This window comes from Schistocerca americana, chromosome 1, assembly GCF_021461395.2.
Source record: "Schistocerca americana isolate TAMUIC-IGC-003095 chromosome 1, iqSchAmer2.1, whole genome shotgun sequence".
Lineage (NCBI taxonomy): Eukaryota > Metazoa > Arthropoda > Insecta > Orthoptera > Acrididae > Schistocerca > Schistocerca americana.
Genome location: NC_060119.1, coordinates 436,445,487 through 436,589,665, shown reverse-complemented (window position 1 = coordinate 436,589,665; position 144,179 = coordinate 436,445,487). Strand labels below are relative to the sequence as shown.

Sequence of the window (144,179 nt, the reverse complement as noted above, 5' to 3'; positions counted from 1 at the left end):
ACTGTCGAGATGACATGCATCTTATCGTGCAACCAGTCTCGATCCCTGAGTCAACAGATGGGGACGTTTGCAAGACAACAACCATCTGCACGAACAGTTCGACGACGTTTGCAGCAGCGTGGACTATCAGCTCGGAGACCATGGCTGCGGTTACACTTGACGCTGCATCACAGACAGGAGCGCCATCGATGGTGTACTTAATGACGAACCTGGGTGCACGAATGGCAAAATATCATTTTTTCGGATGAATCCAGGTTCTGTTTACAGCATCATGATGGTCGCATCCGTCTTTGGCGACATCGCGGTGAACGCACATTGGAAGCGTGTATTCATCATCGCCATACTGGCGTATCACCCGCCGTGATGTTATAGGGTGCCATTGGTTACACGTCTCGGTCACCTCTTGTGCGCATTGACGGCACTTTGAGCAGTGGACGTTACATTTCAGATGTGTTACGACCCGTGACTCTACCCTCCATTCGATCCCTGCGAAACCCTACATATCAGCAGGATAATGCACGACCGCATGTTGCAGGTCCTGTATGGGCCTTTCTGGATACAGAAAATGATCGACATCTGTCCTGGCCAACGCATTCTCCAGATCTCTCACCAATTGAATACGTCTGGTCAATGGTGGCCAAGCAACTGACTTGTCACAATACGACAGTCACTACTCTTGATGAACTGTGGTATCGTGTTGAATTTGCGTGGGCAGCTGTACCTGTACACGCCATCCAAGCTCTGTTAGATTCAATGCCCAGGCGTATCAAGGCCGTTATTACGGCCAGAGGTGGTTGTTCTGGGTACTGATTTCTCAGGATCTATGCACCCAAATTGCGTGAAAATGTAATCACATGTCAGTTCTAGTATAACACATTTGTCCACTGAATACCCGTTTATCATCTGCATTTCTTCTTCGTGTTGCAATTTTAATGGCCAGTAGCGTATTTTCCCAGTCAAAACTGACATTGGCCTTAAGTGTCCAGTCCCTCCCTAACAAAATGTGTTCGTTCAGATCAGCTATCACTTTAAAACCTTGCTCAAATATGAAAATACCAACTATGAATGAAATCAGAGCTTGTATAGTAATCAGTTTACTAAATTTTCCTGTGTGTCTTAATTCTAACACCGTTGATAGGACATTCTGTATAATATTCTGTTTCCTTCAACCTCTCTCCTAACTTACCAGAAATGCCAAAAATAAAACTACCAGTGTGTACTAAACAATTCCTTTGCAAGTACAATAGAAATCCTAGTGTGTGGGCCACCAGAAATTTCATACTTATCAATGTTTTCATTTCCTCCTAGTAAATCATCTTCTATCTCCATAAAATTTAAATCAGTGTTCAAATGTAAATCACTAGCTGCTGTAAGCTACAATGGACTCAATGGCAACTTGCAACTAGACTGTGTATCTTCTGAAACTGACAAATCACTCTCACTTGTATGTGTTTGTTTTTTGACTAACTGAGAGACTCTGATTATCTGTATGCAAAGTATCACAAGGTGTTGGTGTTTGTTTACCATCAGCATCAGAATTAAAATCTGTGTCACAAACTGTATTACCACTAGTGTCAACATCATTTGATCTGTTCAAATCTTCAAGTATCTTGCTACTAATCTGCCTAGTTTGTTCACCTTTATTGCGACAGCCAGTCAAGATCTTATGGACATCAATGGGGATCAGTTGACTCTCATGTACCTTCTCCAGTAACACCAAAGCACATAATCAAATCCTATAATCACCCTACATACTTCATCACCCAACACTTCTAAAATATCATGCAATTCATCAGAGAGCAATTTATCAGCATCAACATCAACAATACCATCACATCTACTAAAATCATCATTAAAATAATCAGTAGTATCACTAGCATCAATATGAATATCCTCTTCTACATCAAAATTCTACAACTAAATGATCATCAGTATCGTTTGTGTTTGTGCAAGCAGGCATACAAACAGAATCAGTTTTCAAATCATCATTCTCCTTAGGTACAAGTTACCAACTTCTGGCGCGTCTATGTCATATAAGACTGATACTAAATCATTGTACTTCATTGACTAAACCACATGATGAAAATCTTTGCATGTAGCATTATTACAAAACACACACAGATCATCAAGAAAGTAGTCAGCTCATCACCATATTGTTCAAACTAATTTTCTACGTTTCTGTCATATTTGCTCATCTCTTGCTGTGTGAAATCCCACAATTCACTCCCAAAATTAACTGTGTTTATCTGGTAATCACTTCTGTGTCTGGTTTGATACCTGTATTCTGAACCACATGTATCTCGTGTAGTCTTAGCCTGGTTTATAGCAATTCTTCTCACCTGAAACTGACAGGGTTCCAGTGAGTTGCTTATCTATTTTCCTTACTATTATTCCTGTTCTCATCTGATCTATTGCCGTTTCTCCTCTCGCTATTATTGCTTTGGTTATTTCTGTGACTATAATTAATATTGTCGTTGTTCCTGTTCTGTTTGTGATGTTTCTTAACACAACTGTTTTTTCCTCTATTATTATTATGCCTAATTCCAGTGTTGTTATGGTGTTGAGATGAGCCCCCACCTTGGAATTGATTCTCTCTATGACCATGGCTTTTATTTGACTTGTCATTATCTTCCCAAGAAAGATCCAGTTTGTCAACATATTTAAGAAATTCTTCTACAAACTAGTCCAGTCCATAGGCTAGGCTCCATTGAACACAGTTAGGCAAGCCCTGTTTCGATGCATCGGTTTGTATGGGCTTGTTTAAAGGCTCGTCTTGGTGCACTAATGTCTTAAGCTATCTCTCACAAAATTTGTGCATCCTCATATTGCCTTTGTGATATCGGCCACGATTTAGAAATTCTGCCTTAACTCTAATCTCTTTACTTTCTGACCAAAATTTGTTCAGAAATAATATTCCAAAATCGGCATAACTCATATCTGGGTTAGCATGGTGGTTGTGCCAGGATAAAGCGGTTCTGGCATACCAGATGCAAAGCTGTCCTTACACTGGTATATAAAATCCACAGAATGTAATTTAGGCTATTCTTAGATTTCAAACTTTAAATCTATTCTCTTAAATTTTTGGTCCTTACTTTTACCAAAATTTTTAAAATTATCGTCCATTTTCTTCTTTTCTTCTGATAATTTACTGTCTAGTAGCCGAGAAAGCTGTTTAATTAATTAACTTCCTGACCTATCTCCTGAAAACCTTGAAACAGTCATAATGAACTGCTGGGTGGATTGCCGCGATTCTGATCTGGAAAATTTAAGTTTGAAGTCGACGTTTGTAGCCGATGTCCGGATCTGAGCATCACACTTATTTGATATAAATTATTTTCACTCATACTGGCAAAACTCTTTGTTAAGCAAACCACACAAAATATTTTCTTGACGAATTCTTCCAGAACTGTCACATGCAGTATTCTCTAACTGACTATATGGAGTGGACAATGAAATCACTTTCTAATATCAAATTGTTTAAGCAGTGAAACTAGAGAAAGAAAAGGAAATCAGTAAATGTACTCTCTGACAAAAATCCATTGTGTCATCAATGGACCACACTAACTTACATACACTTTTTGCCAGATGGGTCCATTCGTGTCCAAAACAACCACAGCACTTTTTGCATTCAATTATTGTACCTGAAATTTAACAAGCATTAACACACTACACAGTCTTACACACATCCCATCTCCTCCACCACAGTAAAATGGAACTGCTATTAGCAAAGAAGTCAATGTGGTATGGAATGTGTGCAATATGGATTGCTGATAAAAAATATTCGCAGAATTAAAAGTTGAAAGTTTATACCAAAAGTTAAATTAAGTTTCATGGCAACAATGACAATGTGAACCGCAAGAATTTTTTTAAAAAAAGGGGCCTTCACCAACTGAGATGCAACAATGTCAACAAATTGAGTGAACTGAAAAAAGGCAGAACTGTTCATTAATTTAGAGATGAAAGGCTGTACCAAAAATGTTCTAGAAGTTTACATAACTTACAGAGCTTCACTCTTGAGGTGTAGCTTCGCTACAAATACTCCTGAGCTCTTGCTGCAAGTGTTGCGCAAGATGTTCGGTGCTGAAAAATGTGTAAACAACGTTCCACATGCTGTGCTGTTTATGATTGATAACAAACTGTCTGCCTGCTGTACGCAAATCACTGGTATTTATACGATTTACAAAAATGATTGACAATCAAAATTTACAAATTTTAAGAAATGACGGTTGAAGTGTGTAACAATATTAATTCACATACCTACAAAAAAACGAAAATAATGCTTCATGCTTTTGTGTGGACACAGACATAATTTCTTTAGTAATTCCAAAATATTTTAAAACTTTTCAGAAAATAATGATTCATGTTACATTTTATCAGTTACAATTGAAAGAAAGAATATAAAGTATTGCCACCTTGTGTATGAATAGCTAACCGATTTGTTGAAAATAAATTTGTAAGTTGCCAAAATACACTTCGTATATGTAGGTCATAACGATTTTTGATAAACAAAAAATTAACAGATTCATCAGCACAGAAAGCTTAGATCAGTTACTTCATAATTATTGAAAACAAAATATTCCTAGCATGTTCACAAACTTGTTGATGAGTGCATAATACAAAAGCAGACTCAGATTTTACGTAAGTTGCCTCAATCAGACTATTTACTGGTATAGATGCATTCTAGCATTGTACACTAAACGATTAATTAAACTTAAAATAAATGTAGTCTTTTCAGTGGGTGGCAAAGGATGTCCAAGCCGCTGTTTTATTATATCCATAATGTAACCTCCTTGATTCCTTGAAGATGGAGAGAGCTTTGGGTGGTACATGTTTGGCGTTCACCAATATTGATTTTTACAGATGAGATAATCAGCACTGAGACATAGCTGGGCACCTGCATGTCAGTGTTCCATTAAGATTAATGCATGGTTCCTGAGACATCTTATGTCATTCCACATAACAAGAAGCACTGCACTGCATTGAGCTGTTGGCCAAACTGCAGTATAGTTCCAAAGCAAGTTCCATGTATGTTGAATAGGATTATCTTCTGGGGAATATTTTGGCTTTACAACACGTCTTCAAACTACTGGTACCTAAAAGGAGAGGCACTTGAACCTCCTGATAGATAAAAATGTGTATTAAACCACTATTCGAACACGGACCCTTACCTTTCATAGGAATTGCTCTAAACTGTACTTTATTGTAATTCCAGGTCTTTTATATGCGAAATCCATATGGAGCACATATAACAGATTTCATAAATTCTTAAAACTGCTATACCAAGTACATTTTGCAAAAATAAGAACAATTCTGATGACTGTTTTTTCCATGAAGAAGAAAGGGTCGTACACTTTCAATTTGTTAAGGGCACAATACACATTAACTTTCGGACTATCACGAACGTATTCCAGGATTGCATGTGGATTTTCGCTGCCCCATATTCTACTGTTATGGGAGTTCACCATGCCATTGATACGAAATGTTGACTCATCACTGAAGATTATTGTGTTCAGTAAGTCTAGTCGTCTTCTATCCTATGCAGTATTTCCGCACCAACATTCCACATGAGCAACCTCATCTGCATCACCAAGGTGCTGTGCCACTGTGATCTATTTTGTTTCAAGTGTGAGCGCCTGCGCGGTCTCGCAAACAGTATTTTATGGAATGCCAGTCTCGCGAGTCGCTTGTTGCGTTGATTTTTGTGAACAGCGGGCAAAGCTCTCCCTAACCTGTTCGGCATAATCATCAACATGCAGGCGACCTGGTGATTTATCATGTCGCAGTGGACAACCCGTCTTGACAAAGTTCTTGAGTGAAGAGTAAATTGTGAGCTCACCTGGAGATTGTTTAGCGTATTCAGTACGAAATTTACGCTTAACAGTAGCTGCAGAGTTCGTTTCACGATACCAAAACACACAGCAGGCACGCTCCACACCACGAAATAGCAACTTTAACTGTGCACTACACTGGCGCTCACGGTTGTGCAATAGAGTACTGATGCGCTACGTGAATAAAACTTGTGGTTGTTTGCCATAAAATGACACACCTATTGATTCTGTAAGTTATCATAATAAATTTATATAACATTCCAAAGCTGTAAAGTCCTTTTGACTCACCCAGTATAGCGTTATATAAACACTAATAAACGTTAAAGTAGCCTTTCTCAGAAGAAACGATGCGAGAAACATAAATGGAATGAAACTACAGCTTCCAGAAGTGATTTATATCTCTGGACAAAATACTAAAGCTACTGTGTCACTCTATGGTAATTCTGTAAAGTATGTTGCCTAAGTGTGATTGTGGTGATCCAGCACATAAAGTGCTGGACTCTGCTCTGGTGGTCCTGGGTTCAATTCCATGTAGGAGTGGGGATTTTTCGTCGTTTCCATCTCTCCTAGGCTACCTCAGGCCCACTCAGCCTGTCGTCGAATGAGTACTGGGCGTCTTTCCTGTGGGTCAATGGCATTTGGGACGATGGGTGTCGCCATCCTCCCCATCCTAGTACCGCGAGTGAGAGTAGAGTAAGACTCTACTGGCAGTCAGGTGAAGAGCCCAGTCACGTGCTTGCACCACAGACTTTCTTTTACTTTCATGTTGTCTATAAAAAAGGACTGGCTGGCATCACTACAGAGTTTTTTGAAAGCTCTCTTGCATTACGTGCAGAGCTGTGTCTGAATAAGAAGCAACATGTTATCTCAGTTCTAAAGTTTCATATGAATACTCCTCTCATACATTAACTATTACAGATTTCTTTTAAAACGATTTCGTGATGCCTTCGCACACATAATCTTTATTTGATGTACGCTTAATTAATTTTCGGATTCAGGCCATTTGGGAGTATCTAAAACGGAAGCACATACACTGATGGATAAAAATCACAACATCAAAAAATAATTAATGTAGAACAATGAATTTTCGGGTAACTTTTTAAGCAATTAACATTGCAAGACTACAGGTTAATGTAAAGCGCGAGATAAGCCGGTGCAAATGTAAAATGCTTGTACATTAATAGCTGGTGTCACCATCAGAATGTTGAATTCAAGCATGCAAACGTGTTTGGATTGTGCCGTGCAAGTGCTGCATGTCAGTTTCTGGGATGAATTTCCATATCTGTTGTACTTGGTCGGTCAATACAGGGACGGTTAATGGTGGTTGTGGATGACGCTGGTGGTGCCTGATAATGTCCCAAACGTACTCGATTGGAGAAAGACCTGGTGATCATGCAGGCCAAGGCAACATGTCGACATTCTGTAGAGCATGTTGGGTTACAGCAGTGGTATGTGGGCGAGAGTTACCCAGTTGAATACATCCCCTGGACTGCTGTTTGTGAATGGTGGCACAAACGCTCGAATCGTCAGATTAACGTAAAAATTTGCAGTCAGGGTGCATGGAATAACCACGAGAATGCTGCTACTATCATACGTAATCGCACCCCAGAGTATAACGGCAGGTGTCGGTCCAGTGTGTCACGCATGCAGACAGTTTGTTTGGAAGCCCTGAACTGGCCTCCTCCTAACTAACGCACGGCTATCACTGGCACCGGGGCAGAATTAGCTTTCATCAGAAAATACAACAGACCGCCACCCTGCCCTCCAGTGAGCTCTCGCTTGACACCATTGAAAATGCTAATGGCGGTGGTTTAGGGTCACTGAAATGCAGAATACAGGGTGTGTAGCACGGAGCTGTCCTTGAAGTAACGATTTGTGACATTTAGTTGTGTCACTGTGGTGCCACCTCCTGCTCATATCACTGCTGTAGGTGCAGTACTATGCGCCAGCTATACGCCGAACACGATGGGTTTCCCTCCCAGTGTCCGCAGGTCGCGGTCTAGTGGCTAGTGTTGCTGCCTCTGGATCCCAAGGTCACAGGTTCGATTCCCGGCCGGGTTGGGGATTTTCTCTGCCCGGGGTCTGGGTGTTTGAGTCATCTTCATCATTTCATCATCATCCTCATCATCATTTGTGACAGTGACTAGATTGGATTGTAAAAAAATAATGGACTGTGTAAAAATTGGGACTTTGTACGGGCGCTGATGACCGTGCAGTTGAGCGTACAACAAACCAAACGTCATCATCCCTCTCGGTAGTACCACGGGGCCGTACGGAGCCTGGCTTCTTCCGACTGTACATTCTCGTGACCACCGCTGCCATGAGTCGTGTACAATGGCTAGATTCCTGCCAAGTCAGTATCGCACAAGGAAGATCCCGTTTCTCGTAGCCCTGTTACATGACCTCGCTCAAACTCACTGAAGTGCTGACAACGGTTTCTTTGTCGCCTTAAAGGCATTTTGACTAACTTTAACTCACCACGTACTGTCTCAAATGTTACGAACGCTCACAACCGTCACAGTGTGTACTCGTATTTAAAGGAAACCTGATTTGCGTCCCCATAGTGGCACTACTAGCGTCACTCTTATGCGGCACCAACCACAAAATGGCTAATATTGTACACTCGCACATCAAATAATGAGAATGTGAGCTGAATGAATCACGAAGTCACACCCTATCGTAATGAAGATAATTACAGGTGTATGTTAAGTTTCTTTAACATGTTAATTCTGACAAATCATCAAAATGATTCCCAATATTAAGGTCTTCATATATTTCGTAGCAGTCTGTATTGTATTTTAAATTTCAGTATGTTAATTTACTAGGCCTGGTTATTTTTATTCTTAATTTTCTTCATTATTTTGCTCTACTGACACTACATTATTACATAATTTAATTGGATTACGTTTCTATTTACTTATGCACGGAAGCAAATAACCACGCTGTCGTGTGATATGAGGGCGTTGCTGCAGCGTGTATGCTATGAAGCGCTACTCCGATGCGGGTGTATAAGCACCGACATGTAGGCAAGGGATTAGTGCTGCATACGTGTCTTTCCGACGTGTGTGCCGCAGATACGAAAACGTGACCTATGGCGACGTTGTTAACAAATGCGTGCAAACAGGACCAATGTGCTTTTTATTCTTTTCTTTGCTGCTGAAAGACAAACACACCGGTAGACAGCCGCGCTGGTCGCGATTCGTCACAAGACAGCAGTCGATCTGAGAGGCGAGCTTCATTCACGGCTGTCTGACTGAAGCACCCGAAGCGTTTCAGTGTTGAGGGCACCAAGTTCCTTGAGCGCGTTGTTGCAGGCGACGAAAGCTGGGGCGACAGCTTGTGCTACTGCTTCATGATAATGTACGTCCCCGTATCGCGAATGTAGTAGCGTGGAAGTTAACGCCGTCTCAAGTGGGAGGCACTCGAGCACCCTCTCCGTAGTCCTGCGATTATCACGCTCTCGGTCCTTTAAAAAAGACCTTTAAGGATCGACGATTCCTACTGGATGAGGATGTACAGCAGGCAGTTTCGAAATTCTTCACGCAGCACGACACAATAGGTATATTTATCCTAATGCGTCGGTAGGATGACTGCCTCAATCTTACGGTGAATTTGCCTGATTGGAATACTGATTCTGCGTTGTACGGCCTTCCAACGCAAACTTTTTGATCGCCCCTAAACACAACTGAAAAGTAACTACAATCGGAGGAGCCTCGTAACTGTATATTGAATGTTTGTCCTTTCACTACATACATGTGCTAAGCTGGTCCTCCAGTACTAAGCAAGATGATTTGTAATGGTTTAAATTACTGGCTTAGTTCTTCATTACCGCATTTCTTCTTTTCTTTCTTTCTTTCTAAGGTCTTCGACGGAAACTTAGGATCTGTCCTTGACAGGACTGTAGCAGAATAAGGAACTCGTGTTTAATATGGGTAAGTGTAAAGTTCTGTTCATCAACCAGTGTCAGTCACGATGTTTATCGTGTATCAGTTATCTGTCTCTTTAAATGTTTCAAGTTACTGTTTCTTTAATATGATAGTTCATTTATGTTGATCTTCCACATTTCAAAAAAAAAGAAATGAAATGTAACAGTCTAACACAGAGTAGCTGTCTACTGGGTCAATTAAGAGCAATAAGAAAAGAATCTTGTGTTCCTTCTAAATGGATATTACCCAACATAGTAACTGAAGTAGGCGTAATTACAGGTTTTCTTAGGGGGAAAGAAAAACATTTTAGGTGAAACTGTCACTCGCTGCGATTCTGAGCCCCCTAGCGGCAGTGGGTTGCAAGTTGCGTCATCGAAGAGGTAAAGTGTCGATTAATACGCATCACACGTAATGCCTCAACCGATATTGAGAACACATGGAAAAATTCTGGGGCACAACTTTTCAGCATGCCCTCGCACATATAAAAACTTTGAGTGTTTATTCCACACAACAAAATAAGAAAATAAAGTTCAGGTGTAATTACCACGACCGAAATGAAAAGAGTTACACTATGAAAAAGCAGTCCTTCTTTGTAGAGACGCTCGTCACATCACATCACATTAAATGATTAGACTTTTATTCCAGTCCGCAGCTCGTGGTCGTGCGGTAGCGTTCTCGCTTCCCACGCCCGAGTTCCCGGGTTCGATTCCCGGCGGGGTCGGGGATTTTCTCTGCCTCGTGATGACTGGGTGTTGTGTGATGTCCTTAGGTTAGTTAGGTTTAAATAGTTCTAAGTTCTAGGGGACTGATGACCATAGATGTTAAGTCCCATAGTGCTCAGAGCCAGCCATTTTTATTCCATTCGGAACTGGTCCTCGTCATCAACTTCAATATGACGTGTAGCTCCCATGAGCACGAATGCACTCTTGCATTCGTTGTGGCCTCCGAATGTCATTTTGAGGCATTTACTGGTATGCCTGAAACACATGCGGAGTCAGTTCACGAAGACTGCTGGGTGCAGATTGGTATGAAAGCATACGTCATCCCAGACATACTCTGCGTGCGTCATATCAACGCACGAGGAAGGCCAGTGAAAGATCAGCACATTACTCAACGCGATTGTGGGGTGAACTGGAATATCACCATATACAGTAGTTCCCGACACCAACAGCTAGAGAGGTACGGGTTTCGAGAATCGCTGCTTGTTGTGGGAGCTTTCACCAGCTCGTCTACGAATACCTTCACGTCGATCTGACTGTTACAAACAGAAACGAGACTCATCTTTGAACACCAGTGATTGCCACTCAATGTTCTAGTCGACTCTCGCTCTGCACCAAGCACGTCTACTGTCTGTGGTAAGATACTAGCGGTAAACGACATATAGCAACTCGAGGTCTCCACCTAGGTTCAAGATACCTGTTCGCGACGGCGCATGGTGGCACTCTGGCAGTAGCCTGTGCGCAGGTATCATCCGTGTAGCCAGCGGAACAATCTTACAATATTCTCGTGTTGTAGTCCTTCTGGAAGCATCCGCAGCTGCTATTCTTGTCACACTGTTGTCTTGTGTCCATCTCCCCGCCAATCATTCTTCAGCGACTGGACTACAAGCAAATATCTATGCGATCTATGATGCTTCCGTGTTCCTCACATCAGCGATGCGACCTTTCTCAACGTTCGAAATAGGGCGATAAGGTGCACGTGCAAGTCATCTGTGATGCCATCTAAGCCATAAAATTTCCAGTAATGCTGGACACACCAAATAGCGAACATGTACTTACGCTATTCTTCATCTGTAGGGATGGCTTTTCTCTGTACTTGAACTCGCTTTAGGGTGACATTTTAATCAAAATATCCCATAGGCACGGAAATACTTAAGTATCAGTTTTGTTGCGCTCGGTAACCTTTCCCATTTTCGTCAGTATATCTCACACAAATTCAGTTAAATTGTGCGCAGTAACTACAAAAACCAGTTTCTTAGACTGGATTACAAATATTACGTTCACTGAAAATATAATAAAAGAACCAGCTTATATTGAAGATCATTTGGAATTTGTTGTTGTTATAGTCATTATCCCGGAGACTGGTTGGATGCAGCTCTCCACATCACACTATTTTGTCTGTCTTACCAAATCTCCGTAAGAACTGCACTCTTTACCTGTTTAAGTCGGCGTATAGCATTCAAAACCTTGGTCTCCCTGGCTTATTTTACACCCGCCCTCTCCCCCACACTTCTCTTGTCCCTTTTACACACTTCCGTCCATTACCGAATTCATGACTGTTTAATTCCTTGTGACGTGTCCTGCCAACCTACCCTGCCCTTTAGTCAGATTAGCTCTTCATTAGCTACTGAATCTATCCACCTAATCTGTAGCAATCTCCTGTTGCACCAGACGTGAGAAGATACTCTTCTGATGGTCTGTGCTGATTATCGTACACGTTTCGTTTCTATATGGGGTCAAGAAATATTTTCAGAAAATATTGTCTATTGTTGTTTTTGTTGTTGTTGTTGTTGTGGTCTTCAGTCCTGAGGCTGGTCTGATGTAGCTCTCCATGCTACTCTATCCTGTGCAAGCTTCTTCATCTCCCATACTTACTGCAACCTACATCCTTCTGAATCTGCTTAGTGTATTCATCTCTTGGTGTCCCTCTACGATGCTAAATTTGTGATCTCTTGATGCCTTAGAACATGTCTTACCAACTGGTCCCTTCTTCTTGTCAAGTTGTGCCACGAACTCCTCTTCTCCCCTATTCTATTCAATACCTCTTCATTAGTTATGTGATCTACCCATCTAATCTTCAGCATTCTTCTGTAGCACCACATTTCGAAAGCTTCTATTCTCTTCTTGTCCAAACTATTTATCGTCCATGTTTCACTTCCGTACATAGCTACACTCCATACAAATACTTTCAGAAACGACTTCCTGCACTTAAATCTATACTCGATGTTAACAAATTTCTCTTCTTCAGAAACTCTTTCCTTAGCATTGCCAGTCCACATTTTTTATCCTCTCTACTTCCACCATCATCGATTATTTTGCTCCCCAAATAGCAAAACTCCTTTACTACTTTAAGTGTCTCATTTCCTAATCTAATTCCCTCTGCACCACCCGACTTAATTTGATTACATTCCAATATCCTCGTTTTGCTTTTGTTGATGATTGTCTATTACTTAAACTTTAATTGCGGCGCCGAGTGACCGGGCGGGTAGAGGCGCTATGTCACGGATTGTGCGGCCCATCCCGCCGGAAGTTCAAGTCCTTCCTGGGGCATGGTTGTGTGTGTTGTTCTTAGCATTAGTTGGTTTAAGTAGTTTGTAAATCTAGGGACCGATGACCTCAGTAGTTTGGTTCTAAGGAATTCGCACACACTTAAATTTATATTCACTCTTAAAGGATTTCTCTTTTTCAAGGAAGCTTTTCTTCCTATTGCCAGACTACATTTTATATCCTCTTCTGACGTCTTGAGGTATGGACTTTACAGGAAGTGGGAACCTACATCCTCAGCGCCGGTGTAAGACGTTCCTTCCTGGACACCCTGAAGACTGCATGCCTTAGGTGACGTTTAAGTAAACGCTAATAAAACGTCAACTGTTTTCTATAATGTTAAATGCCTAAAACAGCTTATCTCAGTGCAAGTGAGTTCCGTAAAGCGACACAGTTGACCGTTCATGAAATACGTTTACTGTCTTATTATTGAGTGTAGGGGAAGAAGTTTGGGCTTCGAGTAATTTTCTGATCTTCTCTATTGGATTCAGCGCGAAGGGCGTATTAATCAGACAGAGCAATAGGTTGCTTTTGGCAAGAATCGATAAGCCACAAGTTTCAGCCTTACCAAATAAGTACGCTTTTAAGATGGGTCTCCATATAATGGTTCACTTCGTTGTGTCAGCTTTACATCTGGCAAATGGACTTCCTTTTGAGAAAAGTTTTCTCAGTGAATCATTAATATGAACAGAATATTATTTTGTTATGTCGCTGCAAGTTGCACAATACTCGGTACCATAAGTGAATTGTCAGCTTAGTAAGAGGAATAGTTTTGTTAATACGGGTATGTGATGTAATCGTTATAAGTGTCTGTCACCCTGATGGAAAACTGGAACAACGCGTTATCATGAAATTTGCTTTTTTGAACAGGTTATCACTAATAGAAATTCATCTGAAGTTGGTAAATAGCTACAGCGAGTAAGTTGCTTTACTTTCAAGAATCAAGAAATCTGTAGCTGGACTCATCGATTCTCTAGAGCTAATGTAGGCTATTTAACTCACTTGTCTGATTCGCTGTTTGCCATCCATGGGTATGTCAAACAAGTGCGCAGACGTGCCAGCCAAGTTTGTCAACTTTGAAGCAGCTGTACCGCTCTGCGTATCGTGCGGCGAAGTATTTTGACACTAGTGGCCAACATACTACGTGAAATGTAGGATACATACTTCGATATCTACTCCAGTTGCTTAACATCTCAAAGTTGTAGGCAATAGTCCGGGAAGCAACTAGCTATTGTTTGACAAAATAATTCGTAAACGGTCACGCTTTCAGTGTCAAATCGAAAACTTTTACCTTGCACTGCAGTATAACTACGTTCTATAGAAATTAAAACATTTTTCCTTCTTTCTCTGTCGATGGGACGTCTATTGCAATTGTTTAAATGACTACTGGCCATGACGTTTTTAAGCAGTCATCTAAAACATAGCCAGTTTATAGTCTACAAATGTCTTAAATGTATTTAAATGGCTATTGTCATAGAATGTAGGCTCACTACATGGTATGAGAGCAGTTATCTGCAATCGGATTTAAAGTAGAGTGGAACCTCCTTTATTCGAATTAGGTCATCCGAACTGACGAAAAGTTCCGATAACAGACGCATGAGTTAAATGCTACGAACAAACGCCATGTATTTATTTACAGATAAACATACGACTTATACATTATTTTTAAGTAAATTTTGAGCAGGTATTGAAAAAAAAAACAGTGAGTTTTAGACACTCAAACAATCAGTACGTTTCTTCTGAATCAAATTATTACGTTGCTTATGTGCAGCAGATCATTCAGGCTTTCACCAGCATTACTTCGGCCGAAGTTTGTATGCCAGGCGGTCCTATAAACCATTATTTTATCCAACTCTATAAGCATCCAACTGTCGAGATTGAGCCAAACTTCGTCAGCTAATCTGGCGTCATTATCGTCATTGTGTGTAGACCATCAGACCGCGATAATTTAGTCATTAGAAATCATACTGCAGCCAGAGTCATTGTCATTCCACAACCAGTCATTTATGTCAATCACACCTATGTCAGACCATTCTGGGATTTCTGCAACGAACTACGATGTTTCGACATTTGCCACCAATTTCCTTATTCGGTGTGCAAACTGCGTCATAGATCATTCCGGACCAACAAATTCGGCAGCATTTTCCAACAGTTCTCCTTTATTCATCCTATGAGGTGTACCTTTTCGTTCTGGTGTCCATCTTCTTATTTGATGACGTTTTACACCACCCACAACAAATGGGTGCAATACAGGAGAACAGTACCGAAGACATCCTACGCCCCTGGAACAGCTGCCGAAGCTATCCACCCCCCCAAAATTAGTTTTTTTGAAAATTTAACAAATTTTGTAATCATTATAAAATTTGAAAGGTGGATACACTGAGTCACAGCGCCAGAGATTGCTCCAAAGAGTTTTATTCCGCCGCCTCCACTGGCAGTGCTTGTTCGGAAGTTGCTGTGGGAAGACGTAGTTGAGAAGTTGCCATGGTTAGTGCTTGTTGAGAGGATGTCAATAGCAGTACTAGTTGTGAGCATGTCGTGTGCAGTTGTTCTGATGGGCTAGACAGCCGATGCTGTTCGATTGGGGATGTTGTAATGATCAGAGTGTATATTTCGTCAATATACACTCCTGGAAATTGAAATAAGAACACCGTGAATTCATTGTCCCAGGAAGGGGAAACTTTATTGACACATTCCTGGGGTCAGATACATCACATGATCACACTGACAGAACCACAGGCACATAGACACAGGCAACAGAGCATGCACAATGTCGGCACTAGTACAGTGTATATCCACCTTTCGCAGCAATGCAGGCTGCTATTCTCCCATGGAGACGATCGTAGAGATGCTGGATGTAGTCCTGTGGAACGGCTTGCCATGCCATTTCCACCTGGCGCCTCAGTTGGACCAGCGTTCGTGCTGGACGTGCAGACCGCGTGAGACGACGCTTCATCCAGTCCCAAACATGCTCAATGGGGGACAGATCCGGAGATCTTGCTGGCCAGGGCAGTTGACTTACACCTTCTAGAGCACGTTGGGTGGCACGGGATACATGCGGACGTGCATTGTCCTGTTGGAACAGCAAGTTCCCTTGCCGGTCTAGGAATGGTAGAACGATGGGTTCGATGACGGTTTGGATGTGCCGTGCACTATTCAGTGTCCCCTCGACGATCACCAGTGGTGTACGACCAGTGTAGGAGATCGCTCCCCACACCATGATGCTGGGTGTTGGCCCTGTGTGCCTCGGTCGTATGCAGTCCTGATTGTGGCGCTCACCTGCACGGCGCCAAACACGCATACGACCATCATTGGCACCAAGGCAGAAGCGACTCTCATCGCTGAAGACGACACGTCTCCATTCGTCCCTCCATTCACGCCTGTCGCGACACCACTGGAGGCGGGCTGCACGATGTTGGGGCGTGAGCGGAAGACGGCCTAACGGTGTGCGGGACTGTAGCCCAGCTTCATGGAGACGGTTGCGAATGGTCCTCGCCGATACCCCAGGAGCAACAGTGTCCCTAATTTGCTGGGAAGTGGCGGTGCGGTCCCCTACGGCACTGCGTAGGATCCTACGGTCTTGGCGTGCATCCGTGCGTCGCTGCGGTCCGGTCCCAGGTCGACGGGCACGTGCACCTTCCGCCGACCACTGGCGACAACATCGATGTACTGTGGAGACCTCACGCCCCACGTGTTGAGCAATTCGGCGGTACGTCCACCCGGCCTCTCGCATGCCCACTATGCGCCCTCGCTCAAAGTCCGTCAACTGCACATACGGTTCACGTCCACGCTGTCGCGGCACTCTACCAGTGTTAAAGACTGCGATGGAGCTCCGTATGCCACGGCAAACTGGCTAACACTGACGGCGGCGGTGCACAAATGCTGAGCAGCTAGCGCCATTCGACGGCCAACACCGCGGTTCCTGGTGTGTCCGCTGTCCCGTGCGTGTGATCATTGCTTGTACGTCCCTCTCGCAGTGTCCGGAGCAAGTATGGTGGGTCTGACACACCGGTGTGAATGTGTTCTTTTTTCCATTTCCAGGAGTGTATATGAAGGTAAAAAAACCTTTTTTTATTTTAAATTTTCTAACTAACAATGTCTCTTGGTCACAGGTTCAGTCAACAAAGCATCTGGCTTGTGTACATGCATTAAAGTATAATTCTGGTTTCTATGTGCAATCACAGTATTTCTGGGTTTATTTAATTACTTCATTGTAAATGACGTTTAAAGCATCTTGTCATATTGAGGAAGAACCGTGCCAGATGTGTACGTTGAATCACACTTTCACACACAGAACAGTTACACTTGTGCTTTGTTGTTTCGTAGTTTTTGTTTCGTAGCTTTTATAGTTGCTGTGGACTTAATTAATTGCGTTAACAGAAATTTTCTTTCATTCTTTGTTGTTATTCTATGCAGTCAGATTGCGGAGTAATACTAGTCAGGGCCAACCGGTTACGAGACTGCGTAACCGGACAGACAGCGACTAAAATTAAAATTATTTGCATTATATTTAATTAAGCCCTCATGCACGTGGCGACAGCTGCTTCGGATCGTCCCTTGGAATTCTTTTGATAGTAAAAGTAGCAGACAGTAGTATTGTTGTAGTAATTTGTAGTTTAGTAATTGTAGTCTATATTGCATGTGTAGATTTGGTAATTGAACATTTGTAGTGGTCTTGTCATTCTTCTAATGGTATTTTTTAAGAATTTAATTTTTGATGTCTTGTATAGGGGTTTGACAATTTTGTGCAATTATGAAGATTTCAATTGTTCGTTAATCGTGTTTGTCGGGAAGCATTTCGTGTGAGTGGTATTGTTGGTGATAAAGTGTCATATTGTGTGTAATTTTCGTATAGTGACGAGTTTTGTATGTATTGTAAATGATTACGCGATCGATGAAAAAGGCAAAAATGATGGATAGTGAGAATGACGAAATTGTTAACATGGCGAACTCGCCAACACAGGAGAACAGTATGATGAATAATGAAGTAGAAAACAATTTAATAAGTCGGGAAAGTAGTCCGGAACCAGTTCAAAACTATTCACAATCAAAAAATTTTCAGAATACGAGATTAACGACAGAAGATTCTGGAATAGTATCTAACACAGATAGCTTTACGGCTATGATGAAGGAAGTTAGTTTTACAGGAAATGTTAGGGGCGAAAAGAATTTTGAACCAGTTAATATGGAGCAGTTGATGGGTGCTATATTAAATTTGGGATCACAGATGGGAACTTTGGCAACACGGTTAGAAACTGATATGGGAACAATGGAAACACGGTTAGACTCACTGGGATCACAGTTAGGATCTGAATTTAAAACAGTGGCAACACGGCTAGACTCACAAATAGGAACAATTAAAACAGAGATGGAAACAATGGAAACACGGTTAGACTCACTGGGATCACAGTTGGGATCTGAATTAAAAACAGTGGCAACATGGCTAGAAACTGATATGGGAACAATGGAAACACGGTTAGACTCACGAATAGGGACATGTTTCAAAAAGATGAAAGATGAATTAAAGAAAGAAATTAGAGAAGAAGCACAACCGATTTTGAATGCTCACAATAATAGATTAATTTCAATAGAAATAAGACAAAAGGAACAGGATAGAGAACAGGAAGAAAGAGATCGCGTGATAGTACAAAAATTTTCAGAGTTAAATTTACAACGTGCACACGATAAGGAAGAAATATTTGAAAGAATCGAGGAATCCGTACCAATTGACAGAATAAATAACCTAACACAACAGTATGAACAATTAACTACTAAATGTGTCAATACTGAAACTCGAGTCGCGACACTTACGGAAGGCGTAAATAAACAGAAAGAACAAATAGGTGACTTATCGGAAAGAGTTGAGGCGATTTCAGATAAATTGACAAGTTTTAGTATAAATGGGGACAGAGATTCAGATGATACAGCTCCATTGCAATTTGCAGAAACCGAAGAGTACCAGAACATAAATAAGCATTATTTAGTTCGCAATGATATTCTTTTTAAACGAAAATCGTTCGACAACTCTGTTTGGTTAGTTTGTATTCCTGATGAGTGGATTAATGAGTTGATTTGGTATACACATTTCAGTTATGCACACTTTGGTCCCAGAAAATGCTTTCATAAATTACGAGAAAATTGCTACTTCAGTAATATGGAAAAACGTATTCGATCTGTTCTTGCCAAATGCAAATTATGTCAAAAGGCTAAGCCGCCAACTATTTCTCACAGAGCACCATTGGCTGCAGTCGATTTGTTCGGTCCAGTGGTTCGTTCTACTAATGGTTTTGCGTACATTTTGGTAGCAGTGGAATTGACACCAAAATATGTGTGTTTTACACCTTTACGCAAAGCAGCAGCTCGTTCAGTATCTAATGCTTTCGTCAAACATTTTCTTAAAGAAGTGGGTCATGTTGATAAGGTTATATCAGATAATGGATCACAGTTTCGCTCTCAAATTTGGCTTCATACTCTACAGCGTCGTAAGATTAAACCAATTTTCATTTCACTTTTTCACCCTCAATCTAACGCTTCAGAGAGATGGATGAGGGAAATCAATAAATTGTGTCGACTTTATTGTCATCAGATTCACAGAACGTGGGATCAGTATCATCATATTTTTCAAAGCATTCTGAATGAACTCCCTAATGATTCAACTTCTTTACCGCCTATATTGATATTAAAAAATAAAGCACCGACAAATCGTATTTCTGAAATCGTTCCTTTTCCGCCTTCACGGAAACTGTGGCATTCTGAAGTTGTCAACCTGGCTCTACAAAATATTGCATCTGCGGCTGCTAGAAGAGAGAAATCAGCTAAACGTCCTGGTCGTTTAAAAACCTTGTCAGTTGGTCAAAAGGTGTTGATTAAGTCTCATCGTTTGTCTCACAAAGGAAAAGGCTTGTGTCGCAAATTTTTTCTGCTTTATAACGGTCCATATAGAGTTCGCAAAATTATTCATGATAACACTGTCGAAGTAGAAACTCTTAAATCTCGACACTCTAAGGGAATACATCATATATCGAACGCTAAAATTTTTGTGGAATGACATACTTTTGAGCAACTAACAGTTATACGTAAACACGCAGAGAATACAAGGATATCGCGCCGTGTTCTGGCGGCGGCACATACTCAAAGCAACAGTCAAGTCTGCGCGCCGCACAAGGCAGTCGTTGACCGCAAACAAATACTTCCTACGTCACGCGTACCTACAGCTGATCGAGCGCTCAGTGCAAATGCACTGACAGCCGTAAACAAATACACAGTCTAATTTCTCTGATTAAATTCAGTATAAAGCTATTGTGACTTGATAAATTATGTTATTAACGTTCAGTATTTTTCAGTATACAGTTGTATAAAATATTTAAGAACTTCAGGTAAATTCTGTGTGTGTCCGACGTTTAGAGGACTTGCTATCGAGAAAATTTCAGGAAGAATGTAATTTCAAAGAAGAAACTAATAAACTAAAAAGGTAACTATTAATTGAGATTATTTTTCGGGTAACATATTTCCACTTAGGTACGTACTTTAGACGTAATTTGCTGCTTGCGATTACATGATTCATACTTTGTGCTAAATTTCATGTTCTATGAATTTACTTGTGAAGCGACGTGTTTGCGTACATTAACTGATTTTGACAATGATTGATTAATGAACAGGGTTGTTACTTGTGTATATTATGCGTCGCTTGGCTGCACTGCTGTTTCACTGATGTCACTTTTTTTTTTATTATGTGCCTGCCTTGCTTATTTATTTAAATTATAATTGTCACCTGATTAATTGTGCTGACTGTGGTTATGTATGTAAGTTATACTTTGTGATTTATCTGCTTGCGCCTTCATGTTTACTTATTAAGATTACATATGAACATTTATTTGCTTATGCTGATATGATGCTAATGACCTGTTTATTATGTAAGATATATATTTGCTGCTTTGTGTATAGATTGCATATTTACACATTTCTGATTAGTTGTCATAACTACTTGTTCCATAAAAACACGGGAGAACTGCCGTAAGTCAGTAACATTTTGCCACGATATTTCGGCACAAAGTCTTTTGGCCATCTTCAGGTGAGTACAGCTGGAGAAGTACTGGCGAATACGCGCTGAGCTGTACTCACCTGAAGATGGCCAAAAGACTTTGTGCCGAAACATCGTGGCAAGATGTTACTGACTTACGGCAGTTCTCCCGTGTTTTTATGGAACAAACAGTACGCCGTGAAAATTTCAAACATCACATCATAACTACTCTTTAATTTGGTATATAGAAATGCTGATATACTGTGTACGAACATAGAGTTTAGGTTACACTACGGTATTAATTATAGATTGTTTGCTTGACAGAGCCTCGTTAAAGGGATTGTACTACATCCACTTGTTAACATTCTGTTCTGTACTGGTACATTTACTCGCTATTGCATGTTTTGCTTACGCTCAGTGCCTTATATTTTTAAGATAAGAAAATGAACTGCTATAATTCTACGAACGACGTTGGTACAAGAAACTTAATTGAAGTCACATGAGCTGGAGGTTTTATGGAAGTTGTATAAATTTATGCTAATAGGAAGGAAGCTAACGACATGACATACCAACACTAGGTGTTGACCATTGACAGTTGTTACACTGCGTTTTTCGTGAGCAATTGAAGTAGCAAGTGACACTTGACACGAGAAATACTCCACATGTTTGCTTCTGTTTTGCCATAATTCTTGAAGTGGTGTACACACTATGAAATATTATGATCATTCACTCTCCATACTCGTGCTTACTTACTGAAAGTTATTCAAACTAAATGCTGTTAGAGGTCATGTATGCATTTCTTTTATTTAATGATGGACAAGGTAACCAAAATGTATTTTATAATTCATAATGAGTAGAAGATTTGGGTCAGATGGATTACACAGAGGTTGTGTGTCGACATTGGGTCTTCAGATTGTATGGGATGATGAATTGAAGTTTGCACTAGGATTTTATCTGTACTTGTTCGAGGACACTGACTAGAGGAAAGAGTTGTTATGGAAGTGAAATGATATTGATGATAAGGTTTATATGTATCGACGTAAGAGGTATTACTGAAGTATTAAGATTATGTGATGCTGATGATTATTGGAGTTTTGGTGGATAAGAGGTGAAGTAAGTGAGGAGTGTTTATTATAATTTGTATGTTTAGTGTAAGAGCATTGATAATAATTTTGTAAAAGCAATTGTGTGTGCATTCAAACTGTTGTTCATGCTTACACGTATTAACATTGGTGGGTGCCACTTGGAAATGTTTAATTTCTGCTAATGAACTCTGATGAACTGTCTGATTAGTGATAGTGAATATTATTGACTGATACCTGCACTTGTTCAACATGACGGGTGCCACTAGGAGATGTTTAATTTCTGCTGATAAACTCTGATGAACTGTCTGATTAGTAATAGTGAATATTATGAACTGTTACCTGCACTTGTTCAACATGATGGGTGGCACTTGGAAATGTTTAATTTCTGCTGATAAACTCTGATGAACTGTCTGATTAGTGATAGTGAATATTATGGACTGATACCTGCACTTGTTCAACATGATGGGTGCCACTTCGAAATGTTTAATTTCTGCTGATAAACTCTGATGAACTGTCTGATTAGTGATAGTGAATAGTATGGACTGTTACCTGCACTTGCTTAACATTGCTGGGTGCCACTGATGGAACTGCTACAACTGATGATGTCACTTGTTGCTGCCTGCACCTGCTCAACATTGCTGGGTGCCACTGATGGAACTGATTCTACTGAAATGAAGTCACTTGTTGATGTCTGCACTTGTTCAACATTGCTGGGTGCCACTGATGGAACTGCTTCTACTGAAATAATGTCACTTGTTGCTGTCTGTACCTGTTTAACATTGCTGGGTGCCACTGATGGAACTGTTTCTACTGAAATGATGTCACTTGTTGGTGTGCGCGCCTGCTCGCCATTGCTGGGTGCCACTGTTGGAGCTGTTTAATTACTGCTGATGAAATGTTATGAGACTGCTATTTGCACCTGTTGACCATTGCTGGATGCTACTGGTGGAACTGTCAACTACTCTGAGGAGTGTTACTTGTTTATTGGACTATTGAAAAGATTTTATGTGAATATTTCTATAAACAGATTTTTTGTGTATTTACTGTTTATGAAATGTTATGAGACTCTTACCTGCACCTATTCGTCATTGCTGACGCTGTTGATTGAATTATTTAACCACATTGTTTAACAAAGGATATTTGTGTAAACTGTTATGTAAAATCACATGTATGCAAGCATTTGTATTTCTTACTGTATTTTATATATTAGGTTATTGAAGGGTCAGTGCAAAGCCAAAATTTATTTAGTTGTGTGATATTTACTTATTAATATTATCTTTTATTTTTTCTGTATTTTTTTTGACGAATTTGGTGGTATTTTAACCACCAATGCTGGCAAAAATACCATCAAATTCTAGCCTCTGGAGGAGGGGCATGTGAAAGGTGGCTACACTGAGTCACAGCGCCAGAGATTGCGCCAAAGAGTTTTATTCCGCCGCCTCCACTGGCAGTGCTTGTTCAGAAGTTGCTGTGGGAAGTCGTAGTTGAGAAGTTGCCATGGTTAGTGCTTGTTGAGAGGATGTCAATAGCAGTACTAGTTGTGAGCATGTCGTTTGCAGCTGTTCTGATGGGCTAGACAGCCGATGCTGTTAGATTGGGGATGTTGTAATGATCAAAGTGTATATTTCGTCAATATATATGAAGGTAAAAAAACCTTTTTTTTATTTTAAATTTTCTAACTAACAATGTCTCTTGGTCACAGGTTCAGTCAACAAAGCATCTGGCTTGTGTTCATGTATTAGAGTATAATTCTGGTTTCTATGTGCAATCACAGTATTTCTGTTTTTTTTTAATTACTTCATTGTAAATGACGTTTGAAGAATCTTGTCGTATTGAGGAAGAACCGTGCCAGATGTGTACGTTGAATCACACTTCCACACACAGAACAGTTACACTTGTGCTTTGTTGTTTCGTAGTTTTTGTTTCATAGCTTTTATAGATGCTGGGGACTTAATTAATTGTGTTAACGGAAATTTCCTTTCATTCTTTGTTGTTTTTCTATGCAGTCAGATTGCGGAGTAATACTGGTCAGGGCCAACCGGTTACGAGACTGCGTAACCGGACAGACAGTGATTAAAATTAAAATTATTTGCATTATATTTAATTATGCCCCCATGCAACTTTTATAGTCTTAATAATTATTTCTTAATTTTATAATCTTCATAAAAATTAAGCGAAACTGATAATAACATGCCTTTTTATTTTTTTATTGTGGGACCACACGTTATCAAGGTGGTTTCGACGACGCTGCAGAAGTTTCGCTGGGAAGTCCTTACACAACCCCCATACAGTCCCGATCTCTCCTATGCTGTTTCCATACTTTTGGAAATGCATTCGTGGCCATCGATTTGCTTCGAAGGGATGAACGGTTGGGTACAATCATGGTTCCGCAGCTAACTGGAAACGTTTTCCCATGATCTCATTGACCTTCTTGTCTCACAGTAGTATAAATTTGATAGCAGTTACGGCGATTACTTTTGATACAATGAACATTTTACTTACGTTTTTTCTTCCCACCTGCCTCATTTTCATTTGACTGCTTTCCGTATAGTTATTCCTCGCAAGTTCTCCTCCTCCCACTTTTCAGCCAGAAAATTCCTCTCTGAAATAGCTCTTCCGACTGTTTCTCCCCTTTATGTTTACGGTTGTCCTCTTCAATCATCTTCTTAGGCTATTTGTTCTCATCCAAACGACGTACACGTCCATACCGTCACATACGTTTTGCTTCGATTGTATCCATTACAGCGGTGCGGAAGTTCATTCTCTTACATATGTTTTTAATTTCAATTCTATCCCGTAGAGTCAACCCACAGCAATTTCCAAAATTCAACGCCTCTGCCGCTAAGTTCCTCTTAATTCTTTCCATTATTTTCCATGTTTCTGGTCCAAGCGTTGCTATATTTTCTACTGTAGTACTGAATATCCTAATCTTCATTTCTGATTTAATATGTGTGCTCCGTAACACTACATTTAATTGTTTCGCTGCTTGGTTGCCTTGAACATTGCCATTCTTATTTTCGCTTTTCCTGGGTTATCTTTGTTAATAACAACCACCAGGTATTTATAAGAGTACACAGACTTTACTATCTCATGCCTTGATCCACTCCTCCACACCATTTTCTCTAAATTAATGGTTAAGTCCCGTTTCTGATATTCTCTGTGGAACGTTCTAACTATGTAGTTCATGTCATCCTCATCCCTTGCGAAATTGACTTGGTCATCAGAAAATACAAAGTCAATAGCGTGTCATCATTTACAGACACACTCATACTACGACAGGAACGTTTCCATATGTCATAATTAAAATGTATTTTAAAATTGTAGCTGCTACCGCGTATTGTAGTCGCTGTCTTTGTCGTAACCTTTTGATCACTGGAATATCTCCAAATATTTTCGGACTTATTTGAATTCTGTAAGTTGTATCACTATATAAAGTTCTGACAGCTTGAAAATATAAACGACTCACACTGTTCTCATTGTAGTCCACAATTTACAGAGAGGAATGCTATCATAGGCATTTTTAGTATCAAGCAAAACCATATGGGTCTCTAAATTCCTGGCCAGTCCTTTTTCCACGAGCTGTTTCAGGCATAATATATTATCTGTGCATGATATTCCGGCACAGAACCCATTCTGTTCTTCTTCGCCCATAATATGTGCTTCGATTCATGGCTCTATGATTTGCCCATATAATCCAAAGACTGAATTTGTTACACTTACTCCTCTACAGTTTGACTATTTTTCCTGTCATCCGTTTTATGTGTGTTGGTTGTGTGTGAAGTTTTCCAATCATTTGGTAATCGTACCCACCTTAAGAAGTAAATGAAAACATAGGCAATTGATCCCTTGAGTTATAATGTCAAAAAAAAAATATTGCACAAAATAAGTGACATGTCCCATTATAGTAAATATACACTCCTGGAAATTGAAATAAGAACACCGTGAATTCGTTGTCCCAGGAAGGGGAAACTTTATTGACACATTCCTGGGGTCAGATACATCACATGATCACACTGACAGAACCACAGGCACATAGACACAGGCAACAGAGCATGCACAATGTCGGCACTAGTACAGTGTATATCCACCTTTCGCAGCAATGCAGGCTGCTATTCTCCCATGGAGACGATCGTAGAGATGCTGGATGTAGTCCTGTGGAACGGCTTGCCATGCCATTTCCACCTGGCGCCTCAGTTGGACCAGCGTTCGTGCTGGACGTGCAGACCACGTGAGACGACGCTTCATCCAGTCCCAAACATGCTCAATGGGGGACAGATCCGGAGATCTTGCTGGCCAGGGCAGTTGACTTACACCTTCTAGAGCACGTTGGGTGGCACGGGATACATGCGGACGTGCATTGTCCTGTTGGAACAGCAAGTTCCCTTGCCGGTCTAGGAATGGTAGAACGATGGGTTCGATGACGGTTTGGATGTACCGTGCACTATTCAGTGTCCCCTCGACGATCACCAGTGGTGTACGGCCAGTGTAGGAGATCGCTCCCCACATCATGATGCCGGGTGTTGGCCCTGTGTGCCTCGGTCGTATGCAGTCTTGATTGTGGCGCTCACCTGCACGGCGCCAAACACGCATACGACCATCATTGGCACCAAGGCAGAAGCGACTCTCATCGCTGAAGACGACACGTCTCCATTCGTCCCTCCATTCACGCCTGTCGCGACACCACTGGAGGCGGGCTGCACGATGTTGGGGCGTGAGCGGAAGACGGCCTAATGGTGTGCGGGACCGTAGCCCAGCTTCATGGAGACGGTTGCGAATGGTCCTTGCCGATACCCCAGGACCAACAGTGTCCCTAATTTGCTGGGAAGTGGCGGTGCGGTCCCCTACGGCACTGCGTAGGATCCTACGGTCTTGGCGTGCATCCGTGCGTCGCTGCGGTCCGGTCCCAGGTCGACGGGCACGTGCACCTTCCGCCGACCACTGGCGACAACATCGATGTACTGTGGAGACCTCACGCCCCACGTGTTGAGCAATTCGGCGGTACGTCCACCCGGCCTCCCGCATGCCCACTATACGCCCTCGCTCAAAGTCCGTCAACTGCACATACGGTTCACGTCCACGCTGTCGCGGCATGCTACCAGTGTTAAAGACTGCGATGGAGTTCCGTATGCCACGGCAAACTGGCTGACACTGACGGCGGCGGTGCACAAATGCTGCGCAGCTAGCGCCATTCGACGGCCAACACCGCGGTTCCTGGTGTGTCCGCTGTGCCGTGCGTGTGATCATTGCTTGTACAGCCCTCTCGCAGTGTCCGGAGCAAGTATGGTGGGTCTGACACACCGGTGTCAATGTGTTCTTTTTTCCATTTCCAGGAGTGTATTACTATTTGTATACACTTTCTTAGAGTGAAAGTAAAACGAAATCTGTATCTTAAAAAGTGTTTCTGTCAGCTACTGTACATTGGGTTTAGTTGATTTTGAATACCTATCATGTTTGACTTACTCCTCATAAATTACTAATTAGAAATAAAAGAGAAAGGGCTTTAATTGCTTTTTGCTGCAGCACCTTTTCATCTAACTTTGAGAAATTTCTGCAAGAGAGGCCAAGATTCAAAACTTCACAATTTTTTGATGTAACTGATGAGGTGAGTTTGAAATGTATCACCTACAAACAACTAAAACTGACAATAACTTATCGAAGCTCAAAACATTGATAGTTATCTACTACGTATTTTTAAGGTTCATTACTTCGATACTTAATGGTAAACATATTTCAGAATTATAGTCAAGGTACACGATTTTATTTTATTAATTTGCATTTGGCTGTCACCTTCTTGATTAAGCGATCTGTAATTACAGATATCAGTAAATCTAGGACATACAAAGAATCTATATCCATATATAACAGGCCTGTGTGTTTACGTACTGATTGACTTTTCTCCATAATCACCCACTGCCACCCACATGTGAAAAAGTGTATATTGTTTCATTCGTTCGAGATAATATGATACTTGCGTGGTTTCGTCATTCGCACTTTAATAACGACGTGTAATATCAAACAGATCAGTTTTTAATCTCTCAGCGCGTTTTCTTCAATCACACGATATTGACGATCAACAGAGACATAAAGAAAAAAATGCAGATAGACTCAAAGATATAAATGCTTGCAACTAACAAATGTATAATGGAACGATAATCTACAACGATTTCAGATAAATATTTCGATCATTCTTCGTGAGTATAATTCTTTTCATAATTTAGTGCGTTTTCGTCAATCACTTAGCTTATTCTTCTTTTGCATCGTTCTTCGTGAGTATAATCCTCATCATACTACTATCAGTTACTGTGGATGATTTAATATTACTCATTACATGATTTCGTTTCCAGACAAAGTGCCGAACGGTAAAACTGAGTTGACACTCTCTTATGTGAATTCACAACAAATGAAAATAGCGCGAAGGAATGAAACAGACGAGGGAAGAGAAGCGATACTTACGAAAATGCGTGCATCAGTGCCAACCACAATTACTCGCTTCCACCCACCGCAGTATGGATGAAACACGTTCAGGACTCTATCACCACTACATTACACCGTGAATGAAACAATAAAAACATTTTCACATATACGGTAAAGTTCGTAAGTCATATGTTACTTAGCTGTACCTTAGAGTATTTCTTGCTCCATATTTCGCAGATTTTTGCCCCCACACTCAACCACTGCCACGCATCGTTAAAAAAACTACCTTACTAACAGGATAATAGCATAAATAATATCGTTAATGAGAACTACGGCTGTATGCGTCTCATATCTAGAATGGAGCTTACGCCTTCCCCACGCCATATATTCTTACCCGAGTACCGCTGCGTTTCTCAATTAATGAAACAAAGTAAGGGGATATTCACAAAAAAGTTTATACTCCCTTAAGATTAGGTTGAAACAAAAAATTGAAAATCTGAAAAAGCAAAAGAAGTCTGAATGACTGAGAAAAACCTGCTGGATGCCAACAAACAGGTCACATTAATGCCCCTCGAAATGGAGGAACAGGGAGTAAACTTTCAAGAGGCCCATACAACACTGATGTCATCTATAACACTTACAACCTCCCCATTACATTGGTTTCTACACAACATTAGCTCAAATTTACCCCCCACTCCATAAAAATCTTCGTATTACCAAACTATGTCCCCACAAACTATTATCCAACTTAAAACTCGTATGCTAACCTTTGACTAAACAGAATCTAATTTGAACTGAACTATAACTGATCTGAATGCAACTTGTCTTTATATTAAATGCGCAACTGAAGTAAAACAATTATCTGGCCCAAATCAAAATTTCCACTTACCTCACGTCTTGACGAAATTGTTGCAAACTTCTCGTAAGCACAACAGCAAACAGCAAGCCGGCGGTGGCTAAGCTAGATTTCTGTTTCTAAATACATATTCCAACTGTTACATGTACGAGTGGTAAGCGTAATGACAGATAGTGGGATGAAGAGAGTAACTACTCCTGTGAATTTGCTTCGTCACGTCTCTGTAACGGTTCGTATTCATCTTGACCACAGGTAAGTCCCTAAACTGCACCCACACCAAGGAATCGGCATGATTTCCCATCCGTGAACAAAATGACAAGTAAGAAAATCCAGAATATGTAGTAAAGTTCCAATATTTCTCGTCGTGGTAGGCAATGTTAAATCTGCAGTTTGAGGGAGTCACAGACAATTATTATTAGAAATTGGAGAGAATTCTGTACAGAATTAAAATAATTAAAATGTTGTGCCAAGATCCCAGGAGGGGCAATTGCTCCCTCTTGCCGCCCCTCCTCTTCCTCCCTTACCGCCTTGCGGAAACGTAGCAAACCCAAAGCGACACACAGCTTTGTAAAGATTCGACGCCGAGACAGGTATCTTGGTAGTCAACGAAAATGATTTCAGTAGTCTTCAAGATTTGACGTGATAAGTTTGAAGTTGTTGCTCGGATGGATAAAATTGCATCTCTTTAAAAAAAATTGACATCATGCTGGCCATAATTAAAATTAAGAATACATTTTTAATATATTTAGAGACTCCATGGAGATCGATACCGTAAGTGGCTTCCAAATGTTTACGTGCTTTTTGTAAGAGATAGTGACTTCTTAAGGTGTTCTGCCCAGAGTGGAGGGCTGGAGCGGCTGACTGCATTCATTATTTTTCGTAAAAACGCCTCAGCTTTGGACCTTAAACTAATTTAAATCAGACTATATACAGGTGAAAGTTATGTCTGGGTTTTAAATATTGACTCGTCTAACAAAGTAGTGCATGTAGCAAGATGTACTTCATCTTGGCCAGCTCCGTGCCCCATACTGCGTAAAAAACATGCAAATGAAAGTTGACATGACTGAAAGGCTACGATGATACTCATAGTAGTAAACGCACCCTAGTAAATAAGGGTCTGAAAACGAGCCAATTCATGTAGCACCGGATGCGGAAAAATTCTATTCTGGCAGTCGGTGCTGTTTAGCGTCTAAGTTTCATATCGATAAAAGGGCACAAATAATTTCATAAAATATTATCTGACACTTCAATTTATACTGAGGTGACATATTTTGGGGGGAGCAATATGCGCATATAAAGATGATGATAGTATCGAGTACACATGGTGTAAATGGGCAGTGCAGTGGAGTAGCTATCATTTGCACTTAGGTGATTCATGTGGAAAGGTTTCCGACATGACTAAGGCCGTGGAGCGAGATGATAGGTGGATCTAGACGCATGGGACAATCTATTCCAGAATAGTTAGGGAAATCAATACTGCGTGATGAACTATGTCAAGAGCGTGCCGAGAATGCCACATTTCATGCATCACCTCTCACCATGGACAAAATAGTGGCCCACGGCCTTCACTTAACGACCGAGAGCAGCTGCGTTTGCGTAGAGTTGTCATTACTGGCACACATTACCACTGCCTGAGATAACCACAGAAATTAATGCGAGACGTACGAAGAACGTATCTGTTAGGACAGTGCGACGAAATCTGGCGTTAACGAGCTATGGCAGCAAATTACCGACGTGAATGCCTTTGCTTAACAGCATGATATCGCCTAGAGCGCACCTCCTGGGCTTCTGACCATATTTCTTGGACCCTGGACGATTGGAAAACCGTGACCTGGACAGCTCAATCCCGATTTGAGTTGCTAAAACTTGATGGCAGCGTTCGGGTAGGGCGCAGATCCCACGAAATCCTGTACCCATGGTGTCAACAAGGCACTGTCGAAACCCGTGGTGGTTCCATAATTGTGTGGACAGTGTTGACTTGGAACGTGCTGTGTCCTCTAGTCAAGTGGTCAAGCTGAACTGTTCATTGACTTGGTGACCATTTTCAGCCATTCATGGACTTCAAGTTCCCAAACAATGATGGAATTTTTATAGATAGGAATGCGCCATGTCATCGAGTCACAATTGTTCTCCATTGGTTTGAAGAGCATTCCGAACAATTCGAGCGAATTGTTTGGCTACTTAGATCGCTCGACCTGAATCCTATCAAACATTTATGGGAGAGAAACGAGGAGGTCAGTTCGTGCACAGAATCCTGTGCCTGTATCACTTTCGTAGTTATTGCCGTCTACAGAGGCAACACGGGTCAATATTTATGCAGTGAACTTCCAATGGCTTGTTTAGTCCATGGCATGTGGAGCCACTGCACTACGCCGGCCAAAAGGTAGTCCGACACGGGGGTTAGGAGGTATCCCATGATTTTTGATACTTCAAGGTGTATTGAATGATAGAAAAATCCTCTTTTCCAAGAACACTTTTCTTGCTGTTACCGGCATACATTTTATATCCTCTTCTGACGTCCTGAGTTACAGTGTTTAATCTGAATAAAGGAAAGGAAGTGGAAACCCATATCCACAGAGGACAGTGTAGATGGTTGCTGGACACCTTGAAGGCTGCACGCCTTACGTGGCATTTAAGAATACGCCACAAAATATACGTTTTTCTTTGAGGTTGCATGCCATACACTGCATACATCAGTGCAAGTGAGTTCCTTGAAGCGACACGGTTCACTGTAATTGAAATACATCTACTGTGTGATTACGAGGACGTACTGAAAAGTAATGGCTCCAAAATTTTTTATCGTATTCTCAATATCGGTTGAAATATTGTGTGTGATGAGTGTCTGTCGGTCGACTTTTCCGCTTTGCTTACGCAGGCTGCAACTCTCTACCTCTAGAGGGTTCCGAATTGTAGCGTCTAACATGGCTGTATGTTAAGTAACTGTGTCGGTGCAGGAGAAACAGCGTACTGTTATCGAGTTTCTAAATGCAGAAAACGTGCCTCCACCTGGAATTCATAGTAAGATGAAGCTGCGTACTGTGATCATTATATAGACATCAGTAATGCTGCGACATTGGGTTGTTCGTGCTCTTAATGAAGGAAACGGTATTGCTAACCTCAACGCATCTAACAGAGGATCACCGACGCCAACGAAGTTCAAGAGGATGCCAGTAGCAGGCAGTGTTCTGGATGTTGGTGGTGGATTTAGAATTCACACATAAAAGCAGTGCCATAAATTCTGCAAGGTACTATTAGTCACTAAGATAACAGAATGCACGAATTCGAGAATTAGTCTACACATGGAGCACCCTCTTTTTCAGCATGACAGTGCCACACCATACACAAAAGCTGAACTTCTGCAACAATCCGTTTAGCGAGCAGCTCAGTCGTGCTGTTAACAAATTCAGCTGCCTCTTCAGTTAGCCTTCTCTGCTCGCGATAAAGCTTAAACAGTGAACTATAAATTTCATAACTGTCCCCAAAATACGATTTTATAATCAAGAGCTTTTCTATGTGTTGGTCGTATGCAATCACAATCTGCTTTTCGCGACCGAGTCCAAAATACTGATGGTCTAGGTATTATGCCATGCTTACACATAAAACTATTTTTCAATATACAAAACGATAATCAGTTTTCAGAAATTTAATGCTAGCGTCAACTACATACGACTAAAAGATTTTTTCCGATAAATGCTTTGCAGCATCACGCAAATCCGAGTACGAGTTGAACGTACAACATTCGCGACGTGGAGAGGAGAAAAAAAATGGTTCAAATGGTTCTGAGCACTATGGGACTTAACAGCTATGGTCATCAGTCCCCTAGAACTTAGAACTACTTACACCTAACTAACCTAAGGACAGCACACAACACCCAGTCATCACGAGGCAGAGAAAATCCCTGACCCCGCCGGGAATCGAACCCGGGAACCCGGGCGTGGGAAGCGAGAACGCTACCGCACCACGGAGAGGAGGTTTCCGTCAGATCCGTCTGCACAGTGTCAGGTTTACGGATTTACAGGGCATAGCGTCAGATAAAGATTTGTTGAAGAGTACCTACGACGGTAAACTAAAAAACTCAAAATCGTATTTTAATGGGACAACTGTAAAGCTAAGCGTAATAACTAAAATTAGAGCAAGGAAAAGAAGTAGCTAAACATTATCCACTACTTTATACGAGTGGAAATAACAATGTACCGTTATTACCACTCGAGTGGAAATAACACTGTGGCGCTGTTCCCGATTACCAGTATCCATGTGACTCTATTGCCATTCGAGAATCACTACCCTGTGCCCGAGCTGTGCCGCAACCGCTAGACATTCCATGGCCCACCGTTCGAAAAGTGCTGCAAACAGCTGTGAAGTGGTATCTGTAGTGCGGTTCCAGGCCGTAGTAGATGTAGATGGTTGTCACATTGAGCAATTTTTGTAACCTGGAACGTAAACATGGTATGCAGTCAACAAATCTAATCCTCTCATGTGGAAATTAAAATGTGTTTATGTCAATGGTTTATTCGTTATTTCTCTTCCTGATTTCCTTACAAATGTTATCAAAAAGTTTCATTGTTCTATGATCACTCGTTTTCAAGAGGCCCCTCTCAAATATCAAAACTTTAATTACAACCATTTTATTTGCTTCTGATAAATTATTAATTAAAGACAAAAAAGATCTAATTAGAAGCTTGCAAAAAAATTGCTTTTCGCTGCACCACTTGCTCGCCTAACTTTGAGATCCTTTAGTGACGTAGCAACAAGAACTCCATAATTGAACATGAGCGAGCTACACACAGCGCACTTTTGCCACGTAAACCATGTCAGCGATGGACATCTGTTCAGTAGTACTAACTTATTTGTTATGTTTCTTTTACGAACTGACATTGTGACAACAGCGTGCCTATATAGTCGCGGGCCCAGGGAAAGGAACACGGCGGTAGGTGAACTCACGCACCTCTCCCGATTAATACTTAAACCGTCTTCCTCTTTTTTTTCCGGTCTGTTTTTGTGCGCCTCTGTCTGCTCCCTTGGGGCTTATGTCGGCATGCCCGCCGTGTGACTCTGTGTGAACTTCGCAATTTTTAAGGGACTTTTGTAAGAGATGCAGGTTTAATCTTTATACTTTATACAAGTTAAATATTGACGAAATTGTTTAAAAAAATCGCATTTTTCTTCGTTGCCCGCAGAAATTTTTCCAAGAATGGGGAAGATTCAAGCCGGCCGCGGTGGCCGAGGATTCTAAGCGCTTCAGTCCGGAACCACGCGGCTGCTACGGTCGCAGGTTCGAATCCTGCCTCGGGCATGGATAAGTGTCATGTCCTTAGGTTAGTTAGGTTTAAGTAGTTCTAAGTTTAGGGGACTGATGACTTCAGCTGTTAAGTCCCATTGTGCTTAGAGCCATATGAACTATTTTGAAAGATTCAAAACTTACCACTTTTAATATAACTGCCTCGGTGAATCAGAAATGTGTTTAATTTATTTAATTTCAAAACACTGACAGTTATCTACTTAGTATTTTTAAAGCGATTACTTCGTTACTTAAATGGTAAGGGTATTTCAGTAGTACTCTTAAAGTATATGCTTTTACATTATGAATATGATTGTATCAACGTTTTGAAACAGCGATCTGAAATTACATCGTCTTATCATTAAAGTTAAAGCACCCAACGAATATGAGATGTAGCTGGAGAATATTCAGAAAAAATTATTCATACTTCTAGAAGATTAGGTTTAAACAGAAAATTAAAAATTGTTACAGTGTACTAAAGCAATCAGTTTCGAATTCTTACAGAATAAGAAACGTCCTACCAGCGAAATTATTTAATATCGATGACAGAATTCACCGTTTTGTGGCCCCACAGGTTGTGTAAAAGTAGCTGGATAAAGCCAAATAAAACAGAAAGTGGACGCAACAGTGACTGAATATGTAATCCATCAGTCATAAATACATATAAAATGCAAGGCGAACCTTGTAACCAAGACTTTTTTATTCTGAAAGGTAAATTAAAAATCTGAAATAGGAAAAAAAGTCTGAATGACTGAGAAAACCCTCTTGGACATCAACAAACAGGACACATTAATGCCCCTCGAAATGGAGAAACAGGGAGTAAACTTCAAAAAGCCTAATACAACACTTATGTCATCTATAACACTTTGCTTATAAAATGTCATAGCTTTTCATCTTAATGGATTTATTGCATTACTTCCATGATTTTTTTTAATTTATTTATCGTTATTTAGCCTGACCAGATTAATGCCTTAAGGCTCTCTCTTACATCTGACCAGGAACAATACATACCAAAGATTTCACAAAAATGTTCACAATAATAATAGTCATAATAATGTTAACAATGATGATAGTAATAATAGTGCTGTAATAATAGTAATAGTTGACACTTTTCTTTCTTTCTTTCCTGTAGGCCTTTATCCTACAGGAACGACGGGTCGGCCTTGTTAGTACGGATGTGGCAATGTTGGTTGCAGAGGGTGGCCGGATGCCCTTCCTGCCACCACCCTGAACCCCCCAGAAGAGAATAAGTAAGTGTACCACAGCTGTCTGTGCCTAGTGTGAGTCGTGAAATAGTGCGAACGTTTTCAAATGTCTGTGAGTCGTGTAACTGAGGCGGAACGTGGGGACCAGCCTGGTATTCACCTAGCAGGGTGTGGAAAACCGCCTGAAAACCACATCCAGGCTGGCCGTCATACCAGCTCTCGGTCGTTAATCTGCTGGGCGGATTCGATCTGGGGCCGGCGCGCCTACCCGAGTCCAGGAAGCAGCCCATTAGCGCTCTCGGCTACCCTGGCGGGTCTGTAGTAATAGTTGACACTAATAATGATAATAACCGTGACAATGATAATAATAATAACAATGAATGGCATAAGGAATTGTATAAATTATTTTAGTACACTTGAGTGTAAGATTAAAGTTATCAGGAGTGAAAAGAATGTAGATGCAGGAGAAGATTGAAATGACAGTGACTGTAGAAGACAGAAAGCAATAAAATACAAACAGAAAACTCTGAAGACAAGAGAGAATTTGCGCGACTAAGCTGCGGACCTGAGTGTGGGATATAATGCTATTACGATATAATGTAGGCCATTGGCCGTCTTTTGAAGCTTCGAAGGGATTTGGTTTCCCTGATATTTTGTAGCAGATTATTCCAGAGTCGGCTTCCTGATACGGAGAATGGTTTAGAGAATGTGGCTGCTACTGAGAGGATTTTACTATGTTGAGAGCAGGTGTTTCTGCTGTACTGTTCAGATAGGAGTGTGAAAGGTGACGATAAATAAGAGGGAGTGCATTGACTGAGAAGATTATAGGGCAAGCACAGGGTATGATCGTCTCTACGCTTATTGGCACATAATCGTCTCTACGCCTATTGGCAAATAGCCATGATAACTGTGTGTAGATATATGGCCTAAAAAACGAATGTCACAAATGTATCGTGCACAAGCATTCATCGCCATTTCCAACATGCATGAGCTTTTGTATGAAAGTCTTTGGAGAATAGCATCACCATAGTCGAGTACAGGGAGTATCAGTGGCTCTGCGAGCTTCTTTTTAAGCTCGAAAGGTGACACTTCTTTATATTTTTATAGTGAGTGAAGTGAAGCTGACACTTCTTAAAGACTGCAGTTGTGTGTCCAGTACAGTCTAGGTGATGGTACAGAATTATTTCCAAGTTCTTAGCAGAAGAAGAAGAGGTTATTTCTGTGCCGTTTAGTATTCTCTATATTGAGGGTTAACGGGTATTTTTTGAGCGTCTAAGATTGCTTGCGTTTTAGATGGGTTAAGTTTCAAACCTAATTCTTGCGTCCAGTCTGACAACGCAAGCAAATCAGTATTTACATGCTGGATGTCTGTGCACAAATTTGTTGGGTTTGCACTTAGATATAGCTGGCGATCATCATATTGGTATTTATAGTGGGAGAGAACAGTTAAGATGTCATTAACATATAATGAGAGTAGTAGCTGGCCCAATACTATTCCTTGAGGGACTCCTGATACTATATTCCTCCATTGTCACCCCTTTATTCCAATTATTGCACGTTGCTTACATAAGTGCTTACGTAAGTGAGCGACCGTTTGTAGCTGCAGTTTATGGCGGGTCATGGTCCATCGAACATAGGCCGGTGTGAGGTGGAGCGTACACCATTAAGTTAAGTAGTGGTTTTGACTTTGTACATATGTACTGTTTGTGTTTTCCTTTCCTTTTTCGATTATAAACGTATAGCTATGGTGTTCTTTTAATCATTGACAAAGGTCTTCTTAGGCACTTGTGGGTTTTATTGTTGTTCTGGAGAAGGTGTAGTTATCTACGCCGAAACCTGGGTTAATACTTAACACGAGGTGCTTTTTTCACAATCGAGGCAGATTTTTAGTTTTTTAATAAACTTGAAGGAAAGTTTAAGCTTTTGAGTTTAGCAAGTAAAATGTCAAAGTCCACAGTGTCAAATGCTTTACCGAAATCTAAAAAGCACATAATAGTCACCTGCTGTTTGTCCATGGCTTGTTTTAAATCGCCAACGGCCTTGTCGTAGTGGTAACACCGGTTCCCGTCAGATCACCGAAGTTAAGCACTGTCAGGCTGTGCTAGCACTTGGATGGGTGACCATCCGGTCTGCCGAGCGCTGTTGGCAAGTGGGGTGCACTCAGCACTTGTGAGGCAAACTGAGGAGCTACGTAATTGAAAAGTAGCAGCACCAGTCTCGTAAACTGACATACGATCGACAGAGCGGTGTGCTGACCCCACGCCCCTCCATATCCGCATCTAATGCCGCCTGTGGGCTGAGGATGACACGGCGGCCGGTCGATACTGTTGGGCCCTCAGGGCCTGTTGGGACGGAGTTCAGTTTTAGTTTAGTTTTGTTTTAAATCATCAGTCACTTTTACAATAGCAGTAATCGTGCTGCAAACTTGCCAGTAACCAGACTGGTATTCATGTAAAAGGTTAAATCTTGGATAGTGCTTGTAGATTGCAAATGGGTCTGTAGTCGGAAGGTTCTTTGTCAGATTCCTTCTTTGGTAATGGTTTTATGAATCCCTGCTTCCAGTCTGATAGGAAGGCGCAAGAGGTAAAAGAATTGTTAAAAATGTCCATTATTATGGGCAGCAGTGGATCGATGAGAAAATCAATCATTTCCGCGGTAATATTATCGTGTCCTGCAGCTGCAAAACGAATTCGCGCAGTTGACTTCCTGACCGTGTTATGGCGTACAGTCTGCAGAGGAAATTTCTCGCGTCCACCAACCACCGATGCATTAAGGGAATCAATAGTTGGTGCCCTTTTGTATTGGTCAAGTATAGATGCCTGCTTTGCGAAATACTCATTTAGGACAGTACAGGATGTAGAAGTTCAGCAGCAGTTTTAGGTTTGACTGTTCCTAGGCTTCGCAGATTTTACTACATTACGCCAGGTCTTGAAAGTCGTCAGTTAGCGAGTGGGTATACCTGAGTTTTGCATTTACTTTGGATTGACCTACTCGGTTGCATAGCTGTTTGTATGTGGTGTAATTATCAGATGTCGGATGCCGCTTATATTTCCTGTATGCTGCGTCTCCGACACTCATGAGGTGTTTGAGATTATCTGTGAGCCATGGCGAAGGTTTTCTCCTTACTTCTACTGTTTTAAGGAGCGCTCGTTCATCGTATAGGTTACACAGTCTCTCAACGAAATTAGAGACTTTGTTATTTATGTCGACGCTATTTCCTGCTGTTGTCGACTGGCATAACCGAAATTGAACAAAATTTGTTTTGAAAGCTTCTTGTTTGGGTTGGTTGGGTCAAGTGAAGCCCAGAGACAATGTACGACTAGACAACTGTGGGACTCCTCTCAAAACCATCCTCGAACTGGACGGTAGAATTAACCTTTAGCAGTCTAGGACTGCAACAAAATAAGTCTCATCTCTCCAGTTTGCCATATTGTTCTGTAGTATACCAACTGGATATCAGAATTCATAGCTTTTTGATTGCCTGTGGCATTGTGTTGATCCCGTAGACTTTGAGAAGGTTCCAGTCCTAGAAAGTGAATTTTTTCCACCTTGAAATTTCAAAATTTGTCCTGTGTTCAAGCACAGATAATGGTAGCCTTCTAAACTTATGTTTCTACGATTAAACATAGGCGTGCACACGTACAATATAGCACGGCCGTGTTCTTCCAAGTGCAGTAGAATTGCTCCATCGTGCAACGCTGAATGCAGAATCAGCAAGTCATCGTGGTTTTCTCATTTCCTATAGATTTGTGAGTGAGCTTTGCATCAGAGAGAGGGGGTGTCTTATGGGAATTGAAGACGGATGACTGGCACATACACTACAGTCATGTTTATGTTTTGAGAATTGACTACGAAATATGTGAGTCATGGTCGTAGACAGGCTTCTTTCTGTAGCTCGGTATGGTCTGATCAAGGAAGCAACAGAAAAGAGATTGTAAGCATTATTTTGCCACGGTTCTTATCTATCTTGACGGCCGATCAGTGACTAAACTGCACCCACACAAAGAAATCGGCTAAATTTTCCATCCATGAGCAGAATGATAACTAAGAAAATCCATTATACACTGACAGGAAAAAAAATCTCATCATCAAAAAATAATTAATGTAGAATAATGAAATTACAAGAATACATCTGGCTGGTTAACATCTTTGAGTGATTAGCACTGCAAGATCGCAGGTTAATGTAAGCGCAAGATAAGACACTGCAAATGCCAAATGATGGTACATTAGTAATCGGTTTAAACGCCGTAATCTTGAATGCAAACATGTAAACGTGCATGCATTGTGTTGTACGGTGATGGATGTCAGTTTGCGGGATGGACTTCCATGCCTGTTCCACTTGGTCGGTCAATACATGGACTGTTGATGCTAGTTGTGTATGACGCTGAGTTGTCGTCCTATGATGTCACATACGTGTTTGGGTGGAGACAGATGTGGTAATCGAATAGGCGAAGGCAACATATCGACACTCTAAGAACATGTTGTGTCATAACAGAGGTAAGTGAGCGAGGATTATCCTGTTGGAAAACACCCCCTTACCTCATGGAAATTTATATTGTTGATGCGTTATTAATTCACATTTATTGATAATGACGAGGTGTTTCTGATGAATTTTCAGCGCTCCATTTCTTTAGGACAGCATACTGTGGCATTTAATTATAACGTTGGTTATAATAAATCATTCCTAGAATGACGTGTTTTTATAAAAGTCTCCAATACACGTGCATGAAGTCTTGTGAGAGTCCCATATCGAACACTAACCGAAGTCGATAGCAGTTCATGCTGTCGTCAGTATTTCACGTGACATCAAATTACATTACTTTTGTGGGAAGTGTTGTGAAATGAGTGCTGCCAATGCGGAACAGCTGCCCCAGCGTGCAGAAATTGCCCAGGATTTTCTTACACAGAATCTACTGCAGGAGTACGTATAAGGTTTCATTTCTACTACAAAAGTGGCAAAATGAGTGCTTGGGCATTTGTCAGGTGTTATAATGATATGTGTTAAGCGATCTAGGCAACTTTATTCACAGAATGAAAAATGATATGTTAAGCAATGATGGTTCTTCTGCCACAATCACTTACTTGCATGAATTGTCATTTTCAGTGATGGTGCCGAATAAATCAAAATATTGCTAAGTCTTCAGAACATCATGAGAGGCATGCTTCGAGCTTTTGCACCAGAACAAGCAGTCACAGAAATCCGAATAAAGGTTAACTATATTTTTCCAACTTCAAGTAAATTATGTCGTATTAAATTTAAAACATTAGCTTATAGAGTATATTACCACTAAGGTTATACACACACATATATTTTCTCTCTCTTTTTCGTTTTCTGTTTGCTATTCTGGTAATGAATACATGAGAGCTGACTAAGCTCTCTAGAGTTGACAAGTCTATTGCCTGTGGTGGCCATTCGCATAACCAAGACTCTGCAGCACCTGAGTAGTGGGACAAAACAGGCATGAGCACAGTTTGGTAGTGCAGGTTGCCTCCATTCAGAGGAAGTATGCATTCAGGGGAGAACCTGTGGTTCTCTTTTGATTGGCATGTCCTTAACCTATTGTTTTACTAAGAGGATTATGAACCCTGGTAATATTGCTTCATTTTCATTGACAGGTCCTTAACCTATTGTTCCCCCAACCCTCCACCTGCTCCTCCCGATCCCTGAGGAAACCACCAATCTTCCCCCTACCTTTGCTGATATGGGTACACCTTCAGGACTGAGTTATTTGAATAGCCCCCTCTCACTCTATTAATTTAATTGACTATGTAATTAAATTGATAAAATAATTAACCCCTCCATCTCTGATAAACCCCAAATCCTCCCCTCCCCTATCTGGAAATTGGCAGGAAAATACTCAGTCCGTGCTGTAGAGGAAGGATCTCATGACAGGAAATTCAGTTATGTAGCAGAACGTATATTGTTTATTTATTTAAAAAATCAGTTTGCATGGGTTGGCTCTCTCTTGCCCATCATTCTCTGTTGTTTGGGAAGATGCAGGCCTCGTAAATTATATCGAAAAGAAGTAATTGAATCGATCGTTTTTTATTACACTGACCGTGCAAGGAATACCGTCATGAAGCAATCATCACATAAAATTACACCTTTCGATCGCAAAGCATGGATCATCCATTATCCCACACCCAGTGCCAGCTCACACCACCCATGAAGACTGCCCGTAGTCGGGGTGGACTGGGGGCCCCACAAAGTGACGTGTCCGCCAGTGGCCGCACCACGCGCAGGTGTCCAAGAGGTGTCCACTTGTGCCCCACAACTGATAGACCAGATGTCACACTAATCCCTGAACAAAAGCAATTCAGAAATTGCTGACGAAACAATGCTCTCTCTCTCTCTTTCTCATCCTGTTGCGTTCCACTGCTGGGCCTACACGTGCCATCAGTCACAGTCAGATTGGCCCACAAACAAAGCAGCACTTATCCAGTAAAATCCTGTGGGATGCCGCCACACACAAGAACTTCCTCCAGGCCAAATGCCTGTCTGAGATTGGTTCCAGAAATACAGCTGAAGTCAATAAATATTTAATTTCTGGTCACATCATGGTGATGCAGGGGATACAAGGCGAATAAGATAGCTCACCACTCCCAGTTGCAGTCAGTCTGTGGAAGAAGAAGAACCATGAGGCATCACCAGAAGACAAGATCCTCATCTGCCTCTCCATCACAGAAGAAACATAAAATTAAGTAGTCATTACATGTTGTTGCCACTATTACTGCATGTAGTGGTTCCTCCTCCTCTTATGTGTCAAGTTCCCTTTCTTTGTTCAACTCTATGTCATTGTTTGTGGATTCTTATTGTTTCTCCTTCTTCTTTGTTCAGTGACCTCTGGGGTGTCTGGACCAGCAGGAGTCACAATCGTCTCACTGGAACTTGCAGCGAACTTTGGCCTGTCAGGATCAGCAGCGGTAATAGCACCTTGGTATCCTGTAGCGCACCTGATCAGCATGCTGGAGCAGGTCAACAAGCTGCTATTAAGCATCTTGCTCATTGATCTGGACACTCAGCAAGTCCCTGACTCTCAGAACAACTATGCTGGGGACCCACCACACAGTGTGGGTCAGTATTGGTGTCCAACATATGCACCGCCGGCCGCTGTGGCCGAGCAGTTCTAGGCGCTTCAGTCTATAACCGCACGACCGCTACAGTCGCAGGTTCGAATCCTACCTCAGTCATGGATGTGTGTGATGTCCTTAGGATAGTTAGGTTTAAGTAGTTCTAAGTTCTAGGCAACTGATGACCTCAGATGTTAAGTCCCATAGTGCTCGCAGCCATTTGAACCATCTGAACATATGCACTACCCCAGAACATCTTATGTTACTGCAAGGACAGAGTGTTGATGTGGTGGATGTGAAGCTGCTGGTTTCTCCCAATGCTCTAATGTTTTTCACTTCAACTTACAATTTGACAGCTGGTGGTTCAAAGCGCTTAAGTATTGGCATAGGAGCATCAGTAGACAGTGACTGTTGTGTTGTGTTAGAGATTGAAAATGCATCGAGAAGTACTAATGTTCAGTTTACGGATCTGGAATGGGATGAACTGTATCATGCAGAACATTACATCAACCAACAGATGACCTCTGAGTATTCGATCTCTGGACATTTACTGTGCAGGTCCGACGCTTTCAGTAACATCATTGTATGATGGCATGACACTCATGGTGAGATCTGGAGACTGACCTATTTATCTACAATGCTCCACCATTACAAACTTCTTCGATCTACGGATGGTGCTATCCATTGTGCCAGAAAAACTGGACTGTGGGCTGCTGTGTGTTCAAACTGTGTACAAAGACATCGTCAGCTGTCACTGTACAAAGTGTATGCATGCAGATGATATAGAACACTGCATAACTGCAGCATCAAAAGAAGAAGCTAAATAACCACCCAGCAGTTTGAGAGAAATACATGCTGAATTCACTGCATACAAAAAACAGTTATTTGGGAAATACAGTAAAAAATCAATAAGTAGTTTTTGTTGTTGATGATGTAAGGTCAGCCTATGTATCATTGCTGAAATGTAAATAAAATAGGTGTAATCGCATATCTTTGTTGTTTTTCTTATTTAACTACCCCATCATTATATTATGCAAGATGTAGCCATTGTAGCTCATTCAGTAAGATGATTGCGCTATAGTGGCTACATATATTATTATTGATTATTATTATTATTACAAGCTTCATTTTTCTATAAAATCCCATTGCACACCAAAACCTGACATATCGATATCATGGCCAGGTGGGTGATGCATCAAGACTTTGTTGTTGGTGACTGGTCCTCTGAAGATGCAAAAGAAGACCTGAAGAAGAAGCAGAATGGAATACTCCTTCCTGATAATATACCAATAATAATTGTAAGTCAGTCCAATTGTGGCAAGACTAATGTCCTCATGACGCTGCTAACAAACGTAGACGGAGTCCGAACTGTTTATGTATTCTCAAAAACACTGTTTCATTCCATGTATCAGTTATTACAGGGGATACTGCATGTTGTAAAAGGCGTTACATACATGATATTCAGTGAAAGCAGTGATATCCCTCCACGTGAAAATATAAAGCCGACACTGTGCTCACATTTGACGATGTTGTTTTGGAAAACCATGACCAAATTCGAAAATATATCTCTGTCGGTCGTCATATGGGTGCTGATGTATTTTATCTAAGTCAAACATATTCCAGAATCACGAAAGAGTTGGTTAGGGATAATGCGTAGGAACTGACATGTCGTTCAATGATTTTGTAAAGACATGTGCCGATAGCTGAAAACATTCACAGTATGGGTTTCTCATTGTTCAAAATTCAAATGGCTCTGAGCACTATGGGATTTAACATCTGAGGCCATCAGTCCCCTAGACTTAGAACTACTTAAACCTAACTAACCTAAGGACATCACACACATCTACGCCTGAGGCATGATTCCAAACTGCGACCGTAGCATTGTTCCGGACTGAAGCGCCTAGAACCGGACAGCCACAGCAGCCGGCCTTTCTCACTGTCGATAAAACTAGAAAACTGAAAGATGGTAGGTACAGACGGAACTTCCAAGAGTTTCTGTGTATATAGCCTGGTAAGAGAGGTGGGTATATCAGTATACGCTGCATCATGGACCAATTCGCGCGCATGTCTAGCTTGCAACCCGAGAGAATGGGTGTACGTTGATAGAACATTCGTTTATACATGGATGCGAAAATTCAGCTATCGTGCATGGAGTTGAAAGTATGCTCATGGAGCTAGAGACGTATTACCAGACTCTTCTGAGAATGATCATCGCATTGAATGAGTTAGTTAATAAAATCGATGAGGAAGTAACCGACTTACCTGAAAACGTCGAAAGTATTGAGGGGAAAATAGATGTAGAGGCCCTTGTTGTTGAGAGGGTGGAGCAGGCACATAACAAGAGAAAGAAGAGCTGATATATAAAGCCTCGCGCTGCAGAGGTGTCTGATGCTACACCGAGATGTCAACGAAGCAGATAGTCATTGAGGCGCGGAAAGCCGTTCGAGAGAAATTACGGTTGCTAAGGTTAGAGCATATGGATCGACAGCAAACACTGAGATAGACCTTTAAGCTGGTTATTGAATCTCTCAGGCAGCACTCAGCAAAACAAAAGCACACGATAACGATGGTGTGCCATTAACGAATTCATCATCCGTCATGCCCCTGGCCAGATAGATAGGACATTCGGCGTCAGTAGAGGAAGACCGTACACGCTAGGTATGCAGCCTATAAATTTAACTAATGACACAATACAGATCGTTGATAGGCGGTTTGAGAGAATACCTGGCTTACTGAATCTTATTTTCCTAAGACCCACGAAAAAACCCATAAATTATTCAGTTAATGATGGGGAAATGTACCGCGAAATGCTACATTTGACTGACGTACATAGGATCGTAAAAAGTCAGAGTAACAAGAAATATAAAACCATTACAAAACCAATACTTGATGGTGGAAACAACACCAACAAGGTGCAGCAGCGGCGATGGTACTGACATGAGCAAAGAGCAGTGAACAATCGGATCCCGCAGTATGCATATTATGACGACCCGACGAGCTAATAGATCGACTACATCTGCTCATGGCATTAGCTGCTGCAGATAATACACCTCGTTCGAATGAGGTTGTTTCAGTAAGCTCTGAGGTTATAGAGAGCGGTATCATCAAAAATGTGTGGAGACCGTAGTTCGAGAGCTGCACAAACCAGCATGCAAAACATACCCTCATAGACATGTTATGATTAAAGGTTTGGATGACTTATGGCAGGCTGATCTTCTAGATATGAGGGAATATTCACATGAGAATAATAGATTCAAATATATTTTATTGGGTATTGATACATACTCTAAATTTGCCTGGATATTATCTGTCTAAACAGAACAATAAAAAGTCATATGTGGATGCGTTTTAATCTTCGTAACTCATACAAATGGACAGATATTGTCCCAGACATAATTGCTCAGTATAATTGAGCCAAACATAGCACAATAAAAGTGAGACCAATCGACGCTCGTGATAACGGGTTCATGGATACGGTGTACTGTCGAATTAAAATGCTGGATCTACATAAACAGAAATTCAGTGTAGGTGATTTGGTACATATCTCAGAAAACAAGATAGCAATTGACGAATCATGTCTACCAAACTGGTCAAAAGAGATAGTTACAGTTTCCAACGTGCAGAGAACAGACTCCAGAACATAGTAAAGGTGAAGAAACTGCTCGTTGGTTCTACACGCTCTCACAGAGCGTGTCATAAGCCCTGCAGCACAAACCAGCGGGATTGACGCTGATGATTTGTTGTATAATGGGGTGCATAGAGCACATCCTCCACAGTCGTGTAACATGCATGATAGGAGACGCATTAGGGGAGGTGGTGGTATTATAGACAAACTGCCAGTGGAATTACACATTCCATGACGTAACTACTGTGGACCTGGAACAAAGCTTCAAAAACACTTGGCCCAAGGTGATAAGGGGATTAAACAGTTCGACGAAGCGTATATGGAACACGACATTGCATACGCTGCAAATAAAGATCTCCCATGTTGTCAAATTGCAGGTAGGGTTTTAGCTGATGAGACTAAGGTGATACGCAGAAGAAAGGGTATTGGTATAGGCCAACGCGTAGCAACATTTGTAGTTGATAAAACCATGTGTGATAAAATTAAGTTGAGCTCAGGGGTGATGAATTTCAAGCGAGCTATGAATGCTATACGTCGTGGGCTGAAGAAGAAGAAGAAGACGAAGATGAAAAAGAACGGGTGTTTGATGAAGTATATCCTGACAGCCATGTATGCAGCTAAAAGTGCCCTGAAGCAGATGTGTGTGGGAATAAGAAGAGGATCCGTTAAAGCACCTCGGATTGGATTGGATTGTTTAGGGGGAAGAGACCAAACAGCGAGGTCATCGGTCTCATCAGATTAGGGAAGGACGGGGAAGGAAGTCGGCCGTGCTCTTTCAAAGGAACCATCCCAGCATTTGCCTGGAGCGATTTAGGGAAATCACGGAAAACCTAAATCTGGATGGCCGGACGCGGGATTGAACCGTCGTCCTCCCGAATGCGAGTTCAGTGTGCTAACCACTGTGTTACCTCGCTCTAAAGCACCTCGAGTTCTACTAGTACCCAAGACATCAGGTGGTTTTCTTCCATTCCTCATCCCAGCCAGCTCAGCTCTCTGAGTGCCTGGTGGTACTGCGACTATTACTGGAACAGTCAAGAACGCGCAAAACTCCCAGGAACAACTAGAAGAAGCAAGAAGACATATTCGCATGATGGAAACAGCAGCCATAGGAAAGAGACGATACCTGGAAACATAAAGGAAAAGACTTGGTCTATTCATAAATAAATAAAAAGCCCATTAGCAGTCCTACCAGACCGATCGCTCACAAATACTGATCTTCTTAAGTTTATTAGAAAAAAAATTCAACATTCCAAGATTCCGTGGTGTGTTTATGTGGAATACATTACCGAAGACTATGCGGAAAACTGGTGAATGTTGTATTGTGAATTTAGATGTTGCTGGAGGTCCCAGCACCCACTGGGTGTTATATGTTATGAAAAATGCAAATATCATCTACTATTTGGACTCATTTGATGACATACCATGGCCAGAAGAATTACAACGATACTTCATTCGCAGAAGACGCGAGTTTTACGATTTTCGGAGCTATCAGGACTTAAATACACACCTCTGCGGACAGCTATGCATGTTCAAATGGTTCAAATGGCTCTGAGCACTATGGGACTTAACTTCTGAGGTCATCAGTCCCTAGAACTTAGAACTACTTAAACCTAACTAACCTAAGGACATCACACACATCCATGCCCGAGGCAGGATTCGAACCTGCGACCGTAGCGGTCTCGCGGTTCCAGACTGTAGGGCCTAGAACCGCCCGGCCACCCCGGCCAGCATGCATCATGTTCCTCTTGACATTTACAAAGAAGAAGAATATATAAGGTAGAGCTTTACGCATTCCTTCATCAGTTGAGGTTCAGATGCAGTGTCGTTTAAAAGAACCATCATCTGTATTACGTGCAAATTACTTCCCAGCAATTGATTTGAGCATTGAGGAATATAGTATTGTATTGATTGGACTGGAGACGCACGACAGCATCCTAAATATCACCGAGGCTAACAACAAACGCATCTGGATATTAATGGTGAAAAAGACATCATCTGGATATTAATGGTGAAAAAGACATTGTGGAAATAGAACCTGGTGCATACGACATTGATGATTTGAACGAAGTCTTAAAACAGTCTACAGAAGGTATTGAGCTACGTTCAAACATCAATACATTTAAATCTGAAATAAGGACTGTGAATGCAACGATTGACTTTAACAAGAAAGGTTCAGTAGGACGCCTTCTGGTTTGCACAAAAGGACAGGTTTTGAAGAAGGATCCTAGTAAATTTTATAAGTCAGATCAGACTGTGGACATACTGCTGTCAGCACAACCCGAGTCGAATGTAACATTGCGACGAACTCCTATCTCAACGACAGTCTGATTAAAACTATTTACGGGTTCTTCTCCTCAGTTGCTACAGGATATAAGATTGTTGAGACTTCCACCAATGCAATATACCTTCCAGTGGCAGTTCAGACTTCGGACTATTTGGATTTGCGTATTGTGGACCAAAATAATCAACTTTTTGACTTTCGTGGTGAGGAAATCATTGTACGATTACATCTAAGGTGGGATGGGCGCACGGTATAAAACCAGTGTACATAGTCCACAGCAGGTCACTTCGCTACCGAACCGCAAAGTGATAACATGTGCGAACTACAAGTTTCTTAACTCAGTTAGCTTGAAATCCTGCAATGATGTCCTCACTCAATATAACCATCCAAAATACTATAATGAGCGAATTACATGTCAAGAATACTTATCGTATAAACCTTGCGCTTAAACCACATTTAACAAAAGTGATGAAATTAGGATAGCCATCCAGCACAAAGACGCTTCCATGCAAGAGTTTCATATATTTGGAGGAATCGTTGAAGAAAACCGATGACAGCGCTACAGTGGGATCCAGGCTTACGCGTAACGATTTAGCATTCCTGTTTCAAGACATACGCTATAAACTCAGTGGGTGTGAGATCGATCGTACACGAAATCTCGGCATAACATCAACCCTTAAAACATACTCCTCTGCATCGCCCACGTATTTGAATGTTTAGAAAATGCGGGATGGTTCATAGACGGTTCAGCGGATAGAACAGTTGCATACCTCTAAAAATGCTTATGGGCCACTTTCAGGATGTGAAGCAGATTTTTCCCGATTTATAAATCTACGCTAAAAACTAATGTGGAGACAGTTTTTTGCTACAACTAAATTCCACAGTCCAGGCAGCTTTTATAGTAATTCTGATGTACTGTGCACACTTAGAATCTAATTTCCACAGCCCAAATAGCAGCTGCTTTTACAATAATAAAAATTCTGGTGGATTGTGAGCTATATAGATAGCTTAAAAACCATTCTATTTACAAGGAAAACAACCAATTATTAAAACAATTATTTAATTGGATAGATAAGAAATCTATTCACCAAGTGGCGGCAGTACACACGCATAAAAGACTGTTGTGATTGGTAAGCTTTCAGAGCCAGTGGCTCCTTCTTCAGGCAGAAGAGTTGAAGGGAAGGAAGAAGCGTGAAGGAAAAGGACTGGAGAGGCCTAGGAAAAGGGATAGACTTTGGGAAAGTCTCCCAGAACTGCGGGTCGGGGAAGACTTACCGTACAGGATGAGAAGCATTCTATTTACAAGACCCACACGATGCATATACAGTATATATATTTACAGGTTACACATACATTATGTATGAATAAATAAATATGCAAGTATGTTTTTTTTCTGTTTATGGTTTTTTTAATGAACAAAAATATATTTTTTCATGCTTTTTAACTTTTTTCACTCATGTGGTGTACATTTATATACGTTTTCCCTCGTTTTTCGTTTTTTTTCTTCTTATCTTCTTTTTATAAACATTGTATATGTGAGTATGTGTGTGTGTGTGTGTGTATGTGTGTGTGTGTGTGTGTGTGTACAGGTACACATAAATATTTAAACCACACACACACACACACACACACACACAAAATTCACCTTCTCTCACTACAAGTGAGTAGTATGAGTATGGGAGGGTTTCAATACTATCTTTAAAAATGACCTCTTCAGTGCACAAACTATATGACAGACACTTTAGTTCAATATTAAGATGGACTCCTGCACTTTTCCTTCTGGAAGATTCTTTCAGTTTGCAGATATCATACATTTTGATTTTTTTCTATTGAAGTCTCTTCATTCTGATTTTAAAGATACCAACTAGGGGATACTGGTCTGCTTTAATGTCGGCACCTGGATAGGTTTTCATTGAGAGACAGCTGTTTCTATATCTTTGATTTATCAAGACATAATCAATCTGATTCCAGGTAATATTTCCGTCTGAATCTCTTTGGGACTTCCAGGTGTAGCGACATCTGGATGGTAGTGTGAAGAATGTGTTAGTTATTATGAATCTCCACTCTCCTGCAAATGCACTGAGTAGTTCACCTCTCTTATTCCTTTCATCAAGTCAATAGTGACCTATAATGTCGCCTTTGGATCCCCTTCCTATTTTGGCATTAAAATCTCCAAAAATTATTGTAAGATCTTTCTTTGGTAGTTGTTGTAAAACACCTGAGATTTTGGAATAAAATTCTGCAACTTCTTCATCACTGTGGTCTGTTGTTGGAGCGTAGACATGAATAATGTTTAGTTGTGCAGGTAGAGCACTTATTTGGAGTAACATCACTCTCTCTGAAACAGGTACACAATTAGTGACATATTCTGTGATCCCTTTTGATACTATAAATCCTACTGCAGACTTATACTGTCGATTAGATGTTCCTGAGTAGTAATTTCAGTGTTCATTGATGTTACAGAAACCTGAACCTGGCCATCACATTTCGCTAATGCCCATGATTTTAATGCTCATTCTTTCCATTTCTTGGTTTGCATTGTTGATTTTTCCAGCCAGAGACATCGTCTTCACATTCCATGAGCTTACACATTTAAAATATAACACATACATGAACAATGTCAGTACCATGTTTGAAACCTGTTTTCCTCTAAAAGTGACTCAAATTAAACAGAAGTCTATAAAAAAACCATGGATTACACAAGGAATAAAGATTTCCTGTAAGACAAAAAGGAAAATATATCTGTTGACCAAGAATAGCTCCAGTGCTGATGATTTAGCTAAATACGAGTACAAGGAACATTGTAAAATATTAAAAAAAGTAATTCAGATATCTAAACAAATGCACTACAAGAAGAAGATAGCAATGCCATGAAACAAAATAAAAACAATATCAGATATAGTGAAAGAGAAGACTGATAGAACCAGAAAGGAACAGGAGCAAGTAGCATTAAGGGTAGATGACACATTAGTAACCGATGAGCATAGTGTGGCAAATCTATTTGGCAAGTACTTTATATCCGTTACTGATAGAATGGGATCGTAGGGATAAGTAAATATTGCTCTTAAATATCTGAAACTAGCCTTTACAAATACCTTAAGGTACATGAATATGTCACCTACTTCACCAAAAGAAATAACTTCCATAATAAAATCTTTAAAAACAAAGTGATTACGATGAAATATCAACAAAGTTAATTAAGGCATGTTCTTATGAGTTTATTACAATTGTAAGATACTTGTGTCACAGTCAATTATAACTGGGACATTTCCTGACTAGCTAAAATATGCAGATGTTAAACCTCTATTCAAGAAAGGGGATAAAGAGATACCATCAAACTACAGACCAATTTCACTTTTGCCAGCATTCTCAAAAATTTTAGAAAAGTAATGTACAGGCATCTTATCAACCATCTGACCACAAATAACATGTTATCAAGAACACAGTTTGGATTTCTGAAGGGTTCTGATGTCGAGAAGGCTATTTACACCTACAGTGAAAATGTACTTAATTCATTAAATAACAAATTACAAGCAGCAGGTATTTTCTGTGATTTGTCAAAGGCATTTGATTGTGTGAACCACTACATCCTTTTAAATAAATTAGAATTCTGTGGTGTCACGGGCAGTGCTGCAAAATTGTTCAAGTCATACCTCGCTAACAGGAAACAAAGGGTGTTAGTGCAAGGGACTAGTGAATTAAGTCATCAGTCATCATCAGAATGGGAAGAAATTACATTGGTGTCCCACAAGGATCCATCTTAGGGCCATTGCTTTTTCTTGTGTACATTAATGATCTCTCATCAGTTATACTGCCAGAAGCAGAGTTCGTTTTGATTGAAGATGACACAAGTATTGCAATAAATAGTATGTCGAATGTAGTTCTAGAAATATCTGCTAATGATATTTTCATGGATATTAATAAATGGTTTAAAGCCAACTCACTGACATTAAACTTCGAAAAGACTCACTATATGCAATTCAGAACCTGTAAGAGGTTTCCACACAGCATATGTATAAAGTGTGAAGAAGAGCAGATAGAAGAGGTTGACCAGTCTTAAATTCCTGGGATTACAACTCGATAATGCATTCAGTTGGGAGGAGCACACCACAGAACTGCAGAAACACCTTAACAAATCTGTATTTGCAATTCAAGTGGTAGCAGACACAGACGACATAAAAATGAAAAAGCTTTCATACTTTGCCTACTTTTATTCCATAATGTCATATGGTATAATATTTTGGGGTGACTCTTCAAATCAAACAAACGTTTTCAGAGTCCAAAAGCGTGTAATACGTATTATTTGTGGAGTAAATTCACAGACGTCCTGTAGAAACCTCTTCAAAGAACTGGGTATACTAACTACTGCCTCTCAGTATATTTACTCCTTAATGAAATTTGTCCTAAATAATATATCTCTTTTTCCAGCAAACAGCTCAGTTCATACATACAATACTAGGAACAAAAATGATCTGCACAAGGACTTAAAAGCACTTACTTTAGTTCAAAAAGGGGTCCACTACTCAGGAACATTCATCTTCAATAATTTGCCAGCAAACATAAAAAATTTTGTTACAAATAAAGATCAGTTTAAAAGGAACCTGGAAGACGTCCTAGTGGCCAACTCCTTCTACTCCACTGACGAATTTTTAATAGAAACAAATGATGTATTGTATATGCTCATAGTATTAGTATTGTTATTTCAGCAAAGGACCTTGAAGAGTAGTTGAACAGAATGGACAGTGTCTTGAAAGGAGAATATAAGATGAACATCAACAAAAGCAAAACGAGGTTAATGGAATGTAGTCGAATTAAGTCAGGTGATGCTGAGGAAATTAGATTAGGAAAGAAGACACTTAAAGTAGTAAAGGAGTTTTGCTATTTGGGGAGCAAAATAACTGATGATGGTCGAAGTAGAGAGGATATAAAAGGTAGACTGGCAATGGCAAGGAAAGCGTTTCTGAAGAAGAGAAATTTGTTAACATCGAGTATAGATTTAACAAGGGGAGGCCGCCAATTGTGAAATTCAGATTCGATTCATACTGCGCATAACAAAAGCTTATGGCCAGAGGTGCAATGTGGCAAAGCACCAAGATGCACTTCTCAGCCGTTGTCGAGAAAATCGACAGTTAAAAGAAACCGTTGCGGTGAAATACTCTCGACGATTAATGATTTTCTACAGTGTCGTCGCGCAGCGGTAAGCGCTCGGGTTCGTAATCCCAAGGTCGCCGGATCGAATCTAGCGCCATGCAATTTTTTTATCATTAGTTTTTTTGTAATTCAAATATATATATATATATATATATAAAGTATTAATGAAATGCTTATGCATGTTGGTGAAGGCGGATCGGTCTCCAATTGTACCGCCTCCATTTTTCCGTTTTTTTTTTAACAGGGTGTACCAAAGCTCTCCCGTCCGCACTGATTCAATGTTATAAGTTGCGCTAGGGACTGCATCTACCTTCTTTCGAAGTTAGCAGGCAACTACGCTGTTATGCGGCGGCGGCTCGTTTCGGCCCATTCAACATCTGTCATTCAAGTGTAACGAGCGAGTAACGGAGTTTATATTTCATACCTGCCACAGCAAATTTGTGTTCGTGGGGTCTCTATTCTAATTCGAACGTTTGACTTACGCTATACGTATTCGTTTCGGAATATCGTTTCGACGTCTTCCGTTAAATATACGTGGTTAACATTATGAAGACAATTAATAACATTTGTGAAATACAACTTTGTTTGCGGAAAACATAATGATGTTCGAAGTCGCCAGTTTTTCCACGACAAACGACTTTCAACAACTTATTATTTGCATAATTGTTGCAACTGATTGTCGGGAATTATATATATATAATTCCCGACAATCAGGAAAAACAAATACTAAAAAAAAGGTTGCATAGGGCGAGATTCGATCCGGCGACCTTTGGATTACGAATCCGAGCGCTTACCGCTGAGCCACGACGCTGTAAAAATTCATTAATCGTAGAGAGTATTTCACCGCAACGGTTTCTTTGAACTGTCGATTTTCTCGACAACGGCTGAGAAGTGCATCTTGGTGCTTTGCCACATTACACCTCTGGCCATGAACTTTTATTATGCGCAGTATGAATCGAATCTGAATTTCACAATTGGCGGCCTCCCCTTGTAAGTGTCAGGAAGTCGTTTCTGAAAGTATTTGTATGGAGTGTAGCTATGTATGGAAGTGAAACATGGACGATAAATAGTTTGGACAAGAAGAGAATAGAAGCTTTCGAAATGTGTGCTACAGAAGAATGCTGAAGAATAGATGGGTAGATCACATAACTAATGAGGAGGTATTGAATAGAATTGGGGAGAAGAGGAGTTTGTGGCACAACTTGACAAGAAGAAGGGACGGGTTCTTAGGACATGTTCTGAGGCATCAAGGGATCACCAATTTAGTATTGGAGGGCAGCGAGGAGGGTAAAAATCGTAGAGGGAGACCAAGAGATGAATACACTCAGCAAATTCATAAGGAGGTAGGTTGCAGTAGGTACTGGGAGATGAAGCAGCTTGCACAGCATAGAGTAGCATGGAGAGCTGCATCAAACCAGTCTCAGGACTGAAGACTCCAACAACAACATTTCAGCTTAAAAAAATTGTGTATTGTATATACTCATACTATTAATATTGTTATTTCCACTTAAAAAAAAAGGGAAAGGGCATGTTCCTGGATCTCCTCAACACAGATCTATGGAACAGGAAATTAATCTAATCTAATCTAAACATCATGGCTGTGTTCAAAACCAACTTAACCGGAGCTTTCTGTAAAAGTACAGTGTCTCCGACTCATCTCACAGCTTTCCTGTTAAGAAGCTGAACTTCAAGATAAAATATCTTCTTGAGTTCAGAATCTTTCATCCATCTCGTTATAAAGTCATTTTGCAGATTTTCTCTTTGCCTTGATTTCATTTGATCATTTAGAGCATGGTGTCCAGGACTGATAGGTAATGCTGTCAGCCTTTCACTAGTTAAGGAATAGCCTGGCGTCAATATTTTTGCGTCGTAAGTGTGCAATTGTTGTAAGTTGATGATGGCTTCTGTTTCCACCAGTGAAGTTCTAAGTGGTCCCTAGTCTATTAGAGATATTCCTAAAATCTTTCTCAAGCAGTGTTTGGTGGTTCCTATAGCATGCTCCCACCAGGCCTTCCATTAAGCCGCCTATGGTACACTGAACTTCCGTGATATTCTTGTTAATCTTCATGTCTTCAACGAAATGAGAGAACTCTTTTAGTTCCATATTGTTGTTGTTGTTGTTGTTGTTGTAGTCTTCAGTCCTGAGACTGGTTTATGCAGCTCTCCATGCTACTCTATCCTGTGCAAGCTTCTTCATCTCCCAGTACTTATTGCAACTTACATCCTTCTGAATCTGCTTAGTGCATTCATCTCTAGGTCTCCCTCTACGATTTTTACCCTCCACACTGCCCTCCAATACTAAACTGGTGATCCCTTGATGCCTCAGAACATGTCCTACCAACCGATCCCTTCTTCTAGTCAAGTTGTGCCACAAACTCCTCTTCTCCCCAATTCTATTCAATATCTCCTCATTAGTTATGTGATCTACCCATCTGATCTTCAGCATTCTTCTATAGCACCACAATTCGAAAGCTTCTATTCTCTTCTTGTCCAAACTATTTATTGCCCATGTTTCACTTCCATACATAGCTACACTACATACAAATACTTTCAGAAACGACTTCCTGACACTTAAATCTATACTCGATGTTAACAAATTTCTCTTCTTCAAAAACACTTTCCTTTCCATATCCTCTCTACTTCGACCATCATCAGTTATTTTGTTCCCCACATCGTGAAACTCCTTTACTACTTTAAGTGTCTCATTTCCTAACCTAATTCCCTCAGCATCAGCCGACTTAATTGGACTACATTCCATTATCCTACTTTTGCTTCTGTTGATGTTCATCTTATATCCTCCTTTCAAGACACTGCCCATTCCGTTCAACTGCTCTTCCAAGTCCTTTGCTGTCTCTGACAGAATTACAATGTCATCAGCAAACCTCAAAGTTTTTATTTCTTCTCCATGGATTTTAATACCTACACCAAATTTTTCTTTTGTTTCCTTTACTGCTTGCTCACTATACAGATTGAATAACATCAGGGGTAGGCTACAACCCTGTCTCACTCCCTTCCCTACCACTGGTTCCCTTTCATGACCCTTGACTCTTATAACTGCCATCTGGTTTCTGTACAAATTGTAAATAGCTTTTCGCTCCCTGTATTTTAACTCTGCCACCTTCAGAATTTGAAAGAGAGTATTCCAGTCATGATTTTCAAAAGCTTTCTCCAAGTCTACAAATGCTAGAAACATAGGTTTGCCTTTCCTTAATCTATTTTCTAAGATAAGTTGTAGGGTCAGTATTGCCTCACTTGTTCCAACATATCTACGGAATCCAAACTGATCTTCCCCAAGGTTGGCTTCTACCAGTTTTTCCATTCGCCTGTAAGGAATTCGTATAAGTATTTTGCAGACGTGGCCTATGAAACTGATCGTTTGGTAATTTTCACATCTATCAACACCTCCTTTCTTTGGAACTGGAATTATTGTATTCTTCTTGAAGTCTGAGGGTATTTCACCTGTCTCACACATCTAGCTCACCAGATGGTAGAGTTTTGTCAGGACTGGCTCTCCCAAGGCTGTCAATAGTTCTAATGGAATGTTGTCTACACCTGGGAGCTTGTTTCAACTCAGGTCCTTCAGTACTCTGTCAAACTCTTCACGAAGTATCATATCTCCCATTTCATCTTCATCTACATCCTCTTCCATTTCCATAATATTGTCCTCAAGTACATCGCCCTTGTATACAAGTGGTTCTCTTTTCACCAAAGGTCTCTTTAATTTTCCTGTAGGCAGTATCTATCTTACCCCTCGTGAGATAAGCCTCTACATCCTTACATTTGTCCTCTAGCCATCCCTGCTTAGCCATTTTACACTTCCTGTCAATCTCATGTTTGAGAAGTTTGTATTCCTTTTGCCTGCTTCATTTACTGCATTTTTATATTTTCTCCTTTCATCAATTAAATTCAATATTTCTTCTGTTACCCAAGGATTTCTACTAGCCCTCATCTTTTTACCTACTTGATCCTCTGCTGCCTTTACTACTTCATCCCTCAAAGCTAGTCCATATCATCAGCATGAAATGTTTTTTTCATTATCAGAACAAATACAATTTCATTTATTCTGTTAGAAACAAAGATATCCCAGCTATTTGGATTGCTTCATATCCAGCCCAGTGCAACCATGGAATCACTTCACGTTAGTACATTTTTGACATAAAATCCAGTTAATTTGTTGAAATATCTCAGAAGTCATGAACCCAGTAAGGCACTTAAAAACTGAAATGGCGGAAGTGTCAACTTTGTGATAGGGAATACTCTGTTTATGAGTGCTGACCAGACAAACTAATATGTTTATAGTCTCAGAGCTTCTGCTGTACAGTACAGCTCCATAAGCTCTTTCTGATGCATCACAAAATACCTGAACATATGAAGCTTCTGGTGTTTAACTGTACAGTTTTAACCATCTGTCAGCAAATGAGTGAATCACAAAATAAAAATTTTCCATCTGGAGACAGAATCTCAACCCATTGTATGCCTTTACACCATGTATCCTGAGGAAGACTCATTCCTGTGATAGATACTGATGAAAAGATCCCATGAGAGTTGTATAAACTTGCTGTCATGTGCATTAAATGGCATTTTGTAGTAAGTTCATCACATAGTTTATCAGTGATGAGATGGGGATTGAAGAAGATTGAATATGATTCCATGTCCCAATTGATGCCCTCAGATGATAGTATGTTCTGTGACTGACTGCCCTTCCCTTTTTCCATGTGCTTTTACTATATTAGAATTCATAGTTTGCCAAACTTCATTTCTTTCTTCTCAATGCGAAACCAGAAGAACATCATTAAGTTTCTATCCCTTATGTTGAAAGACAGTTGTAAGAAAGCTCGAGTGCCATCTCTGACATTGTTTCAGGAACATCCTGAAGTGAAATAAAGTTGACAATATTTCAGGCAATAGTTTAGGACCTGTGTCCAGGGTCATTATGTGGCAGTGAATCATTTTAATATGATGAAACATCAAATAAAGTTACCCATTTCATAACTCCCATTCTTTGCTTGCTGCTGCTTGTGAGGAAGGTAGAAAGTAGCAATTGTAGCTTCCTACATACTGATTCTTTTTAAATTGTTCATTCTGAATGTAAAGCAAAATTTGAGATTGATACATCTCATGAAATTGGAAGATAATAAATTTTCTTTGTCATTATATGAACTATTTTCCTGCAGTGCAATGATTTGAGGAAATCATCACATCTCTCTTTCCTTGTACTGAAACTACTCTTGCTCCACCTTCCATTTGGAATGCATCATGGAATTCTTGCTAATAGTGGCATGTTTTGACAAGGGCAGTTGCTCTGGTTGATGTTTTATTACCATTATTTCTAAGTCCCAGAAGTGATGCATGTCCTTGTATTGCCACAGGTGTACATAGTTCACAGTAATGTGTCAATTCAACATCCATTCAAATCTGGAATTGCAGCATCCGCAAGATGTATTAGTGGTCATTTTTTTATTAACCTCCAGTATTGCTCTCCATCTATAAGAATCTCTATAAGGAATCTCTACAAGGCATCACTCTTGGAAGCAGAATGCTGTAGCTTTTGGTTGTCAATTCTTCTTAATTTTAAAAGTAAAGCTAGAAGAAGAGTAAAAGCTGAGTTAGGAAACTATGTTACTGCACAAGTTCCATACAGAAAATTCCTAGGTATGTGGGTGGATGAGTACTCGAAATGGGAAAAGCGTCTAGAAGTTTTGAGTAAAAAACTAAGTAAACGTTGCTATGTGCTAAGAATGTTTCGGGAATGTTGCAACACTGAATCGTTGCTGTGTGCCTATTATCCTTATATGAACAGTTTGCTTAGATATGGTGTGACGTTATGGGGAAATACAGGTATGCCAAAACAAGCTTTCAAACTTAAAAAAAGGGCTATTAGAATAATGAAAGGGGTTCCCTGTAGACTGTCATGCAGCGAAATATTTATAGAATTTAAAATAATGAATCTTCCTAGCTTATACATCTACAAATGTGTCTGCTTTCTGAAAACTTAGCAGGAATTTTCAACGTTAAATAATCAGGTTCATAACCATGAAACAAGGAACAGAGAGTATTTTCGCAGAGACACCCACAAATGAGCGCTCTACCAAAAAAGTGTAAACTACCACCCCAAAATACTTTTTAGTGCATTGCCTTCTACAATATAGAAAATTAAAGAATTTCATAAATTCGAGATATATCTTAAACAATTTTTACTAATACATAGTTTTTATAACATTGAACAATATCTGAATATGGAAAAGTAATATTATTTATATATACTGATATGAAATATTTATTTTTATTACCCTAGTTTTTGTAACAAATTAAATATAAAAAATTATATTGTAATTGACTACATCCATACTATGTATGCTGGTAATGTATGAATAAAGAGATTGAATTGAATTGAACTGAGCACCACCAAATGTGAAAGATAAATGAGCAGTTTGGCAGTATGCCACATTTTCATACAAGAAAGAATCATATTCTGTAACTGGGATTGAACTGAGTGATGAGGTGGCTAAAGTGAACTGTATGTGATAAGTATTATTAGCCCAACACAACTAATAAAATGTTGCTACTTTGAGGTACCAAGGCTTCAGTAATTTGTGTAATAGTGCTCATATCCTTACTGTACAGTAGCTTTAACATATGATATGGTCTCTCTGCAAATAATTACCATGATGAAACTTGAAAATTAATTTGTCATTGATGAAATATACTACACTTGCATATTTACTATATCATTCTCAGAATAAAGTTCAGCATTCCCTGTCCATACCTTCAAAATTCAGTGTTTTTTTGTTCCTCATGTTACTTAATGTCTACTCTAGAGATAATCATGGACTTTACTTCATTCTGACATCATATTAACATTTTCTCATGAAGAAATGGCTCACTGAAAGTACCCCCAGGTGCAGGTAAAACATTGGCCCACTTTTTTTTGTGGTACAACTGATGAGATGTTTTTTGTTTAATAACTTACTGAATTGATGGTACAAATCTCTAACAATATTGTTAAAATGTATTTGAAATTTGCTCTCTGCCACTATCCTTTGTTTCCTTCTACATGTAAAAAGACAGGCTGAAACTGGCCAAAAGAACTCCAGTCTACAGTACACTATTATTTATTTTCTGTATTATTTCATACATTTTCAGATTTACACAGGTACAACAGTTAGTAAACATTACAACATGCATTTCAAATGCACCAAATCTGTATATTTTTCATTAGCGTAGATTTGTGAGACTTAAGACAGCACACGTACAAACACAGTTAACCAATGCTTTTCGGCACTATTTCTCTCAGAACAGCCCATCAGCAACTCCATCTTCATCAGGCTAGTTTAATGGCAGAAATTCCAAGCAAAGTGACTGGAAAGAGCATGGTATGTTGTCTTTGTACGAAATATCAGAGAGGTTATTTGAGTGAGACCCATAAGTGTGCACCACTACCCCAAAAAGCAAATGTACATCAGATACGTTCTGCTTCAGAAATCATTTGTAACAGGAGATATGTCCATATGAATGTTCTTGCTTCAAATGGGTGTTCACATTATATCCCTGAACATTGATCAAAACTGCTGGGTCACCTTGTGTGTTGACTCTGTTTCAGCTTGTTATCCATACGCAGAATGTTTTAGTGTATCAACATTAATGTCTGCTTCTGTCACTAAAAGGTAATTTTTTCTAGTTTTTAATTGTTTAACATGAGGTTTTGTGAGATTAAGACTTAAACTGTTAGTGGTGAACCACTTGAAGGCAAGTTCAGTTTTCACCTGAACTATGTCTGGCAAGACAGAGTCTGGATGCACCATTATTGCTCTTGTATAATCAGCAAACCTGACAGTTTGTAACTGCCCTCTAAATTCACTGGAAGATCATTTATGTAGGTTAAGGACAAGAGTGGTCCCAATACTAATGTTTTATGAAGCACAAACATTATTTTCAACTTTTCTTAGGTTAGTTTCACAATAGTGACAAGGTCTGTTTTCTCTCATAAAGATAGATCCCTACAAGAGAGATGTCAATAATGTCATAACACTTAAGCATTCTAAGAGAAATTTTGTAGTCATACAATTAAAGGCTTTGGCAATCCTTTAGATTGGGAACATCCACAATGACAGTGAAACCTGAGAGCAAATTAACAAGGTCCATTTAGTGAAATGAATCATGTTCATGTCATCGGCTACATTCTCAAACACTTGAAAAGACAGGAAGTACTGAAGCAATCTATAATTATAGGTGGTTTGCCAATCTCCCGTTTTGTAGGGAGATGTTAGTACAGCTTATTTAACTCTGTTAGGATATATGCCTTGACTCACTGATTGATTAGATGGATAACTTAAGAATGCAATGTTACCTAATGGTTTTTTCTGGTGAGTAGCTGCTCTTTAAACAGCATCCCACAGGAGCAAATCAGTTGTGTCATAACCTGACAATGTTTGCACTTTAGGTAACTGGGCTACACATGGCTCTTTTTTTAAAAAAAAGCTTGATGTAATCATGAGGTTGAGCCATGCACCTCTGCTTTCATTGCGCAGCAGCTATCTCATTGCAAATAATAACCTGAATCTATATCTACATCTACATGCTTACTCTGCAATTCACATGGAAGTGCCTGGCAGAGGGTTCATCCAACCATTTTCATACTACTTCTCTACCATTCCATTCTTGAATGGCACGTGGGAAAAAGGAACACCTAAATATTTCCGTTCAAGCTCTGATTTCTCTTATTTTATTATGATGATCATTACTCCCTTCATAGGTGGATGTCAACAAAATATTTTTGCATTTGGTGATTGAAATTTCATAAATAGATCTCACCGCAAAGAAAACCGCCTTTGTTTCAGTGATTGCCATCCCAACTCGCTTATCATATCAGTGACACTCTCACCCCTATTGCGGGATAATACAAAATGAGCTGCCCTTCTTTGCACTTTTTTGATGTCCTCCATCAATCCTACCTGGTAAGGATACCACACCACACAGCAATATTCCAGCAGGGGACAGACAAGTGTAATGTAGGCTGACTCTTTAGTGGGTTTGTCGCATCTTCTAAGTGTTCTGCCAACAAAGCGCAGTCTTTGTTTCACCTTTCCCACAATATTATCTGTGTAATCTTTCCTATTTAAGTTGCTCATAGTTGTAATTCCTAGGTATTTAGTCAAATTGACAGCCCTTAGGTTTGTGCGATTTATCGTATACCCAAAGTTTATCAGATTTCTTTTAGTACCCATGTGGATAACCTCACACTTTTCTTTGTTTAGTGCCAATTGCCACTTTTCACACCACATGGAAATTCTCTTTAGATCATTTTGTAATTGGAATTGATCATCTAATGATTTTCCTAGATGGTAAATTACAGCATCATCTGCAAACAATCTCGGATTATCACCTAGATCATTTATGTAAATCAGGAACAGCAGATGGCCTATGACACTACCTTGCGAAATGCCCGATATCACTTCTGTTCTACTCAATGATTTAACATACATCACTATGAACCATGACCTCTCTGAGAAGAAATCACGAATCCAGACACACAACTGAGACGATACTCCATATGCACGCAATTTGATTAAGAGTCACTTGTGAGGAACAGTATCAAAAGCCTTCTGGAAATATAGGAATATGGAATCGATCTGAGATCCCTTGTTGCCTCGTTACTTTATGGGAATAAAGAGCTAGCCGTGTTGCAAAAGAAAGATATTTTCCGCATCTGTGTTAGTTATGTATCAATAAGTCATTTTGTTCAAGGTGATTCATAATGTTCGAGTACAGTATATGCTCCAAAATCCTACTGCAAATTGAGGTCAGTGATATGGATCTGTAATTCAATGGGTTACTCCTATTTCCCTTCTTGAATATTGGTGTAACCTGTGCTACTTTCCAGTCTTTAGGAACAGACCTTTCATCAAGTGAGTGGTTGTATATGATTGCTAAGAAAGGCGCTATTTTGTCTGCATACTCTGAAAGGAACCTGACTGGTATACCATCTGGACCAGAAGACTTGTCTTTCTTAAGTGATTTTAGTTGTTTCACAACCCCTACGATATCTACTTTTATGTCACTCAAGCTAACAGCTGTTCTGGTTTCAAATTCTGTAATATTTACTTCATCTTCTTTCGTGAAGGAATTAAAGAAAACTGTATTTAGTAACTCCACTCGGTAACATTTCCATTGTTATTGTGCAGTGATGGTATTGACTGTTTTTTGCCACTGGTGTACTTTACATATGACCAGAATCTCTTTTGGTTTTCTACCATATTTTGAGTCAATGTTTCATTGTAGAAACTATTAAAAGCATCTCACATTGATGTACACACTACATTTCGAGCTTCCGTGGAACTTAGCCAGTCTTGGGGATTTTGCATTCTTCTGAATTTGGCATGCTTGTTTCATTGCTTCTGCAACAGTGTTGTGACGTGTTTTGTGTACCATGGTGAATCAGTCCCATCATTTATTAACTTAGGCGGTATGAATCTATCTCTTGCTGTTTTTTTATTTATTTATTTGTCCATATAAATGTCTTTTTAGTACATATATTGTACACAGGATATTGGACAGAAAACCTTTTTAGCTATTGGTTTTTCAAATGTCAAACATACATTTTATAAATTTTTATGACAAATTGGATCTATACAGTTAATAATTACAAATTTTGAAATACTGTATATTTATAACTTATTTCTACAATTTAAGATACAAATTAGATTTTTTCTTGCGTAAGGTACTGTGAGATTGAATAGTAGCAGTTTTTCGGAAGGTAAGATGTCACAGACTTTTTAAAGCTTTGTAGTTCAGTAAGAGATTTTATATGGCTTGGTAATCTATTGTAAAGTTTTGTTCCTGCATGATATACACTTTTTTGGCATAATGTGGTGTTACAATGATTAACATGTATGTCACTGTCTGACCTGGTACTGTAATCATTGACACTTTTGTTTTGAGGAAAAAGGTTTTCTTTTCTCAGTATGCTTTTTTTGACATGTATGACTACTTCCAGTATATAAATGCAGGGAAGGGGTAGGATCTTTAGATCTTTAAAGAAAGGTTTGCATGATTTTCTGCTGCTCACTTGTTTCATTATTCTTATAATTGCCTTTTGTTTCCTGAAAACTGTTATGGCCTGACGTACATTTCCCCAGAAAATGATACCATACTTCAGTATTGAATGTACAAAAGCAAAGTATACAGCCCTAACTGTTTCTGCACTAGTACTGTTGCAGAGAATTCTTACCACATATCTCATTTTTGCTAGTTTTGAATTTAGGGCTGTGTATGAGTGTTCCATTTAAGATTTTCCTGAATATGAATCCCAAGAAATTTAGTGTCATTGACAGCACTAATGTTTTGGTTATCTATACATATTATAGGTTGTGCTGGATTTTTATTTTGATCAGTGTGGAAATTCATGAGTAATGTTTTTTGGGGATTAACTACTAGCCTGTTTCTGGTAAACCATTCAGACACTCCTTTTGTAATATCCTTTGCAGATGCAGTAAGGTTTTCTTCATTATTCCCTTCAATCAATAGACTGGTGTCATCTGCAAACAGTACTGGTTCAGAATCCCTAACATGTGATGGGAAATCATTAATGTAGACCAAAAAAAGAAAGAGACCTAAAATGGAGCCCTGTGGAACACCATGACTTAGTCCACATGGTTTTGAAAGGTGTACCTGGAGTTCATTTCCTTCCATGTACTTAATTTCAGTTACCTGAGAGCAATATTCCAAATATGATTTAATCCACTGATTTGGCACACCTCTTACACTATACCATTCGAGCTTCCTCAGGATTATAGAATAATCACATCAAAATCTTTTGTTAGGTCCAAGAATAAACCTGAGATATTTCTGTGGTTGCCCATTGCATTTAAGTCTTGGTTTATCAGATTGAAAGTGGCAGTTTCAATTGATCTCTGTGGTCTGAAGCCATGTTGACATCCAGAAATAATATTATTCTTGTCAAAGAATGTAGTTAGTTTTGAAAGGAACACTTTTTCAATAATTTTCGAAAACTCTGACAATAGAGACACAGGCGTAAAGTTACCCATACATTGATGATTACCATTTTTATACAGGGGTATTACTTTTGCCATTTTCAGTTGCCGAGGGAAGACGCCTCATCATAAGGATGAATTGCATATGTCTAATAAAGGTGAAAGTGTTTGTCTTGCTGTTATTTTTATAATATAATCTGGAATATCATCAATACCAGCTGACTACTTACTCCTCAGTGAATTAATGGTATTTGGGACCTCTTTGGAACATGGATATATTATTTATTTCAATAGATGAAAGTTCTTTCCGTGTTGTATTAGGTGGATTTCCAAATTTTTCCTTCACTAATTTTCCAGCAACAGTTGCATGGTAAGAATTGAAACTGTTTGCAACTGCCCTAGGATCAGTGACATTCTTGCCATCATGTGATATCACAATATTTTTGTGAGTTGTCTTCTTCCCCGTAAGATCCTGCACAGCTTTCCACATGGACTTAGTTTTATTGGATGACTTCATAATATATTTGTCATTTTCCTTAATTTTTGCCTCCTTTATGACACGTTTCAAAACTAGCTTGTATTTTTTGAAATAATTAATAAATTCTGCACTGCTGTGAGTTTTTGACTGCAGAAAAACTTCCCACTTCCTTTTACAAGATACTCTGATGCCTGGTGTAATCCAGTTTTTGAATCTATCTGTGCTTTTGGAAAGCACTTTCCTTTGGGGAAAAGCTATGTGAAAACTATGCTTGAAAAGGTTCAAAAAATGTTGCATCTTTTCGTTAGTATTAGAGGTATCATATACTTCTCTTCAAGATTGTTCGCTCATTAGGTACTGGAAGTATTCAATATTTTTCCCACTATAAATCCTTTTATGGATAACATTTTCTATACTGGTCGAAATGTGATTTACAGGTATGGTCAGTAATTGCGAAAGGTGGTCCCTATAGCTGGTATCAAAGTTTTCTGATGTACTCTTGTCCATGTTTACACATACCTGATCAAGGAGAGTGACTAGTTTTAGTTTCTTGTGTTGGAGAGCTAACAGTATGACAAAGATTGTAGGCTTTTATAATATTTAAAGACATTTCCCTGTGAGGGCTATGGCTCAGAAAGTCAATATTAAAATCACCACATAGTACCGCTGTTTTCCCAGTTGTCTTAAGTTTGCCTAAAGCAAGATCCAATTTTTTGAAAAAAAAACGCTTATGTTGCTAACAGGAGAGCTATACACACATAAAATAATAGTGTTTTCAGACATTAACTCAACAGCTGAGATTTCAAAGTCTCTTTCACAACCAAGTTTGCAAACAGATGCTATACTCTTATAATCTACATTTTCTTTTACGTATATACAAGTTCCCCCCATGTTTTGATTCCATTCTACAAAAGCTGTTTGCAAGGTTAAAATGTAATATTTTTTAAGTACTGAAAATACTCATTTTGTAACCAATGCTCACAAAAACATAACACTGAAACATCTTTCCATTCACTATTGAGGAGTATATTCATTTCATCAACTTTGTTTGTTAATGACTGTACATTTTGGTGTACAATCTTCAGTCTATATTTGCTATTTAATTCTGCATCACATTTTTTTGTGATACAGTCTACTTCCCTAAAAAATGTCTTTCACCCCTTTTATAAAACATCGCATCTTTCTTTATGACCCATTTGTCCAAAGTACTTTGGACTGCTTCTATATCAGGCCTAATGTGACTCCAATTTGCTAGCTGACAGATTTCTGTAACCAAAAATTGTTTCCCACTGCGATTTAAATGATGGCCATGGCTGGTGTGCATGGACCTGTCTAACGTGCTTACATTTATTAAGTTCACATACAGAAACTTTTTGCATACAGCATCTATCTCTTTGTTTACTCTTTCTATTAATTTATTTACACATGACCAAGGAGGAAGGTCATATCTGTGTGGTTGATTTACAACAGCTATATTTGTGTTGCCTTATTAGGGTAGCACACTTTCAAAAGCAGTGATGAGTTCACTACCTTTATCTCTGGCAACATCATTCGCACCTGCACAAATTACGACACAGTCTTTTGGGTTAAGGTTTTCACATGATTTTACCACTGTTTTTGTCACTTTTGCAATGCCTGCTCCTGGTTTGACAAAGGCTTGGACACTTACATTAGTTTGTGTATCTGCTACCTTTTCTGCTATCTGACATCCATGATTATTGGCAAAAATCAACACTTTTTGTTTTTTTGCACACCTGAGGCCAGTTGACTGATTTTTTAATCACATTTCTTTGTTTAGGATGCGACATGATCGAAAAATTTACAGTGCACAGCTGTTGCGGTTTGTAATTATTATCTGGACTCATATGTTCCTGATTGACATTGTTTGTGGAATCACGTTTGTCATTATAACTATTTGATGCACTTACCTTACTATTTCCAAGTTTTGTACTGGTTTCTACAGAAGTTCTTCCTTTGATTACATCACTCGTAGCCAATATTTCTTCCAGGTTCAGACGATGCTCTGCATCTTTGAATTTGAGCCTTATCTGGTCTACACTTACATAATTAGCTTGGAAGGAATGGAGACTCTCTCTTAGGAAGGCATCAAGCAAATTTTTATAGATATATTTTGCATTTATTTGGTTGATATGGTTTTGAGCCTTGCTACAATGACCTTGTGTTCACTAATCCCTGTATCCATCATGGCGCTTCTCTATTAGATCAGGATTATTTGTTACTAAGAGGTCAAGTGTGTTTTCACAACCATTTACAATTTGTGTGGGTTGATGAACTAATTGCTCAAAGTAATTCTCAGAGAAAGCATTTAATACAATTTTGGAAGATGTTTCCTGTCTACCAAAGGCTTTGAACATGTATTTTAGCCAACACATTGAGGGTAGATTGAAGTCTCCACCAATTATAACTGTATGAGTGGGGTACTTATTTGTAATGACATTCAAGTTTTCTTTGAACAGTTGAGGGCTATTATATAATCTGAGTCAGGCAGTCAGAAGAAGGAGCCAATTATTATTTTGGTATGGCTGTTGAATATAACCTTTAATCATAGTAATTCACAGGAACTATCTGGTTCAATTTCACTACAAGATAAACTACTACCAACAGACACAAACATACCACCACCTGCTTTATTTATTCTATCCTTTCTGAACATGGTTTGCACCTCTGTAAAAATTTTGGCAGAATTTATCTACAGCTTTAGCCAGTTTTCTGTTCCTATATCGATTTCAACTTCAGTGCTTTCTATCAGCACTTGAAGCTCTGGTACTTTTCCAACACAGCTACGACAATTTACAACTACAATGCCGACTGTTGCTGGGTTGATTCTCATCGTTTCTTTGCCCTGTACCCTTTGAGACTGGAGCCCTTTTTGATCTTTCCTGAGACTGTCTAACCTAAAAAATCGCCCAGTCCAAGCCATACAGCCCCTGCTACCCATGTAGCCACCTCCTGTGTGTAGTGGACACCTGACCTATTTAGCAGAACCCGAAACCCCACCACCCTATGGCGCAAGTCAAGAAATCTGCAGCCTGCACGGTCGCAGAACCATCTGAGCCTCTGATTCAAACCCTCCATTTGGCTCTGTACGGAAGATCTGCAATCGGTCTTGTCAACGATGCTGCAGATGGTGAGCTCTGCCCTCATCTCTCTAGCAACACTGGCAGTCTTCACCAACTCAGATAGCCACTGGAAACCAGAGAGAATCTCTTCTGACCCATAGCAACACATATCATTAGTGCCGACATTGGAGCTCCCTATGACAAGCAATCCCACTCTCAGGAAGACCGGCCACTGCTGCAACAGGCGAGGCCGCCTTTGCTGGCTCAGTACTTTCAGCAGCAGGCAGTACCTCAAACCTGTTACGGAAGCATAAGGGTACAGCCTTGCATCCAGCACCAACTTTCACCTTCCGCCCAGGGATTCGCGACCCTGCCACAGTTTGCCAATCACCGTCAGGGAAGTGTCGACCGGCAGGGACATCCAAATCCGAGGGCGCAGTGGCATAAGAGATCCCAGGCAACTTTACACATTTCAGAGGTACCAAAGTGCTGACCTCAGGTGTCCCAATGTCAGGGGCAACAGCCTGAAGCCTGTCGACCCCTGAATCCATACACAACAGACTTAAGAAATTACAGGGAGGTAGGACATTAAGAAGATGCAAGCTGGATAAATTTAAAGACCTAGAAGTTTGTGGGAGTTTCTGGGAGATATGGCAACAATGAAATGAAACAGGAGAAACGAATAGGATAGAAGATGAAAGAGTAGCTCTGAAAGGTAACATAGTGAAGGCAACAGGTAAAAGGCAAGGTATAGCAGAAATACTTGGATAACACAGGATGTATTGCTTTTAATTGGTGAAAGGAGAAAATATAAAAATACACCAAGTAAAGCAGGCAAAAGGGAATACTGATATCTAAAAAGTGAGATTGATAAAAGTGTAAAAACGCTAAGTAAATAGGGCCAGAGGGCAAATATAAGGCTGTGGAAGCATGCATAACTATAGGAAAGATAGATTCCACCTATAGGATACTTAAACCGATATTTGGAGAAAAAAGAAGTGCATGTATTAATATTGAAAGCTCAGATAGCAAGCTGGTACTAAGCAAAGAAACTAAGGCTGAAAAATTGAAACTGTACATACAAGGGCTATGCAAGGGAAATTAACTTTCAGGCAACACTGTCATTAGAGAAAAGGAAGTAATGAAGATGAAATGGGAGATATGATATTGTGAGTGGAATTTGACAGAGCACTGAAAATGTGCAGAGCCAGCCCCGACAAAACTATTCCTTCTCATGTACAAGGTATGTGACATGAGTCACATAAAATACTCTCAGACTTTAAGAAGAATGTAATAATTCCAATTCCATAAACGTCAGGCGATGACAGTTGTGAATGATAAGTCATAGCAAAGGACTGGCTCCAATTATTTTCAGAAGAATGGAAAAACTGGTAGAAACTGATCTCAAGCAAGATCAGTTTGGGACCCAGAAAAATGTGGGAACACACGCAAGGCAAAAGTGTCACTATAACTTATCTTAGAAGATAGTTTTAATAAAGGCAAATCTGTATTTATAACAGTTGTAGATTTAGAGAAAGCTTTTGACAATATTGATTGGAATACACGCTCCAAAATTCTGAGAGTATCAGGGATAAAACACAGGGGGCAAAGGTTAATTACAACCCACATGTAAACCAGACTGCAGTTACAAGAATCATAGGTCATGAAAGGAACTAATAGTTGAGAAGGGTTGTAGTGTATCTTTCATTTTATTCAATTTATACACTGAGAAAGCAGTAAAGAAAACGAAAGAGAAATTTGGTTAGGGAATTAAAGTACAATGAGAAGAAATAATAACATTGAGTGTTTGCTGATGACATTCTGATTCTGTCAGAGATAACAAAAGACTTGGAAGGGGGATGAGTTTTGCTGTTTGAGCAACAAAATAACTGATGATAGCTGAAGTAGAGGGGATATAAAATGAAGGCCACATATAATGACAAAATAATTTTTAAGAGAGAGGCATTTGCTGTCACATAATACAAATTTAAGTGCTAGGAAGTCTTCTCTGAAGGTATTTGAAATGTGGACAATAAGCAGTTCATGCAGAAAGAAAATAGAAGCCTTTGAAATGTGATTCTACAGGAGAACGCTGACGACCATATAGGGAGTTTGAAAAACTAATGATGGGACTGGGGAAAAAAATGGCCAAATGTGAGTGATAGATAAGATCTTGAGGGCTAAGGAATTGTTAATATGGTAATGGAAGGAAGAGGGAGGGAGTGGGAGAGAGTGAGTGTGTGTGAGTGTGTGTGTGACTGTGTGTTGTGTGTTTGTGTGTGTGTGTGTGTGTGTGTGTGTGTTTGTCAGGGAGAGGGAGTGGGATGAATTTTAGAGGGAGGCCAAGGCTTCATTATAGTAAGAAGGCTTCTAACTGATGTAGTTTGCAATAATTATGCAGAGATGAAGAGGCTTGCACAGGATAAAGTAACACAGAGAGCTGCATCACACCAGACTTCTGACTGAAGACCACAATGACAACAACAGTTAGTTACCAGTTATGTAAAAACAATTAAATGGAAAGACATGGTAGGTGACTGATCCTATTCCATGTGTGGGGATGGAACACATGTAAAGCAGTTGTCCTTTAAACTGCAGTTTTGTCATTTCTCCCCTGCATTTACATTATAGTTTTCCATGTTTTAGCAGTCACCTTTCCCATTTACTACTTTTAAACATCCTAAATTAAATCACAAATGTTGATGGCAATATCCCTGCGGCCTACATTTCCACTGACATTGCTACTAGCAGATATTCTTTAATCTTCACCAGTAGAATTTATGATCTGTCCGCTTTCCCTCACTAATCTCATCTTGTTATGACCAACACATCTCACCTCCTTCAGACTTTCCATTTTCTTCAATACACACAGACTTTTAGCATTCCATCAACATCAGCCATGCTTCTCTTTATATCACACACAAACACACACACAAAAGTCCCTAATGCAGTAGTTTTCAATGCTCTTAAAATCCCCATCATACAGATCATTAGCCATATTTGTGTGAAAATTTCAGGTAAATGTATGTCATGAAGTACATATCACATCCTGTAATCTATTTCTTATCCAGGTATTATTATATAACACTATTGACATACTTCAAAATTCCCTCGTGAAATAGAGTTAGATACAGATACATATTTCTTAAAATACAAATAAAATCAGAAACATTTTTACTACACCACCATATGAAATTAATTTTCCTTAGAAGCAAAAAATTAGCTATGTTATACAACAAACCACCTGGAGCAATTGATTAAGTAATTCTTTCATATTTTTGTAGGACTGACCATTTCTCACTTTCATTTTTTCCTAATTCATGCAAAGATTGTGAATACATCTTTCTGAATTCTACACATGGGAAAACTAATAGTACCGCAGATATCACATATGAACCAGATGGCTATGGCAATCAACTGTCATCAGGAAACTGCCGCCATACATCAACAGTGCTATACACTTACTTATGCAACTATGACTAGGTAGTGCTGCGTATGGTGAAATCTGTGGCAACCCTGCCCAAGCACAACGTGGAAAGAAATAAGAGCTTGCCACTTTTATGAACATTGTCCTCTGTTGCTCTATGTATGCTTGGATTGATTACAATACTACTGTCATTTGCAAAAAGAACTTATTCTGCTTTTTCTTTACTAGACAGAAAATCATATAAATATATGAGGAACAATGATGGACCTAATACTAAAGCTTGGGGAACCTAATATGTGATTTTTCCCCCAGTCAGAAAAATCTCCCCTGATTACATTGGTTGAATTACTAAATACAACTTTATGCCTCTTTTTTTTTTTTTTTTTTTTTTTTTTTTTTTTGGCTATATCATCAATTCCATAAAACCTCAGTTTAACTAGGAGAATTCTCATTGGTAATATCATCAATTCCATAAAATCTCAGTGTATCTAGGAGAATGTCATGATTCACACAGCCAAATGTCTTAGACAGATTGCAAAAAATATCAATCTGTGCTATTTTGTTATTCAATACTTGTAAAATTTGGTGAATGAATGTGTAAATGGGATTCTCAGTTGAGTAATCCTTCCAGAATCCTTTGATCTACTGAGGATATTATTGCTGCTCAGGAGGGAACTATTCTAGAATATATCAAACTCTCCAAAATTTTGGAAAATGATGTGAGCAGTGAAACAGTTTGGTAGTTATTGACATCTCTTCTATCACATTTTTTGTAGAGCTCTTTAACTGTGGTCTTTAACTGTGGCAAATTTCAATCTCTCTGGAAAAATGCCTTGCGTTAGTGATGCATTCCATTCTTAAGATTCTTTTGGAAACATCGTCAAATCCAGATGAGTTTTTATTTTTGAGAAAGTAGGTAATTTTCTTAATTTCAGAAGGAGAAGTTCGTGCAATATTCATATGACTGAATTTTATGAGAGTTGCTTTTTCAACACACTGCTACAGTTAGTATCTACATTTTCTATTATATTTAAGAAATGATTATTACACATATTTTCTATCTATGACTCATCATTTATAGCCCTTCCATTTGACTCAATAGTCACATTACCCTGTTCTCTTGCAGGTTGTCCTCTGTCTTGTTTCACTATGTTCTCTGTAGGCATATTCTACAAAGTTTATGTGATGGTACTATTCAATCATGATGTACACTGGATTCAAAACTTCTGTTGCTGTTCTCAGCATGGATTGTGCATGTTGTGCGAGTAACATCCTGGTGTGCCACAAAGGCTGGAGGGAGCTATGGGGCTGGCTGTCAGCCATCAATGCGGCAGGTGGGAGTCTCTTCTTGGATCAGCAAGCAAGCAGTAAAAATCAACTGAAGTAATAGTGGTGCCACATGATAGGTCCATCAAGTGCTAAGCCACTACCAAGTTAGGCCAACCAACTGGCTTGTCATCAATGGACTGTTTTGGGCTGGTACCAGTCTGATTCAGTTTGTGCAGAGGAAGACATTGTATGTATAACAGGAAAGTACCTGTGTGTCTTAGGGCCCCATGTTCTCTTATTTGGTGGTTGATCTGTCTGTGAAGACAGTTATTTTGTTGCCAATCAATGACCTGGAATTTCTATAGATTTAGTTTAATTTACCATAAGCTGGGACCCATACAATTTAAGTAACTGTGTCTAATTTGCTTCTTGTCAGTTGGCATAAGATTTATTCAAATGCGTGATATTCAGTGTTGGGCAGCAGACAGCAGATTTTCATAAATTGTTTATGGCACTGTTGGACACCAGGAATAAGGCTAATGTTAGTTATCATGTATTCCAGCAAACTTCCCTTTGGTGATTAATAATTGTGGCATGAAACTGTTTTTTAGTTTTTATGGTATTTTGTGCTGGAGGTACTAGAGGGTATACGTGAGTGCATGATACCTGATTGTTTTTAGTAAATGATTTGAGTTTGTTTTTATGGTAGTTTCAAGACTGATAATTCCTTTTAAAGTAAATTCATTGTATTGTGAATGGGAACTGGGTACATCCCTTGGGGATGGTCTTGTCAATTGGATTTTTGTGTGTAAATAAGTGCTTTTTTTTTTTTTTTTTTTTTTTTTTTTTGTGCATGCATCTCAACCCAGCATCACCACTCCAAATCCTAGTTCCACTACAGTTTATTTCTGCTGTGGGGGTATTTCATAGAATTACATGCAGATTAAATAAATGAAACTGATAAAAAGTAAGGCTTATAAACATTTCTCACAAGTTAATGTTTGAATGCTGACTGTGTTTCAATAAAAAGCTTGTGATAAACTGCTTGATTCATGCAGTTGCATAGTTTACACACTTTTACCCTCCTTACCATGTGTCTAACTTTGTTCTGCAGCTCATTTGATATTGATTTTGGGGGTAAAAAAATCTTCATTAACCTATCTTCATGTTCAGGATTGGTTTCATTGCAGTTATAACACCAGAAACTTTTTGAACTCTTCTCAGATTCTTGGAATTTAATCATTATTGACACTTTATAAACAAAAATTTGACAAATTATAAGCAAACAGTGGTTAACTGTCACAAGTGGCTTGCTCGGCCCATGCGAGCTGACTTCTGCTAATTGGCAACAAATCTGGGTAACTGTTTCACTGAAGAAAACAAAAGCTTAGTCAATTTTGCAGCACATGTAGGTCAATGAGTATTGTAGCACTGTCTGTGAGATCTGATGTCTGCTGCCAAAGCTATTTATGATCTTGCCAATTTTGATTTAAGAACAGGCAATCTGAGTATTACATAATATTGGATAGTGCCAGAGCATAATTTTCTTTATTGTGAATTGTTAATATAGAAAATAAATTACACATATAATTATTACTCTTACAACAATGTAATTTAACTGGAAGATGAATTATGTAAGTAGTAATATTAACACTTGGAATTAACTGTTTCACAAATCTTCAAAGATTCAGCATCTCTGCCCCTTACTTTCCAAACCTGTGAACAATAACAATAAAGTTCATATGGTTAATACTTAAATACATTATCAAAAAAGTAGCTACCTCTGCATTTGTGCAGAATTTCTTACCAGCAAGTGATCTCTTCAAGCATGACAATCAAAAGTAATCACAGGAAGCATTGGTTGTATGTTATAACATTGTGGATATGGCATCAGTAGATTCAATAAAACTTTCTAGTTCATCTTTACAAACTGTTCGCACAATATATCGACAGATAACATCTGTAGACACCCTATAAATTTCATAGACAAGAAATCTAATACACATATTACAGCTTATGGAAAATTATCTTCAACATAGGCTTACAACCAAATTTGCAACCATACTAGTATCAAGATAACATAAATTTTTGAAACAGACAAAATGCGTATTACATGTAAAAAAGCCTCTGAGTGCCACCATCATAGAAATAGCCATGTTTATTTTAATTACAAACCAAACAACAAAAATTATGAATGTGCAATTTTGTTATATTATTAATTAAATTATCTTTTTTTGGAACGTTTTGTCTCATCCAGAAACTTAGGAAACAGAGAAACTGAAATGCTTCCTAATTTTTGTCAGTTCTATCCCAAAGAGAAAATAGCCACATTTGAAATATAAAAATTGCTTCATAATTTTGAATACAAAAACATAGTTCATTCTCAAAACTGCTCACACGAAAATTACTTTTGTGATTTGTAAATCCTGCAAGGGAACATAAAACAGATGTAACCTATTTGTAGAAAACACAAAACTGCAAAACACCTATTTGGCCAAAAGAGTGGAAAACATGCCCAATTCGAATTAAGTATACCAATTTCAGTTCAATATAAACATCATTTTCTCATAAATAATCTTCAATGGTTACTGTAAGAGTTATTCTCAACCTATGTGTTTCACATTTTTCTAGTTTTTAAAATAACATTAACCTGCCTCAAAAGTGTTTAAACTAAAACCAGAACAACAACTCCAACCTGAACCTGGAGGTTTTAGTAGTTTTTGACATATCAATGCAGATGACGCATTGGTTGTCAGGGATGAACAAAAGTAGATGTGTGTTAACATTCACTCTCTAAATGGTTGTCATCACCAATATGTGTGAATACCATAATCAGTTGTGAAACTGTATCAGAATCTACAATTAAACTGTCTGGTGGAAAGTGACATCATGTCCAAGACTATTTATTTAAAGGCAAATGTCAACTTTAACCTACTACCAGAACCTATAATTACAAGCTTACACAAGAAGAAGAAGCAGCCTGGGAGACTACCATCAAAACTTCATCATCAGAAAGCTAAGTACAGTTAATTCAGCTATGCCTTCTTCACTTTGTCTAAATTTAGGTACATTAGTATAGAAGGCAAGTACTAGAATTGTATCATTGTTGTTGTTGTGATCTTCAGTCCTGAGACTGGTTTGATGCAGCTCTCCATGCTACTCTATCCTGTGCAAGCTTCTTCATCTCTCAGTACCTACTGCAACCTACATCCTTTTGAATCTGCTTAGTGTATTCATCTCTTGGTCTCCCTCTATGATTTTTACCCTCCACACTGCCCTCCAATACTAAATTGGTGATCCCTTGATGCCTCAGAACATGTCCTACCAAACGATCCCTTCTTCTAGTCAAGTTGTGCCACAAACTTCTCTTCTCCCCAATCCTATTCAATACCTCCTCATTAGTTATATGATCTACCCATCTAATCTTCAGCATTCTTCTGTCGCACCACATTTCGAAAGCTTCTATTCTCTTCTTGTCCAAACTATTTATCATCCATGTTTCACTTCCATACATGGCCACACTCCATACAAATAATTTCAGAAATGATTCCCTGACACTTAAATCTATATTCGATGTTAACAAATTTCTCTTCTTCAGAAACGCTTTCCTTGCCATTGACAGTCTACATTTTATATCCTCTCTACTTCGACCATCATCAGTTATTTTGCTCCCCAAATAGCAAAACTCATTTACTACTTTCAGTGTCTCATTTCCTAATCTAATTCCCTCAGCATCACCCGACTTAATTCGACTACATTCCATTATCCTCATTTTGCTTCTGTTGATGTTCATCTTATATCCTCCATTCAAGACACTATCCATTCCATTCAACTGCTCTTCCAAGTCCTTTGCTGTCTCTGACAGAATTACAATGTCACCGGCAAACCTCAAAGATATTAGGACAGGTGGCTGAAATGATGTTAGAATGTGACAGTAATTCATAATACAATTCTATATAAATCCATTTGCCCATTGTCTAACTCTGACTTTTCTTCTTTGTCAAAAACAAATCAAGTTTAGTTCAGTTTCTTGTCATAATGGTGTAGTATTGTCAAGTGATCACTTTTTCTTTTTCTATGTCAATAAATATGACGTCTTTCTCATTCCAGAAAAATGGTCACTATAACTTTTCCTACCAACAGAATGATCTCAGCTTTCTTTGAAGCAGAGACACCATAACCACCCCATTGTCAAATTGTTTCCTGGTTTCCAGAGTACAGTGATGAATCCAGCTCTCATCAGTGGTGATACATTAAGGCAAAAAGTCCTTCAGATCTCTCTTTAACCATTCAAAACACAGCTTTGCAGATGAAAATGACACTAGTCTGTGTTTCACCATCATCTGTCAGAGCAGCCATTGAGCTGACCATTTTTTTCATCGTCACCTTTTGATGTATGTTATTACACACAACCCCCACTGTGTTTACTACCTTTTGCACTTTCACTTGATGATCAGCAAGGATCATGTTGTGGACTGTTTCCATGATCTGTTCCTCTAATGACAACTGCTGACCATCCTGCACAGTCCTCACCAGAAACACATATTCAACAATACTTAAATTTTTTTGAACATCCTCCATGGATAAATAGCAAACCATAAAACTATAATAAAATTCTTTCAGTAAATGTAGTACTAATCACATGTAAGTTATCTATTTCATTAAGAAACCCATTTCAATCTCTTATAAGATCATTATCAGACCATTTTGCTCTGTTAAACAGAGTAATCCACTTTCTAAGAGGTCAAAGGACTTAAATACAGATGACATTATACGAAAGTATGGTTGATATATCCTGAGTGATAGATGGAGATGGTGGCATGGAACAGGCTGCTCTGGAGAGACGTGAAGAACACTGCTGAATAAGACTCACTTGCTAGTAGTACAATAGTGAAAGCTCCACCCACCACTTCTGGCATAATGTCACTAACAGCCATTGGTTGTGAGACATGACTATATTCTGCAGAACCCATTAACAAAAATATAATTGCTGCAATTTGTATGAAAATGTTTTGAGGCAAAGTGGCCATTTGGATACACTTTACTAGTGTTCAATTTCTTGACAACACATTTCATTATTTTCAAAAATGCCTTACATGTTTTGGATTCTGTCATTTTCAAAGGATATAAAGTACAACACAAAACAACATTAGCCTTTGAAAATGATGGAATGTTGAATGACATAAGACTATTTTGGAAATAATAAAAAATGTGGTCAAGACATCTGAAAGTTATTAAAAACATAATTATTAGGAGTTTTGTCATATGATCAACAGCTATGGATGTTTGAAATATTATGTAAAAGAAGTAGATCACAAAAATTCAAAAGAAATTATTACCCAATGGCACTGGCTCATATAAATATAAGCTGCCCTCTACAGGGACTTATGGTAGACAAAAGCATAGCAAAGATTGTTTGTTGAATGCCAACTGGTAACCAAGGAAATGACATATGACTCACTATGTTCTAACATCAGTCAAAGATCTTGTAGAACTCAATTGGAAGGAAGGACGTCAACTGGTAATCAAAGAAACAATATAGGAATCAATTAGTTCTGTCATCAGTCATAGATGTTATGGAGTTACCTGTAGCTACATTTTGATGTGTACCTATTATACATATGTACACATACAACTAACTGACTATTATATCTTTAAGGTTGAGTAGATGTAATGTTATTGTTTAAAAGCCAAGCCACTGTATCATGTAAGGTAGAAGCATACCTGTAAAATGTTACAATCCTGCATACAAATTACAAAAGTACAGCAAACTTTGTATGCAAGACTGTAACATTTTATGCTTCTATTTTATTGCACACAATGGCTTGGCTTTTCAATGATAACATTACATCTACTCAACCCTAATGATATAACAATCAGCTAATTGTGTGTGTACATACACATAATAGGTACATGTCAAAATGTAGCTACAGATAACTCCAAAGCATCTGTGAGTGATGACAGTACTCATTGATTTCAATATTGTTTCCTTTGTTACTGGTTGAAGTCCTTCTTTCCAACTGCGTTCTGTAATGTCTTTGATAGACAGAAGAACATATTGAATCATATTTCATTTCCTTGGTTACCAGTTGTCATTCTACCAACCATCTTTGCTATGTTCACATCTACCATAAGTCCCTGTAGAGGGCAGCTTACATTTAAATGAGTCAGTGTCACTGGATAAAGTTTTCTTTTGCACCTTTTTTAAATTGTACAACTTGTACATAATATTTAAAACACCCATAGCTGTTTATTCTATGAGCAAACCTCTAATCAATATAAATTTTTATAAATGGATTCTGCAGAATGTAGCCATGTCTCACAACTATTGGCTATTAGTGATGTTATGTCAGAGGTGGTACATGGGGCTTTCACTGTTTAACTACAAGCAACTGATCCTTATTCAGCAGTGTTCTTCGTGCCTCTCCTGAGCAGCTACTCCATGCTACTGTCTGCCTGTCACCAAGGGTAGATCAGCTATATTTTTATATTACATCATTCTTATGATTGTATTCAAGTCTTTTGCCCCTAAGAAAGTGGATTACTCATTTTCACAGCAGAAAATGGGCTGATGATTTCCTATAAGAGATCAAAATTGGTCTCTGACTGAAATAAATAACTTACATGCAATCAGGACTGCTTTTATTGAAACAATTTTATTAATGCTTAAATTCACTGAAACAAAATCTGTCTGTTGCCATTTATGATAAAACACCACCATTAACAGCATCTAATTTCACATATAAGTGATTCATATTATCCCATCCAAAAGCACAACCTTAGTCACTGACTGATACTGCACTTCTTCCACCTCAGTGAAAACCACACGACACAATTTACTGAAATAGCTGTCAATTCCAAACTAAATTTCATTTTTACTTCAGAGTCATCTAACAGATAGCCTGCAGTGGTAACACAAATTTGCATTAGGATATCTGCCTTCAGACACAGGTGCTGACTGAGCCCTGACATGTTTGCAGCTAAGATGTGGGAGCAATGAAATGACCAAGCTGATCGCAATATGACCAATAGAAGGCCTAAGCTCAATATACTTTCAAAATATGTGGAAATTCAATGCAGCTGGCAGCTATAAGAAAATTGGTTTTAATTAAATCTTGGTTGTACGTTATGTAACACAGGAAAGTTTGGTACTTCAGAATGCTCATTTTTTCATCAGAAGGCATGGATATTGAATGTTAGCATAGAGACTGATAAGGAATTCACCTCAAGGGAAAATAACAGATGGAAATTGGTTAAAAATAAATTGTTCAGTGTCTGTGACATATTGCAACAATCGGATCAAAAGAAAGTCTTGAGAAGCATGCACTCCTTTCTTATACCTCAATTCTATTTGCAGATGAGTATACTCTGCCAATTTCCAGTACAGTGTACTCTTTCCCCACCAAAAAATTCTCATTTACCTCAAGAAACAAACAAGCAATGTACAATGGACATCACTAAGATAATACAAAGATGCCTCCTTATCTAGCATGTTTTATCAAAATATGAATGGAGACTCACATTTTCTTAAACTTTGCTATTTTTCAAATTAATCCTCCTTTTTTTAAAAAAAAATTAAAAATGAAGAAGAAGCAGAAGAAGAATGAGGATAAAATACACATTCACAAATACATATTGTTGCAGCACTGTCTTTTAACATGGAATATGTAACCCGGAGTAAAGCAAACAGATAGCTAATAATCTTTCCTTCACAGGGGCCACATAGTACATAGACATTTTTCTTTTTTTCCCCATAGGAATGACATCTTTTTGTAAGTCTCCGTGTATCAGTGAATTACTATTTTATAATACTTCAGCCACCCAATCATTGTGAGATCAAAATTTCATTTAGCGTCTAAAATGAGTATACTTACACTCTGAGTATGGAGTATCAGAAAATATTTAATAACAATAACAATAAGAGGCTGTTATCAATGTGTATTACAAGGACATGTTAAGTGTCTTGCCAAATAAATATCTTTTCCTGATAATACCTCCATTAAAGCAAAGATCATGTGGCTCACATCGTGGTCCTTCTTTGTTGTGATCTCTGCCACTGTTTTGTTAACATAATGCCACCTGTTGCAGCTATGCAATGTCTGTCACCATCTGCAGCCAACTCCCAGAGGTACTCCACAACAGTCATCGACCTGATGTGGGTACCCAGCACACTGCTAATGGGCACTACCCCTACTAGCTGCAGGACTAAAGCTATGCCTAGTTCTGATGTCACTGGGGGCTACACTGGTACCTTCCAGCTGAGGGTCCATTGCTGGCTGCTATCTACTGACTTCAGGGCACCTACCCACAAGTCCATGGCTCGTACTTGGGACTGACTTTCTGATAGGTCTTCGCCTGTATTACGTGTGTGCACTCTGTTACTGCAGCCTTGCATCTGTGGGCCATTGTTGCTGCGCCCTGTGCTTGGGTCCTTGGTTCACCTCCTTGCTCTTATGCTTCCTGCATTGAGTCACAAGTCTACACCATACTGTGGGACTGAATTGCTACAGAGCTCACTGCAGCTGTGTGTTGGCCTCCTGCATGAGACTGGCATGGCACTGCACTCATCAAGATGCTAACAATGTAACTTTGACACTAGTGCCACCTGCCTAGCATGGTGATTCTAGTGTGCTGGCTGTCTCCCAAAGCATAAGAACACACCACAGTCCAGGACAAGCCTCCATCATGAGGTGGCGAGTGCAGCAACAAAAGGTTTTGACTGCTTTACTTTATATAGTAAATAGATGACTTTATGACAGCGATCTATCTGGCTCTTCATACCTGTTGGCCCACCAAACATCCTGCGTTATCATTGGGGTGAGCTCATTGACACAAAAGCCATCCAAACACCTGCGACACAGGAATTTGGGAGGATGAGACCGCAGCTGAATGAGTTAGGAATGTGACAGATTGGTATATGCACTACACTGGTGAGGTTGAGCAGTACACAACATCGATGAGAGGTGTATTGAGAGAGAGGTGACAGAACAGACAAAGTGGAAACTGTTGGGTAGAAAGTTTGGTTGCAGGAAGAATGAAGTTAGGGTCCTGGGGGTAAGGGTGGAGGTGAGTGTGGGGCATGGGAATTACAGAACTGAGGGATGTTTTGCAAGGGTAGCTAACTCTGCAATACTCAGAGAAGATGGTATGGGGAGAATGACCCAGAGGGCTGCGAGGGTTGTGAAGCAGCCATTCAAATCAAGTATGCTTTGCTCAGGAATGAGTTTTATCACTGAGTTTTATCTGTAAAACAGAACAAGCTGGAACTTACCGTCTGCTCTTATTAAACCCCTGTTACTAAGCTTTTTACTTATTTTTCATTTTTTTATTCAATTATCTACAAAATACTTCTATAATATGTACTCAAATTTATCAAAACTTTGATTACACTTTGCCTCACTTAAAATCATCATTCTGATTTTGCTGCTCAATGTACTTATTTCGTTAGTATAATTAATTTTCTTAAAAACTATGTTAATTAAAAGTTATTAACAACTGTAAACTACACTACAGTACAAGATAGGGATCTTTGACTGAGTTAATCAGTCAGTTTAGGTATGTTGACACCAATCATGAGAAAGGCTAGAATCCAGGTAACCGTAATCAAAGTCTGAATATACTGAAATTACTTTTGGTAGTTGTAACATTATGCCTGCCAGATTCCGCTTTTTACCAATATAATTTTGTTGCTCTATTTCTTCTGAATCAGATTATGCTTTTCATTAATTAATTAAGTCATTCAAAAGAATTTGCATAAATTTTCGATGATTATAAATCTAAAAATGGCACCTGTACTTGCAAATGGGATATTCCCAATGCAGATGAATAAAATGTTTTCAAGAATATTTAGCATTTTTCCATGTTTTTTAAGCCAAGTGACTCATAACATACAACTCATCTGAATTGGGAGAATCTGAACTAGCCACTTTTCAAAACATTGTTTACTTTAAAAAATCACAATATGCTCTGACATCAGTCTTTATAAAAATAACTACCACCCCAAAATAGTTGGTCAAGGCTTGGAAATCACAAGGAAACATCTAGGCAAAAGAGCAGGAACTCATGCCCAGTTAGTGCTACGAAAAGTCTGTACCTAATATATTAGCAACATTTTGGACAGTCTCAACAACAATGTGTCCAGTTGCCATCCACAGTAATCTATCATCAGCAAAAATGCATCCAGTGCACCCATGTGACTCTATGAGTTACTGTCTTCAACTTTTAAACAGTGTTAAGTCTTCTGATTTTTACTTTGGGCAAATGTACAAATACTTTGGAATTCTGATTATGTACTGTATTGTAGGAAATATTTGCCTATTTGTGTCACTTATTAAGAAATGAGGTGTATTTATTGATTATCTGAAATGGAGTCACTACTGCCATAGTTATTCTCCATCAAATTAGACTGGTACCAGGTAATGTGAAGTGCCTGACACTGCCATATGACTAATTAGTACAGTCAAGATGCCAACAGGTAGACGTTAAATTTTGTGAGTACTGGAGCAGATCATAGTATTGGATACCTTGGTAATAGGTGTGTGTAAGGCCCCATTATTTGAAGAATTGCCTAGTGCACCTTATTGCAGTATTTCCCATAATATCTATACAGCAGTCTGACAAACTTTATCTCATGATTTTTTTGATGTTGATGAGCAACACTCATACAACATTTTTTAAAGAAGCACACCACCATCTGACTGTTTTATTGTTTATTTACGCACAACCCAAAACAAAACAAAAATTGCACACAGCAAGACCATGTAAAATGTCTTAAACAATGAATGTAAATTAGTGTATAATTATGAAATATGTACTTACATTTTATGTCTTTAACATATATTGCGGGACCCTTAAACATACTGACAAGCTCAAAATTGACCATAAATTAAGAAAAATATTGGCTCCCCACAAAATGCCAGATGTAAAAGCACTATCTTGTAACAAATCGGTAAATAATCATAGGAGCATGTCATATTTAGTAAAAACAGGCTTACATTGGTAAATAAAAGATAGCACAGGTCCTTAAAACTTTATGATGGTAAAATCAAAGAGTATGAGTAATAGAATAACCAATTACTACAATGACAAAGTGTCATAGATATATGACTGTTAATGTTACACATCTTCATACTATCTATAATAATGGGAGAATGACCAGAAGACATGGGGGAGGGGGGGGGGGGCTTATCCCCTGTGTCTTCTGGTCTCTCTCCCATTCTCTCATATCCTGCTCTCTGCCTTGCCAGCACTACTATACTAACCTAATCTATTGAAGACATTTTATATTTTTTGAAATTTTACATGGTCTATACGCAATTTTTGGTTTTGGCAAATACTTTAAAATGGCATAAAAGGCCAAAAACTAGGTTGTACTTAAATAAACAATAAAACTCACATGGCAGGGTGTTCCTTTAAAAATTTATCCAGCAAAACTCAGAGCTGAAGAAGATTTTGCAGGAAAGTCATCCCATACGTGCTCTTGACCATAGTTTAGAGGTGAACATTAATTGGGTAGACATCTGGTTGGTGGTTAAGCCCTCAAGATGTATAAAAGTTGCTGAAGAATTTGTACATGGCATGCCTAATGTCATATGTGGCCCTGCCTCTGATGACATAGAATAAGCCTGTGATGGAACTAAAGTAGGATGTGGTGGGTGGGTGAACTGGTTGGGTCTTGCACTTGAGTCTTCCACAGAGATCTGACTCATGTCAAGGGGATGGAATTTGGTATGGCATGATGTCCCTTTTGAGTGGGTTATATCCTTGTGGAAGATGCTTTGGAAGAAACAAAAATTAAAGAGAATAAAGCAAATGAGCAGCAGAAAACTGCACTACAATGAAAACTCAGGGAAGGAAAGGACCTATAATGAAAGGAAACATTGTTTTGCCACTATAAGCTTGCTGCATCAAAAACACACCTTTCAACATCAGTCAACAAAAACAGTAACATTCACAATGACATTGAAAAATTGTCTGTTAGCAACAGCAATAACAGAACCAGCAACAGAAGTTCAAAGAATGTGCTTTTCTTTAATCTCTATCTCTCTTACATTTCTGATAAGAGCAAAATCAGTTATTGAAATAGTATTGATATATTAATTACTGTTGCAGACTTTTTTGGCCATGGCACTGAAAACCTAGTAATGAACTGTTTTTATTTTCGGTATGTCAGGAAACAAGTTCGTGAAGTGAGACACACAGAAATAAGGCACAATTTCAACATTAATTACTGGCAAGTAGTAATATTACACTGGGATGGAAAGCTGTTCCCAGCACTCACATATGCTGTAAGAGTTGACAGACTAGCAATAACAGTAATTTGTCAAGGCAAGTACACTATGTGATCAAAAGCATCCAGACACCTCGCTGAAAATGACTTACAAGTTCATGGCACCCTCCATTGACTTCCACTCTCAAAGGTATATGTTCAGTGAGGTGCTGGAAGGTTTCTTGGGAAATGGCAGCCCATTCTTCATGGATTACTGCACTGAGGAGAGGTATCAATGTTGGTCGGTGAGGCCTGGCACATCGTCGGTGTTCCAAAACATCCCAAAAGTGTTCTATAGGATTCAAGTCAGGACACTGTGCAGGCTAGTCCATTACAGGGATGTTATTGTTGTGTAACCACACCGCCACAGACTGTGCATTATGAACAGGTGCTTGATTGTGTTGAAAGATGCAATCACCATCCCTGAATTGCTATTCAACAGTGGGAAGCAGGAAGGTGCTTAAAACATCAGTGTAGGCCTTTGCTGTGATAGTTCCATGCAAAACGACAAGCGGTGCAAGACCCCTCCGTGAAAACCATGACCACATCATACTACCACCACCTCCGAATTTTACTGTTGGCACTACATACGCTGGCAGATGACGTTTACCAGGCATTCGCCATATCCACACCCTGCCATTGGATTTCCACATTGTGTACCATGATTTGTCATTCCACACAACGCTTTTCCACTGTTCAATCATCCAATGTTTAGGCTCCTTACACCAAGTGAGGTGTCATTTGGCATTTACCAGCGTGATGTGTGGCTTATGAGCAGCCACTTGACAATCAAATCCAAGTTTTCTCACCTCCTGCCTAAATGTCATAGTACTTGCAGTGGATCCTGATTCCATTTGGAATTCCTGTGTGACTGTCTGGACAGATGTCTGCCTATTACACATTATGACCCTCTTAAACTGTTGGCAGTCTCTGTCAGTCAACATACGAGGTCGGCTTGTATGCTTTTGTGCTGTACATGTCCCTTCGTGTTTCCACTTCACTATCACATTGGAAACAATGGACCTGGGGATGTTTAGGAGTGTGGAAATCTCACATACAGACGTGTGACACAAGTGACACCCAACCACCTGATCACATTCAAAGTCTGTGAGTTCCGCAGAGTGCCCCATTCTGCTCTCTGATGATGTCTAATGACTACAGATATGGATCACCGGGCAGTAGGTGGCAGCAGAATGCACCTAATGTGAAAAATGTATGTTTTTGGGGGTGTCCAGATACTTTTGATCATGTGGTGTAGCAGTTTCTGGGAGTCTCTAAATTCTCAAAAACCTCAGAATAATTTCTCAAACAGTTGGGAAGTGGGTTATAACTGACAAAATTCAGGCACTTTGCTGTAGTATGGCAGAAAAAACATAGCACAGTTAAAAATGTTCAGTTATGATTTGTTTTACCTCCTTTGCCATAATAATGTTTTTGGGTTAATTTTGAAAAGCTATTTTAGCACACTGATGGCTCCATCTTTTTGTCCAGAAATGGCATTATGTAAAAGATAAAGAGATACTGAGATAAAACTTTATAAGAGACTTACATAACTGGTGGTAATAAAGTACATGATGATTTCTTGACCACCACCTGTCCACACAGAAACAGCAGTCAGTTAGGTGGCAAAGGCAGTTTACACTTTAAAGATCAGTTCCTGTTGCCTCATAAAGAGTACAATTTAAAAAGAATTTTATTTCCTTGCTTGGAAGTACACAGTGGCACATCTATGGTAACTGGTGCCCAGGGCAGACTTCAAATCCATCCTCCCTCTTTGACCCCCACACCCTCATTCCCCTCCACTTCCCCACTCTTGCCCCTGCTGGCATCACCCAATGTTGGTGCTTTAACTGTTTATTCATTTATTGAGGTGAACATTGGTTTACAATTAAGTAAAGGGATCAATTTTTAATAACTATTTTTTGTATGATACAATTCAAAACTTGTGTCAACAAAAAGCCCAGAACAACAATACTTGCAACAATAGTGCAGCTCCATTTTCATTTTTTCCTTGCTGATTAATGGAAAGCTACAAAAAACAAAATACTAAGATCAAAATAAATCCTTCACACTTTTGTTTCGTTGGTTCACTTAGCATAACAATAGTGAGTCTATCTAGTAGCTGACAACAAGAAGCAAGCAATTCTGTGCAGGGAGTGAAAGCTGTTACAGACTCTTACTCAACACAGTTGAGTCCTAATTTGCTAATAATTCTCTTTCATACATTTCTACCACGTTGAAATTTTAGTGCTCTCCCGTTCATGTTTTTCTTTTTCCACTTCACTTTCTTCCTTCTCCTTCTTTCCTTTTTCTTTTGCCTTTTTTTCCCGACTCAAAACTGGTCACTCTTTCCTCCTCCTCCCCCCCTCCCCCCCCTCCCCCCCTGCCATCTCCTAGTTATCCCACTGACTGTATGTAACAAATTGGTTTTTGTTATCAGAAGCAATTCAGGGATATTCTCATGATTTCCTATTCATACGTCAAGTAATACATATCAGAATATTCCTCTTACATGTTTCATGTTTGAGGATTTGCAGCTGTTTCCTCATTTTAACATTACAATGACATCTGTCAGTTCAAACACTTCATCAAAGAAACCTTAAAATCAGTAGACTGGACATGAAATAAGCAGAAAGACATCCCTGGTTCTTAGCTCTTGAAATTAACTTCATGCTTATTTGATGATTATGTTTAAGCAAATATGTTTCTGGGTATGCCGCAAGTAAACAAATGTGAAGAAGAGTAACAAGGAAAAAATCAGCTAAAGAGTTACATTAGGTACCGGTAACAAAGTAATTTTTCTTCCTTTACAAAGACTGATTTCTCATTTTATCTAACTTCTAATATGAAACAGTTCCTCAGGAGATTTTCTACTGCCATTGACTTCCGCAAGTAGGACCTCTCACTGTGGAATGATAAGACTTGTTACAAACGTGGAAATGAAAAATTTCCATCAATTGTAATGAATGACTCTGAGGAAACATGTATCAAATCTGTTCAAGATTACAACAACATTCTCACGAAAGATGAATCTGAAAAACAGTTTGCTTTATGGATTGTTGCTACTAATCATAAAAATTACCCAACTCCTACCAACTCTTGCTCTACAGTAAACTGATGTTCAATGTCTGATCATTCACAACATATTTTCATTATATAGAAGATATAAATAAATAAATGTCTGTTTAGTTTATAGAACTTGTGTGCTTTATTAACAAAATCCCAATTTTTCACATTTTCAGGAATTTTTGAAAATATTTTTGGGAAATTTGATTCATAACATTTTTAAACAAGTTTTGGAGTGGCCTTAACATGTCCACACCAATTTCTCTTAGAATAAAAGAGAAAATAGAGTGTGTGGAAAAGAGTGATGTATTCCTGAATGGAATTAACCTTTGCACATCCTTGGTTCGAACTTGAAAACCTTTGGGGTCACCTATCAGTTGTCCAAGTGAGTGGTAGGGCACAGACTGCTTTATTATTATTATTATTATTATTATTATCATCATAGTTGTTATTGAGATATGATTAGGAAGTGAAAGCAGGAAAATTTCTCCTTTCAGAAAACTGCCTTTAGCTAAGGACCATCAAAGTGAGAATGATGCAGATGTAGCAGCAGTGATTACCAAAGAACAAAGGACTGTTAAAGGACTCCTTACCCTCTCCCTTAAAACCCACATCCTTTCGTCTTTCCCCCTCCTTCCCTCTTTCCTGATGAAGCAACCGTTTGTTGCGAAAGCTTGAATTTTGTGTGTATGTTTGTGTTTGTTTGTGTGTCTATCGACCTGCCAGCACTTTCGTTTGGTAAGTCACATCATCTTTGTTTTTAGATATACAAGTATATAAATATATACATGTTCAGTAAACCACAGGCAAGGTGTTAGGAAGAAGTGCTGCTTCAGGTAGTAGCCATGGGTGAGATGCAGGCCCTCAGTCACAGGAAAGCTTGGGGGCAGTGTACCAGACACAAACATATTCAAATCAAATGCAGGGCTAATTCAATTGCTAGATGACTTAGGGTCTTTATGGAAAGATTTTTCATAAGAGGACCAGGTAGTAAGAGTGACTGGGGCAGAAATGTCGCTTATGAGATAAGTGACGCCCTAAACAAGATAGCTTCCTTGACATGACACTGACACACACTTTGTTGAGTTGTTCTGGGGTCATGATCAACCACATCTTAACCGAACTTTGAGGCAGATTAATGTGGGTTTAGAGATGGCACTGACAACAACCGATTTTGCACATGCTGCTCTAGTGCCTATTGGAATTATCAATAGATGGAGTTCAACTAGGCATGACTTACACATGAGGGCCCATTGATACAGTTTATTCATGAAAGTATAGGGGATAAATCTCAAACCATACATAGTCAAATACCTATTATCATGGGTAGGAGAAGTAGGCCTTCTTTAGTATAAATCCAAGCAACAGGTTCTTCTACCTAAAGAGTATGTCCAGCAGTTTAAAAAACTCTGAAACAATCATTCACAAGATAGATTCTAACACATGAAATGACCATAGGTAAAAGTAATGTGGGACATTTCACAAACTTAACAGTCCCTCGTCAAAACATGCAATCAATGAAAACTAAAACGTAATAATTTGAAGTTGAGTTCCAATCTCTGGAGTGCATGGTAGTTTGTGTCACTGAGCACCATTTTTTAGACACAGAAATCCAGCAAGTAATATTCTCATCATATGAAAAGACAGGCTCTTACTGTAGGAATACTTCAAAGGATGGAGGATCATGCCTTTAGATCAGAAAAGGAACACAGTTCAAATCATGACATGGCGTTAGTACAGTAAGTGAAGACAATAACTCGAAATATCCACTTCTGAATTAACAGGGCCTGATATTATCATGAAATTAATAATTTTGATTGTGGATCATCATATCAGTGGACACTTTTTCAATAAATTGACATACATACTAAATAAAGTCTCAAGTGCAAATGTCAACATAATTTTGTGTGATATCATTAACACAAAAACAGATATCATAAATGAAGCTAGTAGCACTGTCATAAACATTATTGAGAGCTTTGGCACGCCCCTATTGGTCAATACCGCAACAATAATTTCTACAATAACTACACCAGTAATTAACCATGTGACCACGGATATGGACAGGGAGAAGTGTGATGCATCTGTAAAAGATCTTGGACTATAAGACTTTTTCTGCCAAATAACAACAGTAAAATCAGGTGTGAATAAAGTCTCTAAATTGCAAGCCTACAAAAGATCTTTATCAGAAATCAAAACATAAAATTTCTCTACAGAATTAATAAACAAAAGATGGGATGAATTTTATAGAAACACCAATGTAAATGTCACTTTCACTAAATTCTTAACATTATTTATACCGAACTTTGGAAAAACATTTCCGAAGGTATCACATTAGTGTTAATGTCTTACAAAAGCCATTGGGTAACAGAAAGTATTAAGTAGTCCTCCCAAACCCTTAAACAACTCAGTTTCATGAAAAAGAGTCATAATGAGACAAAGTTCTTAAATTACTATCGTAGTACAAAAAGATTCACAGGAAGGTGCTGATTGCTGCAAAAATACAATACAGAGAATAAAAGCAAATTAGTCTGCTAGATCATAAAAAAAGAAAGAGGGAGCAACAGAAAAACTTTTAATACCATCTATATCTACATCTATATATGTATACTACACTGCAAGTTATTGTATGTTGTGAGGCAGAGGTTCCTTTGTACCACAACTTGTCCTTTCCTTTACTGTTCCACTCACAAATAGAGTGAGGCGAAAATGATTATCTGTATGCCTCCATGTGACCCCTAACTTTCCAAGTATTGCAGAGAAGTTACAACAAAAATTTTCCAAAACAAAGGTAAAACCATTAAATAATTACGTAACTAAGTACAATGATGTTACTACCAACCAGATAGCATGAAGTCAGTAAAACTGTACAAATACTAAAAAACAAAAAGCCAGTTGACTTAGATGAACTACCAACATTTGTACTGAAACAAAATTTTTTAGATGTTTCTAAGGCTTCTGATGTTGCTGACCATAAGATTTTACTAAGTAACTAGAAATGTAAGCAACAAGAGGGGTAGCTGATGACTGGTTCTGATCACACATAGCGGATAGGGTACAAAGAGTAGAGATAACACATACATCAAACATGCCTAAATTCGTAGTAAAGCATTTATCACAACCAAAACATTGATATAGAAGTTCCTCAGGGTGTCATATTAGGACCAATACTGTTGTTGATATACATCAATGACTTTACAAGCACTGTTAGTTATAGGGAAAAAATTCTCCTTGCTGGTGAGAGTAATATTATAGTCACTGCAAAAACAAGAGAACTCCTTGCAGAGAAAACAAATGAAACTACACTACTGGCCATTAAAATTGCTACATCAAGAAGAAATGCAGATGATAAACGAGTATTCATTGGACAAATATATTATACTAGAACTGACATTTGATTACATTTTCACGCAGTTTGGGTGCATAGATCCTGAGAAATCAGTACCCGAACAACCAGCTCTGGCCGTAATAACGGCCTTGATAGGCCTGGGCATTGAGTCAAACAGAGCTTAGATGGTGTGTACAGGTGCAGCTGCCCATGCAGCTTCAACACGATGCCACCGTTCGTCAAGAGTAGTGACTGGCGTATTGTGATGAGCCAGTTGCTTGGCCACCATTGACCAGACATTTTCAGTTGGTGAGAGATTAGATTAGATTAGTTTTTCATTCCACAGATCCGTGCTGAGGAGATCCTCGTGGATGTGGAACATGTCAAAATTATTATTATTATTATTATTTTATTATTATTATTATTATTTGAAAGCTGAAATAACAATACTAATAGAATGAATATACACTCCTGGAAATTGAAATAAGAACACCGTGAATTCATTGTCCCAGGAAGGGGAAACTTTATTGACACATTCCTGGGGTCAGATACATCACATGATCACACTGACAGAACCACAGGCACATAGACACAGGCAACAGAGCATGTACAATGTCGGCACTAGTACAGTGTATATCCACCTTTCGCAGCAATGCAGGCTGCTATTCTCCCATGGAGACGATCGTAGAGATGCTGGATGTAGTCCTGTGGAACGGCTTGCCAGGCCATTTCCACCTGGTGCCTCAGTTGGACCAGCGTTCGTGCTGGACGTGCAGACAGCGTGAGACGACGCTTCATCCAGTCCCAAACATGCTCAATGGGGGACAGATCCGGAGATCTTGCTGGCCAGGGTAGTTGACTTACACCTTCTAGAGCACGTTGGGTGGCACGGGATACATGCGGACGTGCATTGTCCTGTTGGAACAGCAAGTTCCCTTGCCGGTCTAGGAATGGTAGAACGATGGGTTCGATGACGGTTTGGATGTACCGTGCACTATTCAGTGTCCCCTCGACGATCACCAGTGGTGTACGGCCAGTGTAGGAGATCGCTCCCCACACCATGATGCCGGGTGTTGGCCCTGTGTGCCTCGGTCGTATGCAGTCCTGATTGTGGCGCTCACCTGCACGGCGCCAAACACGCATACGACCAACATTGGCACCAAGGCAGAAGCGACTCTCATCGCTGAAGACGACACGTCTCCATTCGTCCCTCCATCCACGTCTGTCGCGACACCACTGGAGGCGGGCTGCATGATGTTGGGGCATGAGCGGAAGACGGCCTAACAGTGTGCGGGACCGTAGCCCAGCTTCATGGAGACGGTTGCGAATGGTCCTCGCCAATACCCCAGGAGCAACAGTGTCCCTAATTTGCTGGGAAGTGGCGGTGCGGTCCCCTACGGCACTGCGTAGGATCCTACGGTCTTGGCGTGCATCCGTGCGTCGCTGCGGTCCGGTCCCAGGTCGACGGGCACGTGCACCTTCCGCCGACCACTGGCGACAACATCGATGTACTGTGGAGACCTCAGGCCCCACGTGTTGAGTAATTCGGCGGTACGTCCACCCGGCCTCCCGCATGCCCACTATATGCCCTCGCTCAAAGTCCGTCAACTGCACATACGGTTCACGTCCACGCTGTCACGGCATGCTACCAGTGTTAAAGACTGCGATGGAGCTCCGTATGCCACGGCAAACTGGCTGACACTGACGGCGGCGGTGCACAAATGCTGTGCAGCTAGCGCCATTCGACGGCCAACACCGTGGTTCCTGGTGTGTCCGCTGTGCCGTGCGTGTGATCATTGCTTGTACAGCCCTCTCGCAGTGTCCGGAGCAAGTATGGTGGGTCTGACACACCGGTGTCAATGTGTTCTTTTTTCCATTTCCAGGAGTGTGTACAATACATCATTTGTTTCTATTAAAAAATTTGTCAATGGAGTAGAAGGAGTTGGCCACTAGTAAGTCTTTCAGGCTCGTTTTAAACTGATCTTTATTTGTAACTAAATTTTTTATGTTTGCTGGCAAATTATTGAAGATGAGTGTTCATAAGTAGTGGACCCCTTTTTGAACTAAAGTAAGTGCTTCTAAGTCCTTGTGCAGATCAATTTTGTTCCTGGTATTGTATGTATGAACTGAGCTGTTTGTTGGGAAAAGAGATATATAATTTAGGACAAATTTCATTATGGAGTAAATATACTGAGAGGCAGTAGTTAGTATACCCAGTTCTTTGAAGAGGTTTCTACAGGACGTCTGTAAGTTTACTCCACAAATAGTGCGTATTACATGCTTTTGGACTCTGAAAACTTTTGTTTGACTTGAAGAGTCACCCCAAAATATTATACCATATGACATTATGGAATGAAAGTAGGAAAAGTGTGCAAGCTTTTTCATTTTTATGTCACCTATGTCAGCTAACACTCGAACTGCAAATACAGATTTGCTAAGGCGTTTCTGCAGTTCTGTGGTATGCTCCTCTCAACTGAATTTATTATCAACTTGTAATCCCAGGAATTTAAGACTGTCAACCTCTTCTATCTGCTCTTCTTCATACTTTATGCATATGCTGGGTGGAAACCTCTTACAGATTCTGAATTGCATATAGTGAGTCTTTTCGAAGTTTAATGTCAGTGAGTTGGGTTTAAACTATTTATTAATATCCATGAAAATATCATTAGCAGATCTTTCTAGAACTACACTCATCATACTATTTATTGCAATACTTGTGTCATCTGCAAACAAAACGAACTCTGCTTCTGGCAGTGTAACTGATGAGAGATCATTAATGTACACAAGAAAAAGCAATGACCCTAAGATGGATCCTTCTGGGACACCACATGTAATTTCTTCCCATTCTGACGATGATGTATAACTTAATTCACTAGTCCCTTGCGCTGACACCCTTTGTTCCCTGTTAGCGAGGTATGACTTGAACCATTTTGCAGCACTGCCTGTGAGACCATAGAATTCTAATTTATTTAAAAGGATGTAGTGGTTCACACAATCAAATGCCTTTGACAAATCACAGAAAATACCTGCTGCTTGTAATTTGTTATTTAATAAATTAAGTACATTTTCATGTAGGTGTAAATAGCCTTCTTGATATCATTACCCTTCATAAATCCAAACTGTGTTCTTGATAATATGTTATTTGTGGTCAGATGGTTGAGGAGTTGCCTGTACATTACTTTTTCTAAAATTTTTGATAATGCTGGCAAAAGTTGAATCGGTCTGTAGTTTGATGGTATCTCTTTATCCCCTTTCTTGAATAGAGGCTTAACATCTGCATATTTTAGTGTCAGGAAATGTCCCAGTTATAATTGACAGGTTACACAAGTAACTTAGAATTGTACTAAACTCACAAGAACATGCCTTAATTAAGTTTGCTGATATTTCATCATAACCACTAGAATGCTTTGTTTTTAAAGATTTTATTATGGAAGTTATTTCTTTTGGTGAAGTGATTGACATATTCATGTACCTGAAGCTATTTGTAAAGGCTAGTTTCAGATATTCAAGGGCATTATTTACTGATCCTGACAATCCTATTCTATCAAGAATGGATATAAAGTACTTGTTAAATAGATTTGCCACACTATGCCCATCAGTTACTAATGTGTCATCTACCCTTAATGCTATTTGCTCCTGTTTCTTTCTGGTTCTACCAGTCTCCACTTTCACTACATCCCATATTGTTTTTATTTTGTTCCCTGACATTGCTATCTTCTTCTTGTAGTGCATTTGTTTATATGTCTGAATTACTTTTTTTAATATTTTACAGTATTCCTTGTATTTACCTAAATCATCAGCATTGGATCTATTCGTCGTCGACAGGTACATTTTCCTTTTTGTCTTACGGGAAATCTTTATTCCTTGTGTAATCCATGGTTTCATTATAGGCTTCTGTTTAATTTGAGTAACTTTTAGAAGAAAACAGTTTTCAAACATGGTACTGACATTGTTCATGAATGTGTTACATTTTTCATTCATGTCATGAGCACTATAAACATCTTTCCAGTTCATATCTTTGAGAAGTTTTCTAAAACTCTCAATTTTTGGTTGATTGACTACTCTCCTATACTCAGATTTAGCAGTCTTGGTAATCTGCTTACAAGGGAACCTCCCCATCGCATCCCCCTCAGATTTAGTTATAAGTTGGCACAGTGGATAGGCCTTGATAAACTGAACACAGATCAATTGAGAAAACAGGAAGAAGTTGTGTGGAACTGTGAAAAAATAAGCAAAATATACAAACTGAGTAGTCCATGGGCCACATAGGCAACATCATGCACAATGTGAGCTCAGGAGTGCCGTGGTCCCGTGGTAGCGAGAGCAGCTGCAGAACGAGAGGTCCTTGGTTCAAGTCTTCCCTGGAGTGAAAATTATACTTTATTTATTTTTGCATAGTTATTATCTGTCCGTTCGTTCATTGACGTCTCTGTTCACTGTAATAAGTTTAGTGTCTGTGTTTTGCGACCGCATCGCAAAACCGTGCGATTAGTAGACGAAAGGACGTGCTTCTCCAATGGGAACCGAAAACATTTGATCGCAAGGTCATAGGTCAACCAATTCCTCCACAGGAAAACACATCTGATATATTCTATACGACACTGGTGACGGCATGTGCACCACATGACAGGAATATGTTGTCGACCCACCTAACTTGTACACTTGGCGATTCTTCTACCTTGCCCGATTTAGGTTTTCTTGTGGATGTGATAATCACTCCCAAGAAAGTGATGAAAACATAAGAGTTTGTCACATAAACTGAAAATAAAAAATAAAAATTTTCACTCAATGGAAGATTTGAACCAAGGACCTTTCGTTCCGCAGCTGCTCACATTACCACAAGACCATGGCGCTCCAGCAATCCTATTCTCCTTGATGTTGCATATGTTCCCATGAACTACTCAGTTTGTATATTTTGCTTATTCTTTCACAGTTCCACACAACTTCTTCCTGTTTTCTCAATTGATCTGTGTTCAGTTTTTCAAGGCCTATCCACTGTGCCAACTTATAACTAAATCTGAGGGGGGTGCGATGGGGAGGTTCCCTTGTTAGTATTTACATCTAAAACAAGGAGCTATATGTCATGATCTGATAGTCCATTTATTATAGGTTTTATGATATGATTTTGTTCCTTTGATTGTCTATAAAAATGTTATCAATGGCTGTCCTTGGGGATTTAGTGATCCTAGTTGGAAAGTTTATAGTGTGAGTTAGATTGAAAGACAACTGCAGTAAATGTCTACTGGAAGATTGCATTAGAAAATCTGTATTAAAGTCACCAGCAATCAAAATTTCTTTGTTTCTTCCTGTTAAATAACCCAAAACAGCTTCTAAATCATTTATGAATAGATTATAATTTCCTGCAGGTGCTCGGTAAATAGTTACTATTATATATGATCTGTTATGGAACTCTATTTCTGTTGCACATGCTTCTTGATGCTCCTCTAAACAGAATTTATTAATGTCAATGTTCTTGAATTTATGGCAGTTTTTAATAAATGTGGCAACTCCTCCTCCATCCATATTTATTCTGCAGAAGTAGGAAGCTAGCTAAAATCCTGAAATGTCTAACATATCTATACCAGTGGTCACTTGATGTTGATAGAGGCAGATTATGACAATTTGGTTAGATGAATTCATTTCATCAATACAAATGAGTAGTTCATCAACTTTATTTCTGAGTCCCGGAATGTTTTGGTGTAATAAAGATAACTGATACTGCATACTAATGGGATTATAACTGCTTTGGCGAAGATGAACTGGCAGTTTCTGATTACTTTCTGTTAAACATTGTTTAAATGGAGGCTGTATGCTCAAATCTGATTCCTGTTCATCCGTTTTCTCAAACTGTGTGTGTCTGCCAATCTCTCATAAAACTCGTTTTCTTTCCCCCTTCCCTAACCTAAAAAAGGCATCCCTCTGACACCTGTGACCACTGATATTTTACCACAGTGTCCCCCCTTAAGTTTTCTGCAATCAACCCAGACTTTTTTCCCTTCCCTTTCCTATTGAGGTGAAGGCCATGCCTAGTGTAGTCCCACGTATCAATAGCATCCGTAGGAACCAAACCAATATGGGACCCTATATTCGTCCTAAGCAACCACTCCAACTCCAAGTTCACCCTCCTGACGGAAGAGTTCAAATGAGGCTGATCATGGCGTCTCAACACAGACACAAATCCCACACTCGTATGCTTTGTTGCTGATGCTATCTTCACCAGGTCACTCTCTATGGAATATTCAGAGTCTCTGTCAATGCTATTTCCTGGACCACTCACTATAACCACAGCATCCTCCTTCGTGAAATCCTTGCATAAAGAACCTACATCTTCTGTTACCTGCCCCAGATCTGCACTAGGCTTGAAAAAGTTTGTGACTTGATACTCTGGACCTAGATTTTCCTGCAGTAGTTGGCAAACACCTCTACCATGGGAGCTACCTAACAACAGAACTTTCTTTCTCTTTACAAATTTCCCTACCTTTTCCAAGCCCTTGAAAGCTTGTTGTGCCCTTTCTACAGCTTCAGGTACATGAGGCTCATCCAATTCTGACTGAGGCAATAGGTCAAATCTATTTTCAAGATTTATGACAAAGCTGTCAGATGCTCTCCTTTGCCTGTTCCTCCTATTACCTGTTGCCACTTCCCACCTCTGTCTGTTCACCCTACTCCCTCTTTAACCTGTCCAGATCCTCCCTTGCCTTGTCAAAGTCAGCTCGAAGAGCTGCAATTTTCCCTTCCTGTTCCAGTATTTTCCTATCTCTACTGCAGATCCTTCAATACCACTGGTGAGCCTCATTTATGTCCCCATTTCCCACACCACTACATTCGCTCCAATGAAAGAAACTACAGCACTCATCACACCACACCCCGGAACTAATGATCCTACGGCATGTCACACACTTCTCACTCATGGTAAAAACAGAAATCGTATAAACTGATTTAAGTACTGATTAAAACATAAAAAAGGGCCCTAGAAACTATTCAGGCAGATATAAATAAATTGAAAGAGTACTGAATAAAAAAACTGGTGAATACATATAATTTGAAGTCACTGTTTACTTACAATACACGCGCGTGAAATTAAGCCTAAAATCCGTGCTATAGGCACGAGAAGGAAAATAAACTTCTTACCCCATTTAATCTTCTTTAACACTTCACTAACACTTCCACTAATGTAACAACACTTATAGGTAAACGTTTCCAGTTGGTATAAATATAATATAAGTTTAATTCACTGCTTACTTATGATTCGCGCATGTGAAATTAGGCCTAGGATTTGAGCTACAGGTGCGAGAAGAAAAATACGCTTCTTATCCCACTTAATCTTATTTTATACTTCACTAACACTTCCACTAATTTAACAACACTTAAATTATAGTTATAACAACTGTAAATGTTTAAAAACAGCTTAATAACAACGCTTTTTATAATTATTTATTGCAGCAAATACTCGAAGAATCCACGTTAGCACAGTGTTGCCAACTGGAAAATGTGCTGTCCAGAGCAGCAGTCAAACATTTTCGGTGTCCAAAAAGGCCCGTACAGGACCTGCAACATGCAGTCATGCATTATCCTGCTGAACTGTAGGGTTTTGCAGGGATCGAATGAAGGGTAGAGCCACGGTTCATAACACATCTGAAATGTAACGTCCACTGTTCAAAGTGCCGTCAATGCGAACAAGAGGTGACTGAGACGTGTAACCAATGGCACCCCATACCATCATGCTGAGTGATATGCCAGTATGGCGATGACAAATACACGCTTCCAATGTGCGTTCACCGCCATGCCACCAAACACGGATGAAACCATTATGATGCTGTAAACAGAACCTGGATTCATCCGAAAAAATGACATTTTGCCGTTTGTGCACCCAGGTTCGTCATTGAGTACACCATCGCAGGCGCTCCTGTCTGTGATGCAGCATCAAGGGTAACTGCAGCCATGGCCTCCGAGCTGACAGTTCATGCTGCTGCAAACGTCGTCGAACTGTTTGTGCAGATGGTTGTTGTCTTGCAAGCGTCCCCATCTGTTGACTCAGGGGTCAAAATGTGGCTGCACGATCTGTTACAGCCATGCGGATAAGATGCCTGCCATCTCAACAGCTAGTGATACAAGGCCATTGGTATCCAGCATGGCATTCCGTATTACCCTCCTGAACCCACTGATTCCATATTCTGCTAACAGTCATTGGATCTCGACCAACGCAAGCAGCAATGTTGTGATATGATAAACTACAATCGCGATAGGCTACAATCCGACCTTTAACAAAGCCGGAAACGTGATGGTATGCATTTCTCCTCCTTACACGAGGCATCACAACAACGTTTCACCAGGCAACATTGGTCAACTGCTGTTTGTGTATGAGAAATCGGTTGGAAACTTTGCTCATGTCAGCATGTTGTAGGTGTCGCCACTGGCATCAACCTTGTGTGAATGCTCTGAAAAGCTAATCATTTGCATATCATAGCATCTTCTTCCTGTCGGTTAAATTTCACATCTGTAGCTCGTCATCTTCGTGGTGTAGCAATTTTAATGGCCAGTAGTGTATAAGAGAAGTTTACCATTGGTCAATAGGTAACAACCATTTAACATAAAGAAAACTGATGCCAATCATTTCAATTCAAAGAGGGGAAACGACATTGTTAAATTAAATGTAGATGGTACCTCTACTGACTGTGTAAGAAATGTAAAACTTATAGACATGATTATTGATTCTCAGTTGAAGTGGTATGAACACACAAAGATACTTGCAAATAAAATGTCATTATCTTATGATGTTCTCATACATTTTTCAAAAAGTGTAACTATTAAATGTTTCTAGAATGATTGTGACTGGTGGAAATAAAAGTACAATGTATACTGAACATGTCTATTTAACTCATCAGTATGGTCTTATACAACAAAAATTGCCCCATAGCTGCCAAATCAAGTGACCACTGCGTTGCTCTCAGAGCCTCTGCCTGGACCCCTTGCCTGATGTCACATCTGCTATCTACCTGAGGGTGCATTCACTCCCCAAATACAATGTAAAATATATCACTGACTATTTCCTGAACTATATTATTATATGTCAGTGGAGGGTGTGTCTCATACTATTACAAGCATGTTATGCCCTTAGATAGTGTGTCCAGTTCATAACTGAGTGTCTCCCAGTTACATGCTATTCACATATACACTCAGTTCTTAGTAACGGTATTCTTCTCTTGGGAATAAATGGTCAACATATTACTTCTGTTTTTACACAACAGAAAAGTGCCATAAGAATAATAATAAAAAATAATAATTGAGCACACTCTAAAGATCTGTTCAAAACAGTAGGGATGGTTTAATTGTGCCCTGTGAGTATATTTACTGATCAATTGCATACATCAAAAATAACATTGATAAGTACTGTGCAGACAGCTCTGTCAATGATCTTTGTACAATGTCTAGACTGAACTTACATTTAACAAAAAAGTAAACATAAAACTAAAAATGACATTTTCTTCCAAGCAATAAAACTGTACAATAAATTGCTGAAAGATATTAAAGAAACTACTGAAACAAACTTATTTAAAAATGCAATAAAAATTACCTGTTAAGAATATATGCTATACACTGAAGGATTACTCAGATAACACACACCGAGCGAGGTGGCGCAGTGGTTAGTACACTGGACTTGCATTCGGGAGGACGACGGTTCAATCCCGCATCCGGCCATCCTGATTTAGGTTTTCCATGATTTCCCTAAATCACTTCAGGCAAATGCCGGGATGGTTCCTTAGAAAGGGCACGGCCGATTTCCTTCCCCATCCTTCCCTAATCCGAGCTTGTGCTCCGTCTCTAATGACCTCGGTGTCGACGGGACGTTAAACAGTAATCTCCTCCTCCTCCTCCTCAGATAACACAGAGTAGGGATTTGGAAAAAATGTAACACAAATAAATAATAATACATCCACTTTACACTATCACACTGTGTTTTCCTCCTTTTTTTTCTTTTCTGGAAAAAATACTTCAATAACTGTGCAATGGATAATATTAAAACCTCATCCTTTTTCCGAGTTCAACATCTCATTCATTATAGAGAGTTACTGGCTCAGTTTTTCAGGTTAGCAAATGGGAATTTGCAGTACACAAACAGTGTGTGTAGTGTTATCAAACAGAGTGCATGCAGTGACTGAGAATGAGAAATGAATTAACAGTATAGCATCAGGCTTTATGTTACCAAATAACAATAGGGATAAACCAAATGAGCCACAACTATTTTACACAGTGGCCTTGTATTCAAGAGGGTGGAGGTACTAATCTTCATCCAGCCATCCCAATTTAGGTTTTTAATTGTTTCCCTAAATTACTTAAGGCAAATGCCAGGATGGTTCCTACTATAACTGACTACCTGTCCCATCCTTGTCACTCCAGCCCTGCATGTACCTGAGTGTTGGTACATGTGAATGATTTTACTTCCTTTTTTTTAATATTAATACCAAGATATGTCCAGTATCCTTGTAAAAGATGTCCATGGATTAATAAAACTACTTCCATTACTACTACTACCACTACTACTTCTGCTACTTCTGCACAAAGAGTCAGTAGTGTCATGACTCTAAGTAGAACTCAAACATTTAGCTCAGGACAGTAGCATGTAGAGGAATAATACATTCAGAAGAATATTTGACTAATCATTGAACAGATATGTACCTATTAGGAGAGTTCATGGTAGGAGGAACCTTCCATGGTCTACAGTCCTTGTAAAGAAACTTCTAAATAAATTTAACCCCTGAACACTGTAACTTGAAATCTGTTATGAATGATAAATTATGTATATACCACCAAAATACTTTAGAGATGAAATGGAGCTTTTGGCCCTCAACATAAATGAAAATTACTCCATAGCCCAAGACCATTTATTGTATTTCACATGCTGATACCTCAATTGGAGGGTTATGTCCTAGCTGATAGTTACTCTAGAGCAAATAGAGGGAAGGTGGTGCTGCAATATATGTCAAAATGGATATACCTCATAGATCATTTAACTTGAGTCTGTATTGTGAAGATTTTCATTTTGAAGCCTTTGGATCTGAAATTTTTGCTGATAATAGGTCAGATAGGTCAGTTATAGTGGTGACAATATATAGGGGTCCTACAGGGAAAACATTTGTGTTCTTAAGACAGCTTGAATCAGTTTTGTAAAAAATATATTCAAAGGCTAAGCCATTAGTCATTCTGGGTGACTTTAATATAAACTTCCCTACACACAACACCAATAGAAGAGAACTAGAACATTTGTTACAAACCTTTAATCTAACTCCAGTAATTGCCAACTTCTTTATTCATTTATTAATAAGGTTAGTAGTAGCCACAGTACTGTAAGTCAAATTATAAATGGTCTTGTGATGAAACAAGCTGGGATATTTTTACTTCCCCTCTTGTTTTTCCACCTGCTTCCTTAAAATTTGTTTTTTTTTCAGTTTTGACTGATTACCATTAACATACATGAGTATAATCTGCATTTTCATAAAAGTGAAGGGTTGGTCCTCAGTTTTAAAGAATGTATCACCAGATATAAATTTTGTGCTTAGTTTTATGTGTGTAATTGATTTTCTAATTTATTTAGACTATTACTAGTTAGTATCTTTCATTATACAGGGAAATCAATAATTGTTTCATAACTTAAATTCTACTGTTGACGTATAAACAAATATAAATTCTGTACTAGTTATAAACATTTGAAGGAACAACTAATAGTACTCTTAAAGGATCTATTTGGTTCTATTCGAAAACATGTTAGCAAAGACAGCTCTTCATTAGTTCCAAAGTAATTAACAGTTTTGTCCAAAGTATTGTTTACATACTTATGTTTGTTAATTTCATGATTTAAACAAATAATTTGACCAAATTCATGTAGTAGAAGAAATTGTTAAAAGGAATGAATTTTTCAATGTATTCAGTTAATTTAATGAGTTAAATTTTAATTGTAACTTCAGTAAGGTTAGCTTTGAACAATTTGTAGTTTCAGTACCTATTATTATGATATAAATAAGGGGTCAATTTTTGGTCATGAGACAGTCAGTCCATGGCCAAGTTTCAGACGAGAAACCTGTGTTGATTAGAACAACAACAATGCTTCAACTTAACTGTGAAATAAGTGTTACACAATTAGGCCATGTGTTGAAACAATGTTAGTGTCTGCTCCACATGTACCTTTCTATTCTTCAAGAACAGTGAACTTTGTGGTTAGGTTTTTACTGCTCGTAGGTGTCCAATAGTAAACTATTGTAGCAGTATGTGGAGGTTTGCCTGAAAACTATTAATGAGGCTTATATATATAATTGTGTACTATTTGGGGGGTAGTGAACAGTGACAGTAAAAGATTGTGAAATGCAACTGTGTGTCTGTCAGCTACATCATTTACAGTAGACCGTAGTTGCACTTCCACAACCCATTTTTCAGCCAGTGTAGCAATGCAGTACATCAACACTGAGGACAACAAACGAAGAAACAAAGAAGGTGATCGCTACAGTCTGATTTACCACGATGGGCAGTTGGTTACTTTTAATAACATACACTTGAGTATTAAACGTAAACCAGTTTTTAGGTCTTTCAGAACAACGAATGTGGAGACATTAGAAAATTTCAATAGCCACTTGCAGCAGATTGACTGGAGCTCAGTATACAAAAAAGAAATGTTAATATTAAATTCATCCTCTTCACAGATGAATTCATGTCCCTTTTTGAAGCAGTATTTTAAAAAAAAATTCGTGTAAGACAGGAAGAGAGTTATATACATCACAAAGATGTTCTGATGAGCCTACTGTAAAAGAATGTTATAGATCATATTGTAAAATACTGAAAAGAGTTAGAAAGTGCTCTAAAACATTACACACTAAATCTGAAATAGACAACTCAAACAATAAAATGAAAACCATCTGGAGTACTATCAAAAGGGAACTGGGGAAAAAATGATAGTGTTTCTAACATATAAATACGTTATTGTGGTAGTATGATTAATAAAACTGATGCAGCTGCAAATGTCCTTAGTAAGCACTTCCTACCAGATTCTGAGAAAACTGATTGTATGTCAATGAATACGGATTGTGCAAAATAGGTCAAATGCATATATCATCTGTTACTGCCAGTGAGATGAAAAGGATCACTACTAAAATGCAAACCAAAAATTCATCTGGCTTTGATAATATTTCCTTTAAGGTACTTAAACATTCTCATAATGCCTTTTGTGTAATACTTTGCCATATATTTAATGAATCCCTTCAACAAGGTATCATCTCAGACAGAATAAAGTATACAGATGCGAAACCACTATTCAAGAAAGGGGATGAAACTAATCTATACATAAGAAAATTATGGAGCACCCGAATATCTACAAGGCTCTTAGCCATTGTTAGTTGAGATTCCAATCAGGTCTGTCAACTGATGATGCTACATTTTCATTTACCAATAATTTTTTTAGAAGCACTGAACAATAGATTAGCTTCATTTAGTATATTCTGTGATTTATACTGAGGTCTTCAGTTGTGTGAACCATGAAATCCTCCTTTCAAAAACTGTCTATTAAGGTTTAAGTGGCACAGTGGGAATGTGACTTTGATCATACCTAACTGATAGAAAGCAGGGGGTATTGCTTAAGGATACAAGCTACTCTATCATTATATTGTTTTATGTCTCTGTTTTACTTTAGTAAGTGCCTAAGCTTGTAATTGTTAACATATTTTGTTCCTTTACACATATTGCAATTTGTGACTATTAGCATATATAAGTAGGCTATGTTCTCATGTATAATTATGACTCATTCCAATCCATACAATTCTCTTGTATACTGGATCTACAGACCATGAATGATTAAATAAATAAATGTAAATATAAGTAATTACTAAACTACTGCATGATAAATGTAAAAAAAGGCTTAAACTACTGATGAAGACCTGCTGAATGAAATTCATTTGACTGTTCAAAAGGGCAACACAAGCCTTCAGCAACTACCACAGTTGAATTTTATAAAAAGGCTTCTCAAAAAACCGGAAGATATTTTGGTGCTATTTAAATGTTGTCACTGGCACCAAAGTTTGTGTCCAGATACTCATGGGCAATGAACAAAACAATAATGAAAATAGTAAAGTAAAATCATAGATGTCAAACTTTGTTCTCAAATGTTTCTTTACAGGTGATTCAGGACCACAGACCCACTTTAACTCTTACTCCACTATAATTGAGAGTGATACAGATATTAGTACCATGGATATTGAGAAGCAGATGAAATTACTAAAATAGTACATTCCCCCAGTGCCATGTGGAATCTGTGAGATGCTTTACAGAATTTGCAGCTCATTCAGCTCCTCTCCAAACCACAAAACACTATACATCTTTGAATAAAAATCTGTGCCCAGTGTTTGGAGAAAGTGCAGGTCATACTCTTTTGCAAGAAGGGTAGTACAAGAACTCCATAAAACAGCTGCCTCATACCACTGACATTGTCTGCTGCAGAATCTTAGAACAAAGCTTGAGTTCAAATGTAACAATGTATCTTGAACAGAATGACCTCCTCCACATCAAGCATTCCAGAAACATTGGTTATGAGAACCCAACTCTCGCTATTCTGTTATGAGGTGGAAAGTTCAGGAAGTCTACACAAGATAGTTCTTATAAGGCAACTGGTGATGTTGAAAGTATACAAAATGCCAGCACAAATTATCACATGTTTTGTGACCCACAATAAAGTATCACAGAAGTGCTGAGAAATGTGAGCTGACAGATGCTTGAAAACAGATGTTGGCTGCTGCATGATAACTTACTTACAAAGTTTCAAAGGCAAGTGCCAAGTGACAATCCAAACATATGCTACTGCCTCTCTCCTCGTACACCACAAAGAAAGGTTAGACAAATTACAGAGCGAACAGAGGCATCATTATTCTCACAGTCCACAGACAGGAGGAAGGGAAGAAAACGCAATCTATGGTATGATGTGAATTGCCCTCTACCTGGCACTTCACAGTGGTTTTGCATAATTTTGACGTAGATTTAAATGTTTCTTGTCATCACAGAGAATCTGTGTAACTTAAATCACAAAGGTATTATAAATGAACAGTCTAACCTTAATGTATTTAAATGGATTCCTTCTGTTGTAAATAATTACTTACCCATGAGCTACTGGCTGGGCACCAGAATAACTTTTTCCAAAGCCTGAACTGGATGCCTTACTAGATGACTGACTGTGTGTACTGGCATGTGCAGGTGCTGGATAAATCGGATAATTATAGTTGTAGCCATATGGTTGATTGTTGTAGCTATAAGGTAGAGGGACATGGCCATAATATTGATGAGGTGGCGGAGGTGGTGGATAACCATACCCATAACCATTTCCATGTCCTGGGTGACGGCCAATCTCAAGCCCAGTACTGGAACAAAACAAGACCTCTGGTATGTCTCCAGTCAGTGTTCACACAACTCAGAAGAACAAACAATAGCCAACTCCAAAGAAAATATATCTAATAATTATAATAATAATAATAATAATAATAATAATAATATAGTGAAACAAGGAGTTTTGCATTCGAAGAAATATAAACATCAAACTGGAAGTATGAATTAAAAAACGCCTTCAGTCATAACTTTTTGCATTTTATTCAGTACACGATGCATTTTGAGCCCTGTGGGTCGATCATCAGGTGTAATTTGTCTTAATACATGCGGGTGTTTCTTTTCTTTCTTTTTTTTTACATAAAATAAAGCATGTATTAAGACAAATTACACCTGATGATGGACCCACAGGGTCTGAAATGCATTGTGTACTTAATAAAAATAAAATACAAAAAGTTGTGACTGAATGGGACTGAATGGGTTTTTAAATTCATAATTCCAGTGTATTGAGTACAGTCACATTTTAAACTGCGAAACATGGATAAAATTAAAAATAAACATCAGAATTTGAAATCAATTATGCTGAAAGCTTTGGGAAGACTAAACCCAAATAAAATGTAATAATAGGAATTAGTCCCTAAAATATTATGAGGCAAAGTAATATACAAGGGCTTATTTCAATAGTGGTACAAGTCCATTACCTCCACTTTTCTGTCTATAATGCTTCTGAAATTAATGAGCCAAACAAACAGAAAGAAAGGTTCAGCTCTAGCAACAAGCCATATGCTTGAATATTTCTGGTATCTCAACTGCAGATTTTTCAGTGCTCATTTAACATTAGGACTCTGTATCTCAATATGAACAAAAATCGACTTGTACCACTATTGAAATAAGCCCTTCATATGACACGTCTACCAACAGCTGTGTTGTGTATATCATAAATGACAAATAATTGAGTTACTGCAATGGACAAGTGTTAGAAACAGTGAAGATAGTGAGAGGAAAAAGAAAACTTGAAATCAGGGCAGGGAACATAAGGCAAGGTTCACTGTGATTAGTAGAAGGCACATGAAGGTTAATGCTCAATTATGGATGCCAGTAATGGAAAAGTGAGATGATGTGAGAGGAGATCATATAAAGAAGAAGCTGGAGTAACGGGTAGACAATATGATTCAACCAGAGAAAAGAGTATGGAGGGTATGACTATGGAAGGAATGTGGTAATTATGGAATGAACAAGCCAGAAGGCAAAAACATAAAATGGTAAAGTCACATATGTATGTACTATTTCTAAATTTTACTACTTTCCTTCCATGTTCTGTTCTCATTGTCCCCTGCTACTATCTAATTTTATCCCTTTATATCTCCCACGTCAAAGTTACATATTTTCTGCTACATTTTAGCTGTGATCAATGGGTTATTATCTTTCTGTATCCTTGCAGTTTATCTAGTTCAGCTGTCTACTACACCTGGTTTAGGTAGAGGGTCACACCTGCTGGCCGTGGTGGCCGAGCAGTTCTATGGGCTTCAGTCCGGAACCGCGCGACTGCTACGGACGCAGGTTCAAATCCTTCCTCGAGCATGGATGTGTGTGATGTCCTTAGGTTAGTTAGGTTTAAGTAGTTCTAAGTTCTAGGGGACAAATGACCTCAGATGTTAAGTCCCATAGTGCTCAGAGCCATTTGAGCCATTTTTTGGTCATATCCACATGACATCAAATTTTATGAAGGAGAAGTGTCTTCCTTGTTTTAAAATTGTTGGGAGTTTACAATCTATAAATTATATTGTTATATATCATAGTAATCTTTAGACAAGTTGCCATAATATCAGTAAAGGAAATATGGTACTGTATCTTGTCTGTTTGCCTTCCTGAACAATTTTTCCCATGTATACTTTTGATTTCACTGATAATATAAATGTGTCAGATGAAACCAATTAATTTATGAGTTATCTTTGAAATCTGCAACATTCAAAAGAAGATTTTCAGTTAAATCAGGTTAGATCAACTTACCCTAAATTAAACTGATGACTGAGACCAGCTCCAAGTTTAAAAAATCTTTTTGCTCGTTGTAAAACAGGGCCATGTCCTGCACTTGCAGCAGCAGTGTTTTCATCTGTAAATTTATAAAATAAAAATGCTCTAAACTGACTCATAAACTATGATACTGTAATAAGACAAAGGAATATACTGAAAGAATTTTAGCTATTTGTAACATTTAGCTGGTGTTTATGCCTAGACAATAATGATCCAAACTGTAAACTATGCTAAGCTTTCAGCTTGAAGTACTACCACTCAGTGCCCTGGAAGATTTAGAAAGTATATTTTCAAAAACTAATGACTGAATAGTAGAGACTTCAGGGATCTCACAAGGGAAACTCCCCTTTGCAGTCCCCCTCAGATTTAGTGGTAAGATAGCACAGTAGATAAAGTGTACTGAACTGTGATAAAAGAAGCAAAATCGAAACAGTTAATGGTCCAAACTCAAGAAGTGCAAAGCTGAGGAAAAGTAAACATGTACGATGTCATAGTTATGTGGTCACGGTGTTGGACTGCAAAGGGAGAGATCCTTATTTATAACTTCCTCATATCCATTTATTTATTTATTCATAAAATTATGATGTGTTGTCCAGTGACAGATGTGTCTGCTCGCTGAATTCAGATTTGTGTTGTGTCATGGTTTAACATCTGTTTGCAACAACAAGATGTAAGGAAAGGACATCCACATGTATGAACTTTCTATTAGTTCTAAATATGTACCACACGTTATAACTCTTGTGTTCTGCATTGGAATTTTTGACTCTTGAATTCCTTTGTTCTAAGATAGTTCACTCCAATTTCCCCCCCCCCCCCCCATTTCTGTGAAAGGTCTATGTAGCACCTTGCCTGCTCTCACTATTCATCACATTTACTTTTGATAGTAAGATATTCTTACTGCACAACTCATATTCTATAACCAGCATATAGTATCATTGCCAAGACTGCACAAGGAGAAAAGACACAACAATGACCAGATGGAAGCCTAATAATTTTGTGAAAAAAAATAATAGTAGAATGCGAGTGAGATTTGAATACACATTACAGATTGCCCACTTTGCACTCTATCACACTGACCACACAACCACATGACTCTTGCAGTTTACTTAGTGTTGCACATCTTATGCTTGGAGTATTCATTGTTCCTATTTTGCTCTTTTTTCATGTTTCCTGTTTTCATGCTTGAGCTGTGTTCTCACTTTTTGACAGGCTATCCACTCTGCCATTTTAACACTAAATCCGAGGGGGGAGGGGGGTGGTGCGATGGGGAGTTTCCCTTGTCAATGTTTGAATAATTACATGAAAAAATGTTTTAATGCTTACATGAAATAAAATTTGTTCTTTTGTGATTTTTTATGGTAAAATGATTTTTAAAAAATGAATAAGTATTTAAAAATCAAATACAAGTAAGGTGGAAAGTTATTTTACAAAAACAAACAACCCAAAGTCAGTGTTGTTTATATGTAAGGAATATATTGTTTGGCGTCACACAAGAAATTTCAGCATGGTTCAAAATCACATACAATACAGCTGTTTACTGTGTGACACCACAGCATGTGATGTATTACACATTCATTGCAGCTTACATAAATGTATTTTGATTTTTGTTTAAAAATGAAACTTTTCATTGTAAAATGTAAATACTTTATAATATATGCCACCTATAAAAGTACAGTGTGTATAAAATTGCTTATAATATTTTGTTATCCAAGACACATGTTGACAATGGCTCTTCATATATAGCTAGTATGACTCAGTTGCACTGACCAGATAATGATTTTGCTATCAAAATTATACATTCAGAATTTTTCATTAAATAAATTGTTTCTACATGAAATATTTGTCCTGTTGTTCCCAGCTGGCTGTAAAATATTGTTTTTAATAATAAAATTTATCAGTACACAGTGTGTTTAAGAGTTTAGCAGTTTTATGTAGTATTCAGTTTTATGCATTCAAATTACATGCATTACATGTAGGACAGGAAACAAAAATGAAGAACAATATTTACAGAGTGGAACTGCAACAAGTAGAAATAGAGCCATTCCACATTGTTACATCTCAAAACATATATTGCAGAAAAAGCAACAAGCACATTAAATATTGAACTTGTTATCCTGCTCCAGCTCACTGTGTACATATTGTGTTGACCCAAATCCTGAAGTTCTTCTTTGTGGTGTACACCATAGAGAATATTTCACAGTTTTTTAACATATATTTTTGTGATATGGAAGCTTAATTTTTGCATAAAGTGCATTATATGACAAAAATATCTTGATGTCTACTATTGTTGGCTCCAAAGATGCCATCCACTTAATTAATTAAATTAATTTAATAGTTAAGGAATACTTATGGAATACTTAATTAAATTAATACTTAAGGAATGGCTTCAGTGGTTTCTGATTCACTGAAATTGTTATTTATGTTAATACTGCCTGAAATGTAATGAATGGCAATTTACACTTTTTGGGCGAATCAATACAGGTTGTAATTATGCTCTAGTTCATACCAGATGTGTGTTTCATCAAGACTGAGAGCAGACAATTCTACTAATTTATTTATTTTCTTCAGGCTTTCATAAAATGGAAATCATTTCATGGATGGTAGCATTTTTATTCTGATTCCAAAGAGTTGTTATAGTTTGAGATGCATGTTACTAGCTAAATTACGTCATAACTATCAGTATTGATGTTGCCATTAAAAAAACAATGGAAAGACAAAATCAAACATTCCCACCTTCTCCATTCAATCTGAGTGGCCAACAACACTTTATAGTAAACAATTTTCACTAGACATCCACCATATTTACTCTCACTAATCTCTAGCTATTCGGTGTGAATCACTATGTAGTTTGTGGCATCATATGGGCTACACATCATGTACCAAGCCTCATCATTCAAGAAATCCTCCTTCAACTGCTCCACAAACCAGTAATAAGATTGTTTCAGACACAAATCATTACTGTGAACCAGCTCTTGTGATCACTGACTTCTTGATAATAGCATGAGTTGGATTTTACAGTTTCTCGATTGAGCTCTCAGTCACAAATTGTGTACCAAAGCTGCAAGGGAAGTCCACTGCAATAGATCAGAACATCTAGCAAAGAGTTCTTGCAATATGTTTAACAAGAACAAATCTCATAGTTTGCTCAAAAATGATACGCATGAATAATGTTCCAAAATAGCAGTAGGAAGTGTCCTCTACCATGGACTTAAGTACTTTGCTCAGTATAGTATTAGACAGATTAGTTGATAAAAGAAAGCATTGCAGAAGGGAGATACTGCAGTTCTTCGATGCTGTGAACTGATTTCTCTTCATTGTTGACACTGTATTATCAATACAATAAGGAACAATGGATGGTATGAAATTTAATGAGCACATGAGGTAGTTAGCAGGAAGATGAATATTTGACTTTTGTGCATTGGGAGAATTTTAGGGAAGTGTAGCTCATCTATAAAGGAGACTTTGTCTGAAACATTTGCACCATCCATTCTTGAGTACCGCTCAAGTGTTTGGAATAACCCACCAAGTTGAAAAGAACTAACAAATACAACAAGGAATTATTTGTCCAATTGGATTTTGTTGATTAGATGTGGGGGCCCAACTGACATGAGAAATGAACCAATAGCCAATGAAGTGGTTTCCAGCTGGGCCGCACCAAAAATGGTTAGGTGAATTTTATATTTTGGAAAGATATTTTTCCCGAATACCAAACTGATACTTCTTATTGTAACACAATGACTGGCAAATACTGTTTGGACTTTCAGGGCAGCTGGATGAAAAATTCCATTGTAAAAGAAAAATAGCTCATTCATCAGCATAACACAGCTGCCCACAATGTTGATTTAACAATCAGCAAACTGCTGTGTTTCAAGTATGAAATTTTCTAATGATTACATTATATCAGATGAATTCTTCATTCCAAAAATCCATATTGAGGAGATCCTTAAGGATATGGACTATGTAATTTTTTCTTACATTGTGTGATTAACAAAAAAATAACAATAATAATAACAATAATAACAATGATAATATTAATAATACTAATAGTAATACATACAGTGTGACTTCCCCTTGTATTCTATCTGGTCTATATGTACTTTTTTATTATGATATTTTGCTCCATTTCCTATGCCTGTACATAGCGCAGTCCTGAGACTGGTTTGATGCAGCTCTCCATGCTACTCTATCCTGTGCAAGCCTCTTCATCTGCCAGTACCTACTGCAGCCTACATCCTTCTGAATCTGCTTAGTGTATTCATCTCTTGGTCTCACTGCACATAATGAGATAAAACACGCAGGGTGCATTTCTATTTTCACTTACGTCCAACCACAGCACAACACAGTTTATATCACTCACATTTCAATGGCACATAGACTGCAATGGCTCACTGTCGATTCTACAGCAGTTCATACCAATACGTAGGTACAAAGGTGAGCCCGAAATAGTGTATCATAAACTTGTAACATACTCTGCAAGCTACAACATGGAGCATAGCAGAGAGTGCTATGGAGTAGTAGTAGTCATTCTCGTTCCTGTTACTCTCTCAAATGGGGCAAAGAATACATGATGGTACATATGCCTCTGTGTGAGCCCTAATTTCTCTTATCTTGTCTTCACAGTCCTTACATGTAGTGTGTGTTTGTACTTTGGCAACAGAAGAATCATTCTGCGGTCAGCCACAAATAGTGCTTCTCTAAATTTTCTCAATAGTGTTTCACAAAAAAACTATGGTCTTCCCTGCAGGGGTTCCCATTTGAATTCACAGAGTATTTCTGTAATACTTGAGTGTTGAACAAACACACTGATAACTGACCTAGTAGCATGCCTCTGAATTGCTTCAGTGTCTTCCATCAGTTCAACTCCCAAGCAGTATTCAAGAATTGATTGAACAAATGTTCCATACACAGTCTCCTTTATAGATGAGTTACAGTTTCCTAGAATTCTCGCAGTAAACCAAAGTCAACTATTCACGTCTCCTACTACCAATCTCATTTGCTCATTTCATTTCATACCACTTTGCAATGTTACAGTTAGTTATTTAATTGACATGACTGTGTCAAGAAGCACACCACTAATACCATACTTGAATGTTACAGGATTTTTCCCCTACTCATCTGCTTTAACTTACACTTTTCCACATTTAGAAGAAGCTGTCATTCATTACGCCAGACAGTAATTCTGTAGAAGTCATCCTGTATCCTCCTACAGTCATTCAATGAGGGCACTTTCCCATGCACTGCAGTGTCAGCAGCAAACAGTTGCAGTGTGTTGCTCACCCTTCTTATCAGATCATTGTTCTATACAGAGAATAAGAGTGATCTTCACACTTTTCTGGGGCATTCCTCGTGACATCTTTGCCTCTGATGAACATTTGACATTCAAGACTATGTACCAACTTCTATTACCCCTCAAATATTCCTATGCTGTATGCTCAGAACTTAGTTAACAGTCTGCATTAGGTCTCGTCAAGTACTTTCTGGAAATTGAAGAATATGTTACCCTTCATCCATTTGTTAACAGGACATTATCTAAGAAAAGGCAAGCTGAGTTTCACATCAGTGATGCAATCTAAATAAGTGCTGATTTGTGGACAGAAGCTTTTCTGTCTGAAGGAAATTTATGTGTTTGAACATTGAAAATGTTCCAGAAATCTGCAGCAAACCAATGTTAATGATATTGGCCTGAAATTTTGTGGGTCTGTTCTTTTACCCTTCTTGTATACAAGAGTCACCTGAGGTTTTCTCCCAGTCACTGGAAAAAACTGGGTGAGAGATTGGCAATGAATAAAGGGTGTAACAAAAGGGTCTGGACAAACTTTCAGGAAAGGTTATTCACTTATAGAGGAATAAAATGTATTATATGGACATCAGTCGAGAAACACTTTATTTTCATGTTACAGCTCATTTTCTGCTTCTCTTTACAATCACATTAGTAATGGAAACACACACAAACAGAACACACTAGTATTAATGGAACTTTTTCTTGCTTGGTGACCCCGGGATTTCTGAGCTGGGGACTGGTAAACACTGCCAGTCTTCTGTCACTGTAAGCTTTGGGCATGCTTCAGCAAGCATCATGTGATGCAATTGTCGAATGTTGTGTGTTACAGCGATTGGAGATCTTTGCTTGATCACCTGGATCGCAAGGATGGTAAAATCCTCTGCAAAAAAACCTCAATCTCAAGCTGTTCTGCATGCCAATGAGGTGCATGGCTATTGACGTAGAACAGTTGTTATTGGGCAACCTCTGGGGAAACTGCTGCACCTCAGTTGTATAAGGCTTACTCAAGCAAGTAGAGCTCGCTCTGAGTGCAAGCTTATATCCCTAGTTGCTAAAGGGACCGAGATGGAATCCTCGAAATTTGCTGTTCCTCCTCTTCCTCCCAGCATAATACCAAGTCTAACAAGAGGGATTGTGTAGCCAGTCCTCCATACTCAGGAATGTTTTGGAGTTCTAGTGTATGTAGTAACATGCTGCTAGTCAGAATGTGTTTTTACTAGTTAAAGGGAAACAGGGCAGCTTTGAAAAAGTCTCACCTTCTTACATTCTAAAGGGATTAGAGGGGATTGCAGATACATTAAAATCCATTAAGCATTTGCAAAATGCACTGTTGGTCGAAACCTCAAGTTCCCGACGAGCGAAAACCATTCAGAAAGCCAAAAGCCCTGGGGAATGTACCAGTGAGACTGAGCTCCATTCCACTTTGAACTACTACAAAGATGTGGTGTGGAGGAATCTGGTGGACATTCTCAAAGACGAAACTAAAGGAGAATGGGCCCAACAAGGCATTGTTGAAGTCCAAAATATAATGACAAGGGTGAAAAGCAATCTAGTTAAGTCAAACTCGCTTGTACATGCTTTTAACAGCACGAAACTTCCACAGAATATCAAGGCAGGTTTCATTCACCTAAGCGTGCTGTGTGGTGCAGACCCCAATCAAATGCATTGTTTCAAACGCCAGTGTTTTTGGGCATACTTCTGTGGGGTTTAAGGCAGAAGCCACTAGTGGCAAATGTGTTATGACTGCCCACAAAAGAGTCACTTGTTCATCTCCTCTGAACTGTATGAATTGCTCTGGGGATCATGCTGCCATGAGTAGGGACTGCAGTGTATATCTTGAAGAGCTGTAGATACAAGAATGTAAAACTACAAATCGCATTTCATACGCTAGGGCTGAAGAGATGTATAAGGCCATTCTACCCTCAATATTCGCTACCTCTTTTGCTTCTGTTCTTAAACAGCCAGTTCAGAAGACCATGTGCTACTACACAAATGGAGGTTGTTAGTATCAGCACCAGCACCATCGTTTGTCGGTGCACTCATGCTGCTGCAGTTACTTCAAAACCCATACCTTCTCCCAGAACATAAGAGAATGCTGTGGTTACCGACATTGCGGTGCTCAATGTCGCTCCAGAGGTTCAGTCTGGTGCACCACACAGCACTTCCACTAGCAGTGTGGGGGATCCAAAGCCTTCCCAAGCAAAAATAAAAAAAATAAAAAACCAAGTCAAAGGTAGAGAATCAACTGCTGACGGAGACAGGAAGCAAGCTGTCTGTTGGGTTCGATGTCTCTCTCTCTCTCTCTCTCTCTCTCTCTCTCTCTCTCTATCTATCTATCTATCTCTCTCCTTGACTCTCCAGTGGAAAGACAATGTGAAAGTGCTACCACCATGATAAATGACTCCCTTATTACAGTGAAACATTAATGGGTTCAGGACACATGTGAAGGAACTGAAACTCTTTGCACATGAGCACCGCCTGTGCTTGTTTGCAGGAAAGGCATTTTAAAGCGCCTGATACCCCTGTGTTAGGGGGTTACACATTCCATAACAAGATTGACGTGCCTAGGGAAAGGGCGCAGGGAGAGATCACTGTGTTTGTCAATAACACACACCACTCCTCTGCTCTCCCTCTGGCTACTGACCTGCAGGCAGTTGCAGTTGAAATTCATGTGTGTCAGAGGATCACTGTTTGCTCACTATACTTACCTCAACAAGATGTGATAGACACTGAAGCTCTCACAGATCTTATAGAGCAGCTCCCCTGACCATTTCTCCTACTGGGAGACCTCATTGCCCATCAGGTATGATGTCAACCTCTACTTGCACTCAGGATTGGGTTTTGGAGAACCTCATGACATATCATAAGCTGTGCACCCTCAACATGGGCACTTCCACTCCTTTCAGTGCTGCTACTGGGTCATCCTCAGTTGACGACCTCTCTTTCTGCTCGCCAGCCCTTGCACACTCTGTTGAGCAGGAAGTCATTGATGACCATCAATCCAGTGATCATTCCCTACTCTGGATTCATCTACCGGGTTGTGCTCTCCATGCAGGCTGCAGCCACAATAGATGACCAGCAGAGCCAACTGGACACTGTTCAGTCACGTGCGACAGCATGCAGGAGTGACAGGACCATATCATGTGAGTAATCCATCATGCCACTGACTTCTCCATCTTCTTGTCATCCTAGAAGTCTATATGTTCCTTGGTGGGCTGATGAATGCCATTCAGTAATCTGGGCCAGGTATGCAGCTCTGCGATGGCTTAAGTGCCACCCAACAGCGCAAAATCTCACAGCCTTTTCCTTAGCAAGAACCAAGGCTCAATGCATCATCAAGGAGAGCAAAAAAATGGTCAGGGCAAGCGTTCCTGGATTCTATCAATCGTCCTAGTCGTTCTACTGCAGTATGGAAAACCATGAGGAGTATTTCCGGTAAAGGCAGTTGGTTTCCTATAGCGGCGTTGTTGAAACAGGGGTGGACAAACAACATCTGGAGACATGACGCAGACAATGGCACACCATTTTGCAACGACTACGCCGGCTGCTAGCTAGGATCCAGTTTTCTGCCGTTACTGTGCCACCATGGAAATGGGTGAACTGGACTTCGGGTCCAACGATTTCGAGTCCTACAACTACCCATTCTCCATGGGGGAGCTGGATTTGGCACTGTCTGTGGCTCATGATGCTGCACCTGGTCACAACCAAATCCGATACAGCATGCTGAGAACTTGAAACCAGTGCATGTGGAACACTATTCATTTTAATCGTAGTTTTAACTTACCTGAATAGCATATGTACAACACCATTCTCCAATTTAAACACTGTGCTGTTTTTGGACCTTAATTTTGACTCCAGACTGTCTTGGTTATCAATGACGTGGAGGTAAGAGCCTAGAATGCACTGAACTTTTTGAAGTGTCAACAGCAGTTTGCATGAAAATGCTGTGAGACGACGCTGCCATTTGGATGCACTTTTAATAACTTTTCTTATGCCTTGTCTTCCAACAACCTTACACATTTTGACTTTCCGTCATTTTCAACGGCAATGTTATGTAAGTTATGTAAAACTGTTCATTAGATACATTGCACTATATCAACATTCTCAGTTGCGAGACAAGTGCAAAAGTTTTGCACTTGTCTCACGATTGAGAATGGTGTAGGAGAGGTTAGCCACAAGAAGCTCTTTAGAGGTTCGAGAGAAATACGGAAACATCAACTACACAACACAATACCATGTCCCTGTCGGCATTCAAAGCAGCTTCTAGTCGTCTCAGAATTGATAAAAACCGGTTCTGCATTCGAGGAACTCTTGTGTCTGGTGATATTACAGTAACAAATTTCAAGCATTCCTGCAAGCAGTTCTTTCAAGCGCTTGAAGCTTAGTTCTGTAGTAATATCAGCAAGCAAAATTAGTAAAATTGTATGGAAACCTGGGAAGCAATTACATCTGCCTGGCAAGGTTAGGTCCAGGCAATTAATGTACGACATTTTTCTTACGTTTTGCGATTATTTGACAATGACATGCATTTCGCAGACCTCTTACCAGTCATTGCAGATGCGTGACGTATTTTTCGAAGTGCGTTTCTCCTAACTGCTATGTTATTTTTAAATTAATAAAGTAAGCAGTGTCTTAGAGAACGCTCCGTTGACCATCCTTAAGAGGTACACACAACAATTACCCTTGCATAAGTCTATTAAGACTGTTTTGTGTTATAAAGGCTACTTGAGAAATTGAATCTGAAAATATAAACAAAGCACACTCAGGCGACGTGGCTCTGGAGAATATTGTCAAACCGTCAATGATTCACCTCACAGGTTCGGTATGTATTGGCAACAATGAGAATATTTTGAGGGCCATCAATATTGCTCGTTAATATTTGTAATACTGACAGTAGCCTATATCAATACGCTGCCTCAGATGGTCAATATATTGACAGTTTGATAATATTATTCAACATGTGAGGGCACCTTTAAGCTAGTACCGGTACTCGTCTTTCAAATACCCTGAAAGCTTTGGACAAACTTTAAACAGAATTAATTAGATATTATGTGGGAAGATGCAAATGGTGAAGAAGGCACTGACCGACGATCAAAACCGTAATGTGAGGAGGTGCAAGACGGTGGACAAGTTCTGATGTGTGTAGAAACTTGTTTTAAGAAAAGGTGACGTTGTGGACCTGCACAACTAAACAGACGGTACCAAAGAATAGCCGAATAACTTCACAGATTGTTTAATTAGCTATATGTTTCCAGCACATCTTATCTAAATATAGTCTCCAGTCATACTGCCGCCGGACACAGAACAAGTAAATAAGTGGCCATAACTTTTCCGGCCTACAAGACGGTATTCACTCTTTCCGATGCAGTCTCGCCTGTGTTTTGATTGTTGCTTCGGCTCTGGACTGTGATGATGCATCTGCTCTACACCCACAAGCGTAAGCGACTAAACTATGCGAAGTGCATGTCTTGGGGACGCTATTCGCGTATGAAATGCTCGAAGAATGATTGCCTCAATGCCCCTGTGCTTTCTGTCAGTTATACGGCTTAATCTTGTCGTTGTGGTCACTACCGGAGCGATACGTAGGAGGACTATAGTAATCTATATTCCCAAATTATTGACTCGACACTGATTGTAGAAACTTTGTCAGCAGCCTTTCACGGGGCAGCTGACGTCTCTCTTCAAGCAGCATGGCTTCTTCAGCGTTTCCATGGCGCTCTCCCGTGAATCAGACAAACCTGTGACCATTCGTGCTGTTCCCATCTTTTATACGTTCAATATTCCATTTCAGTGTTAAAATTTGGTACGGGTTCCGCGCACTTGACCAATTTTCTGTGATGCATCCCACGAGATTTTCGTAAGCTATCTCCTTTGTAGACTATCCGCAGTTTATCAAATGCAGATTATTCGTCATTAGGGAGTGCCCATGATCATTAGGGTATACAAAACTGTCCAGCTTCAATCTGCAGACTACTTCTCTTCAGTACATACAGAGAAACGATCTTCAGACAGAAGTTGAACGTTTTTGTCCGCATTTTTCCCCGTAACCTACCAATGAACCAATGACTCCATCAGCTTTACGTGCGGCTGAGTCTATGTGACCGTTCCATGTCATGTGCTCGCAAATTTTTACATCCAGGAATTGATATGAGTTGTCTGATTTCAGTTATGATTCACTGATATTACTTTTTTGGGTTTTGTGAAGTGAACAATTTTACATTACATAACGTGTATATCGAGTTGCCAATGTTTGCACCACTTTGAAATCTTGTCAGTATCTGACAAAATATTTGTGCAGCTTGGTTTTTTTCATATAAGACAGCAAGCTGCTGATTAACCGACTTGTGGATTATCCGTGCGTAGTCCGTCGATTCATAAAAAAAATGAAAAACATAACCTGACGTATTCTGTTCTAATTAGAACGAATATTTGCATTAAATTTACGGTTAAAATAAAAGTTTTTGGTTGTGAAAACGTAGATGACGAAAACATCCGCGAGTAATCAAATATCGATCTGACTGTGAAGCTGGATTTGAGCAGGCGAACGAGATGTAGTGAACATGTGTGTTCGGCGCAGAAAGAGACCGAAAATGATGCGATCAAAGAACCCATTATCACGCGCACAGATTCACTTAATGCTGTGATCTGTTGTTCGGGTATGTAGGACAAAATTCGTTTCCTATATTGATGTTTTACTTTCGGGAAAATGAGAACAGGCGTCAAAAAAAATTAAATTAAAAACGAAAACGGAAAATAACTGGGCGATTATGTACCGCAATAGTGAACTAGAAGACAGTGATACGAAATGCAGTGGGATTTAGTGTAGTTTTGTATATAAGTTGTCACTTTGCAGCGAGTAATGCGTGAGCTTTCAAACGTGACAACCAGTACTTTTTCAAAATACTGTGAATAGCTGTTTCCGTTAAAAATAATGTTGCTTTGGATTTCTGTGTTTTGGGTTACCTGTGCAGTCTCGGGTCCGCATTAACCCAGATAAATGGAACCTTGCTAAATTTAATTATAGACCAGTGCATCATGTGTAAAATGTTTGACGTTGCTGTTAATACTTTCTACGAGGCCATTTAGACTATACACCGTGAAAAAGATGGGCCCCAGTACATTCCCTTGGGACACTCCTGAAGTATGTGAAGGCGACTCTCCAACCAAGTGAACATGCTGGTTCCTCCCTACCAATAAACCCTCAGTCTGGTCTCACGTTTTCTGTCATCCCCTGCGATCGTACTTTCATTAATAAGCGTTGTTGTGGTACGGTACCGAGTTAAATGCTTTTAGGGAGTCGAGAAATGCTCGAATAGCTTACAGCGTAATATGCTACCTTGCGGGACAAGGGCGTGTGCCTTATGATAAGAAACAGTGTTTTTTAACGTGTTAACCACAGATAATAGATCGCGGCTATACTCAACCTGATTTCCGCAGCAAGTGTTCGGCGGACGCCTTTGCTGCAAGGGCCACCGACAACAGCAACAGCAGCGCCAGTCGCGGGACCGATGTCATCCTTGCTGCCATTGTGACGGCCAGCCACACCAGCGTAGGAATCATCGACTGTGCTACGCTTATGTACCCCTGCTCATCCGGCCGGCTTGCGCAAACTGCGGCGAGGAAGGGAAGAGAGAGAGAGAGAGAGAGAGAGAGAGAGAGAGAGGCGGGGGTATCCAGCCAACGCGTGTATGCAGTGGCGTTGAGCTTCTTCTGTTAAGGAAAGTAAATACGCGGCCAGTTCGAGTACGTTTTAGCCCAGAAGCAATATACACTACTGGCCATTAAAACTGCTACATCAAGAAGAAATGCAGATGATAAACAGGTATTCATTGGACAAATATATTATACTAGACCTGACATGTGATTACATTTTCACGCACTTTGGGTGCATAGATCCTAAGAAATCAGACGCAGAACAACTACCTCTGGCCGCAATAACGGCCTTGACACGCCTGGGCTTTGAGTCAAACAGAGCCTGGATGTCGTGTACAGGTACAGCTGCCCATGCAGCTTCAACACGATACCACAGTTCATCAAGAGTAGTGACTGGCATATTGTGATGAGCCAGTTGCTCGGCCACCATTGACCAGACGTTTTCAGTTGGTGAGAGATCTAGAGAATGTGCTGGCCAGGGCAGCAGTCGAACATTTTCTGTATCCAGAAAGGCCCGTACAGAACCTGCAACATGTGGTCGTGCATTATCCTGCTGAAATGTAGGGTTTTGCAGGGATCGAATGAAGGGTAGAGCCACGGGTCGTAACACATCTGAAATGTAACACCTACTGTTCAAAGTGCCGCCAATGCGAACAAGAGGTGACCGAAACGTGTAACCAATGGCATCCCATACCATCACGGCGGGTGACACGCCAGTATGACGATGATGAATACACGCTTCCAATGTGTGTTCACCGCGATGTCTCCAAACACGAATGCAACCATCACGATGCTGTAAATAGAACCTGGATTCATCCGAGAAAATGACGTTTTGCTATTCGTGCACCCAGGTTCGTCGTTGAGTACACCATCGCAGGCGCTCCTGTCTGTGATGCAGCGTCAAGGGTAACCGCATCCATGGTCTCCGAACTGATAGTCCATGCTGCTGCAAATGTCGTCGAACTGTTCGTGCACATGGTTGTTGTCTTGCAAACGTCCCAATCTGTTGAGTTAGGGATCGAGACGTGGCTGCACGATCCGTTACAGCCATGTGGATAAGATGCCTGTCACCTCGACTGCTAGTGATACGAAGCCGTTGGGATCCAGCAAGGCGTTCCGTATTACCCTCCTGAACCCACCGATTCCATATTCTGCTAACAGTCATTGGATCTCAATCAACGCGAGCAGCAATGTCGCGATACGATAAACCGCAATCGCTATAGGCTACAATCCGACCTTTATCAAAGTCGGAAACGTGATGGTACGCATTTCTCCTCCTTACACGAGGCATCACAACAACGCCGGTCAACTGCTGTTTGTATATGAGAAATCGGTTGGAAACTTTGCTCATGTCAGCACGTTGTAGGTGTCGCCACCGGCTCCAAGCTTGTGTTAATGCTCTGAAAAGTTAATTATTTGCATATCACAGCATCTTCTTCCTGCCAGTTAAATTTCGCGTCTGTAGCACGTCATCTTCGTGGTGTAGCAATTTTAATGGCCAGTAGTATATGTCGCTCCCTTCCCCCTTCCCCAGTCCCCGCCCTCAGACAGAAGTTGCCTATTCTTGGACTTCTGAAAATATCTTTGAAAATAATTCAAATCTAGTGATCTTTGAAGTTCGTTGTCTTTGCCTATAAGGTAAGTTCGACGTAAACATTCCTCTGTAACGGAAATGATTTTTTAAATTTTATTCCGGTGTAAAATATTAAGAGGAGAAAAAATTCCCTTTCGCCTAACGTAGTTTCTCGAACATTTTAGTGAAAAGTTTTTGATACAGAGAGTCCAGGAGATTAGGACCACTGGATGAGACGGAGCAGTGACGTATTTCACAAATGCGCCGCTGGAGAACAGCTCCCTCTACTTGCGAGGACGCTCTTTTGTGAGAAAAGGTGGTGCAAAAGTGGTGCTGTAATTTTCGCTTCAGTTCTGGAGAAAAATCATATTCTCTGTCCTAGTAAGCCTAAAAGATTTATAGTGTAGTTACATAATTTTATTATCAACTCTTAGTTTCCACAATACTGTTGCAGTTGTTTTGCTGCGAGAGTGACAAACGTCTAGGCAGGTAACTAACCTAAAATGACCATCGATTTCGCTACCCACAGACAGACCTCGGTGTGGTCTATCTTTGCAAGACAATCGGGAGAGATGGACCAGAGTTATTTGGGAGAGATGGACCAGTTACTTTAATGTGAGAAAGAAGGAGCACAATTAAATTTAACTTCAAGGTATGTGGAATAATATCACTGAAGATGGATGCTGTCTCAGACTATGCTTATTTGTTCAAAAATGGTTCAAATGGCTCTGAGCACTATGGGACTCAACTTCGAAGGTCATCAGTCCCCTAGAACTTAGAACTACTTAAACCTAACTAACCTAAGGACATCACACACATCCATGCCCGAGGCAGGATTCGAACCTGCGACCGTAGCGGTCTCGCAGTTCCAGACTGTAGCGCCTAGAACCGCTCGGCTACCCCGGCCGGCTGCTTATTTGTCAGAAGATACAAGCACATCAGAAAAGCAAAGTTATCTGCGCAAGTCAAATTCCTTCAGTGACACAACTTAGGCCTCCACTCCTACTACACCCAAAGCTTCCAACATTGCCATCTCGAAACTGACTACACCTAAACCAAAACAGTCAAAACTGCTGGAGAAATGTCACTTGTTTCTTCAATTGATAAAAACACAAATTTTAAGAGGAATGCAGCAACTGTACCCAAATAGCTAAACTCTGCTGAAAATACTGCAAACATAAAGAAAAAGAAAAATAAGAAAAGAAGGGAAAGAGAAAAAATGTATAAAAAGATCACCCAAGGGCAACACTAGTAAACAGAAAAACAGACTGAAGAAACTAAAAAAGAAAAATACTACAAATAGCTCACACTGTTCATCGTGTAATAAACTAATAAAATTGTTCTGGCCTAAAATATTTGATGGTATAATTGTATATTCATTTCAACATATTCCAAATAAAAATATGACATTTAACTGACTGTTTTCTACATGTACTGCCATTTTACATCGCCCATCTCCCCCAGTACACTGGTCCATCACACACACAGACCTATGGGTGAGATGGACCACTTGTGTATATTTTCATTTTATCATATCTCTTGTACTTTAAGTGTTAGTGCCTCAATAATATATTGTACTTAAGTGTGTATGATATCCGATACGAGCATGCTGCCAGAAGTTTAAAAAAATTGAAAAACACACAAATTTTATGTCGAAGAAAAAGTGGATCAATTCTCCAGGACTTATCCCATCATATTAACAATGTCTATCATAATTAGTAGTGAAAACTGGCACTGTAAAAGTATACCATAACAGGAACAAAAATGTCCTAGAAAACTTGGGCTTGCAAACGAGCTATTTGCGATACTGTTGCGGATGTTTGGTTACGAGACGTCCCTGAAATATTGTCCTAGTTAGTAGAGATATATTTGAAATGTTAACTTTTCGTTTAAATCCTCATTTAATTCTGCTGAAATTTCATCCGTGGCCTGTCTTAGCTTGCCAACGCAGGGGAATGTTGTACGTGAATGATGGAGCACAGGCACCTTTTGCTGCTAATATGAGACGACATCTATCACACCAATATGGTCGAAAACGAATTGGCCCAGCTCAGCCTGCACCTTGGCCTCGAAGGTGAAGTGACCTCAATCCTGTGGATTTTTCTGTTGTAGTGGGACGCGAAATTGAAGCGTCACCCATCCACCAGTGTCAGCCCAGTTTGCAGGTGAATATAAGTTTAATTTAGTTTTTGTTGATGTCTTTTTGTAATATTTGTAATGGTTGTGAATTATCTAAAGTTTTGTATTAATTTTTTATGTTTCATGTACGGAGAGGGCGGCGCAACGAACGGAGACAGCATCTTCACTGCCGGGACCAGAGAGAAAATTGCTGGCCACTATACGTCGCGGGTCGACAGCCAAAGAGCAACAGAAGATCCTGAAACCGAGTTGTTGCGTCGTGCTTCTAAAAATTGAAAATTAAGAATTTGTAACGTTACTACAACAATGACGTCATAGAAAGTTTAATCATGTTGTAAATGTTCAGTTCTATCTTGTCAAGGCTCAGGTTCACGTCTATATGTAGGAAGATAATAAACTAGTGGATGCTACTAAAGTTTAAATACGTGTTCCGAGAATTTATTTGTGAAGAATTATGTTACGTAAGATCATTAACTTTTGACAGCGTTCATCGCGAGTATGATTCTTGAAAGTTTATTCAATGTGGTTCTAATATTTATTAAAGCAAATCACTTGCATTAATATAATTTCTGAGAAGAAACAAACGACATCTAAATTGAAAAAGTTTGCGCAAACCAATTGGACTGAGTGACTTAATTCTGCGCATACGACTCAAATGATGATGTTTTACAGTTTCGTTCAAGAACCATTCAGAGACAATTTAAAAAGAGTTTAAATAATTTTGAAGTGTGTTGTAACTGACGTAGGTGACGAAGTCAGCACATGGTCATATGTCCAAAGAAAATCATTTATACAAAACTTACGTCGTTACACTACTCTGTCTGGGATTATCTAAAAGGTGACTTACACATAACTCCAGTAGGCGCTGTTAACGAACTGAAGCACCGAATTTTACAAGCTCCTCCCCCTTTACAAGATGATCTGGGAGGGGGAGAGGTTGGGGAGGTGTCTGAGAGAGATCACAAGTCACTGCAGAGACAAGTGTAGCATTTTTTCCACTTGAGAGCACCACACATGGAATGCTTTCTTAAACAGGTGCGTTTTAACATGTAACATGTAAGTATTTTTGTATATCTTGGGGGAAATTTGAGACCGATCAGAGGGAACTTCACCGAAAAGTTTGCATTCCAAAAACAGGGTGTCCCAAAATAATGCATACACTCTTTGAAACTGAATATCTCTTTCAATAAAGGAGATAGAAAAACAGTTTTTGCAGGAAATAATGCAGAAGGGACGCGCGGGATTAGCCGAGCGGTCTTAAGTGCTGCAGTCATGGACTGTGCGGCTGGTCCCAGCGGAGGTTCGAGTCCTCCCTCGGGCATGGGTGTGTGTGTTTGTCCTTAGGATAATTTAGGTTAAATATTGTGTAAGCTGAGGGACTGATGACTTTAGCAGTTAAGTCCCATAAGATTTCACACACATTTGAACATTTTGAATGCAGAAGGTGGTGAAAAACATAACAAACTTTTCTTTTGTTTCAGAATTGTAAACAACGGCTTTATCGTTGGACCAGCGGAAATGGGTGCAAAAGCGTTACTGGAAAACAGAGAATGTGACTGAGGTACGACGACGCTGGAGGATTGAATCTGGAATACCACCACCAATAATGGTAACAATAACAAGGATCCGACATAAGTTTGACGTCGAAGTAACGGTGCAGGATATGAAGAAGGGACTCTGCGGAAGAAAGAGACGTTCAACAGACAATGAAAGTTTTGATACAGTGATCCAGACGTACACACAGTCCCCGAAGAAATCTGTGGGGCAATGCTCTCGTGAGACTGGGATCTGCGAAAGCAGTGTTCATAGAATTTTGTGAGCTCAGAAACCGAAGCCTTACATTCCAAGATTTTTCCATGCTCTTAACGAGGATGATCTCGATAGTCGAAGTGAATTTTGTGAGTGGTTCATTAACAAATGTGAAGAAGAGCGACGTTTCCAAGATCTAATTCTCTGGTCGCACGAAGCAATCCTTAAACTTGATGGAACAAGTAACCGCCATATTTCCGTTTACTGGGCCAGTGAGAAGTCTTACGTAACCGAGAAAAGACATATTAACTTCCAACGAGTATCATTCTGGTCTGGTTTGTCTTCTAGGCATAGAAGTCCATCCCACAAACTAACATCCATCACCGTACAACATAATGCATACGCGTTTACATGCATGCATTCACGATCATGGCGGTTACAACGGTTACTAAGGTACCATCATTTCACATTTGCAATGTCTTATCTTGCGCTTACATTAACCTGCGATCTTGCAATGCTAATCACTCACGTATGTTACCCAGCAAAACGTATTCTCGCCGGCCGGAGTGACCGTGCGGGTCTAGGCGCTGCAGTCTGGAGCCGAGCGACCGCTACGGTCGCAGGTTCGTATCCTGCCTCGGGCATGGATGTGTGTGATATCCTTAGGTTAGTTAGGTTTAATTAGTTCTAAGTTAAAGGCGACTGATGACCTCAGAAGTTAAGTCGCATAGTGCTCAGAGCCATTTGAACCAACCAAAACGTATTCTCGAAATTTCGGTATTCTACATCAATTATTTTTTGATGATGTGATTTTTTTCCGTCAGTGTATTTTAGATTTTCTTACTTATCGTTCTGTTCATAGATGGGAAATTAATCCGATTTCTTTGCGCGGGAGCAGTTTAGGCACTGATCTGCCGTCAAGATAGATAAGAACCGTGCCGAAATAATGCTTACAGTCCCTTTTCTGTCGCTTCCTTGATCAGACCTTACCGAGCTGCAGAAAGAACCCGATCTACGACCATGCACAATTCAATCACAAAATTGTAGGAAAAGAAAACCCACGACGGCTTTCCTGATTCTGTACTTAGCGTTGCACGACGGAGCTATTCCAGTACACTTAGAAGAACACAGCTGTGCCATATTGTACGTGTGCACGCCTATTCTTAATCGTAAAAGCATTAGCTGAGAAAGCTACCATTATCTGTGCTTGAACACAGGACAAATTTTGAAATTTCAAGGTGGAAAAAATTTACTTTCTATGACTGGAACCTTCTCAAAGTCTACGGGTTCAACACATTGCCACAGGCAATAAAAAAGCTACGAATTCTGATATCCAGTTGGTATACTACAGAATAATACGGCTAACTGGAGAGACGAGACTAATTTTGATTCTATCGTCCAGTTTGAGGATGGTTTTGAAAGGAGTTCCACATTCGTCTAGTCGTATATTGTCTCTGGGCTTCACTTGACCCAGCCGACCCAAACGAGTAGCTTTCAAAACTAATTTTGTTCAATTTCGGTTATGCCAGTCGATAACAGCACGAAATAGCGTCGACGTAAATAACAAAGTCTCTAATTTCGTTGAGAGACACTATGACCTATACGATGAACGTGCTCCCCTAAAAACAGTAGGAGTAAGGAGGAAATCTGCGCCATGGTTCACAGATCATCTCAAACACCTCATGTGTGTCAGAGACGCAGCATACGGGAAATAGAAGTGGCATCCGACATCTGATAATTACACTACATACAAACAGCTACGCAACCGAGTAAATCAATCCGTCAGGAATGCAAAACTCAGGTATGCCCAATCGCTAATTGAGGGTTTTCCAGACCTGGCATAACGTGGAAAAATCCACGAGGTCTAGGAATAGGCAAACCCAAATCTGCTGCCGAACCTCTACTTCCTCTACTGTCCCTAAACGAGTATTCCGCAAAGCCGACATTTATACTTGACCAACACAAAAGGGCACAAACTATCGATTCCATTAATGCATGAGTTGTTGACGCGAGAAATTTTCTTTGCAGACTATACGCCATAACATGGTCAGGAAGTCAATTCGTTCTGCAGCTGCAGGACACGATAATATTACCGTGCAAACGATCCATTTTCTCGTCGATCCACTGCTGCCCATAATAACGGATATTTCTAACAATTCTTTTACCTCTTGCGTACTATCAGACTGGAAGCAGGGATTCATAAAACCAATACTAAAGAAGGACTCAGCTAAAGAACCTTCCGACTACAGACTCATTTGCAATCTACCAGCACTATCCAAGTTTATCACTTTGCTTGAATACCAGTCTGGTTTCTGGCAAACTTGCAGCACGATTACTGCTCTCATAAAAGTGACTGATGATTTAAAACAAAACAAAACTAAAACTAAACTTCGTACTAACAGGTCCTGAGGGACCAACGGTACCGACCGGCCGCCGTGTCATCCTCAGCCCACAGGCGTCATTAAATACAGATATGGAGGGACATTTGGTTACCACACCGCTTTGCCGGCCGTTTACGACACCGGAGTCGCTACTTCTCAGTCAAGTAGCTCCTCAGTTTGCCTCACAAGGGCTGAGTGCGCCCCACTTACCAACAGCGCTAGATAGACTGGAGGGTCATCCTCCCAAGTGCTAGCCCAGCCCGACAGTGCTTAACTTCAGTGATCTGACGGGAACCGCTGTTACCACTGCGGCAAGGCCGTTGCCGACTTAAAAAAAGCCATGGACAAACAGCAGGTGACTATTATGTGCTTTTTAAATTTCAGCAAAGCCTTCGGCACTGTGGACTTTGACACTTTACTTGCTAAGCTCAAAACCCTTAACTTTTCTTCAAGTGCTGTAGAATGGTCCCACTCATACATTACGTCAGGCCAGGAGCGTGTAATAATTGGTAAAAACGGTGACAGTGGAGGAATGTAGTATCAGAAGTCCCTCAAGGATCAGTATTGGGCCTGTTACTATTCTCGTTATAAGTTAATGACATCTCAACTGTTCTCTTCCACTATAAATATCAATTACCCATTGATGATCGCCAGCTATATCTAAGTGCTAACCCATCAAATTTGTAAGCAGATATCTAGCATGTAAATACTGATTTACTTGCATTGTCAGACTGGGTGCAAGAATTAGGTTTGAAACTTAACACATCTAAAACAGAAGCAGTCTTAGATGTTCATAAATGACTCATTACAATAAATTCAGAGAATCCTAAACCGCACAGGAATAACCTTTTCTTCTTCTAGAAAAAACTTGGAAATAATTCTGGACCATCACCTAGACTGGACTGAAAACATAACTGCAGTCTGTACGAAGTGCCAGCGTCACTTCTCTCACTACAGAAATATAAAGAAATGTTTCCTTTCGAGCTTAAAAAGAACCTCGTAGAGTCACTTGTTCTCGATGTACACAACTATGGTGATGCTATTCTCCAAGGACTTTCGTACGAAAGCTCATGAAGGTTGAAACTGGCGATGAATGCTTGTTCACGATACATTTGTGGCATTCGCTTTTAGGACCAGATCACTCCTATCTACGAGGGCGGTTCAGAAAGTAACCTCCGATTGGTCACAGTGCGGGTTGTGGGGGGAGTAGCGACGCCATCTGTGCTTTCACGCACTCAACAGGTCAGTCGGCATCAAGCCGTGGTCGAGTGAACGTCGTACCTGCGCTAGTTTAGTTTTTGTGGCAGTTTGAAATGTGTGCTGCAATAGAAAACCCCGCCAAATGTGAAGTGCGTGCTGTCATAAGGTTTTTTACAGCCAAAGGATATTCTGCAGCAGCTATTCATCGTGAGCTTTGTGCCGTGTACGGACCAAGAGTTATGAGTGAAGGAGTTGTCCGTGAATGGGTACGTTTATTTAAAAGTGGACGAGAAAACGTTCATGATGAAGAGAGGAGTGGTAGACCATCATTGGTGACTGACGAACTCGTTCAGACAGTTGATGCAAAAGTTCGTGAAAATCTACGTTTCTCAATGTCGGAGTTGTCTACTGGTTTTCCACAGATTTCTAAGACTCTCTTGTACGAGATAGTGACAGCAAGATTGGGTTACCGTAAGTTCTGTGCACGATGGGTGCCCAAAATTCTTACCGACCACCACAAAACTCAAAGAATGGCCTCTGCATTAGACTTTCTGTCACGTTATGAGGACGAAGGAGAACCATTGTTAAACAGAATCGTGACTGGTGACGAAACCTGGATTAAGCACGTGAACCCTGAGACAAAAGAACAATCAAAGATGTGGGCACATTCAAATTCGCCTACCAAACCAAGAAAAGCCTCACAAGATTTTTCTGCCAGAAAACTGATGGCAACGGTGTTTTGAGATGCCAAAGGGGTGTTGTTGGTTGAATTCATGGAACGTGGTACGGCCATTAATCAAGACGTGTACTGTGAAACAATAAAAAAGTTACGACGGGCTACACAGAACAAACGCCGTGGTATGCTGACTTCCGGTATCGTTTTTTTGCGCGATAACGCCCGTCCTCACTCTGCTCGCAGAACAACGGCCCTTCTTGAGTCCTTCAAGTGGGACGTTATCAACCATCCACCTTACAGCCCAGACCTGGCGCCAAGTGATTATCACCTCTTCATGCATTTGAAGAAATGGCTCGGGTCACAGCGGTTTGATGACGACGAAGAGTTCAAAGATGCGGTCACAGGCTGGCTCCAGGCACAAGCGGGTGATTTTTATGCAGAAGGAATTTCAAAGCTTGTGAAGAGATACGATAAGTGCCTCAATCGCTATGGAGACTATGTAGAAAAATAGTGCAAAGATGTAGTTGTAAGATGTATATATTAAAATATTTTTATTTAACTTGGTGTATTTTTTTAAATCAACCGGAGGTTACTTTCTGAACGGCCCTCGTACATGCCAATAAGCACAGACAAAATCAGACCCTATGCTTGCTCTATCGTCTTCTCAATCACTGCGTTCCTTCTTATTTATCGTCAACTTTTACACTACTATCTGAACAGTACAGCAGAAACGCCTGCTCTCAACACAGTAAAATGCTCTGAGTAGTAGCTATATTCTCTAAATCATTCTCCGTATCAGGAACCCGACTCTGGAAAAAATCTTCCAGAAAATATCAGGGGAACCAAATTTCTTCCAAGCTTCAAAAGACAGTTAATGGCCCACCATCTATTATAACAGCATTCTATCCCATACTCAGATCCGCAGCTTAGTCTCGCAAATTCTCTGTGCCCCACAGAGTTCTCTGTTTGTATTTTTTGTTTCCTATCTGAGTGAAAGTGCAGAAAAATCCATGGTCTGCTGAATGGAATGTACAGTATAATGAGTATAGAGTATAGACTGACGAAGGCAATAAGAAGCAGTAGAAATGAAAACAGCGAGAAACTTAATATCAGGATCGATGGTCACGAAGTTAAGAAATTCTGCTACCTAGGCAGTAAAATAACGTGTGACGGATGGAGCAAGGAGGACATCAAACGCAGACTAGCAATGGTAAAAAGGGCATTCCTCGCCAAGAGAAGTCTACTAATATCGGCCTTAATTTGAGGAAGAAATTTCTGAGAACGTACGTCTGGAGTACAGCATTGTATGGTAGTGAAACATGCACTGTGGGAAAACCGGAAGAGAAGAGAATCGGAGCATTTGAGATGTGGTGTTACAGACGAATGTTGAAAATTAGGTGGGCTGATAAGATAAGGAATGAGGAGGTTCTGCACAGAATCGGAGGGACAGGAATATGTGGAAAACACTGATAAGGGACAGGATGATAACACATCTGTTAAGACATGATGGAATGACTTCCATGGTGCTAGAGGGAACTGTAGAGGGCAAAAACGGTAGAGGGAAAAAATTATAGAGCAAGACAGAGATTAGAATACATACAGCAAATAATTGAGGACGTAGGTTGCAAGTGCCACTCTGAGATGGAGAGGTTGGCACAGGAGAGGAATTCGGGCGGGCTGTATCATACCAGTTAGAAGGAAGACTGGTGATAAAAAAAAGAAGAAAAGGTGATGCACGTCTATCACTGCACGAAATGTGTGAGTGGAGTAATAAGTTCGGATATTGCATTACCGCAGTGACAGACGATCATCTTCCGGTACAGGTACACCGCATTGTGACACCCGAGTTTACTGCAGCAGTTGAAGCCACTGTGATGGAAAACCGCCGTGTGACGGTGGATGGAATAGCCGCGAATCTGAACGAATCTGAACGTTAGTCAGGGTTCCATACATTCATGAAGTGCTGAAGTTTTGCAAATTGTCTGCGAGGTGGGTGTCACAGCAGCTCACTCCTGAACTGCAAGAGCGATGCATTGATGTCTGTGAAGAACATTTGTGTCGCTTTGAAGCAGAAGATGATGGCTTCTTCGCAAGAATCGTTACAGGAGACGAAACCTGGATATACTATCACCAAACTGAAACAAAGAGAGCAAGCAAGGGATGGCGCCATTCCTCATTACCAAAACCCAAGACGTCCTGGATGACGCAGCCATCTGCAAGGAAGGTTTTGCTGACTTTTGTGATGAACCACTGTTTTGCATAACAGTAAAATTACGAGTATATGATCAGTAGATCTAAACCAAACTCCCACAGAGCAGGCCATGAAGCGCCAACGGTACAGACCGGCCTCCGTGTCATCCTCAGCCCATAGGCGCCATTGGTTGCGGATAAGGAGGGGCATGGTCAGCACACCTATCTCCCGGCCGTTTTGTCAGTAAATGCCACCTTCTAAATTCTTTACATCGACATCTATAACTGAAATCGCGTGAAAATTACTCTTGGATAAAGAATCTGGACATCTGCAACGGCTGCCTTGCATGTTAGTTAACCAGAGTCTCAATACATGATACCATCTGCATTGTTTTTATAAAAATGTTTTTAAAACAACGCTTCTTAATGAAAGCAATAACTTTATACTATTTCTGTATTTTTAGTCATTAGCGCTGAACGAAATCTTTAAAATGATGTCTCAGTCATTAATTTTAACTAAGTAAAACGGTACAGATGGCGTATTGACAAAAAAAAAAAAAAACGCTGTTGAGAAATATGCAGGCTGTCCCACTCAAACCTCCCTGATTTCATGGACCAATGATGGTCGTATGCGTGTTTGGCGCCGTGCAGGTGAGCGCCACAATCAGGACTGCATACGACCGAGGCGCACAGGGCCAACACCCGGCATCATGGTGTGGGGAGCGATCTCCTACACTGGCCGTACACCACTGGTGATCGTCGAGGGGACACTGAATAGTGCACGGTACATCCAAACCGTCATCGAACCCATCGTTCTACCATTCCTAGACCGGCAAGGGAACTTGCTGTTCCAACAGGACAATGCACGTCCGCATGTATCCCGCGCCACCCAACGTGCTCTAGAAGGTGTAAGTCAACTACCCTGGCCAGCAAGATCTCCGGATCTGTCCCCCATTGAGCATGTTTGGGACTGGATGAAGAGTCGTCTCACGCGGTCTGCACGTCCAGCACGAACGCTGGTCCAACTGAGGCGCCAGGTGGAAATGGCATGGCAAGCCGTTCCACAGGACTACATCCAGCATCTCTACGATCGTCTCCATGGGAGAATAGCAGCCTGCATTGCTGCGAAAGGTGGATATACACTGTACTAGTGCCGACATTGTGCATGCTCTGTTGCCTGTGTCCATGTGCCTGTGGTTCTGTCAGTGTGATCATGTGATGTATCTGACCCCAGGAATGTGTCAATAAAGTTTCCCCTTCCTGGGACAATGAATTCACGGTGTTCTTATTTCAATTTCCAGGAGTGTATATACATTATGCTGATTGTGCCACTGTTCTTGCTCTGCAAGCAGCTTTTAAGTTTTTATGGAGTATTTTGAAACTGCTGCGTTCCGCTGAAGCATTCAGTATGTCTTCTTTTCTTTACACTTCTCCTAAATTTTCTTATTTACTTCTCACTTTGTTTTTATCGTCAGTCTGCTGGTATTTGTCCCTGTGTTCTACTTGTCTTGGGTAATTTAATTTAGGGTGTATGTATTTTAATTGGAGAGTAAAAACTAAATTAACAACCACACAGGCCAAGGTAGTCAACCGGACAAAAAATTAACTGTACCTTGTGGAACAGCATATTAGATCAGAAATGAAGATCGGGATATTAAGTACTATTACAGCAAGTGTAGCAACGTTTGGAGCAGAAACAGGGGAAATATTTGAATGAATTAAGAAGGATCTATCGTCAGTGGCGTAAGAGCTGGAGGTGTTGCTACAGGTTGAACCGTAGGATGGAAATAAAAATGAAGGCATACGTAAAAGAACGAACATGGGCATCTCTATAATGCGTACAGTCGAAGAAAAACACATTATATGGTGAGGACAGATGGCCTAAGGAGATGATATGACGGATTCTAACTTATATAAGAAGAAGAGAGCACCCGAAAACAGCATGGGAAGAAGAAGTCAGAAGAGCTATGCTAGAGTGGAATTTGCAGGCGGAAAATTAGAAAGATAGGAGACTTTGGACGCTAGAATCCGAGAAACATTTATAATATCGTATCAAATCGCAGTTATAAAAATCAGTATACAGGGTGGTCCATTGATCGTGACTGGGCCAAATATCTCAAGAAATAAGCGTCAAACGAAAAAACTACAAAGAACGAAGGAACCCATCTATCACAAAGCGAAAAAAGTGGTCCAACTAAAACATACATATTTCTTTACGTACTACACGAACACATAATAAAAATGGGGGTTCCTATTTAAAAAAACGCAGTTGATTTCCGTTTGACCTATGACAGCGCCACCTAGCGCGCCAACCATAGCGCCATCTGGTTGCCCCCTTCAAGCTAGACGAGTTTCGTTCTCTGTAGTTTTTCCAGTTTTTCCGTTTGATGCTTATTTCGTGAGATATTTGGCCCGGTCACTATCAATGGACCACCCTGTATATCAGTAATGCTTCATTTCCATTACACTTGCTTTTTCTAGGCCAGGGGGGTGGGGGGGAAGGGGGGGAGAGGAAGGTGGCGCAGCTTCGGCGGTCCTGTCAGGGACATGTATTGCCTGCGTTTGTTGCGAGTATAAAAAAGCACCAAAAAGGAACAACAAGATGCAGCCCTTTGGGTGTGTAGAGAGGAGAACTGGTGAAAAACGCTTCTGAATTTGGTACTGGAACTTCAACGGGTTAGAAGAATAATCTATGGCGCAGTTTCGACGTTGAATAAAGGAACTGGTGGCAATGTCGCACCATCGTAGTTCGTTGCGAACATTCAAGAATGCTCAGACATAGGTGTAAATGACGTAAATGACTGGTTGCGAGATGAAACGACTCTGGCTGCAGTACGATCTCTGATGACGAAATTATTGTCGTTTATTCGTCTGCAGACAACGATGAAACTGATGCCAGATTAGCTGACGAGATTAGCAGTCAATTTGGACTTCATGCTACATACGGAGCTGGGAAAAAATGTTTTATCTGAACGCCTGGCGTAAGAACTAATGCTTGTGAAACGTCTCAATAATTATAATTATGCTGCACATAAGATACGAAATGATCTGGCTCAAAAGAAACATGATGATTTCAGTGTACTAAACCCACTGTGCTTTTCAATATCTGCTCATGCCTGTAATTTACGTGAAAGTAATGTTTTTACGCATAAATATATACAGTGTGTGTTTACAGCATTTAACACATGGCATTCTAAGCGTTATCTGAATTTCCGAATTTTCGGTAGTTAAGATCATTTACAGTCCCACCTGTTCCGACCGAGCGAGGTGGCGCAGTGGTTAGCACACTGGACTCGCATTCGGGAGGACGACGGTTCAATCCCGTCCCCAGCCATCCTGATTTAAGTTTTCCGTGATTTCCTTAAATCGTTTCAGGCAAATGCCGGGATGGTTCCTTTGAAAGGGCACGGCCGATTTCCTTCCCCATCCTTCCCTAACCCGAGCTTGCGCTCCGTCTCTAATGACCTGGTTGTCGACGGGACGTTAAAACAACACTAACCTAACCTAACCTAACCCACCTGTTCCGAATAAAATAGGGTCTATTGTACTTTGATTCTGACTATAAACAAGTGCGACAAAAAACTGCTGCCACACTGGCCAGAACCTGATGACGTAAACAGAACAGCATTTCACAAATGTAGTACCCTACTTTCAAAGAGAGTCGTAATTTCAGTATGTTTAAACCGTTAATAGACTATGAAATCCCTATGTTTGAGAAGATTGGATAAAATTGCGTGGCCAATAAGCATTTAAACACTCGTCAAAGACGTCCGTGCTATGACCACTAAAGGGAGGAAGAAAGAATCAAGTACTGTAATTTCTACAGAACGTAGTTGTGCCGCAATGACCGTTTAGGAAAGCGTTTGTCAAACATATGCCAGTTGTTTGCCGGACTGTTACCTACAGCTTTGAGATATTTGGCAACTGGAGCAGATTTCGAATTTTGTATCCTACATTAGTCCTCGTAGATTGCCCACAATACTTTGCAACGCGATACGCGCAGCGTGACAGCTGCTTCAAAAGTTAGGTTAAATCTGACAAACATGACTGGTACGTTTGCGCGCTTGTTTGACGAGCCCGTGGATAGCAAATAGCGAACTTCACAAATGAGGTAGGTAGTTCAGCTGTATAGAATCATCAAATTCAGCTGCAGATTTCCTGATTGTTGAAAACAAAAGAACCCATTCGTTATAAATACTCACAAAATTTAGATGAATTTATGTTGACGATAAACTGTTCAAAACAGGATTTTCATGACAGTAAGGTACTCTAGTTTTTCCATCATGATAATACACATTCAGAGCAATTACTTTAAACATCCGTGTAAACAAAACTACTCAGCATACTGACACCTCACTTACAGTACCGGGTATTGCGCGATTTGCACCGACAATACAAACTAGTATTTTACTGATATGAGTGATTCACTCAAAGAACTTTTCGCAAAAGAAAAAAATATATGTACTGAGGAGGGCGGGAACTAAAGGCTTGTCTATTCATATCAATACTAATCTACTACTCGGTCTAATTAGATCTGCTCTTAGCTCTGAATCCAATAGACAAGGAAAGAAAATAGTTCGAGGCACAAGCCGTTGTATTGGACTAAATACGAGGGAGCGCTGAAAAGTAAGGCCCCAGAATTTTTTGTGTGAAAACTCTTCAAGCTTTTTAAGCGAAACAAACTTTATTAACATTCTCGATCTTTATTCACCAAGTCTAAATCTTGATTTCTAGACGTAGTAACCCTGACCATGAACGCAATTCTCCCAACGAGAGACCAAGTTGTTGATATCGTCACCGTAGCATGTTTGACATTGCTAACAGAGCCGCAACCTCACCTCTGCTTGCATCGCTTCATCACAACCAAAGTGAAGTCCCCGAAGGTGTGCTTTAAGTTTTGGGAACAGATGAAAATCGGATGAGGCCAAGCACTGACTATACGGGCCGACCGGAGTGGCCGAGCCGTTCTAGGCGCTACAGTCTGTAACTGCGCGACCGCTACGGTCGCAGGTTCGAATCCTGCCTCGGGCATGGATGTGTATGAAGTCCTTAGGTTAGTTAGGTTGAAGTAGTTCTAAGTTCTAGAGGACTGATGACCTCAGAAGTTAAGTCCCATAGTGCTCAGAGCCATTTGAACCATTTGACTATACGGAGGATGATCAATGACGGTGAATCCAGGCCGTCGGTTTGATGCAGATGTTGCAGCTCTTGTGTAACGTCTGGCGTTGTCTTGGCGAAGGAGGGGGTGATCCATGTGTAGACTAATCCTCCAATTCGTGCTTTCAGTTATCTTAGTGACTGACAGTACCTTGCAGAGATTATGGCGGTGTCTTTAGCTGTGAATCCCAAATCCATCACGCCTTGAACGTACCAGAACACCAAGCATGCCTGCCTACTGATGGGACGGTCTTGAACCTTGTCGGCGTGGGTGAGCCTCTGTCAGACGCGTTGGGGTTAGCAACACCGTTTCCTTCATTACGAGCATGAACAACCCAACGTCGCACCATTACTGATGTCGATACGATGATCACAGTACGCAGCTTTCATTCTACTACTGATTTCAGTTATAGGCACGTTTTCTGCATTAGAAACTCGATAACAGTACGCAGTTTCTCCTGCACCGACACAGTAATTTTACGCACAGCCATGTTAGACGCTACAATTCGGAACCCTCTAGAGGCAGAGGGTTGCAACCTGCGTCAGCAAAGCTTAAAAGTCGACCGACAGATACTCATCACATACAATACTTCAACCGATATTGAGAACCCGATAAAAAATTTTGGAGCCATTTCTTTTCAGTATATCTTCGTAATCCCGCAGTAGATTTATTTCAATTACAGTGAACTGCGTCGCTTCAAGGAACTCACTTGCACTGATGTATGCAGTGTAGGGCACGTAACCTCAAAGAAAAACATATATCTTTCAGCGTATTCTTAAATGCCACGTAACGGGTGCAGCCATCAAGGTCTCCAGGAAGCAACCACCCACAGTCCCTCTGCGGATGTGGGTTTCCACTTCCTTTCCTTTATTCTCAGTAAACTCCGTAACTCACGACGTCAGAAGATGATATAAACCGGATGCCGGTAATATAAAAAAAGAAGTTCTTGGAAAAGAGGATTTTTTTAACATTCAATACATCATGAGTGACCAAAATCATGCGATATCTCCTAACATCGTGTCGCACTACCTTTTGTCCGGCGTAGTGCCATGGACTAAACAAGTCATTGGAGTCCACTGCATAAATGTTGACACATATTGCCTTTATAGACGACTATAATTACGAAAGTGTCACCGGCACAGGACTTTGTGAACGAACTGACCTCTCGATTGTCCCATAAATGTTTGATGGGATTCATGTCGGTCGATCTGGGTGGCCAAACAGTTCGCTCGAAATGTCCAGAATGTTCGTTAAACCAATAGCAAACAATTGTGGCTCGATGACATGGCGCATTGTCATCTATAAAAATTCCATCGTTGTTTGGGAACATGAAGTCCGTGAATGGCTGAAAACGGACTCCAAGTCAACGAACGGTTCACACCAGAGGACACAGCACATTCCAAGTCAACACTGTTCACACCATTATGGGAACTACCACCGGTTTCCACAGTGCCTTGTTGACAACATGGGTCGATGGCTTCGTGGGGTTTGCGCCCTACCCGAACGCTGCTATCAAGTTTACCAACTCAAATCGGGATTCATCTGACAAGACTGCGGTTTTCCAATCGTCTAGGATCCAACCGATTTGGTCATAAGCCCAAGAGATGCTCAGCAATGTCGTGCTGCTAAGCAAAGGCACTCGCGTCGGTCATCTGCTGCCATAGCCCATTAACGCGAGATTTCGTCGCACTGTCCTAACGGATACGCTCGTCGTACGTCTCACAGTGAGTTCTGCGGCTATCTCAGGCAGTGGTGCTTGTGTGCCAGTAATGACAACTCTACGCAAAGGCAGCTGCTCTCGGTCGTTACTGAAGACCATCGGCCACTGTGTTGTCCGTAGTGAGAGGTGATGCATGAAATGGGGTATTCTCGGTACGCTCTTGACACTGTTGATCGCGCAATATTGAATTCCCTAACGATTCAGAAACAGAATGTCCCATGCGTTCAGATCCAACTATCATCCCGCTATGCGGCCATAATCAGGTCGGAAACCTTTCCACATGAATCACCTAAGTACGAATGATAGCTCCTCAATTGCGCTGTCCGTTTACACCTTCTGTACACGATACGATTATCTCTACATGAGCATATCGCTCTCCCATAAATTTTGTCACCTGAGTATAAATTCAAGTGACAGAAAATATTTTATGAAATTATTTGTATCCTTTTATGGAAATGAAACTTGGACGCCAAACAGCACAGACCATTAGAATAGAATCTTTTCACATCTGTGCTACAGGAAATTGCTGAAGATTGGGTGCATAGATCGGGTAACTAAAGAAGCGCTAATTTGACTAAAGTATCGGAGTCGTTGATAGGTCACATCACAAGGTATCAAACAATAGAGAGAAATGCGTAAAAGGAGCTGGAGGAGGGGAGGGATAAAACAGGAGAGGGAGATCAAGGCTTAAATGCAGTAAGCCGACTCAAAGGGCTAGAGACTACAGTGGTTACGCAGATATGAAAAGCCTTACACGAAATAATCTGGTATGGAGAGCCACATCGAACCAGTCTTCAGGCTAATGTCTAGCACAGCAAATTCCAGACAACATCCTATACAAACTAGTACTCTTATAATATTTTCATTGAACGGAATACTTTTAATCCAAACCTACGAAATTGTTTGTTAGGGTTGATGAGCATAATTTCTCTGAATGCTGACGAAGCTGAAAAGGGTTACGTCGTGAACACCTTGAGTAAATGCTACAAAACTGATACTTCAGTATTTCCTTGCCTAATGTGAGAGAAAAGCCGTTATTACAGATGAAGATTGGTGTGACTACATGATGGCCGTTGGGTATGTCTAAATTTACTGGAATGTTTCGGTTGGAGATTGCAACGCTAGTGCCTCGGACGTGCAGCTTACCGCCATATTTTGTACGTTGTAAGATCGAATCGTTGGCACGAAGAAGATGGGAGCATGTAACGCCGGAAATGCATATCCTCCTATTTTCATCTATTGTACTATTATTTTTTTTCCTTGTTTTGTTACCTCAAGATATGACATTTCTGTCTCTTTATATATTGTAATTGTTTTACTGTTTGTATATATATATTTATGCACTTATGTCGATGTATAATTGGTTTGTTTCGTAAATATTATTTGTATTTTTGCGCTGGGTCTTGCCTAGGGAAAACTGCTATCGAACGATTACATCGATGGGTCGTGTGAAGAATCAAAGTGTGTAGGATCTTTGGGAGTGTAAACTCTGCCGCGTGGGGCGCGGGCAGTGAGAGTCTGGCGGGAGTAGCGAGTGGAGCAGGTGTTGTGTGACGCTCCCGCGAGTTGCCGCGCTTTCGGGGTTTGGCAGCATGTAATTGCGCTCGACTCGCGATGATAGTTTCTGACATGGTGTCGCGGACGGGAAGCATTAGCTGGCGCACATCAAGAGCCCGTTTCGCCTGGTGACCGTGTCGAGAAGAAGGCTCGCCAACATCCAGCTTCTGCAACAGCGACGGCCGACAATGAGTGACTGTCGCCACCTCCTCGATCGACGGCTTCAAACCTTCAATCAACCAACAAGGAAGACTAAAAGCACGTAAAGTTTCAGAACTGTATGGCAGAACTCAGCTTTTCAAATTGTTCCATTTGCCTCGCAAAATTACAGCAACTTAGCATGAACCTTTGTTGCTCATTGTCCCAATTGCATTGCCAAGCAGGGTCCCTTCCTTTTCCGAAATGAACCCGAGTGTCGTTGAAATTCAAACGCCAGCATTAAAATAATATAATTAGATTTCACTGCTTTAATTTCAAAGTTCAGTAGCTGGCTACAATATTTAGGTTACACGAGCACAAATTAAGAGTGCGAGTTTTGTTACCGTATTTTAGTTACCTGTGACTGCAGCTCAGCTTGGTACGTACTAAATTTTACTATTGTTAATTGT

The 144,179-nt window shown here is 39.7% G+C and overlaps 1 protein-coding gene across 2 annotated transcripts; it reads right to left on the bottom strand.

Annotated features, from left to right (window-relative positions):
• Window positions 1-75,768: 75,768 nt before the first annotated feature.
• Window positions 75,769-123,153, bottom strand: LOC124623384. 2 transcript variants are annotated; one of them, XM_047149033.1, is made up of 5 exons: window positions 123,000-123,153; window positions 110,271-110,373; window positions 108,041-108,298; window positions 88,065-88,108; window positions 75,769-75,963 (listed from the first exon to the last, which is right to left on the bottom strand). In XM_047149033.1, the coding sequence occupies exons 1-5, from the start codon at window positions 123,133-123,135 to the stop codon at window positions 75,935-75,937; spliced, it is 570 nt and encodes a 189-aa protein (XP_047004989.1). In that variant the 5' UTR covers window positions 123,136-123,153; the 3' UTR covers window positions 75,769-75,934. The 2 variants fall into 2 exon arrangements, with proteins under 2 accessions (XP_047004989.1, XP_047004990.1); XM_047149034.1 differs by lacking the exon at window positions 88,065-88,108.
• Window positions 123,154-144,179: the final 21,026 nt, after the last annotated feature.

What these genes read in the sequence shown, in the direction of transcription:
- LOC124623384 (XM_047149033.1), bottom strand. Translation starts at nt 123,135, where the DNA reads ATGATTCCTACGCTGGTGTGGCTGGCCGTCACAATGGCAGCAAGGATG. An exon ending in GCCCAGCCAGTAGCTCATGG is followed by an intron (nt 88,109 to 108,040) that starts GTAAGTAATTAT and finishes CTGTGTGGACAG; the next exon opens with GTGGTGGTCAAGAAATCATC. An exon ending in ACTTTATTACCACCAGTTAT is followed by an intron (nt 75,964 to 88,064) that starts GTAAGTCTCTTA and finishes TATTGTTCACAG; the next exon opens with GTTTGGAAAGTAAGGGGCAG.